This window comes from Apus apus, chromosome 11 (genome assembly GCF_020740795.1).
Source record: "Apus apus isolate bApuApu2 chromosome 11, bApuApu2.pri.cur, whole genome shotgun sequence".
NCBI classification, from domain to species: Eukaryota; Metazoa; Chordata; class Aves; order Apodiformes; family Apodidae; genus Apus; species Apus apus.
The window spans coordinates 2,357,752-2,475,587 of record NC_067292.1 but is presented as its reverse complement, the minus strand read 5'-3'; the positions used below and the strand labels follow the sequence as shown (position 1 = coordinate 2,475,587).

Genomic DNA, 117,836 nt, shown 5'->3' with positions numbered 1-117,836 from the left:
AACAGGCTGTGCCTGGGAGGACTGGCTGTGCAATTAGAGAAAACAAAGAGGGAGATGGGAATTGTACGTACAGAGAGGGCTGGGGTACGGCGGCTGCTGCCTGGCTCCCAGCTGCCGGCCGGCTCCAAGCCGTGGGGTTTTTTTTCCCCCATCACTGCTGGATCTGCTTGTTTTGGAGAGGAGAAGGCTCTCCCCGGCTGGTGCCTGCCTCCAGCTGCTCTCCTGTCAGGCACCGCAGGGTAAAGGGCCAATTTGGCACCTTCACCCTAACGAACCTGCAACCAGCCAAGATGTGGTGGTGGATGAAACAAACGTGTCATCCGGGCAGGAGCCTTTGGGAAGGGTCCCAGCGAGGGCAGGTTTCCCCTTTCCAGCAAGCAGGATGCTCGGAAAGGAGCACAAATAATACGCAGGCTCTGTCTCTCTCTTCCAGTGTGGCAGAAAATTGAATTTCCACGTTATTTATTTGAGCAATTCGCAGAACTCCTAAATGGAGCAGATCAGTGGCAGCCACCCGGTGCATCACTTGCCAGCCACCCCCTCCTCGTTTGGTTTTAATTAGCAGCAACGTGCAGGGGCCTGATCCAGGCAGCACCAGCACTGCTGATGCACTGACAGATAACAGAGCTCACCTCCTCCAGCCCGGGTTACAGAACATCAGGCAGTTGGCTGCAAATTACCTCCTCATACGCTGGGAGCAAGGGTGGGATGAAGGCACTGGAGCAGGTAACAAGGTCACTGCCAAAGGGACACTTGTTCTGTGTCACAGGTACTAGGGTAACGAGGGACACAGGGTCAAACGAGGCCCTGTGGAAAGAGCAGGAACTGCAGGAACCAGGGTGAGCTGCAAGACCTGCATTAGCCCTTGGCTAATTTGTGCTCCTGGAAGTGAGGTGAGGGATGAGAGGGTGAGGAAGAGCCCCCAGGGAGAAGCCAGACACCGAGCGAAACACTGGGAAGGGAGGTGAGACACAAAGGCTGGAACGGAGACAGAAAGGGGAGTGAATTTACATATCGATTTAAAGCAGTTGCATCCTCCCCTGGCTCAAGAGCCCACAGAATGGGCTGGGCTGAGGGAGAGCAAGACAGAGCACGGGGTGATGGAGCAGGGCAGAAGTGCATCAGGTCGCCAACGAGCTGCTCATTCAATAATTCAGAGGGAGCTGGTGGCCCCAGACTCCCATCACCCTCCCTGCCCTTCACATCAGGGTTTTGTTTCATCTCCTGCTGAGTTCCCAGCTCAGCCCTTTCCACGCATGGCAGAAACCACCATCCCCACATCTCCCTGGGCCAGGCAGCCTCCAGGCGTGGCTGCCACCAAACCCACACACCGGGGGTCCCCGGGTCCCCCTCCCAGGCCCCCACACACTGTGGCACTGCCACAGGGAGCAGGCAAAAGACTGGGGCAGACACGGAGGGCAGCAGTAGAGCATCCGGGGGTGCTGCCACCCAGTCCCCTGGGGTTCTCAGTCCCCTGGGGGGCACAGGTCTCGTGGGTGCCCCCACAGGTGCACACTTGGGGGACTCCCCAGATGTCTCTACTCCCGTAGGTGCCTGGTCCTGAGAGTCTCGAGGTGCTGGGTTCTTAGTCCCACCGGTGTCTGTGTCCATGGGTGTACCAGTCCCACCAGTGTCCGGATCCAGGGGGTACCAGTCCCACCAGTGTCCGTGCCCGGTCTCCTGGCGCCCTCTGGCGGACACGACGCGCCATGGCCCGGCCCGGCAGCTGCGGCCCCGGGGGGACCCCAAGGGAAAGGCGCGATGTGACATGAAACGCCGGGTGCCAAGGGCACGAACCCCCGCCTCGGGGAACCGGGGACAGAGCATCAGGCAGCCCTGCACACTTGTTAATTCCCGCAGGAGCTCGTCAGCGGGAACGGCACCTGCAGGGCAAGGGGGGACAGATCTGAGGAGCTGCAGAAAGAGCCCCCGCGTCTCTAATTAGGCGTGTAGAGCTCGCTGCTCATTAACCTTTTGCACTGGGGAGAGGAGGAAGAAACAAAGCCCTGCCGGGAAGTGGGGAGAGCAAAGCTCACATGGAATTGCTCATCCTCCTCCCAGCCCGTGTGCTGGGGAGGGATGCAGAGAGGAGAGGGCAGATCCAGGTTTGGAGAACTCAACATTTCCTTGTTTAGGTGCTTCTGAAGGCTTGGAAACTGGGAAACATCCACCTCGTTCCTTGGGCCAAGGGCTGGTAAGCTTCCTCCCTCTTCCCCTGGATTCAACACAGGGATTCCCAACCTCTAACAAAGCTCCTGAAAGCAACTGTGAGGGTCTGCCCCCCTCTGTCCCCTGCTGCACCAGGGGGGAAGGCTGATGATGCTCCCCTTCATGGCAGGCTAAGCCATCAGGGTAAAACAGATGGCTGGCAAGCAGGGAACAGTGATATATTCCAACCCTCCCAAGCAGCACTGAATAAAAGCCTCTGTTCCAGCCCATCCCCAAAGGAGCAGGGAGATCAGGAATGAGACAGAGTGCAGGACACTGCTTGACACAGCTCAAGGGTGCTGATGCTCTGGACAAGCTCACACAACAGCCAGACCAAACACTGAGGCTTGCCAGGCTGGTCAGTCAGCACGTGGCTCCCAACAGCCACAAGTAAAGTAATTAGGAAAAAAGGCAGAAGAAAGGCATGGAGAGGGAATGGCAAAACCTGATGTTCTTACCACTATTCTTACCCCAGGGTAAGGTCTCCAGCTGCCCCTGGGAGCTGGGCTCACACAGGGAACTGGTTTTCAGGCACATACTTTGCAGCATTAAGAGAGACTCACCTCCCTTCCTGGCTGGAACCAGCAAACCTCTGACTCCATGTTAAGGCACCAAAGCCTTGTGGTCTTCAGAAACATGCCAAGCAGGAAGCAGCAGCATCACCACAAACAGCAGTGGTGGCCTTGGCAGAGCAGAGACACAGTCCCGAGAGGAGACCAAAACCCAGCTGCAAAGAGTCCCCAAAGCAGCATGGGACATGCCTGCTCATAGCAATCATCTTCCCAGAGAAACGGGCCGTGCAAGGGTAAATTCCAAATTAACAACTATGGGGACAAGCCTCTGCCTGTTCCACAGCTAACAGCCCATATCCAGCTGTGACATTCAAGACTTTACCCCTCACAGATGGAAAAAGCAGTTCATCCATCACCAAGCCAGGAGAAGAAACCCACCTGCTGAGGAACATCTCTGCCAGGTCACAGATACCTCCCCACTCCTTGGCTGGGGCTGCAGCAAAGGAGGTGAGTAAGGCTTAGCCCGGCTCTACAGGAGGTGTTAAGCTGTCCAGCACTGAACATTCTCATCTCCAAGTTTCTTTGGAAGGAGAGGAAGGGTTGCAAGCCAGCATTTGGAGGTGCATGTGGTTGGTATTCAGAGATGCTGCCACTTGAGAAACAACATTTGTGCTCCTCGAAGGCCAAACATATGGTAGGAGTTACTGAATGCTTATTAGACATGTTGTACTATTTTTCTTTGCTAAGGCTGTGTGATCACATATAGAATGTGAGTGGGGTCAGATGTGCCTTGAGCACCAGAAAATTAATGTCTGGGATTAGGTGGTAAAAAAAAAAAAAGGAATAAAAAAGGAGGAGTGGAAGAGGTCACACATTCCCAGAGGGCTGCACTCGAGGCGCTGGAACAGCACACTCTGGCCTTGATTAACTACTGGCATTAAGGCAGAGTCATTTCCAGATTAAAAGTTCATGTGTGAACTCTGGTAGTTTAGTTGCTCCGTGTCCAAGTTTTGTTCTCAAAGGTTCCTGAAGTTGCCAAGAAACTTCCTGGCAGGACCGGGCTGCAGAACTTGAAGCAAAACATCCAATCCCGTAAAGGCAGGACTGGGGCCATTCCCAGCAACCTGGGGACTCTGCTGCACGTCCTGGCACACGACCAGGCACAAGAGCTGCTGCACAAGGACAAATGGCATAATCCCTCGTTTGGAAAAGCAGTCAGAGCAGCTCAGATCTGACGTGGGTGTGAATCTGAAGCAAGGGGGGGAAATAAGAAAAAAGGTTTAAGAAATAGAGACAATCCTCTCTTTCCATAAAGGGGCTGACACAGTCATGCTGCCTCCTTCTCCTCATCCCTCCTGGTAGTTTTGTGCCAGCTGATCTCTTCCAGGCTAAGTGGAAGGAAGAATTAGAAAAACACATATTTCAGGATTACCACATGCTTCCTTTCAGAAAGAGAAAGCTGAGACTGGGAGGGCAGAAAGCCTTGCTCAGGGCTCAGGTCACTACTTCTGCTGGCCCCAGCATCTGCTGCAGGAGGCAGCACAGGCACCCTGGGGCAGGAGCTGCCTGGGGTAGATGCAGGGTTAAAAAACAAAACAAAACAGGGACAAGGAAAGAGTTGGGATTTCACAGCATGAGATGTGGGGGTGTGTGCCTGGCATCTTCAGATCATCAGTGTAACTGCTCACCAAGTACCCAACCAAGGGAAAATGATGATGTGGTGGAAGACAGGAGGCTGCACATCAGAAGGGTGGAACCCACCTGCTGCTTTCCTTTGGAACAAAAAAAGAAGAAGCCAACAGAATGAAGTTCACAAAACTTTCCTGTTTATTATTTGAAACTGGAAAAAGCTCCATTGGATCAGGTGTAAAAGTAACACACACATTTTGCTCAGCTTTCTGATACCTGGGATGAAGTAGGCCAAGTGTTGCAAAGTCACCTCTGGCTTCTACACAGCCCATTCCTCTCAAACCCACAAACCAAAGGACAAAGCAGACTGGGCTGATGAGCTGTTTAAACTACACTTATGTTCCACAGGGATGTTTGTGGCATGAAACAAAGGTGTTTGACATCAAAGGGCATTTTAGAAAGAAAAGCTCCCCTCCTCCCTCTGCACCACCCTCTGTACAAAGCAGGGATCTGGTGTTTCACCTTCATTTTTAATAACAGAGACTTAGTTACACTCAAAGCCCACAGGAGATGCCCAGATTAATCCATCAGTGTCACGTCAAAGTGGTGAGTGCAAAATACACAATGGAAACAGGGTATACCTGCTATGGGGAAGTAGGAGTAATAATCAATGAAAAAAGTGCAGATTGCTTTAATTAAGTTAATGAACACAGTCAATCCAAGTGCTCTTTTCTGCAAAAATTAAAAAGACTGGAGTCCAAACAAAAACCAGAACCATACGTGTTAATTTAGCACACACCAAAAAAACAAGGCAGTGGCACTCACAGTTTGGTAACTTATCTTCCACTCTGCTGCCTAATCACACATCTCAAATATTTCCCTGTCCAACTGGTGAGCTGTGCTGTCTGTCTGGCCTGCAGTGCCAAGGCCAGCACACAGTCCTTTGGCAGCTGAACACAACAGAAGATGACTGGCCACATGAGCAACCAGCTACGAGACAGAGTTAATATGTTATCATTTCCTAAACTAGCAAGTCGAGATTATACAACCCATTTCCACACAACATCCAACACTCTCATTAAGTTCCACTAGTTTTAAATTAATAAAAAGCAATCAAAAGTCATCCTTGTTTAAAAGTAAACATTGAGCCAGCTGCATTTTGTTTTTTTTCCTGGTAGCTTACACCTCCAAGCAAGCTTGCACGTAAATTTGCTTTCTCCCCAGTACAGTTTCCTAAATAATTGCCATCTGACCTCTGCTGTCCCATTCCAGAGGAGCCATGGCAGTCCCACACAGCTCTCACTCCAGAGGGAAGCTGACAGCCAAAGTTACAAGTAATTCCATCCCTTTTACTCCTCCTCCATATATAAAAAAACCAAAACAAAACAAAAAAAAACAAACAAAAAAGCCTGACAAGTCCACGAGGACTGCAGTGAGTCTCCTACAACCACAACACTCCATCACAGCACATTTATAGCTATGAAATCAGGCCCAAGGCAAACAAACAAACTGGCTGGATGAGGATCTTTGAGGCTTCTGTTTTCCAGCTGGCCAAACCCATGTGTTTTGACAACACAGACAGCGTGATCTAGGAGCACAACACAGCCCCAGCACACAAGCCAACCACTTGCTTATTGCTCCTGAGCTAAAATTAATCCCTGGGTCTTGCTGTGGCTATTGGGGCAACACTGCTCTGCAATCTAATTGCATGTGCTTTGTTTATTCCATGAGGTTTCTGCCCAGAGAGTATTCCTAGCCCTGACAAGTTGTTTTCTCTCTTCCCCAGAGCTTTCCACCCAATTCTCCAGAGTGAACAGGATGAGGACATGTAAGCATCAGAAATTTATCACCATCTGCAAGGCACCACCACACATTATCCCTGTCAACAGCTCTCTGAAATATCCCAATGAGCTGGACAACTGAGGTTCAGGAAAGCAGCAGGATACAGCACAATACTGCCTGTATTCAGCACTGCTCCCCACGGGTACCCCCAGAGAAGGAAGGACTGGGGCTGCATTCCCACCCCCCTCGCCACGGGCCATGCTCAGATCCTGCCACCCAGTCTGGCTGCACTCCTCTTGTTCCCTCCCCACTTCCAAAGATTTCAGAGCTGGAAGTTATACCTCCTTATCGTGTTATTCAGCTTTTTTCTGCAAGCACTCATGTAGCCATGCACAAAGGAACCAGCAAAGGCACAGGAGCACCCAGACCATGGTGCCAGGCTCTCCAAATTTACTGCCTTAGCAGCTTTCCTCACCCTAAGCCAAGTCAGAAGGAATTTTCTTCTGAAATGCCAGACAAGCCTGCCAGGCTTTGAGGAGCAGAAGGCGAGAAGGCAGAGGATTAATATTAATTCAAATTTTGCTATTTTGATTGCCTTTACTCTAGACAGAATAAAGCCAATAAAGTGTATCAGCAGTTTTGCCTTTAATCAGGACTAGCACATTCTGACGTTTTGAGGCCAATCAGGTAGGCTAGAAATAAAGTGATCACAGAGTCACAGACTGGTTTGGGTTGGAAGGGGCCTTAAAGACCATCTAGTTCCAAACCCCTGCCATGGGCAGGGACACCTCCCACCAGACCAGGTTGCTCAAAGCCCCATTAAACCTGGCTCTGAACACTTCCAGGGATGGGGCAGCCACAGCTTCCCTGGGCAACCCGGGCCAGTGTTTCACCACCCTCACAAGAGACAATACTTAACACCTCTTCTAAATCTCCCCTCTTTCAGCTTGGAACCATTCCCCCTCCTCCTATCAGTCCATGTCCTTGTAAAAAGTCCCTCTCCAGCTTCCCTGTAGATTCTACCACAGGGGCAAAGCTGAGCTGTAAGAAGTTCCTGCAGGGCACGCAGCCTCTGCAAAGCCCTACTCTCCAGCCAGCCAAGCAGGTCAGGAGACCTTGAACAGTGACACTGAAAAGGTTTGGAAAGGAGAAGCTTTGAGCAGAGGAACTGCCCCAGCCTAGAGAACAGCAGATGCACAACCTGTGCCAACAGCCAAGCAGGCCCTTCCCCAAGTGACAAAGCTGACCTGCATTCAGCACCGAGCAGAACACTCTTGCCATCTGCTACCCACAGGTTTGCTTTCCCCAGCAGACTCCTGTCTCAAGGGGATTTAAGCTACAGGTAAAAACTTCTAAAAGCATATTATGACACAGCAGCAGAACACACCTACACTCCCTTTTACCCACTCAGCCCAATACAGCAGGTTACAGAGAAGAGACCAGCTGCAAAGTCAGCATCTATACTTAGGAGACAGTGACTTGGGTCTCAGGCCAGGTGCATGTGATGCCGTCAATACAGTCTGGAGTTTGAATCTTACTTCAGGAACAAAAAGCAAGAACTATGCAGTCAGTTATGCAAAAACTCAGGATTTTTATTTTTTTCAGGTGAATGGGGGACATGGAAGGAAGGAGGAATCCACAGTCAGAACTGTGGATCCATCTGCAGCTGAAGCAGAGCTGGTTATAAGGGCAACTGATTGAAAAGAGCTGCCCAAGGGGCCCTCACCCACCCCTTTATGCTGTTAGGGAGAATACAAAGCAGCCAACATACTGGCTGCACCAGCCTTAACTGCAAGCTCCAAGACGAACTGGCCCCCCAGATGCCAAACAGATTCCTAAATGCCTCTGGGTACCCCAGAAACCTGCAGGATCAAGCTAGAAATCTCTGCCTGCAAGATGAAGCCCATGCTGTCCTGCACACAGCTCAGCAGCTGCAGCAAAAGGCCAAGATGCCCATTTTAGCTTCAACTCACCTCCCTGCCCACACACCAGGGCTCAGAGAACTGCCACCCTTCCCCTCTCCCAGCCCTGCATGATGGGGTGAGATCCAAGTCAACTCTTCCCTCTGCTGATGCTGACAGGAACACCTCTAACAGGCTGCTCAGGAACAACCTACTTTTTAGAGCTTATTCACTGAACAGTAATAGCACTTCAGATCCTCACCTCTAATGGAGGTGAGGTTTTCCACTACTGACAAAGCAGCAGAAAACAGAGAAAAATGTCCCAAATCACCTTCAAATACTAAGAGGTTTTTTAAACTATATCCAAAGAGACAGGAATTAATCCTGTGAGTGACGTGACCTTCTGCTCAGTCTCTGCTGGAGATTGAGTTCTCACACAGCTTGAGGGAACACTCGAGAGCCAGAAATGGCAAAAAGCCCTTGTGAGAGTGAGAATAAAAGCTGCTCACAGTCAGTGGAACTAGGCAGTGACTGAAACTTCTCTACAGAAGGGGCCTGAACCCTCCCAACACAACACATATACTCACACATTTACAAACTAGAACCTGCAGAAGACAAAAGCAGCTTTGTTAGACACTGATCCAGCTGGTAAGCAGGGAGAAAAGAAACCTGGAGCTCATCATCACAGCCAGGGAGCAACTGCAGCAAAGGATGCACTTTGCCTGGAACCAAGAGCTTCCTTACAAATGTTTCTTTCCTCTCCACACAAGGCTCAGAGCATCTCTTCCTACACAAGATTAATAACACACTGAAGCAAATGCTGAGATGGTTTTTAGCACAAGTCACAGTCTGTAGATGAGCACTGGATTCTCCCACACAGGACAGTCTATGGGGAATCTGCTGCCTCACCTGCAGCCCACACTTCTCAGGGGAGCTCAGATCTGCCAGAACACAAGTATCACAGAAAGAAATCAAGCCCAGGAGCTTTCTGTGGAAGCAGCAATCATCTGGGATGAAACAAGTGTGACTACAAAGGGAACAGAAGGGTCCTGTGAGTGGAGAGCAGCTCCCACCTGTCAGCACCAACCATAAAAGGTGCCAAACCAGGCCACAGCAATATTAGAATTCCTCCCTGCTCCTTCAGACTGCACAGAGCAACCTGATCCAAGAATGACACATCAATAGGGCCACATCAGTACCAGTGACACATGGCACCTTCTGCTGCCCATCAGACAGAAGCCAGGAGGCTGCATGTGGGCTTATTTCACAGTTACTTTTGTTTTTTCTCCTTACTTTACATTTTCAGGCCCAGTTTCAAAGATCTGAGGTGAATCTTTCAGGTAGTAAAACAAATTCTGAACACACCAGCTTGTGCATCCAGTTCCACAGCCAGCTCCTGTAAGAAAGAAGAATCATCTCTACACTCAGGGAGACATCCAGACCTGGAGCTCCAGGGGACAGCACAGCCACCAAGCTCCAGAAGCCAGAACAACACTACACAGCCATTCCCAAGGGGAATCCTCCCCTTGCTGCCAACCTGAAGGAATTTCTCAAAAGGAAACCACCCACTCCAATAACTAAGCCAAGGAAGCAGATATCACACCAGCCTCTCTTGGTGATGCTGCACCCTGAGAAAGGTTTCTGGAGAGGAGGACATGCTTTGTCACTGCTGATGCAATTTAGCATGAAGCAACCAGTCTGCAGTGGGGACTGCACAGGTGTTCAAGAGGGTAAAGCAAGTCTCCCAGGAGGACACATGGGCCTAGAGTAAAGCAAAGGCTTCAACAAGTCCCTTCCATGAAGGGCTCCTTCCATGGGAGACTAATGGTCAGAGCAGAGGACTTGTGTCCATCCAGTAAAGAAGATGTTCTCCTGACCCAGCTCTGACCTCAAGTTATTTTTGTTCCAAAACATTCTTTTTGCTAGAAGGGTCTGTTTCCTCCTCTGCAGGATCCCTTCAGCCACACAAAGCTATGTTACAGACTGGGTAACAAGGGCTGCTAGGGAGCAGTGTAGGGTGGCAGGGAGGAAAGGATATTTTAACTGGGATGTGTACATTTGGGGTAAAAAGGCTTTATTAAAAGTGCATGCTTTAATTCAGAGGTACCAAGAGCAAGGAATCCCCATCCCAGCTCTGGCTGGGGAGTGCAGCAGCCTTTGCAACCCCTAGCCCTGTCCATCACAAACAACCCATCAAGTAGCCAGTGACTGAATGTTCTTCAGCATCTCATCAAAAGCCTCACGGGAAGGTGCTTGGGCGTTCTGGAAGGAGACCTTGATCCTGCTGTAAAGGCTGAAGGACTTCAGCTCCAGCCAGATGAACCCAAAGCGATCGTCGTCGAAGAGAACAAAGACCCCCGGGGTTCGCTCGGGGCTGGTGAAGCCGTGCCCAGCAATGAGCCCCGTCCCATAAAAACTGCAAAGAGAGAAGAGCAAAATCAGAGAGGTGAGAGCAGCCATCATTACCCAACATTTAATAATAAAAACAAAAGCACAGAGCTGTGCTCAAAGCCATTTTCAAACATGCTGCCAGGTGCTACAGGACAGGGAGTTTTACATTTACTCAGCTCTTATCAACACTGCTGATGCTGTTTTTAGGAGAAGAAAAGCTCCACTGCTATTTGAAGGTTGCTGCTTTTGGGTGTTCTAATTAGCAGATGCACATCAAAGCTGCATTGTTCTGCAGTTCAGCCCAGATTTACTTCTGTAACTCAAGGATCAACTCAGGCCCAGACAATCCTCAAAGGAAAGGAAAAGCAGGTTGAGAGGGTGACCAAAGGCAAACCTTGCAACAAAACCTAGAGGAGGCAAGAGAAAGCAAAAAATCTAAGAAAAGAAAAATCTCACTGGAGCAATGGAGGAGGAAAGGTCAGTGTAACCTCCAAGCAGGCAGCAGGTGGAGCAGGGTTTTATTCAGATAAAACTCAGTTGTGACAGCAGGAGCCTTCTGGGATAAACTGGTAGGTTTTTCCATGAGCACAGATGTTTGGCTGAAGGTCACCTGCCTAAGCCTCAGCTTTTGGGCTCTGTTTTCCACACTCCATTTAGTATGCTGCTTCACTGACTGCAGGTCCCATTCAACAAGGCTCTGCATGCTTTCATCTACTGCTTAGGGTGCTCAGCACCTTCCAGAGCTAGCCCCAGGGCATCAGAGGCTAGGGAGGGGAGGCAGAGAACACCATGTTCCCACAGTTAAGGGATACAAGTGACACACAAATGGGAAGTGGCTTGAACTGTTCTCTAAATATACATATGCTGGGCAGCTCTAGGAAACAAAACACAAAAAAGAAAAGGGGGGTGGATACAGAAGAGGTGCTAGCTTCACAGTAAGAGGATAAAATCTAACAAGGAAGCAGGATAGCAGGTGCCTGTGTTAAGAAACAGTGAGCAAACAAGAGTGTGGGAGACAGGGCAGCAGCAACAGAAAATCTGAGCACAGGGGGCTGGGAAACCTGAACACAGGTATAGGACAAGAAAATACAGAACATGCCTCAGACTTCCCCCCCCCTTCTGTTTCAAAAGGTGACTGGCACTAGGCTGTAAAACCACTAGTCCCCGTTACCAAATTCGGCAGGTCCGGGGATAGTCTTCATTCCTGGATATGACTCCCATGGGCAGCACGAAGGGCTGGGAAGCTGGTGCCTTGTCCTGGGTTGTCCCCTGTGCCCCAGCCACAGTCTCTTCCCCCTCAGCACCTTCTCCCAGGGGCATTGCAGCAGGCTGGGATGCAGGCTGCGGGGAGCTGTCCTCTTCCTCCTGCCCGTGTTCCTCCTCCTGCTCCTCCCGCCGCACCTGCTCCTGGACCTCCAGGACAATGCGGGACAGCTCACTGAAATCACGGAGGTTCTCGATGTCAGGCAGCTGCAGAGGATGTGCCAGGTCAATCTCCACAGTCTGCTGTCCAGCTGGGATGTTGGGATCTCCCTAGAGACAGGAAGCAACAGCACAGCTGCAGAGTTCAGACCTGTATCCTCCTCCCATCCACCATCTGACTTCTTCTACATAGTTCAACCTTTTTTACAATCACCAAAGTTTGCAACAACAACAACAAAAAAAAACAACAAACAACCCTCAGACCTTGATCATTATTCCCTGAGCTGTCTGTCACCTCTGCTTTCCCCCTCCAGACAGAATGTTTAAACAAAAGCTACAAACCAGGCTGTACTTGCAAGAGTGAAAGACAGTCAAAGCTGCAACTGAATTTTGTCAGAATCCCTCCCTGCAGAGAGGAAGGAGCCTGGCTTTAGTGAAGAGCTGACAACATGTGGTCAGATAAATGTGAGTGACCACCAGTGACCTGCTCACAGGAAGCAGCTGGGAGGGAGAAGAAAGGGAGAACCAGGTGGCATCATGAGAAACCTTGCAGAGCAGGTTCTAGCTACTCTGCACATATAAAGATTCGCTTGATGCCACCAATCTGCAGGAGGAACAGGGTTTGGTGTGGCAACAATTGACCACCTCCCAGAAAGAGCTCTCTCTCCTATGAATCCATGGCAGGAAGAACACTTTAACAAGCATCTGAGAGAAAGGAAAATGCCCTTACAGTGATTTTAGTCCCCTTTGCTTTCTTTCCATGAAAGCTCAACATGACAATCTCCAGCCCGTGGCTCCCATAGGTTCCTTTGAAGAGACCCGGCTTTATAAGGTCATCAGGGCTGCTAGGGGGGAGGTAGATGCGTCGGTATGTCAGGCAGTTGCTGTGCAAAACACAGAAGGTTAGAGAGTTAAAGAGAACCCTTTGACATGTTCTCCAGAACAAAGGATCCCATGTGCTCTTGAGGCTGCAGCAGCCCCAGTACACAGAAGCTGGTGCCCTTACTCATATTGACTGGTATAGATGAACTTCATCAAGATGAGCTCTTGCATGTGTTCATGGAAGATGTCTTCCAGAGTCCGACCCCACTCTTCCCTCAGCCATGTCCGGAACTCCTGCAGCACAAGGAGAGAAGGGGGAAGATAAGGAAATCTCACTGGGACAGTGATGTGCCCCAACATGACTTTGCCTCATCAGCACAATCACTAGCAGAGCCACAGAGAGGGTATAAGCTCTGCCACAGAGAGGATCAAGGCTGGATTTGGGAACAAGCAAATATTGCTACAGAGCTGGCCTGGAAGTCTCCTTAACAAGCAGTTAATGGTAACTGTCCTACACCTGCCAGACACCACTAACAAACATGCTCTCCTTCAGATAAGCTACAGGTAGAACCAATACACCTCCTCCAAATAAAAGTATAAGCATCACTTGTTACTGCAAAGTAGCTCATCTACCTACTACTTTATGTCCTGACTTACCAGGCAGCAACTCATTTGTGTGCCCACAAGCTGACTCCTGTGCCCTACCCTGGCATGTTACACATAAAAAAAGAAGCTTTTGAAAGACACTGAAGATTTAGGAGGTTAAATCCTACTGACTTAATACCGATGAACCTAAATACAAAGGGTGCTTTGAGGACATCTCCTGAAGGACCTCTACACCAGCTCTGACAAGTTAATACCCTGCCATGAGTTAGTGTGATAACAGCTTACACTAAGATAGCAGCCTACCAAGTGATATTCCAAACCTGCCTGCTTTATCTTCTAAAGCCAGATCCTCCAATTACCATAATGCCACGCACACTTAACGCAGTGCTTTGCAAGTATTAAAGCATTTCTCATCTGCTACAGAACCAGAAAATGCTTAACTAAACCTTTAACCCAGCTGTTCCCCATTAGGAGACAGACATTTTAAAGAATTTGTTAGAAGCAACTGAAGTATCAGATTTGTCACATTTAAGTAGCTGGAAGCAAACACCACTACCTGGAACAGGTATTTGCAGGAGGTTTTCATCCTGCCATTTATACCTGCACCTTCAAACATGTAGCTGGAGTCAGGAATCTGCCTTGCTGGGTATAGCTGATACAGACATAGGATAAAAAAAAACAAATGAAGCTTTTAATCCCTCAACCAAGATGACAAGCAGTAGAAAGGTACCCCACTGACAGGCAGGGATTCACATGCAGCAGTCAGGCTGTGTCTGGAAGATCTGAATGATACAGACAACAGCACCAGCAGTGTCTGGCCAGTGCAGCATGGCACACAATGCAGGTTGCTCTTTCCCTGAACAGGCCTGCTCTCAAAGGGGAGTGGTACCACAGCACAGGATGAAAAGGGGTGCTGGGGCTCCAAGTGCCCTTTACCACAGAGAACTGCCTAAACCAGCTTTTTGCCCACTGGGATGGATGTTAACAGCCTGCTCCAACACCCTGCTAAGCACTGAGCTAGGGCACAGGGTCTGCACCCAAACATTCTGCAGGTCTAACACTGAACTTATCTCACATACTGGATCCTTAAACCACACTTTGGCAAGTACAGAGGAGGTTCCTCAAGGTCCTGCAGTTATTCACCTTTGACCACTGGAAGTTTTGACTGAAGTCACAAGTAATTCTATCTTAAAAGAGATCACAGAAAACCAACCAGAAGCTACCAGCATGGGTTCCTATGTATATTCAGATACACACATCAGAAGGCAGAAGACCACCTCCCAGACCCCAGAACTAGCCAAGAGCTTAGGTAAGACAGCAGTGCTTTAACATCAGAAAGGGGGCATCCAAGCAGCTTTAATGCAGAGTCTTGGCAAAGCACTCTTACCTCTTGCCTTCCCCCTGACATCCGATGGTGATCTGTCTGGTTGCATTTTGTGGAGAACTCATCCTTCTTTACTATCTGCAGGTACCATGGAGAAGAATTTAACAGGTTACAGACCAGTCTAGGATTGCCTAGGATGATGTAATTAAGACTGCCTAGAGGAAATTATTTACCAACAGTACTGAATGTGCTACAGAGAAAACATTAAGAGATACTGAGTGCATCAGGTGCAGAATACAGAAATAAAAGCAATAAACCCCAATGCTTTCTGAAGAAATATACTAGTTTAAGTTGTTTCTCTATTTGAGCTTCCTTCTTCAAAGAAAAAGAAACAGCCTCTCAAGAAGCTTTTCAAAGCATGCAATGCATAGAATGGATGCTATGTCACCTTCTCAAGGTCTCACTGTAGAGAGCTGTAAAACAGAATGGGTCTGTGTCTTCTTGGACACATTCACCAGCTGCACAAGGCCATTTTACGTATCTTTCCCCCAGCCTGTACACATGCTGGTGCTCCCACCCTCCCACTGTGCTCCAACCCAACTGAAGACAGTATAACAGCCTTGCTGTACTGTTGCCAGTAAACAAATTCAGAGCAGGGAACAGCCCACGCAACTTATCAGACACATAATGAGTGTAAAGCTGGCATCCACACATCAACAAGGTGGTGAAAGCCTCATCTCTTCAATAAAATTCTTACATCATTTCTGACAAACCCATTTCCAGAGCCAATGTGCATGCCTGCACACACACAGCACCTGGGACAGGTGGTGTTACAGTGCTAAAGGAGCTCACCTGGATATGGCCATTGTGAGGTCCCTTATGACCATACATACACTCAACCGTTGCACATTTCCTCTCCATGAGATGAATCCTGAAGAGAGGTTTGAATCTCATTGGATCATCAACATGAGGGTCATGAGGTGGCAAGTACATCCACCCAATGATGAACAAACCATCTACCTGCAGCAGGAGGGGACACAAAGCAGACAAATCAGCCTTGCATGCTTCCTGCGGAGTCTGCAGCAAACAGCTCCAAGGCCCATCCTGCAACAGCTTGCTGCATCTCCAAACTGCTTTCCAGCAATTAAACCAGACCATATGTACTCCCAAGCACACCCTTGGTGAAGAGGGAGAGGGTTTCTTTACAAGGCTTCCTGAGTCACTGGAAAACGATCAGGCCTTTATTACTGCAAATGACTTTGTGACGAATGCTTGGTGTGCAGGATCCAGAGGGAGAGACTGCACTGAAGAGACCACACAGCTAGTCAGACTAATTGGTTTGAGAGCTCCTGCTGGCAGATACTTGAATAGAGGAATTCTGCTTCTCATGATTATCTGCACCTTTTGGATGAGGAATTATTTGGCTCTACTACTCACAGACAGCACAGGAAGCAACAATCCCCTCTGCTGCGAGGTACAAGTGCCAGCCCCTCTTCCTGCATGCCTAACAGAATCCCTCCCCTCAAGCCCTGCAATTCCAGAACAAGGACATTTTCTAAGCAGAGGGATCTGAGACAAAAGCAGAGCAGCAAGGCAAGCTTGTCTTTATAAGGTCACAATATCATGTAAGTAATTGGTGCACTTGGATGCACTTACACCAGTTAGTGGCACAGGATCTTGCAAAACCCAAAGCCCTTGCAATTTGTTACGCTTCAACCTGTCAGCTTTTGAACCTTGGTGCAAAGAACAAGGGCTTCAGGCAAATTTCTGGCCCAGCTCTCACCAATGCGGAGCCAAGTGTTGCTCATTAGCTGCTCTCCCAAGCAGCACAAGAGCTGCCAGACTCCACCAGTATCCCCACATCTGATCACAGAATCATAGAATGGTGGGGGTCAGAAGGGACCCCTGGAAATCGAGTCCAACCCCCCTGCCAGAGCAGGATCACCTAGGGTAGGTCATTCAGAAATGCATCCAGACAGGTCTTGAAAGTCTCCAAAGAAGGAGACTCCATAATCTCTCAGGGCAGACTGTTCCAGTGCTCTGTTACCTTTACATTAAGATGTTTTTCCTCACATTGACATGGATCTTTGTGTCCTAGCTTGCATCCATTGCCCCTTGTCCTATCACAGGGCCTGACTGAAAAGATACTGGCCCCTTCTTCTGACACGCACCCTTCAGATATTCATATACATTGCATTAGTCTTAAACACAGCCATTAGAAACCATGGCACACTACAGGAGGAAAAGGAATGTGAATTCCAGTGCCAGTCCCTTTGCCAAACACTCAGCTGCAGGCCAAGTTAAGGCAGTAAGTGATGGGCCAATGCTGAAACCTCTGCTGCACTCACTGCACAAGGAATGGACTCTTGTGCCAGCCACTGGAATATCAGGATTGAACTCCAAATTGAGCCTTTCCCTGAAGCATTGCTCATAGTTTCTGTCTGCCCCTGAGGCTGTCTGCAGCACAGATGAAACACAAAAGGACTGTTGCAACAAGGGGATGATGAAAAGATCCAAGCAGCAAACTCTGGGTCCCAATCACTGCTTAAGGGCTGACTGTTCAACACTTCTCAAGAGCACAAAGACGGCAACCAGGTCTAGAAAGTGGTACACAGAAGACTCAGCAGTTCTTGACACCCCAGCCCCAAAACAAGGTACTCACCACCACATTCAGAAGTCCCCCATAGGGCCCGATGTCCGGCTGCCATAGTCCCAGGATGTGCCGGTATCGGTGCAGCACTAGGGAACAGTGAGACAGTCAAGTGAGCACAGCAAGCTAAGGAATTGGGATTTTGGGGAAAAAAAAATTAAAAAAGGAAGACTGCTACCAGACTGCACACAACACTGATCAATACCACCCACACCTGCCTTTACTAAGGAAGAGAAAACTGGTTAAACCCAACCACAGCCAGGCAGCTCTGAACTGAGGCCTCCCACGAGCTCACACAGATTTATGTTGCTCCCTGCCTGCCCCTGGCCCAGTGCAGGGCCGGAGTTAGTTTCCAGAACTTGACACAACCAGATACATCACCAGGAATTCCCAGGAAATTTCTGCAATATGGTCCCATTAATGCAAATCACATGACATACCCAGGGCTAAAAACACAGGATCAGCCACCTCCAGTTACCAAAAATGTACCTGATGCCTCAGACTGCAAAGCACCAGAAAATAAGGCTGGGCAGAAAGGGAATAAGGAACAGGGATAACTGAAACTTTTTAAAAGAACTCTTATAGAAAAACTCATATCCAGAGTTAAGCATCCTTAAGAACAGCCACCAAGAGCACAGGCAAAGCAGACCATGCCAGCTCAGGAGACCTGGTGGGGTTACCAGCTCAGTAACAGCCTTAAAAACTAAAGTAAGCAGCTACATTTCAGCAGGACCCAAAAGCTGCTTCAAAGACCTCCTCAAAGCCACTGCAGCAGGTGAGGCTCCTCCATTTCTCATCTCAGAGCTAGGTGCTCTTTCAATCTCACCAAACGCAAAGGTCAAGTAGGAATGCTTCCAGCAAGCAGGAGAACATGCCTAGTACACAACAATCTAAATCCCTCTCCTGAGGAGAGCCTGGAGATGGTACTTGCCTCCAGTCCTCACACAGTCAGCCATTAATTCTGTCCCTGTAATTTCCTGACATGACCAGTAACCTTCACAGAAAGACATTACACACAACCTGGCATTTTGGGCAGGAACTATATACAGGATGCAGCTGATTTCTATGAAGATGGCAAGAAGATACTTCACCTGCCTTACAATGGTGTTCATGGCCAACTCAGAAGGCCACAATAACCTGTTTTAACCTACAGGACTGGCTAGAATAATGGTTTTTGCTTTGCGTCAATTTATAGGAAGAACTGTGTTCCGGTGCAGCTGCTTAAACAGCTTTGTTCCATTAACTACTTAAGATGGTGAGTACTACAGGAGTGGTTTTATTACACCAAAGCAGAGAACTTGCACAGAGGTTTGAGACAGTAGGAAGGGTTGTCTAGAGCTGCTGCCAACTGGCCTGAAGGAGCCTTTTTCCTTTGCAGGAAACAATTTAAGATTGATGGCCTGGTTTCACCCAGTGCAGCAAACAGCACTAAGGCAAGCAAACCACATTCCCAGTCTTCTTGCCTCAGTGCAGTAGTTACATATTAATAAATGGTATGTGCATAAGCCACTCCACCCACCACAGTCTGCCTTCTACCCTCTCTGGCATGGAGCTGATAAAACCCAGCTCTTTTTTATTTTTGGGACAGAAAACGTGATGCTAAGCTACCCATGAGTGATGAAATTGTCCCCCCTTGCCCAGCTCCCGTCAGAAGCACTTTCAGAGTTGTAGCTACAATCAATGGCCTTTTCAATAGCATGGGAAGTGCCTACTTGACAAAGCAAGCCCTCCAGGACACGGGCCTGTCAAGGGCAGTTTGTGTGCTCACTTTGAGTAAACATCCAGCTGCAGCTTGGTTTGCCAGAAGCCCTGGCAGTTCAGGAGCCATGGCTGAGGCACAGACAGACCCTGCTTCACCATCTGCCCTGACCACTTGGAAGCCTAAGGCTGAGAAGGAGCAAGAAGAAACCTATCCACTGGACAGCAGCTTTTGTCTTTAGCTTGCACCACTACTGTGGGCAGCTCTTTTCTAATATTTAAAGCCCTGTTTGGCATTTCATCCAGATGAGCTGCTGGGAAACAGGCTGCAATAAGAGCAGTGCTCCACCCAGCCTCACCCTGCCCACTCATCAACACCCAGGGCACTAAGAGCCACATCCTCCCCCTCACTTGCTCAGGGTGCTGGGGACTCCTCCTCTTTCAGGAAAGGCAGTTGTGGGGGAAAATGCTGGTACTTGGCCAAAGGCCCAAACAAGTCTCAAAGCAAAAGCACAGCTCAGTTTTCAAGCTTGGGGTGCCTCTGGGCTCCAGTGAGCCAGCAGCTATATTTATTGCAGGGAAAACCTGATTAATTCCAGTTCTGGCTCTCCCTGGCAGGAGACAGGATGGATCTGACAGTTGTCTCCCTCCCTGCTCCTTGGAAGAAAACAACACTTGGGTCTTTCTCCAAGGTTTGCCTTCACTATGCACACTGCCTATTTTTCTCAGTCCTCAAGAAGCCTCTTGCCTATCTGAGTTTGAGGCCACATCCTGCCAAATGGAGCAAAAATACATCCACTGGTGCCTTCAGTACAACACCCACCCAACCTGAGCATTATCAGCGTTGCCACAAGCAGCCCTGCATGCTCTTCAGATGGGAAAGCAGCTTGACTCCAGCTGGGGATGGCCTAGGAAATGCAGTGAATGCCCAAGCTCCCACCAGGAGACGCACTAGGAAACATCTAATGCCTGTGCTCTTTGTTAGACACAGAGCAAGGAAGTTCCACCAAGCAAGGGCACAGCAACTCAAGCAAGCGACGCAGTGCTGGGACACCACACACACCAGGGGTATGAACAGGCAAGTTACAACCCCCAGAATGGGGTATTAAAACAGGAGAGCAGATGCTTTCAAATATTAGTCTTAGCTTTAACTAACTCTTACTTCATTACCTGGCTCCAGCTTGGAGAGAACAGGCAGGGAAATACAAAAAACTAATGTGAGAGTTTTTAGTACAATCTGCAGCCTTTAGAGCAGAGGTAGCTCACTTTGAGTGGGGAAGACCTGTACACTACAACTTTCTTGGACTCTCAGGATGTAGCGAGATGTCTAGGAGCAAAATGAGCTGGAATAATGAAAGCAGTGACTGCCCTCCAGCTGGTGATAACTGACCTGCTAGTGCAATGAGCTAAGTGTCAGCCAGGCCAGCTTAAAACCCTGGGGAAAGTGATCTGGGCTGACCTGACTAATGCTGCAGGAATGTGAGTTAGGGAGCACCCTCATGGGAAATCCTGGCAACACGGTCTTAATACAAAGGAGGAGAAAATACATCTTAAACCACACTGACTACTCCCCAAGTAATACAACACACCCCCAGAAAAAGGGGGCACAAGACATCAGAAGTTTGGGGCTGCAGCTGAAGAATTAACTGAGGGATCCGCACAAAACGGCATTTGAGAGCCACCACAAACACAGCACATTGAGAGCAAACACCCAGGTAGCAATCTACAAAGGAATCCTCATCCTGTGGGGCAGCTTGGATGAGCCTCTCCTTCCATCCAGCTCCAGAACAAGGCTAGTGAACAGGCAAAACTGCCAAACCTAAAAGTTTCTACCAATTCCTGCTGTAGCACTGCTGCTTGTTTGTCCTGTCTCACGTTAAAGACACCATCTTCTTTGCATGGTCCAAGCTCCATGCTTTTGTCAGCACAGGTAAGTCTGCAGGATCCACTCAACTCATTAGCACGTGTGAAAATCTACATTCCCAAGCACCAGCAAGTTAGGAACTTGAACCTGCAAAACTCTGCAGACCCACAGAAGCACTGGAGACAGCTCAACACCCCCTTCAAGTATCAAGAAGTACTGGCTTCCTTAACTATGTAAACTAATCTACACTCCTGTAGAACAGTGCACACTAACCTCCAATGTTTTACTATTCTTCCCTCAACACAACATCAGGAGGTAAAGAACAGTTTACCCAGAGCAGCTATTTGCCTGAGGAAGGCAAATCACAATCTCTGAAACACCAGCAGAACGTTTTCTAGAGAGGGAGATGGTGGTTAACAGGATTCACTGTGCAGGGAGGCAGTTAGTACAGGACCCTCAGCATTTTCCACCAGGAAGGGCTCTGGATCTGAATGCAGCTCATCTGGATCAAGACAAAGCTTTTTTGCAGTCCAGAGCTTATTCAAACTTGCTTTTGGGAACCTTCACCAGGGTTATCTAAATAACTCTTTCTAAGAAAGGAGCAATCCATGAAGAACAGACTGAGTGCTCCTCTACTAGGAACAGAGACCCTCCTTTTCACACCCAGTCAAGAACATTTTCTAACTCCAAGCACTTCAAATGCAGACCAACACACACTGTCATTCTGAAGGCTCAGAATGCTCCACTAACAGGCAGCGAGAACTGACTAACCAGCACCCTCCCTACTGTCCCAAGGGCCACCCCAAAATAACTTGCATAAAGCAATGCCACACTCCATGCAGCATCTTGTGTGTGCTCAGTGCAGGAAGCATCAACCAGGCAGGAGGTACGTACGGCAGGTGTAAACATCTCTGTACTCCATGTGCTCGTAGTCGGGAAGGATTTTCATAAAACGCCCCGACTTCACTCGTGGGTTTATACCTGAACAGACACAGCAGGGTAAGTACCAGCAAACTCTGCTCCACTGTAACCAGCACGTAACAGAACCATCAGTCTGGACCAACCACATAGGAAAGTGAGACTCTTGACTTTGGTGCACTGTTTGTTCCCATCAGCCTCAGGTGTACTCGGGTAGCAGGATTACCCACAACTTGGCTTATGTTCAAGATTTCCACTGACAATATTTACAAATGGCACCAAGTGAATGCAAACAGAATCAAGGCCCTCTTCAAGCTCTGTGGTGACACTGTAACAAGCACCACTGGCTCACCAAGACTAGTTACAACTACCCAGATGGTAGCCCAGGCTTTGGATCAGTTATGCTCTCTAGCACCTAAGCTCAGTTCTCCATTTCCCACACTACTACTTGCAGAAGCACATTCAGTGCATGCAAGTCCTGCCAGTAGCCTCAAATTAACTCTTCTGCAATTAAAGAAGTTTATGGGGCAGCAGAGAATATGGGGCTGCACCACCTGGGAACTGTTTTACTAAATGTTTACACAACATCAAGTGTGACTCCCTGCCAGTGGATGCTATGGAATCAGAAAGTACTTTGGTACAAAGGAAGACTGGAAGCATACACGTAAGACAGATCTACTGAGGGCTATTAAATCAACAAATGGCATCAGACTCTAGAAATCCCCCAAACTCTAAACAGTGAGAAGCTGGGAGAGTTCTTAGGAAACTATTGCAGAGACTTTCCAACTTCTCACTCTTCCCTGGGTGACTGCTCACAGCCATGGCTGGGAGATCCAGACCCCTGTTCTGAGCCAGGAAGCACTTTTACATATAATCTGTGTATAAAATCACTAATTATTACTTGAACATATCTGAACCATGGAACCACTGGAGTGAAAAAGACTACAGGTCATGTAAGATATGTTCTAGCAACACAGAATTAATCTGGAATATGCTGTATGGCTGTCACCACACCAGTGTCATACAGACACTGGATTGAAAGGGGAGTGAGGGAAGCCTCCAGTGCTGATGAGACTTCCATGTGGACATCCAAGTGCTGGCTCAGCATCACTCAGCCTTCCCACCCAGGAAAATTAGGCAGTTCCACTCGTAATGCATAAATAAGTAAAGGGGGACAATAGATGATGAAATAATTTGCCCACAGACGCTCAGCAAGTCTACTACAGATGGGATTAAAACCTTTCTACCTGTTATTTTTCCTAGCAGATCAATGCTTGAGGTCACCACTCCTTCCAAGTTCAGAAATACAGTACATGTAGAAGCTGAGCCCATCTGGGGTCTGCAAGGCCTACAGAGAGCTCTCATGACTTCTACTTGGGACAATTACAGCTTTTGTTTCATAAAGCAGGACCTTCTTTGAACAGCTAGAGGCCACAGATCAAATGCTGCAGGTTAAATCTTGCTCTTTATCTTATGGACCACAGGTAACTCCCTTAGAGAATTTGTGGGGAATGGAGACAACACAGCCTGGCAATGCTGGTAGGGGAGCTCTTGGGGGCTTTGCAAAGCTCTCCAAGCAACCAGCTCAGCTTCTGACTGCTAAGGGCAAGATTTGGTGACAGGGGAGGCAGCTACACCATGCACCCAGGCCTCCAATCGGTCCTTAACCTACCTTGGTTTCTCTCCTTTGCTGATGCCCCCTCCCCACTCTAAAGATGAGCATCTATGTTGCAGAAGGCACACTAGATCTAAAGAGTTGGATCCCACTCCCACACACTCCTAAAACACACCAAAACCTCAGAGGCCCAGCCCTGCCAGGCTCCCCTCCTTGAGGAGCAGCCCTGAGGAACCCTCATCCCTTTAGCCACCACACTCTCCCACTGTCAGCAAAAGCTCCTTGCACTGACAGCAAGACTTTGCTGCATTGGGGCTATGAAAAAGTAGCAGTTAATTCCTCAGCAGGATCTCAAAATGGCAAAACAGGAAAGGATGAAAAACCCTCAATATACTTTATTATAAGGTTAAATTACATGCTCTTTTCCCACTGAAGGACTGGGGGCACAGACATCCCAACTCTTGGCCTCTGCTTAGTATTAAACAGAACTCCAAACTTGTCAACTTGACAGATGAAGCCTCTGCCATTAGCAAGAAGATTTGAGTAACTTATATTGTCAAAGTTCAATAAATATCCAACATGCATAGGCTTTCAAAATGGGCCCTAAGCAAGGACATACAGATCTGTATCAGCTTCATCACTTACGTTTGGCATAAACATCTCGACAGGACACTCCTGTGATCTCCAATTTCCGCAGGTTTTCACAGACACCATATTCTGCAACAACACAGACAACAAGGTCAGCTCTGGCACAAAGGCGTTTGCTGCCCACAATCTTGAAATCTACTGTTTGAGCAAAAATAAGACCTTATTAGGAGCACTCATGCAAGCTTCCAAACTAGTCTGAGACTCTTACTGCTGTTTTGAAAACAGAAAACTAGATGTGATTTTGTTGCAGTTTGGGAATGAAAACCAAAGCAATGCCTGTAACAAACATACCATAAGGAACACACAAACACAGCAAAGTTACAGATGCTTCTACCTAGACCAGAAAGAGTCAGAAGAGGCACTTATTCCAGCTGGGGCTGTATGCCCGCTTCGATCACATCATGATTGTGTGTAGTAATTATCTACTCCCACTGAGGTATCCAACTGGGAAAACTGCTTATTAGGATCTTAAAGAAAAGGTCACAGACTTTAAAAAGAATGAAATGGAGACATAAAACAGGCATCAGCATGTACAAATATGGTTACACTTGAAAGCAGATGAGATTGAGAAGGGTCTGTTGTACGCTCAAACGCCTTTGATTGCTCACAGAACACCCGGAAAACAAAGCAATCCAGAGATCCTGAAGGCAGCTTTGAAGCAGAAAATGAGAATCTGACATTTCATTTTCAGGAAGTCAATGCTGAATTTCTAAGAAACTTTAAAAAAAATAAAAGTACTAACATCTCAGCACAAGAAAACCTCAAAAGACCAGAGGGAGGAAATGAGAGGAGGGAGATCCTAAAAACTCATCAAGAATAAAAAACAGAGACCCCTGCTGCAGAGACCCCAACAGGTCACAGTATGGAAAACCACCCTCCTTGACATCAAAGACATCTACAGCACAGATCAAACACCAGGTTCCCTTAGCAATGCCAAACACCTGCCAGATATCTGACACAAAAGCATTATCATTAAATATGTAGCTTATTCTTGAATTAACAATCTACCATGGCTGCCAAATACCACTACCTAGTGCTGGTAACCTGCTGCAAACTGAGAATTCATTTTTCATAAAGGAGTAGAGCAGAAGTTTCCCTGAATGAGTTCAACCTCCTCCTCTCTGCAAATACACCTCTGGGACAGGACTACAGTGATAAAGCACACTCAAAGCTTCCTGTCAGCCCAGCTGCAGGGAACATACATTCTCCAAAACATGGCTTTGGGTGAGCATCAATTTCAAAGGAAGGAAGAGCGAGCAGAAGGTACAACACACATTGCCCTTCATGAAAAGATGCAAAGGTCAGTGGCAGAGATCCTGCTGACTTCCGTAGCAAAAGCCAGAGGAAGCTCTAAGTGTTATCAAACACAAGGTGGGATGAGGAGCCACAATTAGCTGGAGAGCTGACAGGGGAGCAGAAAGCAGATCCAGCCCTGCACAAACAAGCTCCTCAGTGCTGGGTGACAGCCAGCTGACCCCACACAGCAGCTCTGCAGGTCTGTGAAACCAGAACTCTGCTCCATCCTGAGCTATATCTAAAAAAGTGTGGCCAGCAGATCAAGAGATGTGATTCTGCCCCTCTACTCTGCCCTGGTGAGACCTCACCTAAGATACTGCATCCAGCTCTGGTGACCCCAGCACAAGAAAGATGTGGACCTGTTGGAACGTGTCCAGAGAAGGGCCACGAAAATGATCCGAGGGCTGGAGCAGCTCTCTGATGAGGACAGGCTGAGGGAGTTGGGGCTGTTCAGTCTGAAAAAGAGAAGGCTCCAGGGAGACCTCATAGTGGCCTTCCAGTACCTGATGGAAAGCTGGGGAAGGTCTTTTTATAGGGGCTTGCAGTGAGAGGACAAGGGGTCCTCCATCCCTGGAGGTGCTCAAGGGCAGGTTGGAATGGGCTCTGAGCAGCCTGTTCTAGTGGAAGGTGTCCCTGCCCATGCAGGGGGGTTGGAATCCAATGATCTTTAAGGTTCCTTCCAACTTAAAAAAAAGTAATCTGTGATTCTGTGCTCCAGGCTGGAAATTCAGACCCACCCTGCAGCTCACCCAATGTCTATCCCTCCTGCCAGATTCAGCACAGCTTTTAACCACCAGTCTGCACGTGTCCACAAGTGGGGAGGTGTTTGGTAATTACACCAAAGGGATGGACGGAACACTATGTTTCCAGCTGATCAGAAAGATCAGGGATCTTCACAAGATGACAAACCATGTGGTCTTAGCCTGCTGTTTGGAAACAGTCTCTTTCCATAAAAGCAAACACTCACCTGGCCACAGAACCAGTAAGGTGCATACTGTGCAGCAGGAACTGCAGCCAAGATTAAATTCAGTGTCATTGATGATACTCAGACTGCAGCAGGAAGGGAGGAGACATGCAGAGGATCCTGCCCAAATGGCACTGCTCCGTGTTGCTCTCCAACAGCAGCACAGTGACATTCTCTCTTCCTCCAGAAGGTGCTGGTTTTTCACAAAGCATGTTCCCTAGTAGATCCATAAATCACTTCCAGTGCCACAACAGAACCACTACCAGCAATTATCTTGAAACAACAGGGTGGGGTGGGAAGGGATTTGATGTTAAAGCCCTATCCCAGTTTCATGCAAGTGCTCTTGCTAACCTGCAGTGAAATTTTATGAAAGCCAAGCCACTATTAAAGGTCCATTTCCTAAGTTTTGTACTTCAAATCTTTCCTGGAAAGGTTCAGTTTTCCCAAGTAATAGCAAGTTCCTTTAAAAAGAAGAGACACAAAATTAGAATCTCAGTATTGCTACAGGCTATTTGACATCAGACATCCAAGCCTCTTACAAGAAAGAATTATCAAGAAAAAATAATCTAATTTTAGTGTCCTTAAACACCCATCAAATTTTATGATGACTAGTCCTTACCCTGTTTTGTTCAGTAAACAACTACAGAATCAAAATCCCAGAGTGTTGGCTTAACTCTGGGTAAGGGCATCACTTATCTCTTCTGACCCATAAGCTGTTAACACCAAGAGGGTTGCTTGATGGGAAAAATCAGTCTCTTGGTTCCCAGGGCCTACAAAAACTCCAAATAATGTAAGCAAGAAAGCTGGCCATCTCTTCATAATCCAGAAGAGGGACATAAAATTGGCAGTAATTAGAGCTTCAAGATACTGGCAGAAAAATAAAACTGGTAAGGTTTTATTTACAGAGCACAGAAAGCCTTTTCCAAGAAGCTTTGAAGGGCTCAGGTTTCCTGGGAAATTCCACTTTGGTGCAATTAAGTCTATTTTAAGGAAGCATCTCAGTGCAACAGCTCACCAAGTATTTTAAGGAGTTAATAGCCACAGAAATTCACACATGAAATTTATACCATTAGAAAATGTCTACTTAATCCTGCTTCAAAAGCAAGGATGGAAACTGGTTTCTTAAGCCTGAGCATCTGGAAAGCCTGCTTTATTAGGTTTATAAGGAGTGCTTGAGAGATTTACCAAACACACAGTGCCACAGTGCTGTTTCCATGGTCACACACACTGGAATTTAAAGGACTTGGAAAGGCAGTCTCCATTTATTATGAACTAATACTTTTGCAAGTGTAATTAACTCCCTGGCCTGCTCTCACCATATGCCCTTCTAAGCCTCACGTTCCCTTCTCCTTTCTAGAAGCAGCCACGTCACACACCTCCCCTGGGCAGCCTACACAAGTTTAAAACAATAAATCAAAACAAACAAGGCTCTTTGAACCCAGGTAGGGGAGGGCTCCTGTAATCATATCAGAGACCAAATTACTGCTTTTTCTTTCTCTCTCAGCACAGCAACTCCAGTGAGCAGCTGCAAGCACAAGGACATCCCCATTTACAAGGAAATGAGGGTGTCTGGCAGAGCTTGACTCCCTTACCACTGTTAAGTTTTGACTGTGCCCTGACTAATCAAGCCCACTAATTCTTCCTGGGTAAATAAATGTGTGTTTACAAGGCTGTACACAGAACAGAAAGCACAGAATCTTACTGGATTATTTCAGAGACAACAAAAATGGGAGATTCTCAGGCTAGCATCTCCAAAATACCAGGTGGACAAGCCTGGAGCTGGCTTCTTGCTTCCAAAGGCTGAGCTGTCAGATTAAAATACACCAAATATTTTTCCAAACACTTCTCCCAAGGGAAGGCTCGTAGTTACCACTGAGATATTTTGCAGCTGCAAAGAAGGACCTGAGAAAAAGGAAACTGGATCCACAACAAATGAAAGCACCAGTGGAAACCCTAGAGCAAGAGATGGGCAGCTTCAGACCTACAGCTTCCAAACAGATCTAAGAAAGACCCTCACTGAGACGGCTACAGCCTCTGAGCACCTGCCATTAGTGGTGAGAAGCTGCAAACCACTGCCAAGCTGTAGTCTGAAAACCAAAGAACACGGTCAAGAGATGAAGAAAAGCTTGTGGTGGATCACCAGAGAAACAACCTGTACAGTGCTCTAACCTCACATAAAGAAAGTAGAACATGGGACTTGTTAAAACTACCTTTGCATTTAGCAGGGTGCAGCACTGCAAGAAATTGTTCCTGTTGTGGGAGAAGTTGTAAATCCAACACCCTCATGGATTCTCCAAGTCTTCCAAGAGCTTAACACCATGCAACAATACCCCCACTGAGCACATAAACCAATTTTTCTGCTCTTCTCCACAGGCACCTCTTTCTATACAACTTGCTGAACGTTTTCACCTTTAATACCTTGGCTGACAGTTTCCAGCAGGTCCAAAAGCTGTTTGAGGTTATTTTCACAAACAAAAGCCTTTTCATCCAAGTTTAGATCTGGTTATTCTAAATTACTGTTCTGTTTCCAGTTGTTCTGTCACATTGGCACAGTTTTATTTCAAGATGAAAGTGGTTACCATTTCAAATGGACTATCAGGTGTTAATCAAGGTAGGTCAGGACACTGGCCACAGTGAAACAGGCTTTAATTCTGCTCCCACTGCAAAGATCAGCAATCTCCTATTTATAGAAAACATGGAAGTGACTGCAACCCTCTTCTTGCCAGAGAAGCAATTCAGAGACATTGTTTACCCCAAACGGTTGCAATGATTAAAGGACAACAGCCCTAATAGCTACACCAATGTTACACAACTACTTCTGGCTAATCCCAGCACTCCCCCAGTTCACAACCACCAGTAAAAGCCACTTCACTTGCAGCTCACAGCAGGGGAAGAACAAGATACCAACACTCAAAGGACTGAGAGCCTCACCTGATCCAGGCAATGGCTGGGCTTTTGCTTACATTCAGCTCTGCTCCCATCCAGGACAAAGGTAGAAAATGGCTAAAACAAAACACTGCAACAATCAGCTTCTCTCAGAGGAGAACTGCTCTGTTTAATTTTAGGACTGTCTTTCTTGTCTCTTTACTGTTGTTTATTTCAGAAAACACAATCTTACATATGCAATCGATAGGAAAGTTAAAGTCTACCAGTTACTTCCTCAGAGAGTTCAGCCCTGGAACATCATCAGTAGGCTTCAGAGAGAACAAGCTATCAAGACAAGAAGTGGCACACACGCTCTCACTCTTCTCCAATGACATGCAGCTTCATGAGACACTTTACTATGTCATGCTTAAACTCAGGCAAATAAAACACACACTTAACTGTCCTCAGTTGGGAGGTGGCTTGTTTTTGATAAGGATTACGAAAAGTAATTACATTTTCTGTCTATCAAACAGTCAACAATGTACAGCTATACAGAAATACAGGATATTCTAAGTTTTACATGTGTATTTATGTACTAATACCTGTTGTCCATACAAGTCCTCAAGTAGCTGCACTCTTCACACAGTTGCAAGCTCACTGAGCACACTCAGTAGGGGAACACAAGTAACACATCACCGAAATACACGCAGAGAAATTAACTGCAATGTAGCTCCACGTCAGTTGGGGAGCATAAGGAAAGGATTAATGCCATTTTATTAGCCCCTCTCCAATAAAACAACATAAGAGTTATTGGGACAATGGGATCATCCCATGCTGAAATAAGAATGCTTTGGTATATGTCTTCTAGGTACAGTCTTTGTATTGTCCAAGGGTTCTTGGATAGTGCTGATAAGGCATGAATTAATTCCTGCAAGGTTTAAATGCATTTGAACAGCTCCCACTGCCTATGACAGGCAGCCACTCCAACGTCCCTAATTCTTCATCCCGATGGCCTCACGGACATTAAAAACAGAAAACAAACAACAACAAAATACAGATGACTTCATGTGCTGGCAGCAGATGCACCTGGCAGGATCACACTACAAAGACAGACGATGAGCACAACCTTGGAGAGTGGGACAGCTGCTGGATTAACAAACAGGGGACACATGATGTGAGGAAAAGGATGAGGAGCAAAGATCAAGAATTGCAGCCCAGCACAGCAGGGCCACAGCAACACAGAACTGAGACACCCCTACAACGAAACAAAAAAATGCCCTCGAGCCTTGGCATGAATGCAGCACAGCATCCTTGCAACAGCCACTCCCCAGGAAAGGCACATGTGAGCCAGGAACACCTCCAAACCTGCTCCTGTATTTCCCGAGGTGGGACAGGAATAGCTGACCTCACCCAAGCCTCTGGACCCGGGCCTTGCCCACCCACCCAGCAGAGCCCAGCAGGCTCCTGCTTTACCTGCTGTGCCTCCACAGCTCCAAGCTGCACACCCAAGCACTCCTTTCTTCCCCAGTGCAGCCCCGTTCTGCAGGGGCCGATCACTCCCTGTCCTCGCTGCCCGAAACACCTCATCCTCAGGATTCACCCACCCCGCACGGAGCTACTTACCTGCCAGGGCCTGGTCCCATCTCCCCGCTCCAGCTGCCACCATGGGAAACAACCCCAGCCCGACACCCTTTGCCAGAGCTCCTCACACATCTCCCCTTTCGCAGCAAGTGTCACCAAGAAGCGACCGTGCCCCAGAGGGCCCGGGATCTGCCCTCTTCTCCACCCCGACACATGGAGCTCCCCGTGCACCCCCAGGCCCCACACACCATCTCCCCCCCGCAGCCCTTCTGGACCCCCCTCCACACCCACCACGTCCCCACTCCGGCTCCTCCTGCGTCCCCCCCGCGCCCCCGACCTTGCAGCCCCGGCCCCACAGGGAACCCCCGGGCCCCCCCCTCCCCGGGGCCCCCCCGGCCCCACCTGGGGCGGGCGGTACCTTCGCGGCAGCGCCGTCGCCAGATCGTGTCGGTGCGGAGGATGCGGCGGAAGGTGGTGCAGACACGGGCCAGGTTGGGCAGGTCGGTACCGGGCAGAGAACCAAAGATCTGCACCAGGAGCTCGGGAGGCAGCTCCAGGAGGGACAGCGGGGCCCGCCCGGCCGGGCCGGCCTCCGCGGGCCGCCGACCCTCGATACGCTCCGCCGCCTCCTCCTCCTCCTCCTCCGCGGCACCGCCGCCACCCGCCTCCTCGGTGTCGGTGTCGGGCTCGCTGTCGCCGCGGCGCTGCTCGCGGGCCGCCCCCCGCCGCCGGCAGCCGCGGGCCGGGCCCACCCCGCAGAGCCGCGCGCACACCGCCATGGCCGCGCCCGCTCTGCCCGCCGCGCCGCCCCGCCCGCCGCGCGGAGCGCGCCGCCCCGCCCACCGCCCCGCCCCGCCAATCAGCGCCGCCCCGGGGCCTGGCCACGCCCCCCGGCTCCGGATGCCCCTCGCCCCGATAGAGCCGTCGGCGGGGCGGGCGGGTGCGCCCTCTAGCGAGCGGGAGGACCCAGCGCCTAGCGGGGGGGTCCGCGCCCGGTACCGCGGCCGTTCCCGCCGCTCCCGTTCCGCCCCCTGCTGCGACTCGGTTAAAAATATAAACACACCCTTCCTTGGGAAAGCTGCACTTAGCTGAAGGAAAAAAAAGGAGGAAACCACTCTTGCCCCGTGTGAGGATCGAACTCACGACCTTCAGATTATGAGACTGACGCGCTACCTACTGCGCTAACGAGGCTCCTCGGGAAACGCTTCCCGCGCGGCGCCCTTCTCCGCGGCCGCCACGTTGGAACAGGCTCCTTCCCCCTGCTCTTCTGCAAGGGACACCTTGGCCTTCTCTTTCCTTTTTTCTGTAAATGGCTCCTTTTTTCCATGTTCTGCAAAACAGCGGCATTCCTGACCGAGCCCTTCAAGGCTCCCCAGCGTCCTCACCCAGCTCCACTGGCCAGGAACAGGCTGTTGAGGGCCACAGTGACAGCACACCCGGAAGGAAATCAAGCTGTTGCCATATAATTACATAAATTAAAGCCAACCTCTTTTGCCTTTCCGCTGTGAAGAGTCACTGGGACTCCTGCAGTGACATTAACTCTGTGCGTTCAGTGCAGTGCTGAGCAGAAGAGGGTCCCCTGCAATGGCAGCAGAAGTGCTGCCCTCCATCCTCGTGGGCCTCCCTCACAGCCAGGGTCTCAAGGCAGCAGTCACCACGACGATCAAGTGACAAACACCTAAATTGGAAGAAGACAGACAAACAGACATGAAATTGATGCACAAAGTCTCCAACCTCCCCCCCACAAAAATCACTGCAGGGAGGCTGTTCACCTGCAGAGCGAGTCACTGGCACAAAATAAAAGAACAGAGCTTTGAACACCAGTCCCACCAGACAAGAAGAAATGTCTGGGTTGCATTGGACAGCCCAAGGATTTTGCCAGGGGCCCGATAAGCAACTTTTGCTGTCACTTGGACAATACCCAGATTTCCAAGGGTCTGGCCAGCCATGCATTTGGGATGATCAGATGATGAGTCAAGGCTGCAAGGCTTGTGGTATAAACAAAACAGCTACAGAAGGAGCAAACCCAAGGCTTCTTGCAGCCCAAACCACTACATTCCTCCCTCCAGCCCATAGGCTGAGCATGTCCTTTTTAGCTGTGTGCTGATCTTTTGGGGCATCAGTGATAGACAAGTTAAGCACCCACAATTCTGATTAAATTGAGAAAAGCTGCTCCAAGCATCTAAAACAAGGCACATGAACAATGAGTCACCTAAATCAACACTGACTGTTTGGAAATAGGTCTGTAGCTGTTTCCCACCTGTACTGAATCACAGGATTCTTCCCCATTATGCTCAGCTGGTACTCAGTGGTTTCTGCAGCTCTAGAAGGCCCTGTCATGTCTAAATGTTTAGGAACTGATGGATTCATGGAGAGGACAGGAAATGTACCGATGGCAAGGATTTTCATGTGAGCAAAACAAAAGATGTCCATGGTGACATTGCCTGGGGCAGAAACTCAGCAAGTCTACAGCTCACACATGCTTTTCCCTTTTTCACATTTCCTATTTTTATCTGGACTTTCTTCTTTCTCCTTTTCCTCTGAAATGCTCCTGTTGTGCCTAATCACCCTACAGCCTTCCTCTCCCTTTCTCTCACACACCCAACCCCTCTACCCTTATCTCACAGCATGGCTCCATGGGTGCTGAGCCACTGTGTCCTGCTCCATCCCTCAGTGATCAGACATTGCCCCTGGCCTACTGACCCCCTTTTCCAGCCCAACCCAGCAGAAGGCAGGACAGCCCATCCCAAACCCATGCCAATTCCCATGGAGCTCCATGGCCCCATGCCCGTTTCCTCCAGATTAAGAGGAGGAAAGGGAAAAGTCTGGTGGAGAGGCAGCACCCAGCTCCATGATGCACTGATTTCACCTGGCAGGGAGCAAAGTCCAAGGCAACGCGACAAACCCTGTGGGTTCTCAGCACTTGGAGTGACCCCATTTCCCCTTCCCATGGAGCAGAGTGGAGAAACCCCAGACTCTCATCACATTAGAGGGGAGAAACAATAACTGTCTTCACTCCAAGTTGCAAGGCTCAGACAGAAAAGGTTCCCAGTTCTTTTAGAGCAACAAACCATTGTTACAAGTGGAGTCTGGAGGCTGAGCACAGCAAAGCTCCTTGGGGCCCAGAAGACACAGAGCTAGCACAGAACGAGGTGCTTAAAATTGAATATAACTTAAAAATTCAGTGTTTACCACCCTGTCACCAGACTGCAACATGGGTACTTTCACCTCTGTGTTACTGACTCCATTATCTGAATCTTCCAGCTTTCTTTGTGATGATAGGGAAAGTATTAAAAGTGTTTTACCATCATCTCCCATCCTCTGCGGCGCTACCAAGTGCCTGAGCACCTTTGTAAACACCACCAGAATATCAGCCCAGAGCTTTCCGGTCCTGCTGTTTCCAGCAGGCAGTTTGCAGCTCTTACCACAGGGCTCTTGAAAACGGATGCACTGAAAGGGGATATGTTATTGTTTCATATCCCTTTAGCAATTAAGGAGCTGATGGAGCTCTTGCTATAGTCAATTAGTCTTCACGCTCACTCTAAAGGGCTTTGGATTCGTCCCAAAGTTAGTGTCCTCATTTTCTGTAATCCTGGAAGTGTTTATGCCTTCCCAGCCTCTGAGCAGGGATGAGCCAGCTGATGGCATATCCAGCCAATTATAACCTGAACAGCTAGGAAGGAATTATTTATTTTCCATTTGGCAAGAGGGACAGAAAAGCATGGCAAGGCAGGCCAAGACAGATGAACAAACCCTCTTTGCAAGCCCTGTTTGCCACACAAAGTATCTGCAGCATGTTTTTTTGGCATAAGCCTGCAGTGCAATTTCTGCTTTGTAATAAAGCATCATTGGAGGCAGGACACTTGAAGAGAGAATATTTCAACAGAAAGACCAAAGAATTTTGCTCTGCTTTTTGTGATGTACGTATATTCTTTCCTTGCTATTTTATGTTGGTAAATCACTCTTCTCATCTTGATTTTAGTATTTCTCACCTTCTTCCTTTCTGTCTGGACGTCGATCTCACCGGATTTTGCAGGATCAACTGATGAGTGGGCTGACTGGGCTCTTCAGTGAGAATCCAGTGCACTGCAGAAAATGCTGCTGATGGCTCAGGAAGTGTTTTGCATCCTTCTCCTTTAGAGCTCAGCTCGGTGCCCTCTCTTTATGAAAAAGGTCTTTATTCAACACACTGTCCTTGCCATGAGATATTAGTCGACCTGATGTTCAGCTATGAGTGACCAAGGACTTTAATAGCACTTCTACAGGCAGCAGTTGTTTATTTTTCTGCTTTGGCCAGAGTCCAACCTGAATAATTCCATTGTGCTCAACACCTCTGGCAGCTCAGCTGGCAGAAGCATTACTCTGTCCAGGAGAGATCACGGGACAGGCAGTCAGGTGTCTGAGATGCTGTTGCTGGGTCAGATGCTGAGCAATGGTTGTGCAATCACAGGCAGCTCACGGCACCTCTGCATGCCTCAGTTTCCCACGAGGTAAACAAGGAGGCTGTTTACTGAAGCCACAAGCTACGTAGTACTGGGTTAATATTTGAAAAAGTATGGAATTGCTTAAAATCCCAGGAGTATTAGGAATCTATGGAAGGCTCTGTTGCACACTGTATTATTCCACAATTTCCCTACTGTGCCTCCCACACTCACACTATCATTACTGCCTGCCAAGAGGTTATGGATCTTTTTGAGTGAAAGGTAGTACATAAATATAAGTTGTTGTTGCTTATACCAGCTGATTTACTGTGTCCCCTTATGAAACCAGTGGCTCCCATTTAAAATTTGATCCTGAAGCCAAAAATGTTTGCTGGAACAGCAGGTGCAGCAGTAAGTGATGTCAGGGTACATGGCAATGATGTCTTGGGCAATACTTCTTGCAGGGGGAGTGCCATGAGATTTTAGCCAAACATTCTAAGAAAATGATGTTTTTGTGACAACATTGCTTACTCCTGTGTGTTAGCTTGGATTTACCACCCAGAAAAGCAGCTGCCTAATAACATCAAAAGTGTTTTATTCCTGAAGTGAATTGGAGAGAGGAGAGAGACCGTGTTAGTGTTTCCACTGAGGGATGGGCTCATCTGCTGTTAGACCTCAGAGAAAACTCACCCAGGGAAAATGTTCTGTGAGTGGTTTCTTTAGTTTCTCTTTTCTCAAATTACACTTTTATATCCTAACAAAAGAGATATTTTTTTTTCACTCTCGTCACTTCTTGATAGAGTTCTAACTCAGGTGGTGACTTCCACAGAGAAATTTGAAGTTTGGGTATTGGTTTGCAGGATAGTCACCATTCTGGGATGAATTTAAGACTAAAACGTATCTGAAGGGTTATCTTAAGTCATTGCAAACAATTCACTATGATCTGGTTCTACCTGAAAATCTCCAATAGTAGCTAAGTAATGGCTGCATATTGTATTTTAAAAAAATCAAGGCCCACATTGATCTTTAGCTGAGCTAGATCAATCATTTGATTCAGTATTTGGATTCAGGTTTAAATGCAAGCTACTCTCAGCACAGTGTTCTTCCTTTTATTTTATGGGGCTATTCTCTCCATGTTTCTGGTGAATTTAATAGTGCTGACAGCTGCTGAGCTAACAGCCCCAGCCACTGAAGTGCTGTCTTCCAGCAAGGGTGCAGCACTGCAGAGGAACAGCTTTGTCTGGACACTGTAAAGAGCCTTTTCAGTACCCTTTGACCAGAGAAATGAGGAGATGGTTTATACACTCACTTTGTTGTCAGGCAGCTAATAGGGAAACTCAGTTCTCTCTGGGGTTAGGGGTAAGTGGGAGTTTTTCCCCAGGGATATACTGTAAATATCAGCTGGGGTTTGGACTCGCCATTCATTCTGGCTTTTTAACATTAAAAACCCAACCTTCTGGAAGACAGAACAGCTTGCTTGTTTTGTGTTTTGTTTTGTTTTTAACTTCATACTTAAGATTTAATATATCCTGCTGTACAGGGAACAGACATCAGGATCTGAGCTGGCCCTCAAACCCAGTGTGTGCTCTAACCTGGTTTGTAAGTTTGGGCAAATTACATCTCTTTTGTTTCATGAAAAACTAGAGCTGACAGGTATTGTAAGAGATTATTTACCCCATCCTTCCCCCTGAGATAACAATTTTCCCTACACTGTTCAAAACAGATGTGCTACTGATTTCCTTTTAAATAAAAACATCCAGGGGTGACTATTCCACTGCTTTCCTGGGCAATCTGTTGTGGTGCTCAACTATTCTTACCCTTACCCAATGTCTAATTTCTGTGGCCTTTTCCAAGAAGCTCATTACTTCTTGTCCTAGACCCACTGCATGCAGAGAAGAGCTAACTCCCTCCTGCTCTGCAGCCAAGCAACCTTTTGCATATTTGAAGACAATATAATGTCTCCTTTCAGTCACGTCTTCTCTTTGTCAGACTAAATGCTTTGTAAATTGTTCTAAGATTGGAATAAAAACGCTCCGCAGGATGGATTTTTGAAGGGCTCTGTTCCAGTGTCGTCACCAAGTTTGAAGCAAAAGCATTTGCAAAAGCAGCCTTTTCTCACTAGGGATGGAGAAGGGTGTTTGGCAGAGCTGGTCCCAAAGGCTATGTCCATGCTGTCATCCCAACTGTGCCTAACACCTTCCTCAAATCCAGACTCGCCAACTGTCTGTGCTGTCGACACGCAGACACCAGTGAAGGCTGAGATGAGGAGGGGAAGGTCAAGCGAGCCTTGGTGTGGATCTAAGTTTTCCTTCTCACAGTCTCTGCAGATTATTCATGAGCGGAACATGTGATAGCCCAGCCTGTCAGCAGATACTCTGATTGTAGCTCTGCTGAAGCTCCATATGGATGCTTTCAGCCTGAGCTGCAGCCCTGCTAACAGTTGGTAGTGTGGATGAAACCACACGCCCTGCAGCGCTCAGTATTGTTGGTCCTGCCACCAGGACTCACCTGCACACCCCAAAAACAACGCTACGTGGTTTCACCAGGGCTTGTCCTCCTGCCTGCAGCCACACAGCCTGTGGCAGCTCCTGAGGCACAATTCTGAGAGCATGGTGGGATTTCCTCAGCCCAGAAAATGTGGTGATTTTTTTAATTATTTTTTTTAAAGGCAGCCATTTAAATAAATTCTGTTGAAACAGAAATTTGGGATTGCTAGTTCAAGTTTCAGATGTATCAGCCTTCTGCTGATTATCCACTATGTCTCACCTAGACGGTGATGTGATGGATAGAGCATTCATAGACCTTAGGGCTGTTTTTCTTTCCCTGGTTAGTCACATCTTTAATGGTCCTGTCCTATAATTATGCAGCCACCGGAACTGTATGACCCTGAATCACAAAATTAAGTCATGAGCTCTCATTCCAGCACGTGAGCGCAGCATCACTTCTAACTTCACTGCATTATTCCACCTCAAAAAATTGCAAAAACCCAAGCTGATCATCCCCAAGCTGGTTAGGAACTGTCCCTCCTCCCTCTATTCTCCTTTTGATTAAGGACACTGCTCTCTGCAACTCCCTGTCCCTTCAGCTGCAGAAGATGGGTTGTACAGAGAGATTGTGTAGCTCTATGGCTGCAAAATCGTTCCCGTATTTCTAAACATGGTGCTGGGAACATAAGAAAGAAAGGCAGCTGAAAGTCTACAGCCAACAGCTTGTGTCAGAAAGCTGCTCAAGGAGGGAACAGTTGGGCATTTTTACTCACGATGCGGTATCTGCAGGATGAACAAACTTGGCTTGCGACTGAACTTGTGATCTCATCAATTCCTGACAAACTGCACCAGGCCGGGTGGTGGGCTTCAAAGTGAACTGAAACACCTGCTCCTAAAATTTTGTTCCCTGAACACAAACTTTGCCGTGGCCTCCTCATACTGCAGTCGCTCGGTGCTGAAGGCAAATCACTGAACTCACATCGCTGCCAGAGGCAAAGTCGCTTGCGGGCACACATTGTTCAGGGAGAACATGGTGGGCCACTCTGAGGGGGCCATGGGCGTGTGTCTGCCATGTGTGGCAGAGCACCGAGGCGGCCAAGGACATGGAGCTCCTGGAGAGAGCCCAGAGGAGGCCGGGAAGGTGATCCAAGGGCTGGAGCAGCTCTGCTGTGAAGACAGGCCAAGAGAGCTGGGGTTGTTCAGATTTCATAGAGGCCTTCCAGTGCCTGAAGGGGCTCCAGGAAAGCTGGGGAGGGACTTTTTATAGGGGCTTTTCGTGAGAGGACAAGGGGGAATGGATGAAAACTGGAGGAGGGGAGATTGAGGTGAGACATGAGGAGGAAATTCTTCCCTGTGAGGGTGGTGAGAGCCTGGCCCAGGCTGCCCAGGGAAGCTGTGGCTGCCCCATCCCTGGCAGTGTTGAAGGGCAGGTTGGATGGGGCTTGGAGCAGCCTGGGCTGGTGGGAGGTGTCCCTGCCCATGCAGGGGGGTTGGAACTAGATGCTCTTTCATGTCCCTTCCAACCCAACCCATTCCCCGATTCCCCCGCTCAAGACAGACACTGGCGAGGCGCCCCGAGGCGGCCGGGGCCGCGTGGCTGAGGGGGGCTCAGCTCTCGCGGCCGCGGAGGAGCAGCCCGCCGGGCCCCTGGGGCACCTGCCCTGCCCGCGGGGCTCCAGCTGCCGCTCCCGCCCCGCCGTGACGCGGGCCCCGCGGAGGGCGGGGCTGCGGGGCGGGCCCGGCACTCGGAGCCGCCGCCGCCGCCGCACAGAGCTGCCGGGCCCGAGGCCGAGCCGCAGCCGCCGCCGCCGCCATGCCCTCGGAGAAGAGCTTCAAGCAGCGCCGCACCTTCGGTGAGCGTCCCGGGGAGGAGCACGGCGGGACGGGGGCGCTGGCAGGGCCCGGGCGGCTGCCCCGAGCTCCTTCGGGCCGCGGCGGGGACAGGCCGGTTGCCCTCGCTGCGGCGGGTGGAGCTGGAGGAGGCCGGGAGGGCACCGATGCCGTGAGGAGCCGCGGAGCTTCCCCCGCGGCCCAGGCCGGGGCCGGCTCCTGCTGACAGCCGGTGCCTGCGGCCGGAGCGGCCCGCCCTGCCCCGGCACCGCCGCGCCGGGGCTGCCCGGCCGTCCCGGGGCTGCGGCCGGACGGGAGTCTCCTCCTGCTGGGGGATGAAAGGGAAACAAACCCCGGCCCGGCTGCCGTTCGCCGCTGGGCCTGTCCCGCCGCGGCCGGGCGAGCCGGCCTCTCGGCTGTGGGGCCAGAGCCGGGAAGTTTGGGTTCGTTTTGGGGGTGCCTGGGGAGGGCAGGGAGGTGCGGGGGCGGGTGGCAGCGCCGCGCTGGGAGAGGCGTGAGGAGATGGCCTCTCCACATCATCCGTGACCGGCTGCAACGTTTCCAGGAGCCCGGAAACATCCCTTGGCATTGTTGTGCCAGGCGCTGGGCCTGCCCTTCCACCCAGCGTCGCTGCTCGGTGTCCGGCTCCGGTCGCCGCTCGGAGCTTGGCGTCGTGTAAGGAATTCTCTGGGGGAGCTGCAAGTGGACTGGGGTGTCTGTTTTCTGTCTCCGCTTAGTTATTGAAAATTAGCAAGGCATGGGAAGGAGCTGTGTAATGATGGCTGGGGAAATGAGGTTAGTCTCTTTCTAGAAGGAGCAGCCTGGGTAGAGCGGTGCCAGCGCTTCTTCCCCTGCTTAGGATGGGACCAAAGCAGTCAGAGAGCTCAGTATCTGCTCGTGTGCCAGCGAGGTGGGCTGAAAGGCTCTGACGGCAACGGGAGCTGGCAACGTCACCTATTTCTGCACAAACTATAAAATCCCATACATAAAATTGACTTGATGGAAGTAATTGATCCGGATCTTCCTTCTGCTTTTGGGTTAAATTCAAGGTGCTTAAGAGAGCTTTCAGTGCCCGCCTTGCTTTAGCCGTCCTGTTAAACAGAAGCTGTTCTCTGCATTGGAGCGGAGAGGATTTTAATCTAACAAAGTCTGCTTTTAAGCTGCCCCTTTTCTTGGAGCCTTCCAAAACTGTTGTTGACCCCATTGCCTGTCAGCAGCCTCTGTGGCAGGTATTAAGTTCAGCTAGGATGGCAGCCAAGCAGTTGCCACTGCAACTAATGTCGTCAGAGAACAGTGTTTATCTGTGGCTGACTGAAGCCTGATTTTGAACATGACATATGCAATAATCAGAATGATTTGTCCTGTTTATGTTCCTTCTACTCTGGGGAATTCTGCTGAATAACGTTGGCGTGAACAACTTGTTTCAGTTGAAGAGTTGGTCAGACCTCTCTGTGCTTGCGGTCACTTGCTCTCTGTGGCTCTTGTGTTTCTGGTTAATCTTTAAAAGTATTTTAATTAGCTAGTATCTCTGCTCTTGAAGTGTTAACGCTGGTCTGTAGGAGCATGGTTTGGGCTGTGGGGTGGGAGGCAGGATGGCTTTCAGTCTTGCGGTCAGGTGAGGGCTTTGCATACTCCTCGCCTTAGTTCTGCTTGATTCACCTCCAGCTTAAAACCATGATTCACGTGAGTTGCATTTCCTTACTGGAAAGGCTGGTGGATGTATTTGATGCACACAAACTTAATATGACTAATGGAGAGCTGAGTGATGCTGCGGATGAGTGACAGGACAGGCAGTGTGTCCTGTGCATTAACGTACCAGCAGTGAGTTGGGCTGATGGGTGCCTGTCTCAGCTCTTGCTCCTCCATGAGCAGCACCTCTCCCTGGCTAGGTGTCTGTTAAGGCCGTGATGCAACACTAATTCTTTTGTCTAAGAGGTGTTTATAAGATGGAGGTGGCCTGGACAGCCCTGCCCTGCTGAAAAGAGCAGGAGAGGTTAAAATTTAGTTCACTGAATCTGAAAGTAGGCAGGGTAAAAGCAGATGCAACTGCCTCTAAAAGCAACTGCGCCTGTTTACTTTGGCTCAGACATCTACTTCAGCCTGCTTTATAATATCTATGCTATTAATATTTATGTCTGGGGAGAGATGAACTTTATCCTGAAAACTGTGACAGTGAAGTGTCTAGGTGCACAACAACCTACCAACAGCTTTTGCAACGATGGGCGCGGCATAATCAAAACAGAAAACTGGAATCCAGTAACCAGAGAGCCCTGGTGTAAGCTGATGCTGCCAGGCCTGGGGCCCAAGTAATTGTGGACAACTTCCTCTTCCTGGGATCTCGCAGAAATAGTACAGGATATTTGGTCACTAACTTGGGTGGTGTGATTTGATGCCATAAATTTATGAGATTAGATGTCTGCTTTAGTGGGCAGAGAATGAAGGGTGTGTGTGGGAGTCTGCCTCTTTTAATGCTTTCTAGATGTCCCAGGCAGCCTGCAGGGAGTACTTGTCACCTTGGGTCAGGGACCAAGGTGTCAGCTGTCACAGGAGAGGTTTTAGTTGTGACAGTGCTGTCCCATTTGAAAACTGCATTGGCTGAATTTGCTCCTGTGGTTTTTGCTGCCATGCAGCCCCTCTCTTCAGGAGTGGAGAAGTAACCTAATCACAACATTAAGTGTGGATGTTTGAACAGCCTTTTTTTGCTTTTTTTAAAATCTCTTGCAGAGCAAAGAGTGGAAGATGTGCGACTGATCCGAGAGCAGCATCCAACTAAAATACCAGTAAGTCTTGTTCTTTTAGCTTTTCACTTCACTTCTTATGTTCTCTTTTGTAGTTGGAAAACCTGTAAACACAGCTGTCCTGATGAGACCAAATTAAAATTTGGCCATTCAGTGTTGTTAAATCTGGATTTCAGAAACATTCTCAAATGAGTGACACAGGCAAGGTGCTGGATGGGGACTGAAGGAAATGGGCCTTCCTGTGTACTGAGGGTACATGTTGTAACTTCAAAGAAAGCCACACCCTGGTTGAGCTGAGAGATTCTCCTGAGTGTTCTGCTCTTCTCATCTCAGTGTTTTTTTTTCCCTGAAAGAGGAGTCTGCAGGGGCTAACCAAGAAGAAAAGATGTGGCTTTCATCCCCGATCTGTGCTGAGAAAGGCAGAAACACAAGGGGGAAACAGACCTTTGCTTAAGGTTTCAGAAGTGCTGCTTGTCTATCAAACCCCTCCACTTAGTGTATGGCCACTTCAGAGAGGGGATCAACCCTCACCTTGTCACTCTTCTTTACCTCATCACCTCCAAATGCTGCCTGAATTTTTATTTCATTGATGGCATCATCAAACTTACAAATGCAAAGCAAAGCAGCCTGTGAAACAGCAGGCAGGGGTCTTGATCCATGGGTTTTTCACAACTGGTGGGCTTTTGTGTGATGGGTGTCACTGCAGTAAGCAGGAAATGCAACCATCCTTGTGGCCGTTCGGAGGAGCAGGGAAGGTCTCAGGAGATCTTGAGGCACAGGAGAGAACTTAAATTGGATGCCTCAGCCTGTGGTTCTCAGGGATGAGAGCTGATGATCCCCCAGAGTGAAGATTTTTCTGTGAACAAACTGCTTGCAAACTGCAGTTCCAGTGCAAGTTCATCATCAGAAGCAGCTGTTGCGTCATATCAAACAGAAACCAAAAGGTTTTCAGTTTCCTTTTGCTATAAAGTACTTCACCTGCTGCTGCTGTTTTACTAAGCTGTTGAGCATGGGAACAAGTAATAATTTCTAGCAGAGATTTTCTGACTTCTCTGGAGTATGCAGTTTTCCCCCAAAGGCCCTTTCCTAACCAAGCAGTTTCCTGACAACAAATTGCTTTTTCACCCACCTTTCCCAGCTCACTTAGCCACAGTCCCTGAGCTCTGTGCCCACAGAGTGAAAACCATTGATTTATAGCAAAGCTCTCATTTTAAGTCAGCCATGGGCATACTGCTAGCAGAAATTCAGAGGTACCCAAGCAGCTTGCTGAAGGTGGAGTGCTGCAAACCTGCAGCTATGGCAGAGGCCTGCTGGGATCCCTGGAGGCTTGCTGTGCTTCCCTGTCCATGTTCTAGCTTGGGTTTCTGCCTCGTTATTATCGTTAGCAGTTCTGGAAGAGATAAGATGGCAATGTCAGGCTAGATGGTTAATCCCTCCTGTGCTGTCAACATCCTTCATTTTGCTGTTGGAAATACTATCTATTGGTTATGGTCTACCTTTTTAAAAATAATGCGAGGGGTTTTTCCCCCCCAAAAAATGAGCCAGCATTTATTTAAACTGTGTAAGGAAGTCTCTGATATAATTAAATTGGCTCAATATCTCTTCACCTGGTGCAGCTTTTGAGTATCAACCCAGCCAGACCCCATGAGCATGGAAGTGATCCAAGGGAATGGTGTCACGTAGCTACTGTTGATTTCAAAACAACCAAACCCACGTGGCTGTGGAAACGGGAGCACACGGATTCTGAGATCATTTCTTAAAAGCAGGAACTAAACACAGTTGCTGGGCAGGCTGCTGCTTAAATTGGCAAATCTGCAATTTCCTTGTGAATTAAAGAGTTATTACATCACAGTCTTGACAGAATTACTGGTTCCTAAGCATAAGGAGGAGGAAATTCTTTCCTTTCAGGCTTTATACCCTTCAAAAGTAGCTTTCCCTCACGTGTTAGAGCAACTGTGGAAAGTGAATGGAAGAGCATATGAATCTGGAGGTGTAGTTCTTAGAAAGACATGGCCTGAAACTGGAGAAATTCCAGTGAAAACTGCTTGAGTTTGCAGACTTCCACAGCAGCCCAAATCCCTAGTCAGCCATTGTAACCTGTTGGAGGGAAGTGTGCTTTACCTCTCCTTGGCTTTCCTTGTTGCTGGGTAGTTCAGTGCTAGATGAAATGATTCCAGCAAATGAACTGTTCTAAAATGGGGCTGCAGCTGTGGATGTCCAGAGGGGCAGGGGAAGAGAAATAAATTGTTCCTTTTCAAGTTTGAGACGCTGTGAGGACAAATGAAGAGAGATGGACTTTAGCATCAATGCCTGTACTTTGCTGTGTGTGAAATGGAAGGGGAGGGTGAGGCACCAGGCACCACTTCTGCCTTTTACAGCTCCTTTGTTTTCGTGTTTCTTTCTAGGTGATCATTGAAAGGTACAAGGGAGAGAAGCAGCTTCCAGTTTTGGATAAGACCAAGTTCCTGGTGCCAGATCATGTCAACATGAGCGAGCTAATCAAAATTATCAGGTAGTATGCTGTGATTTCAGTCTAAGCTGCATCAGCCTAAGGCTGTGATTCTTTGTTAATTCCCCACCTGGTGTGTGCATTTGGGAAGTCTTTCCATGGAAAATTCACCTAACGAGCGCGTGGTATCATCAATAGGACAAATGCATGAGAAGGTGTTTTTCCTTTGGCTTTGCTGGGAAAAATGCTGACAAGATGTGAGCTGGTAGTCTTCTTTCAAGAGAAATAACTGGTTCCCAGAGATGTAGGAGGGAGTCTGGGGCTGTGAACCCCTGTCTAATAGGGGAGCTTCTGGCTCAGGGCCCCAGCGCTTCCTCTGGGCTATTTTAGGGTGTCTTCTCAGTGTTCTGCCTGGAAGTCCCTCTCTGGAGTGCCTGCCTCTTCCCACCCACTGGAGGGGGAGTTTGGGCTTATAGCCAGAGCTCTGAGCTGTTGCTTAGGGTTGATGTTGGCATCCTTTGTGAAATGGGGTTTCCCTCAAGGACAGTGTTGAGGCCTGAAGAACACATGTTCAGACCAGGGTCTTTTTGTCCCAGCTCTTTGCACCAACGGTGGCTTGAGGACTGCCCTGCCCTGGTGCTTGAGCTTTGCTTACAAGAAAAGTAGCCGTGCTTACAAGGGGAAGTAGCCGTGGAGCGGAAGTTGTGTGGTCTAAAATTGTGGTCATAAATTCTGCTGTAAGTTCCTTTCTCCTGGCTTAGAAGGAGTATTTGATTAAGTAAGAGTTGTCAAGTGGTAAACTTGGAAGTGAGCAGCAAACCAGATTTGGCTTTGTTTGGATATGGTGTAGCAGAGAGCTTGTTGTTGGAAGCTGTAAAAACTGATTGTTGTCCCACATGTCCAGACAATCCCCTGCCTCAAAGGCATATACAGAAACTGTCTGTTGCAAGGAGATCCCAGCTCTTTATGAGTAAGAAAGTGAGGTAGGGTTTTTAAAGCAGGAACCAGATTGCTCAAGTGTTCCAGAATTTCTCATGAACATTAAAGGTTCTGGGCAAAAAGGTTAACAGCAAGCTGAAGGATTTTCCCCACCTTTTTTTCTTTGGCTTCTTTGTTAGTAGGTGACTTGGTACCAGCTGGGCTTGGTCCTCAGCCAGCTCTTCTTGTGCAAAGCCTGTCCTTCCCAGCCCTTGGATAGTGGCTGCCTTCCCTCAGCTGCTGTCTCTGGGGTGATGAGAGTGGTTCTGTAAGGGTTCTTCCCAGGGCTGTGCCTGGCAGGCTAAATAAATCCTTGTTTCCAGCTGCTGCTGCCCCTCAGCACTGAATGGAAGCAGCAGGAAGCTCTTCTGATCTGTTCTTTGCTTCTTTCTTTGGTTGCACCTCCAGGTATCCAGGTTCCCCTTACTTAGTTTATGAAGTAGTGAGAGGGCTCCTCTCTGCAAGCCTGCTTTCCAGTAGGCAGTTCAGCAGAAATACCTATTTCCCCCCAGCCAGAATCAAGGATCCAAGGGAGACCCCAAGTTAGATGTTTACTGTGCCAGGCAGTCTGTGAAATCTGTGTTTCTCTGCCCTTCCCACGATGCTTCTCCTGGGAGGAAGGAGAAGAGGGAGGACCATGCTCCAAAGGGTAAACACAGGCTGTTTCAGAGCTGGTCAGAGTGAGTTTAAAAGGTCTGGGGTCTTTGCATGGCAGCTGTGCCCATCTTCCCTCTCCATCTTCCCACGGATCTCTGGAGGTCAGCCTAGGTTTACATTTCCAGTGAGAAGCTGATCCTGGTTGTGCCAGGAGTACCTCTTCCTTTTGCCTTCAGTGTGAGGTCCCTCTGGAGCATGGCTTTCCCAGTGCAACAGGGGCTTCTGTCCATGCATGTATCTGACTGGACTTGGTAGATGAATTTAATACCACTTTGAGGTGGGAAGCAAACACCTCCTCCAGTGGCAGGGCTCCTTTGGGCGGGGACATCTCGCTGCTGTCACCGGTGGAGGACTTTGTTTTGCCACTTGCTAAGGTGAGTGGAAGTGCATGGTCCCCACAGTCACGCTCCTTCCCCCTCCGCTCCCCCGACCCCCCAACAGGCGCCGCCTGCAGCTGAACTCCAACCAGGCCTTCTTCCTCCTGGTGAACGGACACAGCATGGTGAGCGTTTCCACCCCCATATCCGAGGTGTACGAGAGCGAGAAGGACGAGGATGGGTTCCTGTACATGGTGTATGCCTCTCAGGAGACTTTCGGAGTGCAATCTTCTGTCTAAGACACGCGGGCGGCTTCTAGCCTAGGATTTTGGTTTGCCCTTGGCCATCACCCCCACTCTTCCCCACACACACCCCAGGGAAAGAAACGGATGTCATCTACGCTCTCAGTACCTTAGAATAGTCTTGCTTTAGCAGGTGTCTCATCTTACCTTGCCTTGTTTGTGACTATTAAACAGTACAGACGAGCACCTCCAGCTTTGAAACCTGCTGTAATATTTCACACAGGCACATTTACATTTCTGGACTTGACGAATGGAACCCAATTGTGCATGTGACAATTGCAAATAAAGGGACACTCGATTGATTTTAACAAGCAAACAGGCATCAGGGAGGAGCCAAAGTGTTTCATCTGACAGTTTTCTGAAAAACCTCCCTGTAATTCCTTAAAGATCTTTTTTTTTTTTTTTTAAATTACTTTTTAAATGAGAAGGCTTCTCATGAGAGCAAATACGTTTTAATGTTCCAAAGCAGAGCTTGTCTTCTGCAGCTCGGTGAGACTCAGGTCGGAGCTGCAGTGAGTTAAGGCAAACGCTTGGGGTGAGCTGGGGGAACACAACTCTTTTCTGTCTCCAGTTTTTGTGGCACTGCAAACTTAGGAATGGTGCCAGTTTCTGAAATACTCATACCAAACACCACAGCTTTATTGTAGTCGTAGGAAGTGTTTAACTGTAAAATAATACACACCTGGACAGGTAACATTGAAATAAACTCCAGTCTGTTAAGAATTCCCAATGCCTGTGTGTTCAGTGAAACACTGTTGTTCATATGAGCTCACTTCCAAAAGATGATCCCCCCCCAGCCCAAAGGTTTGCTGTTCCCTTTCCCAGCAGATGGGGCCCCTGGGACAGGAGCAGTACTTACAGCCCTGCCTGTCCCTAGCTGCTCCAGCCCTCCCAGGAGAGCTTTGTTGTACCCACCACCCAACACTGGACTTGGACGTGCTGCTGGAATGGCCAACCCACACTGCCTGACAAGCCTGTTGCCACCTGGGGGGGGTCAGGGAGAACAACCCTTTTTAGAAGCAGCTCATGTCCAGGAGCTGCTGTCGAGAGTTGATGAACAAAGGATATTTTTTTTTTTTCCATCACTGAAGTCTCCTGCCAATTGCATGGGGCTTGGAAGATCTTGGTGTTACCACTGTCCTGAGCAGGGAGGCAGCCTGTGCAGAGGAAAGGTATCTCGTAGGACCTGTGTTTTTCCTCTAGAGTCATTGTCAAGTGAAGTGTAGCAGGATGAGATTACTCTTGTATATGATGTGTCTGTGAACTAACTCCATCTGTTACTGGAAGCTAACTTACTAGAACGGGGGGAAAAGAAGCAATACTACTGTGTCCTGGCACTCTAGCTCAGCAAGGTGTACAGTTTGTACCTATCTACACCTCTCTGCATGCATCTTGTTCACAAAGCTTACTTCAGATTTTTTTTTTATTGTTCTTTGTGTTTTTACTCCAACGTAAACTTTTAAATGCAGCTTGTTCTATGTTTAGTTTTGTTCGTGTAAGAAATTGTTTAACTCAGAACTGACAACCATACTTGTAATTATAACGTGATTGACTGATATTCCTGTACAAATGTTGCTTTTTTAAAATTAATACAGTGCTGATATGGATGGATTACATCCCAACTTAATGGCTTGTGTGGTTATTTCTAGGCAGTTTTCTTACCTCCAGTCTCTAGGGAGAAGCACAGGCAGGTCTGTTCCATCCACTTTAGGATGCACAAGATGCTGAACTAAGTCCTGCTGACAACAACTGGACACTGGTACTGAAGCCTCTGCTGCTGATCTTCACTAACATCTTGGAGAGGGAGCTGCCACCTTCCAGAGGGAGGAATTTCAGGTGTCATTACCCTGTGCAACAGTTCTGCTCTCTGGGCGGGTACGGATCGGGGCGCATTTCAATATGTTTTGGTTCCTTTTCTGCCACCATCTTCCTCCCAGCTTCAGAATCCTGGTGCTCCCACGAGCAGGACTTTGCTTGTCAGGAATGATTCCCAGGCACCAGCCATGAAAAGTCTTAAGGACACAGCAGTGGGTACAGCCATGCCCTGTGCGAGGGGTGAGCCGAGGGGCTGCAGAGCCTGGAGGGTTTGGCTGCTGCCTTCCTGCAGGACAGAACACACAGCTTCTCTGCTCTGGTTCCCTGGGAAATGGGGTATGGGCTTGAGCAGGCAGAAGGAATCAGGCCATGGCCACTCAGTAACAAACAGCAAGTGTGAGCCCTTCCAGAGCAGCTTGGCTGCCTGGGCTCAGCAGGGAGCAGAGTCAAGGAGAGCAGCGTGACTGCAACACTGCATGGATCTGTGATTCACCAGCAGATGTCTGGGGGTGGAGAGACAGCAAAAGAAATAAAGAGAATTGAGAAAAATAAAAAGTCCCTGATAGCTGCCAAGCTGGAGAAGCCTCCACACAGATGAAGCCCCTTTAAATAAAAAAAAAACAAAACACAAAATTATTCTGTTTAACTCTTTATTTTCCATACATTAAATTTACTCAGATAAAAACATTCTAAAAATGTACAATTTTACTTTTAACAAAGTATAATAAAACATAAAAATCCCAATACCAGAATACTTGACATTTACAATTCAAAATCAAATTAGCTGAATATTAAATATTTACAAAACTATTTAAAATATTTATAAAGTTACATGCACAATTTGTAATACTAGAATTGACCGAAGTAAAAGAAATGGCTCAAATGGGAGCAGGAGTTTCCTTCATTCCTAGTGGAAAGTTATGTCCAAGAGAAGCTGTTAATCTGCACTTGAAAACACACAGGATTTGCTTTCTGCTTCAGTACCAACACGTTTCTTGCTTATGTAAGAAAAATTGAAGAGAGCAAATGGGTTGTTCCAAGGGTTTGTTACAAGAGCTGGCGGGGGGGCAGGGCTGGTGGTCAGGGCCTCAACCAGCAAAACTTGTTTTCTAGACTCTTGCAACTGCTCCGTGACATGGATTTCTGGCCAGATTTGCCCACATCCATCTCTAGGACCACCTTGAATCCACAGCTCCCAAGTGTCCATGATCTCCAATACACACACAAAGAACCCATATGCAGGGGGGTCGGGTGATGGCGTTTTCATTTTGGGGAGGAGCGTTGCTCTGCTGAAGACCACAAACTATGTTTAACTTCTGAGTACCTTCACCCTGCAGCTTGCCAGCGAGGAACAGCATGAGACAGAATTCTGAGAGTGATACAGGTCTAGTGTTAAACCGTTATTTTTGGAAGTCTGATGCTCAACTTGCCAAGATCTCATGACAGTGGTACAAAAACGTTTCACAAAAGTGGAGTGTGACAGGGTATTGTAAGGAAAAGTAGGGTAGAACTCTGATAATGCCTCACTTGCTGAAATGAGGCTTCCCTCTTTGCTCTCCTGCTGTTCAGCATCCAGCCTGGCGTATTTACTAATGCTTCATTTGCCAACTGCCAGTGCGAGGAGGAGTTTGCTGGAATTTCCATCCTGTTTTGAATATTCCCACCCCCAACGCTCAGGCAGCCGCGACGCTCGCTCCCCTGAGGGAAGACTCATCGTTACCTTCTCCGTGCCCCTGCAGGGAGGTGACTTGGGATTCCCTTCTGTCTTAACACTTAAAATATCATCTCTATTCCACAGTGGAATCCATTTTGAGAACTCATTCTTTTTATACTTTCAGGACAAAGATAGGAATAAATAGCATTCTTTGAAATCTCCATCTTCCCGTGTATAAAAATAGGTTTTAAGAACTGCTTCTTTCAGCCAGTGAAGCTGGAACTACTATTCTAAAACAAGCTGCCTTACATTTCAGGGGTAAAAAGATGGATTTGTGCCTTTTAAAAACCAATTAAGGATTATTTTATGGAACTAAAGTGCTCTGTGTGGACTTCCCAACTTTGGTTGTTCTTGGTCCAAAGCGGACAGCGTTCGCTAGCGTTCCCTAGCAGGTCTGAAGCCACAACTCCCTCTGATGTAGAGAAGGCTCTGAGATTGCTGCTGGCTCCTCAAACATTCCTCTGATACACTCGTCTTGCTTTAAAGGTACTCAAGACTTCTCAGTTTCAACTGACTCTAAAACCAGACTTCACCATTTAAAAACGTCACCTAAAAGTACACATAAGCCACTTTAAGAAACATCAGCCTTAACTTTACACAAAGGAAACACAATCCCAAAAAAAGCTCTGAAGAAAGGAATGAAACAGTTTTGCTGGACACAAGTTCAGTTTTACAGTCCTTTTTGTGATGGTTTTGACTCTGTGATGAACGTGAGACAAGACTGTGTGCCCAGCCTTGGGCATTAAAACAAAATGCAGCTGGTACAGAAATAACTGGGGTTTTTGCTGTCGATTTTTGCTATTTTGAGAGGGTTTTTAACACTTGCATGTGTGTTGAAACACAGTTTCTTTAAATACAATTCAGTTTTAAAATATTGTTTTATAAAAGTGAAAAAAAGAAGAAGAAGAAAAAAAAAAGTTAAGGTTTGGCTTTCAGCACATGTTCCAGGCCACTGGAGAGACCCTCAAAGCTGTAAATAGTAAACATCGTCCCTGGAAACTGCAGGTTTCCTTCAGCGTGCTGCAGTGTGACAGATTGTTCCTACCATTGTCTCAAGCTCATTAAGGCAAAGTAAATTGCATTGTCAGTTTTCATCACTTTAGTGTTGTAGATCTGGAGGTTGGTTGGTACAACACAGGTGGCCTCCTCACGAGGCAGGCAGAGCAAACAGGAGCATTTCCACAGCCTGGGCAACGCGGCAGTGGTGTGAGCTGGGCTGACACTACACACCTCAGATCTCTGGGGTTGGTTTTTTTTCATTGCATAGGAATAAAAAAAATTATTTTTTTAACCAAAGGTTAACACAAATTTAGATGCCCAATCTGCTCTGAGCTGCAGATCTCTACCTGGACCAAGGCTGGTTCCTCATCCCCTCCGGTCACCACCTTCCCAGCAATGCTCACTGATCCTCCCCGCTGAAGAAGTGGGACTGAGGGATGGCCCAGAACATTCCTATGAAGGTGGCCCACAAAGGTCTCGACAGTCCAGGCCCTGCATGACCCCCTCACACTGACCTTGCATTGCTAAGGCCCCATCTCCTCAGGGCAGCTCTGCACCACTTCCAAACCTCCTCCTTGGATATGACTTCCCTCACTTGCAAGCGAAAGTCAACTGCGCCACTACGAATCCTACTCATCCTGGTGTGGTTTAAACTGGTCTAAGAAATACCTCCAAGTGTAAACAAGGCTTTAGACTTTAAAGGTGTCTTCCAAATTACAGTATGCAAATATCTCTCTGTCAGACATTTTAAAGAGAAGGTCTCACCCGTGTAATGCTGTCAGATTCCTGGGGTGAGCCATGAGGATTAGTATCTTCTTTCAACCAGACAGGACCAAACTGTTTCAAATTAGCAGTTCAAGGTTTGTTTGGCTTCCTCTCAAGCCCTAATTTAGATTTGTCATCCACAAATTATGTACGCTAAGTAGTTAACACCAAAGCTACTCATCTACAATCTATTGCAATGAAGGAGGCTGACAAGGAATCCTTCAAAGTCTTGATAATAATGAAGTTTACTACCTTTTACATGTTTGACTTCTACCACTTCTGAATCCTGTATCAAAAGCCTTGGGGTAGGAGTCAAAGGGGTTTGTTTTTTTATATAAAGTAAAGCAAAAGCTTACAAACTCTGCTGCCAGAGTTGTTGGGGTTTTCTCTTTAGGATGGTTTAAAATTCATTTACAAAAGCAGAATAATGAGGTTTCTGTGAAAGAGACCTATATACAGTAACAGGACGTAAAGGTTGTTTTGTGTGTTACAGGAAAATATCCTTGAAGCCTTTATGACTCTGGAGTCTCTGGGACTTGGACCCTTGGAAACTAAGTTTATTCCACTGCTGGGAACCCAGCACTATCTAGTAATAAGTGAGACAATGAAGCACAAGTTTTGTTTCCAGAAGGAACCAAAACTGCCGTGTGTGTTCTTTTGGGAGGGAAAGGAGAGACTGACTTAGGATTTTTATTGTGTAGTGAAGTCACATTGCCTGCTGGTGCCAATTTTTAAAAGTTGGAACTTCTTTGCCTCTTGCACTGGTCTCAGAGTGACACGGTCTGCTCAAAGTGCAGAAAGCTTGAAGAGTTTTACATTCTTCTGTAGTGCAATCCTTAAAAATCCCAGAGATTAGTGCCTGATCACTTTTGAAAAAAAGTAGACGTTTTACCTAGCCCAGGGGTGCCAAAGTCCTTCTGGCGAATGGCCACTCCTACCTTCAGCCTCCAGCTTCCACTTCAGAATGTAGCTGCCCTGGAGTTAGACATTCCACCTTCGAAAGTCCACACATGGCAACATTCTCCAGCAAAAGAAGTCCCTCAGATGTTGTACTTGCAACAGAAAATGCAGCTGGCCAGCTCCACCATCCATCCAGTACCCATCAGTCCTATGACACGTCGTCAGAAGTTCCAACAAGAAGATCCAAGCTTGAATTTGGCAATCACGAGTGGGTTCTGATGCACCCCTAAGCTAGATTTTCTACCTAGTCTAATAAAGTAAAGCACCTTTGGATTAAAAAATACATTAAGCTTAACAGCAACTGGACGTCTCAGTTTTGTGTTTCAATCTCCTTATATCTCCATGGCTTACAGTATTTTCTTGCCAGATGATAAAGTATCAGTCTGTGGAGTCAAGACTTTCAGAGGGAGGAGCATATTTCAGCCTAAATGTACCTGGGGGAGAAGACACAGAAGAATTAAATAATATCAACCTTCTCACATCTGTTACATCTTGGAACTTTCTATAACAACCTGCTATGAGCAGGGACACCTCCCACCAGACCACGCTGCACAAGCCTCATCCAACCTGGCCTTGAACACTTCCAAGAAGGGGGCTTGCATATCCTCCCTGGGCAACCTGTTACAGTGCCTCCTACCCTTATGGTGAAGAATTTCTTACTGATGTCTAATCTAAATCTCCCCTCTTTCAGTTTAAAACCATTACCCCTTGTCTTATCACTGCCCTCTCTGGTGAAAAGTCCCTTCCCAGCTTTCTTGGAGGCTCCCTTTAGGTATCGGAAGGCTGCTGTGAGGTCTCCCCAGAGCCTTCTCTTCTCCAGGCACAAACTCAGCAGATTTCAACAAGATTTTTAAAAGACAAGGCACTGCCACCAGCCTCCCCCTGCCCTCGGGGTGTGCAGCCACTCCCCTTGGCTACAGGCAACGCTCTGGGTGAGCCACCTCCCACATCAGCCCCCTCCACCTGCTTTTACCTTGTCGATTGAAATCCATCGGAGGCTGTTTGCAGTCCTGAGCCCTGTGACCACTGGCCCCACAGTTGTAACAGGAGAGATTCCCATTTTTTTTGTGACTGGAACCGTTGCTGTTCCCCATCATTCCCTGTGCCTGGTACACCCCTGCTGTCCCTGCCATGAAGTTCTGCATTGGTGGAACAGCAAAGGTCGACTGCCCAGTCATGACAGAGTCCGGGGCGAGGCCGCTGTTGTAGGGGGTGTGGACCACGGGGAAGGTGGTGCTGCTGTTGTACTGCTGCGTGTTGATGTAGCCGTTGCTGCACAGGGGGTTGAAGGGCAGGAACGGGAAAGTAAACATGGAAGGCCCTGAAAAGGGGTGCTGGAAATAGTTGGCGTAGCTGACGGTCATGCCGCTGGAGCCGCAGTTCCCGCTGCACCCGCAGGAGCTGCACACCATGCAGCCGGGCGGCTGCGGCTGCTGCGGCTGGTGGTGGTGGTGGTGATGGTTCTGGTTTGGAACCGGGATGCTCCCTGCGGATCCACTGCTGCTGCTGCTGCTGCTGCTACTGCTGCTGCTGCTGCTGTAGAAGTTGTTCTCGGCGACGGAGGAGAGCGTGGGGCTGGAGCTGGGCGCGGGGCAGCTGGGCAGGTTGGCCATGGAGGCGAAGGAGGTGGCGGGGTGGCTGCTGGAGGAGGCTGCGTTGCTGTTGGCGCAGAAGCTGCCTTGCAGCGGCGCCACCGGCACGCTGCTCATCGCAGAAAAGGCCACTTTGGTGTTGGCTGTGTACAGAGCAGTCCGGGGGTTGATTATTGCAGGGGACACCGTTATTTGCATATTGCTGGAGCAGGAAGTCTGTCCGGCCATGGCAGAATCAGTAGGAAGAGACGAAGACACCAGGAGTTTGATGGGTGGACGAGCCACATGGAAGACTGTGCTGGATGTGACAGTGGCAGCAGTACTGGTTTCTACTATTAATCCTGGCTGCTGAGCTGTTTTAATCACTCTGTCCAGAGTCGAAGCATGGACAACTTTGGTTCGAGGACCAAAGTTAATAGTAGATGTGGGTGAGCTGTTCTCAGCAGCCCCTGACAGCACTTGCAGGGGCTGGTGGGGAGAAGATGCAGACATTACATCCACCACTGTATTTCCAAAGCTCTTCTCCATTTTTATGCTGCCCCTGGGGCCAGGAGAAACTTTATTTCTTTCTTCTAAAGATAGAAGTGAATGCATAGACGATGAAAGTAGCTTCATGTCTGCATTGCCACGGTCTGATTTATGCACTGAATTTAGCATCCGAATGGGGGTGATATGAGAAGAGGCAGGTGACATCATTTGCATTGGCAGAGTGTGGTGGCCGGACGGATTGGAGCCTGCGTCGTTCTGCACTGGTAAGACCTGAGCTGTGGGTCTGGCAGAGCTGGAAGTGAAATGGTTCAGTAACATCACCGGCTTCTCCTTTTCTGAACCGTCCAGGTGAATCTCTAAACCTGGGGACAGAAACGTGGGTAAGTACAACTGCTTCTCTAGGCAACAGGCACCCTCTGTGGTTGTTCCTGCTTACGTCTCTCGTTCTCCTCGGCGCTGTCCGAGCTCTCCTCCCGTGTCTGGATCCCCATGGGGCTGGAAGAGGAGCTGGAGTACTCAGAGGAGCTGCCCTCCCGGGGCAGTGGGTGGGCTGGCTGATCCACGTCCACGCGCAGCTCTGCGGAGAAAGGGTGTGTGAGCCACCAGGGAATGCAAACGAGGGGAAACACCTACTTGACATGACCCGATTACAACTGTTTTATGACGTTTAACATAGAGAGATGCCAGCAGGTCAAGGGAGCTGACTCTGCTCCTCTGCTTTTGGGAGACTCCACCTGGAGTACTGTGTCCAGCTCTGGAGTCCTCAACATAAGAGGGTCATGGACCTACTGGAACGAGTCCAGAGAAGGGCCACAAAAATGATCAGAGGGCTGGAGCACCTCTCCTATTATTCAGAATGGAGAAGAGAAGGCTCTGGGGAGACCCAGGAGCACCTTCCAGTGCCTGAAAGAGCTACAGGAAAGCTGGGGAGGAACTCTGTACAAATGCTTGTAAGCAACAGGACAAGGGGCAATGGTCTTAAACTAGAGCAGGGTAGATTTAGATTGGACATTAGGAAGTTCTTTACACTGAGGGTGGTGAAGAACTGGAACAGGTTGCCCAGAGAGGTGGTGGAGACCCCATCCCTGGAAACATTCAAGGTCAGGCTCGACCAGGCTCTGAGCAACCTGATCTAGTCAAAAAGGTCCCTGTGCACTGCAGTGGGGGCTGGACTAGATGACCTTTAAAGGTCCCTTCCAACCCCACACATTCCATAATTCTGTGCTCAGGATTTACAGAGATCTGCATTGGCTACAAGCAGGAGCCTGGAGGTGTAACAGCTGCTGACCAGTGCAGCTGGGCATTCACAGGGAAACCACTGAGGGGCAACTACTTGTTACTGCACTCAAGTCCACAGCAACGGGACTTTCTGACTGCTCCCTATTCAGTCAATGGCATTTTAGAAGAGAAAGCTTAGGGACAAGTTGCTGAATAAAAAGCAGTGCAAGTATGAACTCGCTCTTGTGCCAGGACAGCAGTGTCCTCTGCTCCTCCTTCTCACCTGCAGCGTGGTTGCCACGAATACTCTGGATGGGCCCAACATGTGTGGTGGGGGGGACCCTTGCCACACCACTGCTGGTAACTGCAGAAGGTGTTGTGGGGTTTAGGCACCGTTTCTCTGATTTTTCTCTGTAGGGGGACAGAGAAAGGTATGAAGAAACAAGGCCTGGCTAAGGCACAACAACAGGCAAGGAATTGGAAGCAGACAGCCCACACAATAATCCACTAACATCTTATGCTAATTTCAAATGGAAACATTTTGAAATTACATCCATCTTGACCACAGCTTCTTGCCAGCAGTTCCATTTGGACTGTTTACCATCTGATTCCAGTACTAATGTTCTTGCTTGTACAAGGCAAAACAGCACCAAGTGGTGGCTACACCCTATCACACATTCCCTAAGCACATCCCAAACCCAGCCAAGCAAACCAACACCAAACAGAAGCCAAATGCACTCCAAAGTTTTCATCTGGCAAACACATTCTGGAAAAACTAAGATTGGTGAAAAATGCTGTCGAGGAGCTTTGATGAATGGACATGGATTTGGATTTAATTGCTTTTTAAGCAACTTCAGCTCAGCGGCTTGCTTGCCTGATTACCCCCTCCCCCATGAATCTCAGGGATGTGGCCAGACCAGAATCTACCACATCACCAGCTTTACAATAACTATTACAGGAGTTAAAAAAAAACACTAAGCAACAGTATTTATCTTCTATGAATTATTTTTAAAACGTTCCCCTCCTTAGAAGAGTTGTCAACATGGCAGTAGAGGACATGCCCCTCTGTTATGACTGAGTTATCCTTTTAAAACAGAGTTCATAAATTCATTACATTTGGTTATTTTTATCACAACCCTAAGAGGCAACAGAAATCCCATCAATATGACCCAGTCAGGCCCCATTTCAGGAGCTTTTCAAAGTAACTGCCACAACTACAGAGTAAGGGAGATAAGGACTGTCCATATCTACACGTGGGAATCCTGGTAGGTTTCTGGTCTGGCAAAAAACCATTGATTAGATATCTTATGACCTTAAAAAGACAGTTTTCTCCTGCCACTTACTTCTCCAACTCCAGCTGGGTCTTGAGCTTCTTCTTTGCTCCCATGGTGAGGGACTCAAACTTATTCAGATCTTCTTCAGTAAGACTGAGAAACTTGTGAAGAAAAAAAGTTTTGCTTAGTTTTACAGCCTGAAATATTCTTGTTTACATTTCCAGTAAATAAATTCTGAAAGACAATTTTAAACCCATTTTTCAAGCTTTTGTTAATTCATAGAGCCTCTACTCTGGTTTTAAATTATGGAATCATTGTAAAATAAAAAGTGTGGGGGACCTGGATGGAAGAAAGAACATCCATAGATTAAATGTAATTGTGCATGTGCTATTTATATTATCTATTTACAATAAAGATGAAGTAATTTGTGTACATATTAAAATAGAACTTTGTTCTAGAAATGAGCTGAACGATCTGTTTCTCTTTAAAAAAAAAAAAATCACTCCACTTTTCCTGCTTGTGTCATTTAAAACAGAAATTGATGTGCAGTCATCTCATCAGTTTAACTGAAAAGACACTTGCAACCAAAAATTTATAATAAAGCAGAGACATAAAATAGGAAAAGAAAATTTATAATAGAATGTAATTAAAATTAAAGCCAGCAAAGTATGCATAACATGGGTTTTTTTTTAAACCACACTAGAATATGGACAGTTTTGCCATGTTTTTAAAGGAAAAACCCACTATATATGTTCCCTCACATAATGAAGACAATAAAATCAGAAGACTCTGGTAACAGATTGTAATTAAATACAGAAAACATCCTAGAACCAGCAGAAAGAACCATTTAGTTCAACCTAAGCACTTGGTCCACTGGAGGGCGTTCAAGGCTAAAAGACAGCAAGGCCGTGAATTTGACAGCTGGAGCTGCTAAGTGCTATCGAAGTTCCTGTTCAGATAAAACCCAGCCCGCATTGGTGTCACTAGTGACTCTCACTAAATGCAAACACATGAAGTGTGTATTTTTCCCCAAGAGTTTCTGCTGGAAACAAAAGCTTCCCATTCACTTGCAGGTATGTACACATGCTAATGCTCATGTCAGAAGTCTGATTTTTTTAAATAAATGAGGATAACCAAGTATTTTGGGAGAAAAACCAATCAAGAAGCAGAAATTTAAGAAATCAACAAATTTGAGTTATCTACTGCACATCAAAGGGATGATCAGGGAGCCAAAGCAGAGCTCCAAAGCCAGAATGCAAGTTGGATCTTCAAGTATTCAGTGAAGAATTCTGAAATGTAGCAGCTGTTGCACAGCCCAGAGCCTGGACACAAGGCAGAGCAAAAATAGGAAGAAGGTTTTCTTCAGAATATGATTGCTTCAAGAGAGTGCAAACCACCTGAGCACTGGCCAAGAGCTTCTGCAACTCTCAATGCAGATGTGTGCAGCTTCTCTCTCCACACTCAGTGAACAGAAGGGTAATTTAAAGCTGGCTCTTTGCTCCCTCTGCTGCCCTACCTTCTCCATTGTGAGCTGTTTGAAGACAGGGTAGTACTTGTGCAAGCGCAGTTTCCTGAGCCAGTCTAAGATCCCGTTTTGCTCCTGTGTCTGAGGGGTCTGTGGGCTGGAAGACATTAACATGGGTGAAGAAGAGGTGTCCATGGGGGTGCGATAAGCCAACGAGGAGCCAGTGCCTCCGGGGTGGGAGCAGTGGGGCAGTGCAACCGGAGCAGCAGCCGAGTGCTGGACGTGGTTCTGAGAAGCCTGAATGCCAGCCACGCCACATATAGGTCTGCAAAATAGTAACAGAATTTGATTTAGCACATGGAATCCGTGGCACCCAGAGCTCAGCTGCTACAGCCATACAGAACTACCACTTCCAGGATTGCTGGTAAAACCTGCACTCTGTGCTGCAAAGTACAGATTTGTACCTGTGCTATTCAACAGCACAACAAAAACACGGCAGTTTACGGCAAGTATGAAGCCTTATCCTCAGCTCAAGCAGAGGTTTCCTTGTTTAATCACAGATAATCTATGTTCTACTACCTCTCTGTGATGAAAAAAAGGCTTAGAGAGAATGGCTACAGTTCAGGTTTGCATTCTTAAAAAGAACCCCAAATATAATCCTCTGGATTTTTTTTTAGTGGGTGGAAGTGGCAAAATAACCCACAACATTGTCTCCTTGGAGGGTTCTGGGTTTTGTTGGAGAAAATGAAAATTGCCTCTGCAGAGAAGGAGTTCTGAGCTTGTTTTAAATCCTAGCAAAAGGCATGAGAATTTCTGTCTCTTCCCAAGGCTGAGCTGTACCTCCTTGGGAAGAGGTTTCCTTCCTCCCTCTAAAAGGAAATCCCTGCTGTGCAAGGAAACATTCAAAGATGCTGCAGAGAGGAAAAAAAACAAACACCCTTTCGGGTTTCTCTCCTCTCCCTTTGCCCACAAAGAGTTATACTTGGGTCTGTGCCTACGATTTGGATAATCATTATTCCCTTTAAGAGACTGAGACCATCACAACTTGTGCCACAAGCAGCAGCTCACAGAGCAATCCTCATCACCGCAGCTCAGCACTCAAGTGCTGATGCCAATTGGCAGTTACGACGTAAAACATTTTGAGAAGTGCTGCTTAGAACGGGTGTTCGTAGGTTTGACTGCCAGCAGGAACACACTGCAATCATCTGATCTCACCTCCCATGCAACGCTGGTCAAAAGCCTTCCCTAAATTCTTCCCTGAGCATACACATTTCCTAGGACAAGAGAGCGCCTGCTGATCTCACAACTGCCAATGACGAGAGATTCTGTCACAATGCAAGAAAGTTTGGTCCAATAGTAATTACATTTTACATGCAGTTATTACTCTAAGGTGTGTTTTCTTAAAGCATTTAAAGAATGAACAAAGGGAACAGTAGGAATGTCAGAACCTTACATCAATATTCTCATCAGGTGTCTGCTTTGGGCAGACCACACACACACACAGGCTAGAATTTCTTAAGATCTTCTGCAGATGAATATAAAAGTGCAGACTCAAATAAATCCCCAAGGGGAGAGAGATAATTACCCATCTAATGGGTTTTTACAACTAAGCAGAACAAATGTAAACAAAACAAATATTTCACCTTCCAGATGTTCCCAGCGTAGTTCCTACTTTATAAAGGGAGGGGTTGCCAGAATCTAAAAACAGGGAACACAAGTTAAAGATAGCAACAATTTATGCAATCAGTACAAAAAAATTCCCTTTTTAAAGTTTATTTAAGCTTACTTGAACTCTGAAGTTGCTGTGAAGGAGATGAAGTGCTGAAGAACTTCCTAACGTGGTCATTTTTCACCACATGGGAAGGCAATGGTGCCAAATACCTGCAAGTTCATCAAAAAACAAACAACTCCTCAATTCTGTTATGTTTGATTTGCAGCTGCCTATGCAGTCATGACTGTACATGAAATTTTGAAACTGAATTTGAATTTTTAAAAAATTAAAACATAAAAGGCCTTCCCAATTAGTAACACCACCCAAAGCTGATTCAAAGTAGACCTGAAATGCATGGATGTTCTCATCCTTCATACCACATAAACACACATTATCATTGTGTTGCTTTCACTCTGTTCAGTGTTTCAGTACAGATGCTTCATTTAGGAACACCAAACACTTGTGAGGCAGCAAATGTTAAAATATAAACTTGAAAATGGTAAAATACAAACTTGAAAATTTCCTTTTGAATTAATGAACCTGAATGCCATAAAAACACAGATATATCTGTTATTTAATTTTCTCCTATCTGAGATAAACAGCAGATGCAGAGTCTGGCAGGGCAGGGAAAAAGGCTGTAAGCCTCATGTCACATTTTCCCTGGGATTGTTGTGCCTCTTTTTTGGGGACAAATGACAACCTCCTTAAACTTTGCAGTGTATAAAGTGTGTTCTGTCAACATGACTGGACTCCTTGTTGTTACACAGCAAACCTGACTGCCTTTTGCCACATCTTCTGTACAATGCAAAAAGGTCTTAAAAACTTGTTAAAAAAAGGAGAGTGTTTTGACCATATTCTAATTTTTAAAGAGTCTTTAAGTAAGATGTAATTCAACTACAGACACAGATGTGCTTTCCACCTGGAAAAATCAGTTCATTTGTGAATTTTTCAAATATGCAGCACTTGACAAAGCAGCTTCTTGCTCTGCTCCAGAGACTGAGCTGTTGCTGGGTGAACACAGAATGCTGCTCTATTAACCTAGATTTGTAGAGACTGTTGCTAGCTAAACAGCAGCAGCAAGATGCCTTCTTCTCTCTTACTCTTCCTTAATTCTCCTCAGTAGGATCACCCTCAAAGCACAGAAGGAACTGCTTGAAATGTTAATGCTGGTTTTCCCCAAAAAACACTCTAGGCAGGGACCTGCTGGCTCCAGCTATGGAAAAACAATATCCACTGTGGCTCTGCCAGTGGTAGACAAAGGCCTGTCTTGATGTAGGGAAAACAGGTGTTTAGCAGAAGGTCTAGCAAAAGGTAATTGGTATTTTAAAATGTTGTTTAATAGTTTGCATGGGTAAAGGCAGGAGTGGCTGAAAATACTTGTAGTCCCTCAAATTTTCCTAGCAGAACTGTTTCAGTACTTGGAGAGAACTGTGTCCAGCTCTGGAGCCCTCAGCACAGGAAAGATACAGACCTGTTGGAGAGGGTCTAGAGAAGGGCAAGGAAGATGATCCAAGGGCTGGAGCAGCTCTGCTCTGGAGACAGGCTGGGACAGTTGGGGTGTTCAGCCTGGAGAAGAGAAGGCTCTGGGGAGACCTTAGAGCACCTTCCAGTGCCTGAAGGGGCTCCAGGAAAGATGGAAGACTTTCACCAGAGAGGGCAGTGATAAGACAAGGGGTAATGGTTTTAAACTGAAAGAGGGGAGATTTAGGTCAGACATCAGGAAGAAATTCTTCACCATGAGGGTAAGAAGGCACTGGTACACGTTGCCCAGGGAGGTTGTGGCTGCCCCATCCCTGGAGGTGTTCAAGGTTGGATGGGGCTTGTGCAGCCTGGTCTGGTGGGAGGTGTTCCTGCTTATAGCAGGGAGGTTGGAACCTGATGATCTTTAAGGCCCCTTCCAACCTTCACCATTCTGTGATTCCATGATGTGATCTGCCACAGATGATGATTTTTCAAATGGTGGTTTAGATCAGGTCATCACCAGGTTATTTGTGATAACATGAGGAGGTATGGACAAGTATTTTATTTTTCCTGAGTTTTGAGGTATTTTTTTCAAAGCAGTTTTGGCTATTTTTTGAGACCAAATCAAGCTTCTGCAAAGCAAATGATCCACTATTTGTTTCTAACAAGGAATTAGGAAATGCCAATTCTCCAGGAACATTAATACAGAATATTGTTACCATATGTACTACTGAAGAAAGAATTCCTGGAAGTTTTTTGTGCAATGAAATTAGTAGAACACAAAGAAACAGTGCTTAGGATCAGGCTCCAATTTCTTGAAAGTAACTTAGAATATGAACATATTATTTCTATTTCCTGTTTCTTTCTTCCACTTGGTGAAAAAAGCCAAGTATTAAGATAAAAGAACCACAACAGCCAAAAACCAAGCATACCTAAGGTCTGATTCCAGATCCATGTGGTTCCGTTCGAGGTAAAATGAATCTGGACCAGCTAGGCAAGGAATGAATTTCTCCATGTTTTCTTCTGGATACAGCTGGGAAAGCTAAAGACAGAGGATATTTCATATACTAAGTGAAAAGAAGACTTGTCACTCATCTGAGATTCAATTTATAGTCAAATACTTGATGAAATTAAATATATCTGTGTTATCTCAGTCCATTTTGAAAAAATGCCATTTAACAAAATTACCTACAGGGACAAAATATCTGGCTTCCAAGTATTTTTTCATACCACCTTTACCTTTGAAATAAATTCAGTCACTTCAGTGGAGGATTTGGTTACCAACGTCACTGAAGAATCCGACCACAGGACCTTGGGAAGTAAAAAAGTATCCAGGTTAGTATCTAATAGTCAAGACATTTCAGTTTGACTCCAAAAGATCCATAGTAGGTATCAGATGTCCCCAGAGATCACATGAGAGTTTGTGACATGTGACATCAACAAGGAAAAACTGTGCACAAGTAACTATTACTCAGTCCTCCCTTGCTGCCTGATTCTTGCTGTTATTATACTTAACAATTACTCTGAATGCTTAAAAAAGCCCTTCATGGTTTACACAGCCACTGCACCCTGCAGACACTCAGTATTAAGGAACAGACTACTAAGTAATGGAAATTTTTGTATTATTATTATTCTTGCTAAGCAGCTGGTTTGTAGAATCTGATGGACAATATGAACAACTCCCCACAGCACAATAGTGCCTATTTATAATTAATCAACTCCACATGCCAAGCAAAGTTAAGGATGGCAGCAAATCACCCTGCTGCAAAAAAAGGCAAAACCTTAGAAAAGAAACCTGAAGTTACTGCTCTAACCAGGCTCCTCTGCCATCACCTTCTCCATGCCCTAGAAAAAGGAAATGGTTCAGTGTCTCCTCCCTTAGGCTTTCTGTATGAAGTCATGACATTCCTGGATACTGCAGCATTTATTGGTTGGTAGATGATTCGTCTGAAGGAGCCAGAAGTCAGGGCTTCTTGGCAGAGAGAGTACCAGCATGAGACTGGCCAGTGCTGTGTCCCTCCAGAATGAAGATACTGGAGATGTTGGAAGGCTCTTGATTTTCAGCAGTCTTGTAGGGGGAAGGAGCTGGATTGATGTGTTTAAGGCTCAGGAGGCCTTCTTCTCACATGACACTAGTTTCAATGACAACTGGAAACATACACAAAGTCTTTTCCAGCCATCAGAACGCTGCCAAAACGACTGGTGAGAGGAGAGTATTTCAAAATACATTACATAATGGAGGAATTTCCTCTCTGCAGAGCTGCTGCACAAAAAGTAAGGGAAGAAAAGAAGAAAACTGGAGGACTTTCTGGTTTTTCAAAGTCTGTGGGGTTTTTCTGTTTGCTTTTTTAAAGTTTGTGATAAATGAGTACTTATTTTAGATTTGTGAGAAATTTCAGGAGATACAGGAGAAATTTCTTTTCCTTTCTAATTTTCTAGTACCCCATTTGTTAGGGCTTAGGTTTTGCTAACTTGGTATGATCTTTAATACTTATAAAACAAGAATGTGAACTGTAAATGCAGGGAACAATGGCTTAGGAAGTGATGCCGGGAACACTGAACTGCTCTATCTATTGACTTTCTATTCCCAAGCTACTGAACAAAACATTTAATAGTTGGGTTTATAACCCAGCAAAAAGCAATTTATTAGCTCAGCTAAACTATGTACTATTCTTACAGCTACAAGCTGTCAAGTGAAATACTGGCAAAAGTAATTTTCGGTATTTATAGGAAAAAAATATAATAGGAAAAGATGTTTCTCAAGATACTAATATTTAACTGGAGTCTAGACAGCTGCATAGTCCATAAAGATTTTTCAACCCCCATGAAAAACATCCATCCCAATGCTGATGACATTTGGAAAAATGATGGGATTCAGAAAACATTACCCACAAATCCAGTCACGCAGCACTTAACGCTGCCAACATCACAAGATGCTGACCCAACGCTCCATCTTGGGGGATGGTTTTAACGACTCACTTTCTCTTTTTGCTAAAAGTTACAATTGACATTCTGCTGTCCAGTTTCTTTCGGGTTCTCCTTTTCTCATCAACTCTTTGGCTCCACTGCCTCACTAAACAAACCAAAGATATTTTTCTGGGCTTTGCATTCTGAATTTTGGAATAGGTTGTTCCAACTAGACGGGAGAAAAGCAGTTTGTCATTCTCTCTCACCAGCAACCAGAGCCCAGTCTCTGCTCCCAACACCAGGTTCACAGGATGAAGTCATCCTTCCACAGAAATTGTGAGCAACCACCCAACCTCCAAAAGCTGCGTAAAAACAAGGGGGTGGGCACTTCCCTTAGCAGCTTGTGGTTAACCACTCTCATTCCAAAGAAACTATTCCCACTTCCAGTTTGAATTAGTCTGGCTTCAATGTTCAGACAACAGTTCCTGTCGTGCCTTTTTCTGCAAGATTAACGCCCTCTTTAAAATATTTTCTTCCCTTTGAAAATGCTCTTTTATGAAACTCAAAGTCATCTTTCAGTCAAGTTACTTAACTCTGTCACTGCATGGCATTTTCCTCAAACCTGGAATAACTTACATAGTTATTTTCTATATTCTTCAACACTTCTTTTAAAACCAGTAACACCTAAATCATATACCACAGCCTCACACTCCCCTCAGTGCTGAATGCAAAGATAAATGACTGTCCTACCTCTTTTCCCATACATGCAACACTGACCTAGGAGTCTGGATTCTCTTCTTTGTCCAGAAGAAGAATTAAATTCTTTCTAGCTTCTGCATTCCAACACATAGATACCCATATATATCCATTCTGTAAGTTGAGGACATTTTTTCCCCTACATATGTACTTCACCACAACCTGCTGCATTAGAGTGGGTATTTTTATTTTGCCTCTGTCCCACTCTACATCGTCCACATGTGTTCATCAACAGCAGTTTGTGACTACTTTCAAAATCACTGATTATACAGCACAAGTAGCATCTGTCCCCAAGGAGCTCCGCTAGACCAATTTTAGGCATCTAAAAATAAGGTTTGTTAACTGCTTCTTAAATATTATCCTCCTTGCTTTCACAGTAAAACAACAATCAGAAACACTTACCTCAAAGGAATATTCAACATTTCTTTCATTCTTCTTGTGTGCCAGTCCTTTTAACTCCACTTTTTCAACACTCACTATGAGAAAACAAAGAGATGAGAAGAATGAGGAGGATATTCTTAAATGCATGTAGAAGTGATGGCTCTGGTTGTGCCAGGACTTGCTTTGGGAGCCCTGGATGCCTCGTGGCAATGCCTCAGGTGCACAGCTGGGGTTTGCCTCACTCTGCAGATGGGAAGGTTGATACCTGGTGCTTTCCATTCGAGCCTTAGCAAGGCTTCATCTTAACCAGCACCCAAACAAAACACCAAACAAAGCTCTTTATTTCCTGATGGCCTTATCACACCCACTCATCACCATAATAACAGAATGCTACACCAACACGCATGGATTAATCTTAATAACATCCAGCAGCAAATACCATCCCCCTGGGGGAAAAGTGGTGCAGAGAAATGAAGGCAGGCAAATGCCTGCATGATTCCAGGGGCTGGTTTTGCAGGGAGTTTAGTGTGTTTTTATTGCTGTGCTGACATCCCGACTCCTTGACGGCAGCTTCATGGAAAATTTCCGCCTCGATTACTGAAATTTGGGTAAGTTGTAAGTAAAAACAGGATCTTACAGTGGAAAGTACAGGTCACTGCTCCCTTCTCCACACATGATGTGCAGCCTTCGAAGACACAGCCTCACACATCAGATATTTGATATGCTCAATACTTGGAGACTCATTTCCCAACACCTACAGACCAGAAATTTCACCTTGCTAAACTTTATGAAAATTATTTCACTGACTTCCTGTTTCTCTTGCAAATTCCTGCTGCCTTTTCACTGCACACATGGGGATACTCACAAGGAATTTTTCTTATTAAAAAGCTAGTTTATATTGGCTTAAAAATTCAAAAGCAGTTATACTAAAACAAAGACACTAGAACTTTACCTCCAAGTAGCAGGTGCTTGAGGGGACACCCGCTCTGTATGCTGTGTTTCTTACTGGTTCTAACAAGCAAAACCCTGAGCCCTACCACTTTGTTTCCAGGAACCACCATTTATAAGAAGTTTACCTGTTTTCAAGACTGTATTACCTTTAGGACACAAAGCTGTGTTTATCACATTTAACTTCCTCATAACATAACTGCATGACTAACCAGCTGCAGCGCAAAAGTCACAGCCACAAAGTCACAGCAGGAAACCAGTTTCATCCCTGCTCTCCACCAGAGACTCCAGCCAAAGCCACCCTCTTGCTTCTCTGGAGACTGATTTTCTTCTATCTTAAACCAATAATGACCTGAAGTCTTTATCACAGAATGGTTTGGGTTGGAAGGGACCTTAAAGATCACCCAGTTCCAACCTCACCTGTAGCCATTTAAAAATTTTTGTTGCTTCCTGTTCATTTAAAAATGTTACAACCTAGGTCTTGGCTATTTCAAAGTCCTCTTTGAATCTTACTCATTTGCAGTTGAAATTTTTAGAACTGGCAAGTTTTAAATAGCTCTCTAGATGTTTGTGCCTGTCTTGAAAACATAGAATTAACATTCCTTTTATGATCATCTCAACTGTTCCTTCTCCATCTAATTCCCAATTACGATAACACAAATCCCTGAGCTTATGAATAATGTCAACTCATTACTTACTACTCTCTCCTGCTTATTATGCTTTTTGTAGAGATTTGCTGCTCTTAAAAGTTTTCAGTGGATTCCTCTTACACTTCTGAAATGATTTTCCAGTCCTGCATGCTGAGCGGCACAGGAATACATCTTCTGCATGCCAGATATTGCTGAGGTATGTAGAGTATGTAGTGGCATGAAGATTTAAACATGCCCATGGTTCAGAGGACTTCCTGCCATTTTAAGAAACACCTACCTCAATACACTTATTTAAGAGAATCCAGGGCACTCTTAACTCTGATCACAGTTTAAATATACTGAACATTGATTGGAATGACACATACTTCAGAATTACAATTAGAAATAACTTGTCAAGTGGACATTGAGAGGGGGTATCACCAGACTATTGGTGATACAGCTGAAGAATGAGCAAATAACTTGTAGAAAAGCCTCATGTCAACTGCTGCAACATCTGTTTTTGGAGTAGGACACAAAGCCAGAAGGACACACCAACTGCTACTTAACACTTGTTCATAGTAAATCCAGTGTCACTTTACTGAAACTGTTTTCATCACTGGCATTTCTACAGAATTCAAATGCAATCTCTTCTATGGACTCAATATTCCTCTACAGTAATTCAAGCAAAGTAGGATTTCCTATAAAAATAAAATAAAGCTATTTATGGTTTACTATGTGCATTAATAACAAACTTTAAATCACCTTGTGGATTTTGTTGTGCTGCCACTTACATGACCTTTTCATTCTAAAGTTCTAGTCTGAACTTGTCCAGTTAATATGCTCTGCTGCAGTGGATTTACCCTCTGGAAAATTAGTGCAATTAGCAAAGTGAGCCTCTAGGTAAGTATTTCTGCACTGATTGCAGTGATCCTAAACTGCATCTTGTTAAGATTATGTCAGTTCCAGAGCATGAAATAGAGTTCACTGTGGAACAGCCATATGCTGCTTATCATGAAGCCTAACTTTATTCAGAGCAACCAATCATACAAAACCCAGGAAGAAAAAGATACAACCTACTAAGCAGGAGTGAGTGGATATTAAATTTGCTGTCCAACAAATTATGAAGTAAAAAAAACTTGATTTTTTTTTTTACTGTATTTACTCTCAAACACATGGAGAACTGCCCAAAGAGCTGACTCTATGCAATATCACCGCAAATGTTTCCGTGACCAGAAAAATCTTTGTACAGAATTAAGGCCACATGATGCTGTTGTCTTCTCAAGATGCTGAACTCAGCAAAATTTAAGCTTCCTAACCTGGAGGATTTAAACAAAAAAAACATTGTTTCTAATTGACAAGATAACCAGAGCAAGTATATCTGCACTACCTTAAATCTGAGCTTTAAGTCTGCAACTAATGAATGGAAACTTATCCACAAGTAGTCCAGTTCCTCTCTCCACATGAGGCTTTGCTGCTGTGCCTGGGACAGGAGCAGAGGAGCTTGGCAGGGTCTCACTCATGACAGAAGCTCTCAGAGACATACCTTTCTGTTCCTCTCTCCCAGGGCTTCCCTGTTACATGATCCAAGAAAAGTGCCTGTGTGTGTACATGCCTCTCTCTGCTACACTGGCAGAGGGGCACTGAAGACTTTTAATCCATAGTTACCTAAGAATGAAAGGCAGGTAAAAGAGACAGTGGGATGAGCTCACAAATGACATAGAGAAGGGGTATAGAAATACAAAGGAGGTTTGTGGCACTTCATTGCTGCAGGAGAGGCTCCCCTGGAGGCTGTGGCACCATCCAGAAAAGGGCAGAGTACTGGGACATCCACAGAACCCCAGGCATACATTTCTAGTCACTAGGAACCAGATTTCAAATAGCTGAACCTTTGTCTTTTGCTGAACTCTACTTTGAAAGCAAAGCAGACAGCACAGAAATGTCTTCATTCACTTAGAGATTTTTCTGCAAATTTTCTAAAGGCTTATTATTATTTGCTGCTTTCTTTTAAACACAAAAGAGAAGCACTCTTTGTGCAGTTTTCAACTGTCCAAATTGTATGACACACGGAAGCCTGCATGTGAAATACTACAGCATGGAGTCAGTTCCTCTAAAGGGTGTGATTTCTAAGACTTGCCTCCTTTTCAAATACTTTTTTTTTGTTTGTTTCCCACTGTTCCAAAATGTCCAGGTAAAACAGATGCAGTGAGTTTGAAGACATTTTATTCAGTCTTTTTCTCCTACTCTGGCCTCGGATTTTTACTCATCTTTGGTGCATTTGTCATCTGATGAGTTGAGTGTTTCTCTGTAGGCACAGACTGCTCCTTCCCTCTTCTCCAGACCAGGTATTAAACCCTCTGGCTTTCCTGATGGCATTGACCAGCCTCTCCTTCTGAAAAAGCAGGATCTGGGACCTCCAAAATGTCAGCAGCTGCATAAAAGACCAATAAGCCACTCCTGGCAGGTAAAGGTAAGAAAGGTAGTGGATGTGCTCAAGAGCAGAAAATGCATCATTTTTGGAAGCCACCTTAATAACCTACTGTAGGTTCTGTTTTTTAAAACTTCATTTTTTCAACTTCTGGATCAAGCCCCTGTTAGCCAATAAGAGCACTAGATAGATTAATGTCTCAACTCACACTGAGAATATTTGTGTTCCTTCTGAAAAAGATTCTCAGATAACAACTGAATGCTGGCCCCTTTTAATAGCCAATATTGCAGCACTAACAGCAGCACTCTAGAATTCAAACACCCAGTCCACCAGTTCTACTGTGCAACTCAATATAATTTGTCCCAGTGTGTTTTCCTTTGATTTAAGGAATACCTTTACATAGGGCTTTCTTCTTTACCAAAAGACAACATATATGTAAGCCTAGAGCTTTTTTGTGCATGTGCAGGTGAAAACTGCAGGGAAATCTGCAAACCAGGAGCACTTCAGGAGAGCTGAGCAACTGGGCTAAAGTGACTGACAGGACCAGGAAGAATTCACCACACAGGCTGAAAGAGTAATTTCTACTTCATACCTGGCTAAACATTTTCCTTTTTATTAAATCTAAATCCTATATATAGTATTGCATTCAGTTTTGGTCCTGCTCTACAAAAAGGATGTGGACACACTGGAGAGGGTCCAGAGAAGGGCCAGAAGGATGATGGGGGGACTAGAGGACCTGCCATATGAGGAGAGGCTGAGAGAACTGGGTTTGTTCAGCCTTGAGTGAGAAGGCTCAGGAGAGACCTTGTTACCACATTCCAGTACTTAAAGGGTGGCTCCCATGAAGATGGAGACCCCCTATCTATAAGGAGGCACATGGAAAACACAAAGGGTCACAGGCAGAAGTTGCTCCTGGGGAGATTTCAATTGGCCACTAGAGGTAAAATTTTCACCATGAGGACAGTCAAACATTGGAATAGTCTCCCAAAGGAAGTGGTGGATTCCCCCACATTGGACAGTTTTAAGTCTCAGCTTGACAGGGTGCTGAGCCATCTCATATCAACTATAGTGGTACCTAGAGAGGTTGGACCAGATGACCCCTGAGGTCCCTTCCAACCTGGCATTCTAGGATTCTATGAAATCACTGCATGTAGTTCAGTTTGTGTGGCTTGTAGCACAGAAATACTCTTCTCTCCAGCATTTAGGTGATAAAATTTTGAGTGTCATGAGACTGGGTTGAACCTCTGCAGCTCCTGCAACATGGTTTTTGACAAAAAAGCAGAAATTATACAATTTTTAAGCAGGAAAAAAATAATCAGTAAAATCCTTTACTTTGTGTTATGGAGGAGACCAGGGACATAATCATAATGGGTGTTTCTGGATTTCAAGATTTATTTTTTTCATTCAAAGTTGTGCCTTCATGGAAACAGGTACTCAAACACAAATACAGCAATTGAATTTTTGCTGAAAAGTTCTACCTAAGGAAAAAGAACTAAGAAAAGACTTTCCACATCCTTGTTTACACAGAAGTGGTAACCAAAAATGCAACACCAAGACTTTCACATGCCATGTCTTGTTTTTCTAAAAGAAATACTTCCAAAGCACCATTACCCCATTACTGTTGCCCATTAGACATCAGAAGATAACCCCAGTGACTGCACAAAACTGAAAACAAAACCCCACCAGATTCAACCCTCAAAGCCACCACTATATTCCCAAAAAAACAGGCTAAATGGAGGAAAAGAAGAAATAGTTTCAAAGCATTTTTATGACAACAAAACACATTATGTATTGGGTTTTTTACCATAAAGACCAGCTGAATTAAAAATGAGAAACTGCTTAAAAGTATCAGCTTAAGAGGGTTTTTTGCAATTTTTTTTCTGCAGAAAGCTTCCTGCTTTCCCATTTCTGACCTTTTTAAAGCTACCTATGCCATGATGGAGAGTAAAAAAATCCTCTGATACTCTTATCAAATACTTGATCCTATTCTGCCACAAACATCCTAGACTAAGTTTTCTCTCTCATCAACTACATCTATTTTATTTCCCTAGCCTCCTACTTCTCAACACTTAAATTATTCATTAACTGGAATACTGGAGGCCTGGAGAGAACTTGCAGGAATCCAATATTAGTTTTTCAAAGCACATACAGAAAGAGTTGGCCTGAGTCTGTGAGAGGAACAGATTAGTAAGAAGTGAGATCTAAATAACTCAGGTATCAATCAGCATCTTTCAGGCTGCTGAGAACTTGGCCTTATCATTATAAGTTTCAGGACCTCAAATCAGGTCAATCTGATATTTATTCACTACAATTCCTTTCAACAAATCAGACAACTACAATATTAGCTTGTGGTTTAGTCATTAAAGCCAAAAAAAGAGCTGGCACTGTTGATCTGTCCAAGAAGACAGAGGAAGATTTCACTGGAAGAGTGTCCTTGAGGCCCCATTAGATGGAAAGCTTAGATGATCTTTCAAACTTGGACCTAGTAGGCTCTGAATCACTGAATACCAAGAAGATGACACTAGAGCCATTCAACTTGAACTTTGCTCTGTTCAACAGGCAGCAAAAGCACACCTTGGCTTGCTTCATGACATATTAACTCACTATTCCTCATTTAGCTGAGAGGTATCCAATATCAAAATATTGATCAGCCAGGGTCCAAGTGAGGGAATAACATGAGATGTTCACTGCTGTCTAATGGTCATACTTCCACAAACTGCTTCTGGGGAGTGAAAGAACATGAAAAGGCAAAACATACAGTAATATATTCTTAAAATTCAAGAGTATCAAGCACACATCATGCAGCTACAAGCTTGTCTATCTATAGCTATACCAGGCAGAAAAATTGCTTCTACTTAAGGGCATCAAGAGTTGTTTATTTACTTAAAAGTGAAGGAAGACAGGGAAACAGGAGCACTTTCAAAAAAGCTTATTTGACTACTTCTAGAAAAAACAAGTATGGGAAAGGATGAAGCAATGCTCTCTGCAGTTCACTACATTGATTTGTGGCATAAAAATATCCTTTTGTTATGATATTAGTAGTGAAGAGAAATGACATCTCCTCAGAACTCTCCAGACACAGTAGGGTAATTTATTAAGGTATCAACATGTTCTCACATAATACAGCAATTATGGATTGAGAAAACATGTGAAGAGGTCTGATTTGGACACTTCTATCAAAACTTTCATGTAAATACGAAGCTGCTGCTCATTAAAAAGCATTTAAACTGAACCATGAGTTATGTAGAATTTACATTCCCTCTCCAAAAGAGAACAGAAAAAATTGTGGTTGGTATGAGACCACAGGAGGATATTTGCTTATTCTTCCCACATCAGGTATCTTCAAAACACTCCATGTAGCCTGAGCCATCCAGGTAATACAAGACTGCATTCCAGGGAGAATACATTTACTTTATCTTGAAAACTTAGCAATGAGCACAGCAATACAAAAATCATTGAAACACTCTCAAAATAAAGTGTGACTGAAGCTGATGAAGCAGAGTCTGTCACAGCACATGACCCAAGAACTATGGGCTAGCAGTTCTTGAGCATGTCATATCACCTGCTGCTCACTGCATCTCTACCTCTTGTCCTTTATTTCTCCTAATATTAAGAATCTGTAGTTTCTTCAAAGTCAAGGATAAGTTTATTTTCTTCTCTTCATAAGACAGATGGTTTTGTGGAGACAAAGGGAGAAACCAAAACTCAAGTTTAAGGCAGGTCAGATTTGTTAAGACCCCGTTTCAGCCTTATAACTGAGTCCACAGTCCCATTTTCTGCTGGTATCTTCCAAAGACTAAACACAGAAGAGCAGACAGCAACTTTTTGAATGGCATCTGCTTAAAAAGGAAGCTACAGCTAGGGAAAGAAACCTCAAAACCAAACAGCAAGTAAGTCTTCTGGCTGGCTGTTGCCTCTACTAAATGACACTGGAAATGAGAGCTTGATGCACATAATAAAAAATTTCTGTTAGCAGCAACATTAGCGGAAGGAATGCTCTTAGAACTTAATTTTTCTTTATAAAAAATAAGGGTTCTTTCAATTTAGAGAATATTTAAGATCAAAACCAACACATACAACACGAGTTTAAGAGGTGAGCTAATCCTACTTTAATTTAAAAGCAAGATTAAGGACTATGAGCTGTGATATTCCACAGGAAATAATCACACAGCTTTTTTTAAAATCAAGGACATGAGCTTACTTTTGGCAGCTTATCGGAAGCAATAATAGCCTGGGATTGTATCCCTCACTCCCAATCAAACCAGTAGTTTTCATGTTCCTGCTATTTCCTCAGTTTATTTAACTTGCCAACTAACTGTTTCTCAAAAAGAGACAGATATTTTTAAAATGGCTGTATATCTTAGCTTTTCAGATTTTAATTGAATTCATACATTTTTTATTAATACTGAATTATACTGTCAGCACTTTAGCCAACCACAAAAGCCAATCAACCTAAAGAATAGTTTTGCAACTTCACTGGATTCAATTCTGAAATCAAACAAAAAGCTGTCTGGACTGAAGGCTGGAGAAGACTCCCATCTGGACAGGGAAATGTAAAACCCAGAAGAATCAGCCAGCTGCTTTCAAAATTAAGATACAGCTAAAACACAATTTTGAAGGTTTTTCTAAGCAAATAGTTCAGGCCAAGAGCACTAACTTCTGCATTGCTGCTGCTGAACTGCCTGCCACTGAGGAGACAACTGCCTTACAAGTTGCCTTCTTTTTTTTTCTAATGCCAGAAAGATGTTTTTACAGAATAAGTTATCCAGAAAGGGCTGTTGTACTGGACATGTTTGTGTAACAGCTCCACTACTTTACTAAATCTGAGCATCAACACATGTCACTAAACAGGTGCTGTGCCTTAAAACATCGACTTCTTCAGGATGTGCTGTTGAAATGTATGTAATAATGCTCTGGGCAAAAAGAGAGCTACAATACAGAGCCAAGAAAGGCTGCAAGAGTTTAACATTTGTTAAGGACAGCTGAGCAACAGGTAAAATATATTCCTTCAGTTTGGAACAAGTAGCTCTAATCAAGCAAAGATCTATCTCTATAATGCCAGGCAGAGCATATCCAAAAAGGAATCCTTAACAATGTTTTTTTTAACACCATGGAAACACTTGGCATTTTCAAGCATGATTTTAGGTAAACACTTGCAGCACTGGAGGCTTAAAGGTATCCTACAACAAATTCAGAGACACTAGTCACAGTGTTTCAGAGTAAACACACACTGAGACTGTGTTGCTTAGGGGCTGGGGGACTGCTTGTTTTCTAAAGGACTTCAGAATTTAATTTGTAAAATATACTTACTGCCTAAATCCCTAAGCTGTCTAATTCTCCATGTAACTGCATCTAATTAACTATTTTCATACAACTGAGAAAAGCCTGTGGAAGCTATGAATGCAGCTGTGTACTTCATTTGCTTAGAAATCCAGCCCAGTGACTCATCTTCCTTCTCCAGTTGAACAAGAGCAGGCTCCTCAGAGGAATGTGCAGCTCCTTTGGAAAAGCACTCCTGCAAAAGTGATCCTAAGCCCAAACACTCAGCTTGAAGGCAGCTTCTGTAACAACTAACATATGTTCCTGTATAGGCAATTAAAATAAGCAGGCTGCCCATATCTAATTACACACACTAATGAAAGTATCTCTGCAATCGAGAGATGTTCAACTTTGTAAATAAATACTTACACTTACTGGGTAAGAAACAGAGTTGTATATTTAGTCTAGTTCTACCTGATCAAGTGATTATTTTATTTACTGTTCTTAGATCACTTTTAAACAAAATCATGGCTTTGTTTATTATTTTGAAGGTTAGCTCATACTACAGAAGTCTTATGCTTCCCTAGCAAGGATTTTCTCTGGCAGATAATCCACTGAACCCCTGCAAACCCAAGGTGAGTCAGATGGCTAGTTCTAATCTGAATGCTATATTCACCTACTAAACTAAAAATGCAGTCAGTTTTCTGTGGAAAACACTCTTGGCAGGGTAGGCTCTTGGTCTAATCACAGTTTTTGTGCTCAAGTGCAAAGTCAAGAAAACCCAGCCTTTACTAAATCCCAAGTATCACCCAGGGAAGAAAAACCCAATTCAGCTGGAGCCTTTCAAGTTTGCATGTCTGCACGGAACAGGCACTCACCCGGAGCTTAAGCAGAGAATACAAACCTCACTGATGCTCCCTGGAAGGAAACCAGATGAGGAGAACATGACACATTCAGGTAGTCACCACAGCTGGGAATCTGAGCTGCCATGTTTTGAAGTTTTGAGCAATGTCCACTATAGAGGTGGCCAAACAGTGTCTCACCCCAGACCCACCAGCGCAGTAATGCAAGATCCCAGCTTTGAGGGCATTTTGAAATAGCAAACCACCTTCTGGGGGGGATGAAGAAAATGGGAAATGGCCTGCCTACTACCCATTAATTTTCTTTCATCATACAAGATTTTATTAGTTGACATCTTCTAGGTCCCACTTAGATAATTATAACCTGCTATTACTCTTTAATAAAAGGACCCAGTCATGACTGCATGAAAAACAATCACAGTAGCAATCAATCACAGTTGTACCCAATGAGGATTATAAAATCACCAAGTCAGGACCTGACCATGTTTATAAATTAATTTTACATACTTCATAAACATGTGTATATATTTTTCCCTACAGCACAGACAAATCCAGATTGTGGGCTGTAGCCTGTAACCATATCTTGGCATAGCTGGACCCCTGTCAGCGAGCTCCTCAGGCAGCAGCTGCTCAGCCAGCATGCCCTGGCTTGAAGGGCAATCTGGTGATGAAACACCAGAGTGCTGAGATCAGATGGCCAGCTGCTCCAACCTTGGCCCAAGGATTTCTTCAGCTATCTAAAGGAGTTCAGAGTTTCCAACTCTGCAGCAAAAACACAGCAGAAACGTGCATTTCAAGCTCTAAGGCACTTGAATATCCACAGCCATTCTTATCTGAAAGACAGGCACCCCAGACCAGCAGTTTAATGCTCATGGAAATAAGCACATGCTGTTTTCTGCATTTTTGAGAACAGTATCAGCATCTTGAAACTCATGACTAAGGCTGCAATAACATGCAAGCATGAGCAGCAAGGACAGTAATTTAATACCAGCTTCCACTTTTTTTTCCTAAAGAGTTACAGCATGAAAACCTTGTTAACAATGAAAAAATATTCTGTTAGCATGCTACATAAAAATACCAGACTAAGGGACTAATCTAGAATAGGCAAAACCTTGAGTACATACAGTCTTGCCAAGAGCCACAAACGCATTCAAGTGCTTAGCTCAGAGAGAAACAAACATCCCCCTGCACAACCACTTCTGTGAGCTTCTCCTTTTGTTGGCAATTATGTCCTTGTGCATTTTCAGGTCTCCAGTCTCAGGCTTTAATATTCTTGTTACCTTTTATACTTTTGTATAAATCACTGCTCCTTTATTCTGCATCCCAGACAAGACTTGACCAGTAATTCAAAGAGACAAAACTGATTCTGTAACACATCTATGAGGGAAGAGAAGATCTAAGTAGATGTTATTAGCATTTGCCAAGGCAGTGAGATCACCCAGGAACTGAAATAAAAGGAACAGAAACAAACTAAAGCCCCATCCACTAAAAATCCTAACATCTTGAAGCTGTAACTGTCTCCACACTTGCTACCAGATCTTCAGTCTGCAGCACAGAATGAAGCAAAACACACTTTGGCAGTAGTAGAATAACTGCAAATCCCTGAACTATTTAATAACAGGGACAGGAAGGAACACAAACTTTGAGCTCCCCAAGCCACTAATACCTATTTCATACCCATTGTTGTTGCAAAGTTCACTTACAACAAGAAAATCCAGTCTGAATGCTTTGCAAACATGGTGGCCCAACCCTGTCTCTGCTTGAATGATATACATTGAATAATTCATCCTCACAAGTGGAAGCCACAACAGAGAGAAGTCCAAAGCCCTGCTGGTTTATGCCATTTCCTTTCAGATGTGTATCCTAATGATGTAATTTTAGCAGGGCTACCCCTTTGAGTTACTGTTAAAAATAGCATCTGCACCATCCACTGATGAAATGCATCCACTCCAGGCAGTGAAGTAATGTAGCAAATCCACTGCTCTTTTTTTTTTTTCATTTGTTTTCTGGGAGATAAAAGTTAGAAAGCAGATGAACTATTAACCTTTTAGGTTAGCAGTTCCACACACCTGGGAAAGGACAGTTATGTTAAAGCCATTTTTTGCATAATTAGTCTGTGATTTTCCAGCATAAAAGAGCAAAAGAAAAATAAATTAGAAATGAAATCTTACAAATCACTTCAACAATGCCAAAGTTGACCATGTTGAGGTAGAACTTCCTGTGTTGGAACCTGGTACCATTTCCCCATATCCTGTCCGAGGGCACCACTGAAAGGAGACTGGTCAATTCTTGACATCCACCCTTCAGACATTTCTAGACATTAAAAAGGTCTCTTCTCAGTCTTCTTTACTCATGACTAAACAACCCCAGGTCTCTCAGCCTTTCCTCATAAGACAGATGTTTCAGTCCCTTCATCACTCTTGCAGCATCTGTTGGACTCTCTCCAGCATATCCTTGTCCCTCTTGAACTGGGGAGCCCAGAACTGAACAATACTACAGATGTGGTCTCACTAGGGCAGAGTACAGGGGAAGAAAACCTCCCTTGGTCTGATGGCCTACGGAAAGCACAAGACACCCTGCTTGACAGAGGTTTGGGACAGTATGATCCCTTAAACTTCTCCCAACTTCCACCACCTGCAATCCTCAAATGAGATTTTATTCTCAACCTATTAGCATCACCCCATGAACAACTTCTACATGCTTTCATCACCCATCAAGCTGTCAAATCTCCTAATCCAGGTCGCAGTATCTGACTCTGCTCTGGTGTTTTCAACAGATGCAGGTTATGAAAACAACATTAAGCCTGCTCTGAATAGAAGAATCCAACTTTCTTTAAACAACTCCAAATAAAACTGCACTAATACACAGAATTTCACTGCTTTGACTGTTCTCAGCTCCATTCTTTAGTTTGATTCTACTGATAATGAACTCAGTGTTAATATCACATGTTCTTGTTTGGTTATTAGCAAAAGGAGACACAAGTCACTGAAGGTGCATACAATTTCAGAAAAAATATCTAAACATTTAAGCAAAACAAGGGGGAAGAAATTGGTTCTGTCTACAAAGGGTGTCCAGAGAGCCTTTCTGACCACCAGTCAGCAAAATCCCAAACATTCTGACATAAACCTGAGTTCCCAGAGAGCTAAACAGACATTAAGCCAGCCCTGATGTGAAGAAAGAACCACCCTAGATTGATCAATATGTGAACAAGAATCTGCAGTAAGTCACAAGCAAAGCCATATCCAGAACACAAGAACTCTTGCACGGTGATCCTCAAAGGGCATGAGGCACCAATTCCTTCTGGGTTTGACTCTCCAATCTAAAAAAAAATAATACAAAAATCCCCCACTGTTTTCTCCCCTGTGAATCAGGGCTGGCACCACCTGGTAGTCAAAGTGCAGGAGAACATTTGCAAAAACATGACTGATGTCCTTCCCTCTAACTGCACATGTCCTGCAGTCAGACTCATGAGTTGCCATTTGCTAAAGGTTTCTCACTAACAATCTTATATCCCTTCTCTACTTTGCAGTCCATCTGTTCCCTTGTGCCAGATACTGAATGTGAGAAATCATCATCACTTCCACGGAAATAAAGAGTTGTCATTTACTAAATAAGGTCACTTTCAGATTAAAATGAAGGCAAGCAGAGTAAAGAAGTATTTGCTGTAGTAGTAGGGGAAGCAAAGAAAATTGCTGGCAAAGTAAACAATTTTGGGTGTGAAATGTTCTCATCCTTCCTCTCCACCCACCTCCTCATTTTCAAACCACACCAGTATGTCCTGTCAGTACCAAGGATAATGCATCTCCTCCCAAGACTCACTGCCCTACTAAAAAAACTATTTATTGCTTCCAATTCCCAGTATCACCAATTCCTCTCAAGTTTGCTTAAGTCCTTCAATGTCTAGTATCTTTTCTCTAGTGTACTCTTGATACTTTTGAAAATTACCAGCCTCCCACATCTGCAGAAAAAAGCAACAATGTGAGAGTCCTAATGCTGACATCAAAAGTCAAGCAAGAAGCCTCGGGATGTACTTTAGGTTCTCATTAATTTTCAGATCCAGACCCAAAAATCTGCAAGGGATGACATTTCTAACCTGCACATGCAACTATCTGTAAAGACTCCAGCTATTGATAAAATTATTGTACTTTTAAGCCTATTTAAGCCATCTAAATGTAAAGGTGAATGAAAACGAAAAATGCACTTTGGAAAACAGGGAATTTAACAATCAACTGATAAGGGAACAGATAAGAACATCTACCAGCTAACAACTAACAGCTGTAAGAGCTTCTTAAGCATGCCATGCACAAGAAAATTGCCATTGAGTCATTTGTACACTTGTGACACTATGCAAAACATGGGCCAGGGCATGATGGTTTTCTGGGAATATATGTGAATCACTCCCTATTTTCTTTTTTAAAGTGGCACTTTTTTTCCAATTGAAATTCAGGGGAAATGTAAGCCTAGAGAGGACAAGCAAGCCATTTATTTTAAATTCTTGTATCCCTCAAGGCAGTGAAATGAGTAAGTTCAAAACAGACATCTCCAGATGTTAAAGACAAGTTCTGAAGAGATGTAATTAACAGCTGAGATTTTCTGAACATTCCTCTCATCCCTTACTCAAGCTTCAAGCAGCAGACACACAAATGTCCCCTCCTAGTGAGCTGTTTGTCACCAGGCTGCAGCAGGAATTGCCAGGAGACAAGAATCAGCAGCTAACTTTCACCTTCACTTTTAATTCAAGTCCCACATGACATGTTTTCTCTCCTTCTGTAAGTTTTTACTTTTCAAATTTCCTCTCCCCCCATTTTTACAAAGGATTTTCTATATAAATGCAGGTTTAAGCATCAATTCCACCAAGTTGTACACTAGGTAAAGCTGCAAAACTCTTTCTATTCTGACTCTGCTTCATTTTTTCAGAAGATGCTCTGTATTAAGCTATTACCTAAAGATTTGACAATAACTGGTTTTGCTAATTTAATGTAATTATAATTTTAATTACAAGCTCTGGTTGCTTATGTTGTTTCCATTACTGGCAGAAGGTCACGCTACTGCTTCCAGAGCTGTTGAGGTAATGGCTCTTAATTTCATCTTCATTAACAGTCACTGTGCCCTAGCAGGCACTTCCAGGACTCCAGACATGAACTGGCAATACAAGAGAGTCCTTCTAGGAATGTTCATGCATGAATGTTGCCTTCTGTGCTTCTGAAGAGCCATGGAAAGTTAAATAGCATTAAATACGAGCTCATAGTCTCACATTAGACATTGACAACTACATTGTCATTATCTAAGATTAGAAATCTGCTTGAAGAATGCAAGGTAAACTCCTTGGTGTGGCTGAATTTAACAGCATTCCATTATTAGAATTTTTATTTTTCAGTGGTTTGATTCTAATTCGTTATAAATAAAAGTATCATCCAGGTACCACTAAAACCAAACTGAACTGGCTTCAGAGTACTTGAAATCAAGTGCTTCACTGTCAGACCTTACTTTAGCAGAAAGCTGACCATCTTCTAATGTGTAAGAAGAAAATTATATTGCTCAGTACACAAATTCTGAACAAGTCTTTATGTAAGAAGAAATAAAAGATTAATTAGTAAGAAGCATTTCCCATGGACCTGTGCTGTGTATCTCCTTTATTCTGCAGAGACTCCAGCCCTGTATCCTCTACAACAGATCTACAACAACACTACCTTCATTTTCTCTAAATTTTCTAGGTATTTCCCAGAAGAACTACCACACATAATTAGTGCACAGTCACGTGCACAAGACTGTTGAACTGCCAGCCAGGCAACAATCAGCATGTCTTCCATAAGAAACACAAAGAGTGGCTAACACAGGATACTGTTCAGGAACTGAGCTGTTCTTACCTCTCCTCTTGATGGAAGCACATATGAGTCTCTTCTATCCAGACACTACCATAAATCAAAATCCAAATTCCTGTATCAAACTTGAATGAATTTAATCAACAGGCTCAACAGTTAAGGTAGGGACTGACAGAGCTGCTCAAGCAGAGCGATTCCATCACATTTGAGGAAAGACAAGCAAGAAGGCCAAACAAGACTGAAGAAAAAGCACTCAGCAGACTCAAGATCCTGATCGTAGGTATATGCTCAATATAAGCATTATTTTAGGTGAGAATGAGAACAAGGCTTATGGTAGATAAACAATTAACACTGCTTATAGGAAATGTGGATCATGTTTGCTGACATGGACTCAAGCCACTGGTGAATACAGACAGCATGACTTTCCACTGATGCCAACTCCCTGCAGCTCTTGGCCAAGGGGCAGACCTTTCAGTGTCCCCACGAAGTGCCTGTGAACCACAAAGGGCTGCTCTCCTGAGGGAATCTGGACCACAAATGACAAAGTCCAAGTGCAGCTCCAGGAGTGTAGAACTCTCAGCTCTGACAGAGCCCAAGGGTGAGCTACTTCACCTGCCTTCTGGTTCTGGGGACATGAAATGGGTTTCTTAATGCCTGCCTGCATAAGCACAGAGTAAAACTGCACAACCGGGACAAACTTAAGACAAAACTCAATGTTTTCGATTTTTTTTTAAACTGCATTAAAACATTAATCAGCATTGTCTTTATTGCAAAGTTAAACCTCCAGCCTTAATTCAAGCCTAACTCCTGAAGCCCAAGATGCATGCTTTTTGCCACCGACAGGCCTCAAGAAATTTCTTAATATATAATCAGAGGAAAAGAGACAACATCAAAACACATTTTTGAAATACACTAATTCTTGGATTTGGTTGCTAGAATTAACTCTACGTAGTTGATACCCACAGAATAACTAGTATATTAGAGACAGTAAGTCAGGAATGCAAAGCCCTGTGTGTGATCTAACAACCTAACACTGCTGAAGTTTAGAGGAAGAGTTCTGCTTCAGAGACAAAATGAATGAAGACATATACAAACAGCTGAAAAATTATATACAGTTGGTAGAGGGAGATTTTTCCTGAAGGATTATCATAACCTGAATATTTCCTTAAGCCCTACCCCAAGAGCAGTTGACCCAATATTGTTGGAGATGATGTATCTACTTAAAAATAGAACAATCCAGCCACACAACTGATGCAGAACAAGGCACTATAAAGTCTGGACCCTGAATCGAAAGCATTTCAGAGCTTTTTTTCTCCCCCTGTATCTTCTCCCTGCCTTCAACAGACTGAACAACTGGTGTCAAACATTTCAGGAGGAAAAGCCTGTTGATTGCCACTAAGAGAGCTCCTGCAGCCTAATTTCTTCTGGAAAAATGGATGAGTCAAGGAAACAGGAGACAAAAAAAGGTGCAAATCCATAAAAATACATTTTGCCAAGGAAAACTGGGTTGCAAAAATTAGTGGTTATAAGTGCTGGACAGCTTATACCACACATTTTTAGGGACTATTGTAATGGAACAACTAGGATACCAGAGCTTGCTGCTTGAAACAATCATCTTAACCTACCTGCAACTCATACCCTGCCTGAGGTCAACAGGATTACTACAAAGATATATATTTTGCATCCTAATATGAATCCAAGATTAAATCAGTACATTACTGAGAGGCATTTTCTCTAAAGTGTGTTTCTCCTCATGTCCACAGACTGCAGCTCCTTTCATCCTGTAAGTCATGTGCTATTCTATGTATTTATTCTGGCCTGGGACGCTGCCGAGGTCCTTTGCAGGACCCTGTATGTGGGTTAATAGCAGACCTTCAATTAAGCAAGAAATTTCACTGTGCTCTGCAGGAGTACTAAGTGGAGTTCTGATTGTAGAATAAAGCCTACTGCACCCACTTCACATCTAAAAGCTTTACTCCTCCGTCCACAGAAAGCAGTTTGTGCCTATCATTAGATGCATGTGTTGCAACAATTGTGATTCAGCTTCACTATATAAGGATCATATTTCAACAGTTGCTTCATTTGAAATCAGACTGGCTTGGAGACAATTTTGAGGTTTTGTATGGCAACAGCAGAAAGGCAAGATAAATACACAGGAAACACAAGAAGAAAGGCACTTTTGTCACTTTGCAGAAAATGAGACTTGTTCAGCTGAGGAAACCATCTTCCAGACTGTTTCAAGGAGGAAAACAGAGGTAAGTGCCACCTGAAGAGCCTCACAGCAGTAATTAACATCTTACAAATACCAAGACAGAATCTTCACTGCAGAAAACTTAAAACAGAGCCCGTGATAAATCAAAATTTTACTCAGTATTATGAGAAATTACAGCATGAAGACAGCACAGTTGATGCTGCAACGTTTTTGCAACTTACGTTGCTTTTATTATAAAGATTCTTTTGTTCTGCACTTCAACTTCTGCTCTAATGTACTTTATTCCACTGAGCTTTTGGAAAATATGCTGTGGTCACTGACCATGTTTAATACATTGCTAAAATACACCACATGCATAGAGCAGTGCTTGCCTGCAGTGCTCTCCACCTAATGGCCAAATCGTTCTGCTCAGACCTTGCTGTAAGAGTAATTAACAACATCTCTGGGGTACAGGAGATTTGTATCGCTTTAAGAAACAAAAGAAGTTGCATTTTTCCTTCAGCTTTGCTGACCTTAACTACCCTCTTTTGAGAATTGCCACACAAGGTCAGAACAACTCTATATCCATAGGCTCGTTACAAATTAGCTCTGTGAATGGGACTTCCCATAGGTCAGATGCCTCCTCCTGGACTTTGGCATATGGACTCAACTTCCCTTAGCTACCAGCACAGGAGTGTGTCCACATAACAAAACCTGCTAGTGAATATACTATTTGTAACCAGTGACCTTCTTGAACCACCACTTGCTGCTGTGAAAAGGCTCTGAGGTAGCTCCCCAGGAAATGTAAGGTAAAATCCTAAACAGAAGACCAGCAGTATCAGTGCCTTTGTCAGAATCCCTCCAAATAAGTTTGTTGGCATTGTGCAGAGAAACACAACCCTGGCTGTGGAAGAGACCATCGCCAAACAGCTGCACTGTTGCTGAAGTACAGGCCTATCAAGCAAGCATTTGCAAGCATGAAATCTCATGTTTGGAGCTGGAATCAACATTTCTGACACTAACACTTATTTGCACTGCTTCAGCTCTCATAGTATTGTGGAAGAAAGCCCAAGGCAACACAAGGAAATCCATGTGGCATACAGAGCTGTATGCTAAAAATTCCCAACCTTCATATGAATTTGATTATTTTGTTCAGACCAGTGTTAAAACCATAGTTAAGACCTGACTACATTCTAGTAACAGTGGGAAGAGAGAAATATCTATCAACACACCCTTCTTGGAATTTCAGTTAGGTGTAACACAGGAGTCTATTTGCTTCTGTTCTTGACCAGTGAGATATGTCAGTACCTTAATCTGTAAATAAGCAAGCCTGTCTGCAGCTTCCACGCACAATAGCAAGTCCCTGAGAACAGGGAAAGTCTCCACTTTTCAAAGCTGCTTCCAGTTAAAATGACTTCCAGATATGGGAAAACAGGTTTGAACAATCCTCGATCACTGATCCAAGAATATGAGTAAAAGCACAACTTATAATGCACGTTACAGCTATTACACTTAAGAGATCCACATCCCTCTATGTCAATACCCATCTGTATTTTTTCTCAACTTGCATAGGCCAAATTTAACTTTATTTATGAAAGAGAAGTCCAGATAAAGCACAGAGACCTGATGTACTTGTGTCAACAGGTACAAGATCTTCCTATACTTCACTCTTCTCATCTCTATCCCATGTAGAAACTTGGGATATTTTATGCTAAAAGCTAGTTTTAAAGTGTGGATTAGGGAAAATACAGCTACTGGTAGCTTTCAGGTCCAAGCTTAAAACAAACCCGTTCACTGTTCAGTTCTATACAGAGTATGTTATACTACTGACATTTCAACAAATCAGGATTAAAACCATTCACTGGATTAATACAAACTGTCTCTAATCCAACTAAGCTCAATGGATACTGCACTTTTCATGAGCTCTTTCATTTTTCTCCTGTTTCAGCTACAGCTTTTTTAACCAGGCACTTCCAGCTCCAGTATTTTGTGAAGAGATGAATGGTGAACTTGAGCAGCTCATGATTTCTGACCTTAAATGAGAAAAAATCCTCTCCAGCTGTCTGAAACAAGACTTGGTCAAGCAACCTGTCCAGCTCCTACTCTCATGGTTGAATTTCATGTGGTCTAGGTTAAAAAGTCAGTAAGTCCTGCTCAACTCAGAGATGAGTCTGTCTGCTTCAAGAATTAGAGATCTGCAAGTGAGCACTGGTGGCTCCAGGCTGAGATATAACCTTCAGTTTTACTCCAACCTTACGAGGCAGATCTCCCAACCAAATAGATTGTCATGTATCAAGGAGAACACAACATAATCTTTGCTGCTGGTGAACCAGAAAAAGCAGAATATCAATCAGTTAGTAAGAAAACTGTATTTGCTCCACAGCCCCTTTTACCAACTATCATTAAGACAATGTATAAATTAAAAAGCTACGTTCTCTGAAAACTAAGCAGATATTCTATGAGAAACACAGATCAGAGGAAAACCTAATTAATTTTCACAGTGTACCATGACTAATCTTGGCATATATGGCACTGGAATAGCAATCACTGAGTATAAGTGAAAACCGTGTTGAACCCTGTCCTATTTTTAATCAGATGGAAGCCACAAACCTAGCCATTCTTCTGCTTAGTGTTGCATTTTCTTCTACCCTGATTGCTTTTACAGCTGGGGAAATAGCTACTTACAGCACTATTCTGCTGTAAAAAATATTTCTACTTAGAACTACTGGGATTATAGTTGAGTGTGTCACAGAAAAGGAGGTCCTGTGAGGCAAACTAAGAACATCTCCTTGGGACATTTAACCCCTTCCAATCTGTATCAGTTCCTCCGAGTGAAGATGTGCTTTGAAATTCTTAATTACAATTTACATGGCACTAAACTCTTTGCAAGGTTGTGCAGCAAACCACTGGCAGAGAAGGAAACAACTCCGTGCACCAATTCCAAATAAAAAAATAAATGTATATGGTCCATAACAATATATTTAATGAAATTTGAAGGCAAGATTCTAGTGCTGCTAATTTGATGGTGCATTTCCCCTGCATTAGTTCTGCCACAGAGTTATTTTTATTAATACCACAAAGAGTTCACAAAAGCTGTTCTACACAAACAGCAGCTCACAGTTCATAGACTTTCATGGCTTCACAGTGCTTTCTGTGTGCATTAAACAAAAATGCTAGTCACATTTTAACCTAGACATATTCATATTTGTAATCATAGCCTGGAGTGTGGAAATGGCACACATCCCTATTAACCGAAATCTGCCAAGCCCAGTCTTTAGCCAGGTCAGCATGCAATATAGCATTACAAAAATAAGACTTAGCTTGTAACAACATTCAGGCTGCACACATGTGCTGAGAAAGGTGATCCACTCCTCTTCCCTCAGCTTCTCACGCATTCTTGGAAACCAAGAGAAAAGTGGAAGTGAAAGCCTAACTGCTGTTCTAATGCCTTCTCCCCAGTAAAGCAACACTCATCACTATATGCTTCATCCAAGAAATAACCTGCTACTCTAAGGATGAGAGGTGGAGTGCCAGAGATACTCACTCTTGAAGAATATAGTATTTCATGCAAGCTAAGCTGGTACTTCAACTCATCAGGAACTTTCTTGCCTATTTCCCAACAGACCAATGAGCATTCTTGTCTCTTACCATTTTTCACGGATACACTAACACTTCCTAAAAACAACCTTCCACGACTTCCTTTGCTCAACCCAACCCAGAAGCAAAGAAGCAAAATTCCAGACTGCAGTCACAATTAAAATAACACTTCTTGCCATCAGGAGATAAAGAGTTCATTCCCCCACTGGAAGTACACATATAGAGAAGGACACACCTTTGGAGTGCTTCCCCGAAGGCCTCTTGGGTAATGACTCCTCAATGGAATGTGTTGATGTATGTAGTACATTTTCCAAACTGTTACTGACACTGTTGATGGGGGTCTCGGACCTTGGAGTGACCTGGAAAGAAAAAAAACCACAAATATCCAATAAAATAAACTGAGGGAATGCACAAACATCACACCTTCCTCTGGAGTCAGCAGAACCACTCTGAAGGCAGCCAAGAAACATTTGCTTCTTCTAAAACCAAGGGGTGTCACTATTGATATTTCACAAGTAACAGTTCAGAGAAGTTGTTTTAGTCAGCAGCTATTCACAAATCTAGATTATCTTGGCTAATCTATAAAGCTACTTTAAAGTATAATTCTTTTTTGAACAATAGTCACACAGCAGTCAATTGTACAGATACTGCAAGACCCTGAACCTCTCCATGCTGCAGTTCTTAACTTTTCAACATGAAAACTAGAGGCAAAGAGCTCTTGGAAAATATCACTTTTATGTTATGTCACCTCTCTGCACAGATTCAAGGCATTTCGAAGTATTTCCACACAGATTACAAGGAACAAATTCCAAAGTAGCAAAAAACTCATTTTCTCATCCTTGCCATTTAAAAACCTGCTACAATGAAAGTTTTTCAATGAAAAAGTGCATGCTAAAAAATGCCCAAGCAGGAAGCTGCATCATCAAAGCAGACTTCATGACCTATTGCATACCTTCAAAGCTACAATTAGCATAAGAAAACATTTTCACCATTATTTAGTACTACAAGAACAAACTACAAGTCCTCAGGAAAAGCAGCACTGAACACTGCCCACTCCAGCTGCTGTGCACAAGAGCATTCACAATTACTTAGCAACACAAAAACTTCTATTACTTTTAGTACAACATCCAATGTCTGCCTCAAAAGGCAATTACTCTCTTGTTTTCTAGGTAATGAGAAGCAGAAGTGGGTGAACAGTTACATTAGCAGTACTGAACACAGGGTTTAAATATCTTAAGGAGGAAAGTGTACTTTAAAGAGGTAGTTAAGACCAAGCAAAGCACTCCTACTAACTAATTAATTACTTCAATGTCAATAACCACATTTTGACTAGAGTTGAAATCCTGGTACAGAGATGTAATCAGAATTTAATGTGAATTTCAGCCTTTCACAAATCACAGAGAAAAAAGTACATCTCTCCATACCAACTCGGCTGTCCTTTATTCACGGGAACTAATACCAGTGGCTACACATCCCTGCAAGGCAAAAGGCTCACTCAGGCCCCAAGTACTTGAGACAGTGCCAGGAGTTCGGACAATTCATGCTCAAAACAATATTCTGCTCACCCTACCATTAGCCTTACATATTGACCTCAGACTACACAATGCAAGTCGAAAATAGCACATCCCGACCTCTATACAATTACCTATTGTAAGCTCCATTTTACGACTGACGTTAATAGATCTCTATGCAGTTAAAGGCAGCAGAATAAGTGAAAGACTTGGTATATACTTAGCATCCATTAGAAGGCTTATATGTGCAAAGAAACCAATCCGAAGTGTCAAGGAAGCAAGATTTTAAGTACTTGCTGTCCTTTTCAGCACCGTCAGCCTGCTTTTTGATCAAAAATAAAGTGCACTGTATGTTTCTCCAGGACAGCTTTCCTCTGCCAACAAAAACTTCATCTCCAGGTTTCATATTAGAAAGACTTGCCATTGAAGTCCTAGCCATGAAACTTTTAAGAACAAGGGGAACAGTTTAAATCTCCTTGCCAAAGTCAGTCTTTACCAAAACTTCTCTCACACTGTCTCTCCTGGAGCTCATTAAACTCCCCTCCCCTAGTGGATTGCTGCTGAGAGGACGTTCCAGAGGGCTAAGCAATGACACCATCATCCTCCTGGCAAGGGGAGATTTCAGAAGAGCAACCAAGTACCAGCACAAGCCAGAAAATTAGATTCAGGCAGGACTATGCTATCCTGAACAACCAGGTTCTAAATAGCCAGATAAATCAGCAAATATAAACACTTCTAGTACTTGAAACTGAGTAAGAACATAACCACATGGTGTCAGAAAAATCCCTAAACAAGCAGTTTGTTAAAACATCCTGCCCTCCTATCTCCTATTCCCTTTTCTCCACTATCCACACAACAAGCATTGCGTGCAGTTTGAAATTTGCATTTTGTTTACACGTAACCCCCAATTCTTCCCATAAAGATTTAATTTTTACATACTTGGTAAAAATTAATTTAGCCCATATGTCTTGACTGGCTGAGCTCATGTACTATCTGATGCAGGCGCACATCAAAGCAAAGCAGTTTCAAATTTGCCTAGAAAAACCACAGAGCTCTGATTAGTTCCAAATGGGGTGCTTTGTTAGTGAGCTGAATGGAGTTATAACCAGCAAATTTGGCTGCTTAAAGCTTTCATTCCAAATTTTAAATATTTTTTTTTCCTACTGACTTAAACATAGCAATACTGCAAAGGATTGGATTAATTTAGGAAAAGTAAAATAACAAAAAGTGTTTTGAAAATCAAAGTTTTATTTCCAAAACAGTAAGAGCTTTCTTTTACATATTTGAAGCCAAGCAAAACACAGAGGAACAATAACCCATCAGCCATGAGCTGCAGAAGATCCTGTCCTGGAGGGCTGGGAGAAACACTGGCAAAAGCTTAACAGCAGATGCCCAGGAAGGACGTGTCCAAATTCCACTGTAGAAATTGAGTTTCAGGTAAATTCTGGGAGGAACATGCACCATGTATCTGTGCACTACTGCAATCCCTGGTTTGGGCTCAGCATAAGCAGTTACTAACAAGCAGCCACTATATTCTGAATAAAGAACAAGACATTCCAGTGAGATAAAGATTCAGAGAAGTGGTAAGCAAACTGCTTTGGACCTTTTTGGATCTGTAGCATCTCTGTAGAAATCCATTAAAGAACAAGCATCTGCTGTTCAAGAGCTATTAAAGGCTTGGTTTTGAAAGCAGTAACAGTCCACAGTAAACGTGGATAAGCTGGCATCAGAGACCAGAAATGCTCAGGCTGTGTAGCATCACAAACCACAGGAGTGACATTTTATAAATGCAGAAAAATTCACAAATCATTCAAGGTCTCAGAGGGCACAGCATCAGACATTTGAACTGAAGACTTTGGATTTTTCAACTTATATTATTTGAGAACATCAGCAGAAACAGTCCATGAATACTAATCAAATACAACAGCAGCCCCAGACAGTTACAGCAATAGAAATACTCTTCATTATATCCAATCTCACCCTTAATACAGCATTTTATAGAGGCCCAAAGCCTTCTGTTACACAAATGCATGGCTTCATTAGATCATTCATAAATTGTTTTAACATAAGAATGGCCTGTAGGCTTATTTAATGATTCTCCAAGATGCACCACTCAAATGGGTGCAGAAGCTATTTTTACTCAACTCTAATGTTGCATCTGCTCCCTCCAGAGGAAAGCATCTGGCCCATAGATGAACTTCTGATTTTCCAGATTAAAACCTTGTCGTTTGAATTCCAAGTTAATGTAGTAGCCATAACTGAAAATAAAGAAAATTCATCATTACCTAATGACTGAGGCTCAGCCTGACTTCTGATGTGCCTCATTCTCCCTTAGCAATAAAAAAAAGTATCAAAACTGGTATCAGCTCCTGAAAAGCACATCCTTCCCAGCAAGGGCTGGACAGAATGATCACAGAACGCTGCCCTGAAGCCCTCAACCCCCAGAAGTTAATCAGGAAGAGGAACAATTGCTTTGACTCAGGGGTCAAGCATGTCAAGGCACCAGTTGCTAGAATTTTAACCATTATCACTTTTTTTCAACTTTTCACCTGCCAGCAAATACTATTTTTTCAGCAGAATGCAGTGATTTTCCTCAGCATAAGAGATGGTCTAACAGGCAGAAATCTTCCTGGGACAGCAAAAAGTTCTAGAAAGCTCTTTAAAACCCTTGATCCATTAAAAAGCACACAGAAAAAGAAAACATATTTAAAAAAGCACAAAGTAAGATCACCAGGAGCAGTTACCTTACCAGGTGTTTCTCCTTCTACCTGACATGGCTTTGCCACTGTTCAAGACAGTGGAAAGCAACATGGAAAATGGTAAATCTGGGAAGCCACATTCAGTAACTGTTTGCTCTGCTCCCCAGGGCCAACGCCTAACATTTAATACAGCCAAGTCTTTCATAAAAATAAAAGGACTGATAGAAGTCAAACTTAATGTGGTAAGAATTTTACCCAAAACAGATAATTATACATTCCTTTTAAAAATAACTAGGCAGAACACAGAAAATACATGGTTTAATAGTGAAATGTTTGCTGACTTAGCTTGAAGTGGAGCCAATACTAAAAATCAACATAGCTTATACCTAAAGTGTAACATGACATATAATCTAAGGAAACAAGAATAAAAGATCCGAGGGAATAAAGCACAGATTTCTGTACCTAGTTAGGTATGAAATTTAGGTCATGCATTACACAGGAAAAGGGAACAAACTCTAAAAGCAAGGAATCAGCTAAGTGAGATATGGGGGCTGCAGCTGAAAGACACACAAACACATTCTCCCATTGATCTCACAGGAAAACTTTTCCACATGATGTTCAGCCTTCCAAAGTGGCCCCATACATACTGGGAAAGTCCCAGAGATGAATGATTCTGCCAATACTTGCTGCAGAAGTCTCCATTTGAAAAAGGTTTTGATCATAATGAACTGACCTCCCTGTTGGAGGCTGATGCAGATAACACCTAAGAGTGCACTCAGGAATTGGAGTGCTGAAGTCTGAGGAGCAAAAAAACAGTCAACTCCATTCACTCCTGCCAGTTTCATATTAGTATTATCAGCAGCTTATTTTGAGGTTAACACCAAGGTCTTTAGCACAGTGCAATTCTGTTTGCAAAAATGCTCCAGTAGAAGCTCTATGGCAAGGATACTGCACTAGCCTGCTCAGGCAGGTAAGGGGCTGTTTCCCAGTGCAGGTACAGAACTCAGGCTCCCAAATCATTTGGGAAATAAGTATGTATTGCTAACACTCAGGTGTCAGTCTAGTGATGCATGAGATTGTTCAGTAGGCCCAGTCTGAGTCAGAAACAAGAGCAAGGACTTGAGATTACAAAACCTGGAGGACCAAAACTGAGCAAACATCTTCCTGTGAGTAGCAACAAGGAATCAGTCTGTCCAGCTGCTTGTGAACCCACAGCCTGGGGTACCAGGTCTGCACTCACATCCACATACAAACACCTGACTTCTCCTACCAGGAGAACAAAATGTAAACTACTCTTTTTCAAGATTTGGGCTCTTTCACAAGGATGTCTAAGGAACATTTAAAAACACACCTAACTTTTCACATAGCTAGTAAAGTCCTCAACACTTAATTTTACAGGTGTTTAGTTGCTTTGCTGGACTGGGACAGGAACACAACTGGAAGTGTTTGGTTTGTGCTAGACATTTGTGCAGTTCCAACTGCCAGGTCCTACCAAAAAAAAAGATGTAAGCATCAGGTGCAATGAAGTCAGGTCTGTCCATGTTTCTCTACAGCTATAAAAAGTCCCACACCTATTCTCCTAGAAAGCTGGTAAGAAGGTTTCCATAGTTAAATAAATGGTGAAGAGGCAATGCAGTGAAATGGGATAATAGATCAGAAGCTTTTGTCCTATGAGGCTGTTACTGGAATGAAATGAGCCATGCAGTGCTTAAATGTTATGGGACAATCACACCTGCTACCAGGCTCTATTATAGATTCATTAGAGCAGATGGACCAAAAAAAAAAGCCTGTGCTGTATTTTATAGACCAAGCCATTTCAAAGACAACCCTTTGCTTAAAGAATTGCCAATACTTTGTTAATACTAGGAATATAAATTTAGCATAGAGTAACTTGAATTACACTGTGCTGTGTTTGTCATTCCAGAGTCAGAAGCATTTGATAACACCCGGCAACTCTAGTTTCTGCAAAGATGTGCACTCCCCCTGTAAGCCAAACAAGTGAAGTTTCAGAATTCTTTAATATTAGCTAACACACTATTTTCTGCCACCACTATGCAGTCTCCAACAGCTAACCACATGAGCTTGCCAAACAGGCAAAATATGTGGGATTTTGCACTGAAATAATAAATTGAGTTAAAGTCTGAACTCTAAAGGAAAAAGCTCTCTATAAAAGGCAACAGAAAACCAAGTATTGATACAAACAAGCTACAAAACAACAGCTTGTTTCATCTATCTGATCTTCCACAATTTACTACAGCTCACTGGACAACAATCCCCAGTTCACTCACACTGGGCTAACTCAAGGCACTTGAACTCTAGTTTTCTGGTGCATGAGGCATATTTCAAAAAAGAAACATACTTAATTTCTCATTAAAAAAAAGAAAACAAATAAAAAATCTGAATTTTACAAACCAATATTTAAAAGCACCTCAAAATCAACACAGATAACCAGATACTGAAAGAGATACTACTGCTCTGTATCCAGGCTCTGATGCACAAGCAATGTCCCTGCTTCTTCCCATGAATGCTACCAAACCCTAAAAGTATGGCCACCAGGAGGGAGAATTACCTTAAACCTCCCAAGAAAATTCAAAGTGTAGGATGGCCTGTTATACCAGCCTTTAGCCCCTAATTATATCTGCCCTTAAAATGCTAATATTATGTGGACTTTAGACCTACCACCCTTAGGCTGACAGCATATGGGTGGAAAATTGTCCCCACAGGTCCAGTACATACATTTGGGAGGTAAAAGGAGTCCAAAAAGCTATTCTAAAATCTGCTGAAGTATATTTTGAGCAATGACACCATAAGCCTTTCCCTGGTTCATTGCCACTCAGGTCTCTTCTGCAACTAACAAATTAACAAGGTTGGCAGAAGTTCTCTGACAAGCCACAAATTCACTGAGTTGTATTTCTTCCCTCCCCTCCTCAATATCCACTTAAGTAATGAGTGTAATAAAATTACTTACAGTGGGGAAAAAAGATGATACTGGAAAAGAATTCATAATATGCATGAAAAATGCTCACTTTCACAATTTATTACCATGAATTGGCTGGTCTTTAAAAATTAGAACTTAGCCTTAAGTAATTGATCTTATAATTTCTGGATCACTTCAGCTATTTACAAAAATCCTGATGCACTGTACTGGCCAGTTCTCCTGTTAAAGAGTTTATCCCTTCCAATGCTTATTAGTGAATAATCACACCAATGGGACCTGAGGAAAAAAATCTACTTTAGCATGACACGAGAGCAAGGAATGTAGATGTGTGCTCATTACAAAACCTATGCAAAAAAAAAAAAATAGATCTAGACCACTTCAACATCTCTTTACCAGATGTAACTCCTATTTCAAATCTAAATAGGGAACAACTTCAATTCAACTTGCTTCAGTTCTTTTGCCAAAGTGCAAAGTCAAAATCTAGTTTAAGTATGACAATGGTTCTCATTTCTACAGACAAATTAGATCCAGTATTTCTATAATGAGATTGTGTATTCACAGAAATTCTTATCTCTGTGTTCTGGAAATAACATTCCTATGTTTGCCTTTTTTTTTTAGAAAAAAAAAAGCACTCAAGAACAAGTAGTAGAATACAGTATTTGAACACAGAAGATGACTACACACATCCCTTTACCAGAGCACACTTGAGAAGTATCACAGATGCTGCAGCACTGAGTAGTTCACAGAAGAATCAACGCTCTACCCTGCTAGAAAGAGGCAGTGCTCTACCTCATCTTCAACTAAAATGATGACAGAGTCTCAGTTTTAGCAATTCCAACATTTTTAAATAGCTAAATCAAATGGTTAAACACTTCCAAACAAGGCTGCTGTTCAGTACCTTTGAAGTTAGACACTGGAATGCTTGTTAGGTGTGGTTAACTACTTTTCCAAGCAGGATCAGCATACAGCTTGTACACCAATTCCTTTAAATCAGTTGGAAGTCTGGTACAGTTCAAAATGTCCAGCACCTTACAAAAGGCATTTTTATTCTAGAAGAGATTAGGCCTACCTCAGTGCTGCTTAACTGACAACAAATAGTTACAAGGTAATTATTAGAAAAGAGAGAAAATTAACAAAGTGAAGTGAAACACACTCTTAAAACAAAAACTTTGTTCAGTTTGCACAGAAAATGGGAAAAACAATATTATTAGCTCAAAACATTTTTTGGCTGCTCTGTCCTTGATATTTGGATGTAGAATCCACTTCCCAAGCAATCTAATTTAGGTTCTTAAATTCAAGTCTATCACATAACATGATTAGTGAAAGTGAATTCAGTGGTAATTAATACTGTAACTACATGAGACTGTTGTCTTCCACGAAGCTCTTTATGTGCTAAGCTCATTTCTGAAAACACTGTAGGCTTGAGACTGAACCGTTTTATCAGTCACAAAAACTTTTAAAAGGAGAAATTAGTCAGAACTGGAAGCCTCACATTTCTTAACTGGAGCATCTGTAAGCATGTGTAATCCCTCTTGCCTCAAGTAGCCAGAATCCTAAAATGAGATACAAAGATTGGCACACGTCACCAGCTGGAAGCTACAAGATCTGCCCCTACAGCTCCTGAGCTTAGTTTCATGTGGTTTTGAAAGTGAGATCATTCCTGAGATAGCAACTACTGATACCAGTGATTAAAGGCTTCTAATCCCAGCTAGCAAACTGCTGTTAACATGGAATCTACTAAAGCTATTAAATACCTTCAGTGGGTTAGGAGGCTAAATTTTAGGGGTTTTATTATTCATTCTATCCCTACAAAGCTGGAATAAAAGCCATAAAGACAGCTGACATAGATCACTTAATACCTATATTGCTTGCCATGTTAGGCCTTAAGGACTCAGCTTCAACCTAACAAGTAGTAGTTTTTTCCAACTCATTATTCCACAGATGAAATAAAAATATCTGAGTATTTTTGCAGATGGCATAAGCAAGTTCAATCACCTGCAGCAAACAATGCAGAAAGATGCAGGTAGTTGAAATGGACCCTGCAGAACATCAGGTCTATGCAGCTCCCAATATATAGTTGTTAGCAACTCCTGAGATTCAGATGGACTATGGAATTAGCAAGGGTGAAAAATAGCATCTTATGCTATAAACTTGAAATAGCCTTTGGTGCAGTATTTGGAAGCTGACTAGGCAAGAGCCCTTCTCCCCATTCACAAGGTACCAACCCAAAACAGCCACATAACTACAGTGTCACTGACTCTTAATTCCTTTCAGCTGCAAGCAAACTGTAGCCAGACCTACTATTTATGACCCTGGTTCTGCAGCTGAGGCCACAACCAGATCATGGCACTAACAGCACTGAAGAGCTGTTGTCACAGCCAGCTAGCAGAGCAGGCACCAAGCAGCCAAAGAATTCTTATTTCTACAGAATGATCCCAAGGAGTAGATGAAACAACTCCAAGAAATACAAGGTGACAGATTTATACAAGGTGACATTTAGTCATGTCCTCAGTGTTACCAAGGCATGTGGACTTCTTGAGAGACAAGTCAGCCCATGCAGAGATTCATATTCTTGTGTCTAGATGAGTGCCAGCACCCCAGTAGGTCCTGGGCTGTCATGATCTCCAAGACATAAGGGGTTCTGTAAAAACAGCATCACTGTAGCCTCAAAGCAACCAAGAATTAATAAAAACATTATGTTTTCACCTATAGCGAAGAGAGACATTCATTGTCAGAAGTGATACAGATTACAATTCTGAATGTGTGGTTCAAGATGTTGTGAGACAGCTTTTAGGCATTTCTCCCTTCCCTGAGAATCACAACTTGCAGTGGCAACTTGCCTACCAAATGATGTACGCACGGACAGCACGAGACATTTGGCTGCTGGTTTTCATGTGCCCTGATGCTTCCAGCTCCCGTTCCTCTACAGAGAGCAGCAGTTTGCAGCTCTAAACTCTGCACATCAGCACAGAAATAAACCTTCAGGTGCTAGGATCTAAGTGCTGGCCAGAAAACCATCCTCTTCTGTGGTAAAGGCATAAAAGACAGCTGAACAGGCACCTTAAGGTGTAAAACCAGCCTGAAAACTGTTGCATCATCTCCAGTTCAAAATAAGCCCATTACAGTTAATACCAGGTACTGAAGTTTTTAAAGATGTGATTTAGATATACCCCTGGGCTTCATTTAAAGACAATTGGCACTGTTTCACTTTTTAAAAACCGTAAACCACTTGAGACTTTATGCCTACAAGCAAAAAGTTTACAGAATCCACAACTCGCATCCTGCAAGCGCTGGCACCATTCAAAATCAGAAGAAAATACAGGACAAGGGGCAGAAATTATCAACTTCCCAGGGACTAAGGCCTGCTGTAGAAAGGGCAGTGATGTCTTCACTGAAAGCAAGGAAACCTCATGTACATTTTGTGCCATGAAGTAGAAACCATGAATCTAATAATTACTGACCTACTTTAAGTCAGCCACAGCCACCTTTTCCCATAAAGATTTGTATAATCCAAGAATAATCTCAAACCCCACAAATTAAAGCAAAAATACACAGGCAGCTGTTTGGAGCTTCCTTGCAGTCAGCAACTGCAGCTGTAAAGGACAACAAAAAAAAGCAGTGGTTTGCACCACTAACCAACTTCAAATGTGTTCACCAACCCTAAAGCAACTTGAAGAATCGTGAAATGTTCACAGTAATTTTCAGTCTCTTCATTATTACACTACTTCTTTTTGAGAGATTTCACTGCAACATGTGGAAGAGATAGGAGATGGAAGGAGGACTGCAAGCTCCAATCCTCTGGCAAAAAGGTTGTAGCTAGTAGTATCAAGGTGGGTCATATTTTAAGAGGACTGACTAAGCAGAAGCAGCACAGAGAAAAACAAACAGAGCACTGCTCAGCTTTTCTGTTGCATCTCCCTGAATAAATGATTTAAATGGAAATCATCAGGAATTGTAAGGGACCCCTGAGTACACAGAAAAACAGGTAGTGACACAAGTGTGAGTCCCTATTCCCACAGTCAGCACAAGGGAAATACTGAAGGATAACTAGCCCTGCTCACAAAGGGCTCCCTATTTGCATGCCATGACACATCCAGCTTCCAAAAGTTAGTTTCTCAGGACCTCAAATGGTGACCACTTGTTCAGCTCATTTTCTAAGGATGAGCTTGAAGAGGTCTGAGCTTGAGAACTGAGGAGCAGCATTCACATGATTTAACACACAGCACTAACTTCAAGTCCCAGCTCAGTACAGCTCAAGCTGTAGTAAAGTAACAAGAGTGATGAGAAAGTCCTGGCTCTGGGGAAGAAATTCTCCTCCAACTCTGAAGAGAAGCAAGAGAGCAGGACTCTTGGCAGGCAGCAGCCCAGTGCAGCTCACTTTCTCTTGACATCTGCATTGTTTTTTTCTAGGTGATGTTACAACACAAGTATTGTCACAACATAACTTGGTAACATCACAAGATCTAAGTCCACAGTGCTGGAATTTATTTGTGCATACTTAAACAGGACTGAATGGAGAAAGACATTGTTTTTTCCACTTGCCTCATCCAACTCCTGCTTTAAGCCAACTGCTTACTCTAAAAGTAGCAAAATCACCCAGCTATCAACTTCGAAAAAATTTAACAATCTTTAAAAAGGAAATCTGCATCTGTTCAAACAAAACACATACTCAAGAGACTGTGCAAGCCAAGAAACCTTTTTTGTTCCCTCTCAGCTATTCTGTACTCAGCGACCAATATTCTTCAATGCCAATTTCTTAATATATTTTTAAAGAGACACTCCTTCAGTGAGTTCAAAAGGAAAAAAATACATACAAAATCAAGTAACAGTCATGTATGCTTTATTGCTGGCACAAAAAAATGGTAGGATGGATCCTCCGTCCATCTTAGATTGACATAAATAGTGCTGGAGTTTTTCAGCTACATAAATCATGCTCTCTTTGTGAAGCTTTGAAGGCATACTCTAAAAACTGTTCTTGCCTGCATAATTTTACCTCTTTTCTGGCTCGTCTTATTTTGGGAAAACTTGTATATGATTTACAGCCTTTCCTTTCAAACCCAGGGCCCCTGCATCTTTTGAATCAGGGAAGTTGTAAGAAGTCTCTGAAAGGAAGCTTTTTCTGCTTTTAATTATACCCTTCTGCATTCTGTGTGAAATATTCTTTCACAGCTATATTTTATTCGTGTAAGGGTTTAAACCGAATAAGGAGGCATTCCCATATACCCTGTTCTTTCCCCCTTAAAACAAAATATCAGGAATATGCACTGTCTAAAGACACAGGAAGGGAAGATTAAGAGAAATACGAAGTTTAATAACACTCACTTACATTTCACTATTAAAGGAGTGGTATCAAATACAAAATCATGAAGAAATTGGTATTCAGGGTAAGATGGAGCACCGATTTTCTGTTTCACTCTGAAGTTCAATGCCCAACAGAACAGAATCTCTAATGAGCCTCAGAAAGAGCTTTATTGAGGATACTGCCCCAAGGTAGGGATTTCTGTAGCTGTGAGGTAAATCTCTTGCAGTAGAAGGGGAAAGAGTTATTTGCTGACTGAGACCGTGCATCCTCAAAAGCCACAGCCTGTTAACTGATCACACGCACCCACTTAGCAGATACTTCGTTAGAAGTTTCAAGCAGGTTAAATTCAGTCAAAAAGACCGTTTGACTCCCTAACGTGTAGCAGGGTAAGAACACTTAAGTAGTCATTAACACATCTAATTACTAACGCCACCTCTTAAAATGTTACTGTCCGGCTTAATCGCTGGCAACTGAATGAAGGAACAGCAAGGTAATGACAGCGAACTACTAACTCCAAGATCAATACCTGAGAGATTCAGGGTGACAGGCAGCCACAACATTTCCTTCACTTGAATATCAGGAACTCAAAACGTTTGCCATCACACTCGCGCAAACAAAACCCAGGCTCACCAAGACGCCTTTGCCACTGGACAGCTACTCCCAAAGCCGATCCTCCTTTCCAGCTTCTCCCAGGAAAACTTTTAAAAGAGATGCTTGCTCCTGAATCCAGAGATAAAACATGTTTTGTTTCCTCTACTAAATCACTGGTCTTCCATACAACTGACAGGACTGCCTCCTCAGATGTACTGCCAGAAGCAATCAGTTAAGGTTTATAGTGTTGCCTGTTATCAGTTTGTGGACCCTTTCTCATTTAGGTGTCAGGAGCTCATAAAAGCCCCATACATCCCTTCTTCTTGCTCTCAATTCACCAACCCCATCAGCAACCAAGTCACCTCTGCCAGTCTCCTAAGCCTGCCACTTATCACTAGAATGCCTGAACGAAAAGACAGGTTTAGAATCAGAGCTGAAGACACAACCCAGTGCCCTGCAGCAGTGCCATGATGGTGTGCAAAAGCAGGATACCCACCTTATGGCAGCCAGGATAGGTTGCCATGGTGTTGAGGGTAGAGGTGCTGGGATTCTTGCTGGTGCTGGCCATGATATTCTGGATCTGGGTGAGCTCTTGCCTCAACACCTGTTTCTGGTGGAAGCTGAAAGCCGGGTGGTTGGATGCCATCGTGAAGAGCAACAGGAACTCATCCCCCGTGCGGCCCTCGTTGAGTTGCAGCCCGTAGTTGTTGATGACCGAATCGATGTGGGTGAGGGTACGGAAGAGGACCCCGGCTGCCTCTCGGTGGGCAGAGCCCAGGAGGGCGAGAGAGACCAAAAGTTTGCTGCGCACCACCTCGTCCGTCAGGTTGGTGAGGCTCCCCAGGTCGGCGGGGTTGTTGGCCTTGATCTCGCAGTCTCGCAGGGAGTGGTAGTCCTTGCGGGCCAGGTCCTCCAGGCAGGCGCCCAGGAAGCGCAGCTCCAGCGGGATGCAGAGGTCCAGGAGGCCGCAGAGGAACTCCACGCGCTGCGGGGAAGGCAGCTCGGAGAACCAGCGGTACACGCCGTCCCGCTGCAGCCGCGGGCACCGCTTCTCCACCATGGTGCTCCGCCTTCCCCCGGCCCGCAGGGAGCCCACCCGGGGGAGGGCAGCGGGGGCGGGCGGCAGCGCCCCGGCGGGGGCCCGCAAGGCCCCGGCACCCCCCGAGCGGCCCCCGCCGCGCTACCGCCCCCCCCGGCAAGCCCGCCCCCCGCGGGGCGAGGGGCCCCGGCGGCGAGGAGCGCGGGGGGCAGCCCCCGGCGGCGGGCAGGGCCGGGCCGGGCCCCCCCCGAGGGTGCCGGGGGAAACGGGCCCGAGCGCTGAGGCGCGGCCTGGCCGCGGGGTCCTCGCCCGGCAGGGCCCCGAGCAGGCCTCTGTGCTCCCGCCTCCTCCTCCCTCACGGGGCGGCCTCTTCCCTCAGCCGGGTGCCGGGTGCCGCCATCCCCCGCGCCAGCCCGTCCCGCCGCGCTGGGCCCCGCCGCGGGAAATAATCCCTGGCTGGAAGGCAGCGAGCAGGCGGAGGGGGAAAGCGCGCGCGCGCACACACACACAGAGCCACAAACAGCACCGGTCCGCGGCGGAGGGATCCCGCGGTGAGACGTCCCAGCCGGCAAAGCGGAGCGGGAGGGAGGGACGCGGAGGAAGGAGCGAAGCGGCGCCTGCCCTGCCGGCCTGACCCGCGGCACGCCCCGCCCACCGCCCCGCCGATTGGCCCCGCCGTCTACGCGCGCCCGGCGATTGGCTGCTGCCGCCGCCCTGCGCCCCGCCCCTTTCCTCGCGGGTGGGGGGAGCGTGTCAATCGCCAGCTTTTATTCCCCCTTTCGTCCCGCCCCCTGGCGCTGATTGGTCCAGGGGACGCTTAAATGGGAGAGGGGCGGGAGCGGCCGCCTTTGTGCGGGGCTGCGGGGTCGGGCCGCGGGTTCGAGGCCGGGCTGCGAGTTCGGGGCCGGGCTGCGGGTTCGGGGCCGCGGAGCCAGCCCTGAGGTGGTGTCCCCGCCTTGCCCTGCTCCGGGCTGGCTCCGCTTAGTTGCTGTTGCGGCTGCTTCGGGCCCGGGATGTTGCTCCTGCCGTCAGGGCGCGGGTTGTCCTTGCGGTCTGGGCAGCGCCCAGGAGCGGCGGCTCGGGGTGCTGTCCTGGCTGGCTTCGAGTCACGTTTTAGCCAACTTCGTCCTCTCCTTCGTGGTAGGGACGCTTGCAGTCTGTGCTGACTCGGTGCTACCTCTGCTGTCTCCGGTGCCTTTCCTGTGACTTCCCTGCCAGGAGCATCCTCATGCCAGCCGCGGGGAGCGGAGGGAAGGGCTGCAGCTCCTCAGCTGTTGGGTTTGGCTGGCAAAGAGGCTGAGGGGCTGAGCGGAGGGGTGTGCGGTGCCGGAATCCCGATCAAGCTCTTGGCATCAGCCTTTCCCTGGGCGGTCTCACCAGGCTGTGCTCTGCAGGCAAAGCCCGCTTGGCTCTCGGCTTCAGGTTGCCTCTAAACGCAGTGTGGGAACAAAAGAGATGCTAAAGGCCTCTCAAAATGTGAAGTTTTCCCCTCTAACATTCCCACTTTCTCCATTCTAAACCAGGATCCTGCCTGACAGGAATGGAGCTGCACGTTTTGATGCAGTTCGGTCGCCTTCAGGTTGGCCCGTGGGTTGCATGGGCAGCAATCAAGAGGCAGAGACATGATTTCTCTTTTCTCATAATGTTTTTCCATGGGACTGGACGTCTGTTGTAGCCCAGTAGCCAGTCTGTGCATCAGCTAGAGAAATGATAAGAGTGGAGCTCTTTAAGTGGAGCAAGCCAGGAATAACATTTTAAACGCAGCCCCAGGCAGGCAAAGGATGATTCCAGGCTTGATATTTATGTGATGTTAATCTTTGTAGAAGATGGACCGTGTCTTTTATTGTAGCAAGTGCAATATTGCTGCAAAGCAGATAAAGAAAAGAGCTAAGGTTGATGTGTTTATAAGCACAATTGCATTTATGTCTTGAGTTGATCTTTATGGGATGCCCACGATGCCTGAATGCAGGCTGTTTTCTGTCATCAGTTGTGTGAACACTTGTGTTGGTATCTTATAAGAGAGAAAAGCTTATTCCTTTGGGTGATGGTTTATTGGAAATCTCATTATACACCTTGCTTAGACAAACTGCTGCACCACAAAAATTCCAAATGCTGGTAGTTTATCCTTTTTTATTTCCCTGTGGAAAACTGTAGACTATCAACTGCACTTATTGAAGTCCTCCTGAAATGCAAGAGTAAGCAAAGGACACACTTACTAGGGTTGCATAATGTCATATATTGTAAAGCTGCACAACTCTCCTTCTGTCTTGCAGAATCCTGCTGTGAGAGGGTCCTTGAATATCCCACAGCCTCCCTGTGTGCTGTCCTTGTAGCCATCCACCATGGAGTGCAAACCATATGCACTTCTCTTCCTGCTATGCCCAGTATTGTCTGTTGGAGGAAGGGGCATGCAGAAACAAGAAGAAGGGCTCTCAGTCCCTTAGGAAAGGTTTGTATTGAATTAAAGCACAGGCCAGGCAGTAGGTGGAAGGACACTGAGTTCTTTGGTGGCCTTTCTGCTCATCTTGGTGTCTTCAGCCCAGCATTAATTAACCCATCCTGAGAGCACTATGCTGTGCTGCAAGCCAGGTATCCAATGGTTGTCTGCTCTGTAGCAAGATGCAGGTTTAATCTTTTCTGCTTGGGAACCAGGTCGAAGCCTGAGCCCAAATGGAAGTTTGAATGGGAATTTTGCTGCTGAAGAGTGAGTCTGTGGCTTACAGACAGAGTGGGAATTGCTTGTCTTCGATGCCAGACATTAAGACAGTCTCTAATCTGAAGTGTAATATATGAACTGGGAGCCTTTTCTCTGATTAGAAGTGGCTTTGGGTGAAGCCCAAGGAAACCGAAAGGAGGATGACATGTAATTCTGTCACAAGCCACCAAGAATGCCTGGCTAGCCAGCTGGGAAAGCAAGGAACCACCCTCAGCAAAAGCAATCATCTTTGCAGGAGCTTTGTTACCACTTGCTCAAGGCAGGGGTTGGGAGTGAAGGTCGTTCTGGGGTGCCCGTGCAGCCACGTTCCTGTAAGAGCACAGCCCTTGGGACACCCAAACCACCTCCTTGTTTCATCCCCAGGTCACCCTGTTTCCTTCATCTTCCTGTTAATTCTCCTTGTGCATGTATGAGACAAACAGCTGGGAAAGATTTCTTGTCAGAGGAATCAGTAAATATTAACAGAGTGCAGTTATTTCCCTCTTTCTATATGTTCCGAATATGCAGAAGCTGGTTTTTAATGTCCAATGGGAGAGGGTCTGTTTCTTCGTCTGTGGATGCATCTACTTTAGTTCTCACCTGAAAGATCATCTTGAGGATCTGAATTCTTGTACTTGAATCTCCTCGATCCTGTTTAACCAGGGAGCCTGGCTGAAGTCCTTCTTTTCATTCAAACAGCATGTCAGCCAATGTAGGCAAATCCACCAGGATGATCTCTTCTTCATGTGAGTTGGACCCAATGCAACGTAGAAAGTGCAAAAGGATATAAAAATTACTAGGAAAAAAAAAATATATCGCTGTGAGGTGGGTAACCAAGTCCAGTGTGAAAGGAGCTATTTCACTTCTTTATCCATTGCCAGAGTCAACAGGAGATGAGAATCTCTACCTGTTGAAATGAGAGGGGCAGCTTCCTTTAGGCTGCTGCTTAAAAGGCCAGTCGAGTTACCCAGATCCACCCTGTGCCCAATGCTCCCAGTCCACAGGGACCTTTCCAGAGCTTTTGTCTAAAACTTTTTCAAAGTTTTTCAGTTCCTTCAGGAGGCTGTTCCATGCTTGTCATTCAATGGGTAGAAGTTTTTGCATGTTTGGCATTTTGGGACCTCCTCAATATGGCTTCAATCTTAGCACTTCTGCCTAAAATCCAACCTGGGAATTCTAAAGTCTTCTCCCAAAATGACTTGCAAAGCCATGGATGAAGCTGCTGCTGCCTCATTCTCACTGGGTTCCCTCACCTGGGTTCCACCAGAGCCAACTTTCCTCTCTTTTTGGGGGGACTGAATGCTGTCCCAGGACAATATGCCAGGTGAAAAAAGCATGCTCCTGTATATCAGTGTACATAAAACCTGACAGACCAACTCTGTACTGGTTTGAGTGGGACCTCTGTGGACTTCCACCCTGGAGCTGCTGCCTCCCGTAGCACTACTCAGCCCTCCCTCCTCGCACTTCCTCAGCTCCATCCCACCTCTGGCAGCGGTTCCGCTGCTGATCATTCCCTTCTCCCCACATGCCCTTCCTCTCTGCCCTTTTCCAAACCCTTGCTCCTCATTGCCAAAGAAAACTGCTCATTCCGACCTGCCCGACCTTCACCTCTCCCATTCCTCATCCCCACTCAGTGAAGACTTTTCATCCTGCAGTTCCATCCTAGGCTCCCTTCCCTTTTTTTATTTTCCTGGGAAGCAGAGAGTGGCAGGAGCCAGAGCTCCGCGTGCCCTCATAGGAAAGGGAAAAGAGAAATCTTGCTATTCCACGTTCGCTCCGCTGCTTCTCTGCACAGGGCTTATTTCCTGCAAGGTTCCTCGCAGACGCTGGAATTGGAGCTCTCGGGTTTGAAAACAAACGAGCAAGAGCAACAAACAGACTCCAGCTTTGAAGCGCGTAGAGAATATCGCGTGGGATTTGGGAAAAGGGGGGGGAAATAATAACAATAAAAGTAAAAAAAATGGAGCCAGATGTCGGCAGTGAGAAAGCCGGTGGGTTCGGTTGGGACAGGGGTGGTGGGAGGTGTCCTTGCTGTGACAAGGAGGAGCAGGATGCGGGGAAGGCTGGAGGGACGGGTCGGGCTGTGCGGGTGTCGCTGCCCTCTGCTGATCGGCACGGGCAGGCACAGACGCGCCTCTAAACGGGGACGTTTCAGGGGGGTTATTTTTTGCAGCTGCAGGCAGAAGGGAGACTTGCCTCTCCCTGAGTGAAAGCCCCCCCGCGGTCACCACCCTGTCGCATCTGTCACCTCTCCAAGTGCCAGTCGGCGCTGAAATCCCCTCGCCCGGTGTCCCCTCTGTCCCTTCCCCTGCAGGATCATCCCTTCTTGGCCCCAGAAGCCAGGCAGACCTTCTGGCTTTGTGCAGTTCCCCGTGGGACTTGCCTCAGCATGAAAACCCACAGTCCCTGGCTGCCAAAACCACTTCCCCTAGTTCCTTTCCCTTACTCTTTGCATCCATCTCAGAAATGGCTTCAAAAGAGATGTTCTTGGTTTTCCCTTTCCCTGCCCTGCCTTGGCCTGTCCCTCCCTCTCCTCCTCTGCATGGCTGGAAGGATGGGGATGTCTCAGCCTGAAGCTGCTGCCTCCCTGTCCCCACCATCCCAGTCACAAGGCAGCTATTTCCTTTGGATTCCTGCTCTGAATTCTCTCTGACTTTAATCTCATCCCAAGAAAGTCACATTTTGGGTGACTCCTTACAAAATAAGGGTGTGTTGCAACAGTTTTCAGTTTTCTTTTACTTGAGCTAGCACAGCTGCTAGCCACATCAGGCTCCAGGTTGCCAGAGCCAACGTTTGCCCTGTGCACAAGGGTGGGATCCCAGGAGGATGTGCAGCAACCCTGAATGGAGTTGTCCCCTCCTGTCCACAGGCTGATTCCAACTCTCATCCATTACACCATGTTAACTTACTCTTTGCTATGGCCAAATCTCTTTACAGCTGGACAAGAATGTCTGGAAGCATTTACTTGGCTATTCCAGTGACATTCCTCGGGGTGTTTGCACATCATATCCCTCCTCTCTCCGCCTTTGGTCAGTATTCCACTAACCAGCTTAATCTGTCTAAATGCTCAAGGAGGAAAAACAGGAACTCACACAAGTAGTTACTGAATATGAATGTAAAGCTCAGTGTTTCTTTGCAGTGTTTGAAATTTGTGTATAGTTTGTTGCAGAAATATCAGCCTGGGCAAGAGAGACAATGTCATCTGCCCTACCTGGTAGCCCCACGCTGCAAACATCTAATATTGACATGTTCCATGCATGCTGGAATTGCACATTGGGGATGATTTCCTGAAATAACCCACAAATAACTTCTGAATGATGACCAAAATGAGAAAAATGGGATTGGTTCATGGACAGTGCATGAATAGAAAAGAGATGAAATTAGCTGAATGAACTGTTCATTATGCATTTTTCAGCCAGCTGTACTAATTAGTGCCTTAAGGACTGTTCCTGTTCCCACTGCAGCCAACTTCAGAAGTCCTTTTGATTTCAGTGGGAGCAGGACAGAGCCCGCAGAGAATGGGCCTGGTGCCTGTTTTCTCTGCAGTGCTTGTTTTTCTCCTCCTACTATTGCCTATTGATTCCAACATTTTATGTCTTCTATTAAAAGAGCTGCTTCTAAAATGTCCTGCATGATAATCGATAATCACAGGAGGACAAATGTCAGTCCTAGAGTGTGTCTTATGCCTGATGTGTTCTCTGAAGGGGAAGGTTTTTCATTTGTCTTCTTTTCCTTTGCTTTTCTCCAGACTGGCTGGTACCAAGGAGCACAGAAGCTTTTCAAGCCTTTGGAAAACATGAATCAATCCAGAAATGTCACTAGGGCAGAAGGTGCAGGAGTTAAATGTTTGCACTCAGAGCCAGCTGGGCATTTCATTTGTGTGTGTGTATAAGGATAATGTTTATGATGTTTCTTTCCCACCACAAAGTTCCCACAGAACAGTTTTGCTCTGCATGTGGCAATGTTAGAAAAATACATCAGTTCCAAGCGGTGCATGTGCTTTTGTCAGAGAAGACTCCCCTCAAGAGCAGGCTTCTTTGCTTTTCTTTCAGGTTTATAACATACTATATTGTCTGCAACAGTCTCTCCATCAGACCACTCGTGTTAGTGACCAGAATAACATGTTTTATGTCTTGCCTTTTCTTACCACGGGCAAGCCAACACCTTCAGGAGAAACAAAGGCTTTGGCTGATTCTGGTGTTGCTCATGGGAGACAGCCATGATACTCTGCTTCCTATCTTTTGGATTCCAAAGCCAATTAATCTGGAGGGGCACAACTGCAGACCATCCTCCATGTCTGGATGTTTCTGCCCCAACAGGACCCAACCGAGGTGGAGCTCCTAATGGTTTTTCTTCCCATCAATTCAGTGAAATCGCCTGCTGGGGAGAGAGCAGAGGATGTCCCACCAGCTCAGCCTGGAGAAATCTCCACAGCTCCAGTCTTTGGGCTTCTCTCCACAGACTGCCTAAAATGGATATAAAGGAGCCTTGGAGCGGAATTTATTTTCCTTTTAAGACCATCCTTAAAATAACAAACACCAGAAAACTGGTGACATGCAGTACATCTGTTTGAATAACATGGACCTTCTGTCTGTAACAGAGGAAACTCCAAATAACTCTTTGATTTGTGTTTCCTTTCTTCTCCTTCCTCATCTCCTCCTCCTCCTCTCTACTGTATACAAATCTGTTCTGCAGCCTCAAAACCACCACTTCTCTCTCCCCTGACGAGCTTGTTTTTATGCCATGTGCTAGTTATTTAATTTCCTCTTTGCTTCTATCACAGCTAATATTTATCCTTCCTTACGGGATTGCGTCTTTGTTTATACGCTGATGTCAAGGGGTAAGGACAGCACTTCTTTAGCTCCAGCAGCCCAGATTCCTGCCCTCTGACTGCATCTCATGGAACAGCATCTTCCCCTGCAGGCGGTCCCGCAGCAGCCAACGGTCCCGCTTCAGAAAAGCAATTAGGATTAAAATATGTGTTTAAAGTTAGCACACGTAGAAGCCCTTTTCTAAATAGGGACACTCTCCAAAGCAGAGCCAGGGGAGTCGCTGGGCTGGCAGGCAAGGCTCAAGATGCAAAAGGCTGTTAAAATCTGGCCCGTGTTAGCTGCCTAATTGCTTCCCCAGAAACAGCAAGGCTGTGAAAACAATAGCTAGTGGCCATTTCTCCTTGTTTGGTTTGTTGTTTTTTTAAAGACAACTATTTAAACACAGAGTTTAAACATAGGTAAAACAGGGATTGCAAGGCACAGATTCCAACAATGCAACTGAAATCAGTACAACCCTTAGAAAAGGCAGGATCTTAGGAGGTGTGTTTTGTGGGCTTCCCTTTGTTCAGCCCAGTTAGGGACTATCTTTTCCTCCTTCAGTTTGTTTCCTTTCAGCACTGATCCCTTCACTTCATTACCACATGCAATTTTTTAAAGCCCTCATAGCTAATATCACAACTATAGATCTAGGTTTTATTTATAGCCCTGAACTCTGCAGAGAGCTGTGTGTCTTGTTGCTGTGGAAACTGGGATCCGAAAAGTAAGAGGATTTTAAAGGGATTTTAGAAGAGACCTGCTCAATTTGAGTACTAGCTTTCACTTCCAGAGGTCTGTGTGCAACTGTGCCTTAAACTTACTGGTAAAATGCACCCAGCAGTCTCAGCTAGCCCTCAGGGGGTACCCATCCTTTATGTTTTATTATCACCTGCTCTTTGCAGCCTGGTATTTGGTCTCAGTTGTGAGACCAAAGATGTGCAGGTGACTATGGGGGTGTTAAGCTCTTGGTGTCAGCAATGACATATTTGCCAGGCCTGGGGCAGTTTGCTTTTTTCATTGCCTTTCATTGTTGTTTTGGGTTTTTTGGGGAGCCTTTTGCCAAGGTAAGTACCACCTTATGGGATGCTGAGTTTGCAAACATCCTGCACACTGCACTGCATCCAGGGCTTTGAGATTGGCATGGAGCAGCGTTTCCTGGAAATGAGATTTTACTGCATGAAACAGTTATTTAAATGATCTTATTTAACTCTGGGTATAGTGTGTAAAGGCCAAGAGCATGATTGATGGGCTGGGTCCTACTTGCACTCTGCATTCTCTCTTGGCAGGCCAGCAATGGGCAGACTTGCCCTGAGGCAGGAACGCTGTGCTTCACCTGGCACAGGGATCTTGCTGAGCCACCCATGGAAAAGCCACTCCTTCCGAAGGTCCATCTAGGGATCCTCAGACCAAGGCCAAGCTCCAGCATGAGATGTTAGTGTGATGTCCCCTCAGCCTGGTCACGGGCTGCTCCAGGCTGCTGGATCATCACAGGAATGCTGTGCTCACCACCACCCAGGCTTTTTCCGTGCCTCTAAATGTCAGGTGTCCCCCAGCACTCAGGGAGAAATCTTTCCAGAGCTCTGCCAAAGGGCTGCGTGCAGGACTTCTCTGGCTCTGCCTGTCACTTTCTAGCAAGAGCTAAGCTTTAAAAAAAAAAAAAACAAAGCACCTTATGATTCAAGCAGTAATTCAGTTCATGAAGCCACTCCGGAGCCCAGTCTAACTTGGGCAGAGATTTGAGATTCTTCCACACTGTCAAGCTTGGAAAAATAACCTGGAAAATGCCACCCTATCCCTGTGGCCGAGGCAGAGGAGGGTGAGAGGGAAGGACAGGCAATGTAACATGACTAGCCCACTAGCATGTGTCTTAAATTCACGAACCAGGCACAAATGTCAGAGCTGATTAGCTATTGCCTCACATTTCCATAAGTAAAGCAGCAATCCCTGTGTGTGCTGGCTGCCAGGGCTTGGGGGGCCATCACCAGGCAGCCTCTCCTTCCCCAGAGCAGCTCTGACATTTGTTCAGCACATTCTCCAGCTCCGTGCTGGCACGGGCTGTATCGTGCCTGGCTAGAAGTTATTACCATGATATTAGATTAAAAAAAGAAATGCAGGAGCCAAGACTCGCAGACCGAGGGGATGGCAAGTCACTGACTTCTCTTTTCCATTAGAGGGTGCCAGGAACCTACTGTTGCTGCAGACCCCAGAAATCATGGAAAACGTGACTTTGTCCTGTACATTTTGGGACCAGGCGAATCCGTGCCCATTTTCAGCACCCAAGCCTTGTACTGCCCAGGCAGGCCAACTAGAGTAACTCAGTCACCGTGTGGCTGGGGAAGAGTTGATGTAGCAGCTGTTAAATCAGAAGCACATGGGCGGGTGGTAGCCCACAGCAAACTCCACAAGACCAAGTTGTCTTTGCACTGCTGTGTGTTAGCAGGAACATCAGCTGGGGATGGGAAAGGTCTTTGTTGGGCTTCAGGAGATGTTGATGAGATTTGGGTGAAGTCCAGCGTTTCCCATTTTGGATTTTCCCTCTGTAGGATGGACTTGCAAAGAGCTGGCTTTGCTCAGGCTGGAAAAAAAGGGTTGTTGGGCTCAAAGCATGGACCTGCGGGCTTGTGGCATCACTTTGGATGCTTGTAAGAAAAAAGGGTGACTGACCCTTGTCAGAGGTGGCCTCTGGGTCATCAGATGCTCCTCAGAAAAGGAAAATCTTCCTGCAGTGCTTCCCAGCCCCTCAACTGTGAAATGTGAGGGGTCTCTCCTGGATCTCATCTGCACGGTGGGTGTCTGCAGGACAGAGGTGTGTTTTGAAGCAGTGAACGTGGAGGGCATGGGATCTTGGCTATGTCAAGGGATTCTGGGCACTGTTTGAATGTGGATAGGAAATCCCCATAAAAACCTGCAAGTGTTAACCACAAAAAGTGAAAGAACAGGTAGGATAGTGGGAAAAAATCGTTTGGATGGCTGTCACTTGTGCTCTGGGTCTAGTCGAGAGGACAGACAGTCAAGGACAGGGGCCACCATCTTCTAGTCTGAGTCTGCCAAAAAATCACCCAACCTCAGGTATGACACAAACCATCAAATGGCTCCACTTCTCCTTCCCAGAGATGCTGCTCAGGTCTGTGCTGCACACAGCAGACACCAAGCAGTATTCCAGCCCTTGCTTGGCTGGAAGGGTGTGCACAGCTCTGCAGCTCTCCAAATGCAGCACCTTTCCCTCCCAAAACGACCAACAGGACTTGGTCTCCACTTCTTGGCACAAGTGTTGCTAACTTATTTGCAACAGTCATACACAGGGTTAAAAAATGGCAATCCAAATAAATTAGGAGATCAGTCTTAACAGCGTTCAGATTAAAAAAATATTATGAACTTTTTAAAAGGGAAAGCAACCCAGTGTTCCCAATTTAGGCTTTTGAAAAGAAGTGCAGACTTCAGGGGAGAGCATGGCAGAGAGGGATGAAAGTCTCCTTTTTCCTTTTGAATCTTTGGAAAACGCAATTTGAAGTTCTATAGTTTTGTGGAAGAAGTGTTAATGAAACTGTTCAGATCAGTCAGTCACTCCCAGCAGTGTGGAGACCACAGGTCTTGTTCCTGCCCACAGCTGAAAGAGCTCAGATGGCCACACATGGGACTCCAGTTTCTCTTTATGGTGCAGCTGCAGTCGCTGCTTCTCACACATGGAAAAAGCAAGACGAAGCCTTTGATTTGGAGATATCTTTGTCCTTGACCTGCCTCTGCAGTGACTCAGGGTGCAGCACCAGGCTGTTCCCATGCCTCACTTTCCCCCTCTGCCTGTCCAGCACAGTGCTTTTCTGGAGCATGGGGATTTCTGGTGGGCAAGCTAAATAGGGAATATGAAGCTTTTTGGGATTGGTGGCTGGACAGGTCATAGCAGTGATGGGAAGGGAAGGCTGGTGTGTCTAGATCCCAAAGCCCAGCACTGCCTGGCTCTGCGTCACATGCTGACAGCTTTTCCTGTGGATTTCAGCCAGGCTGGCTCAGGGTTTGGAGCTGCCTGCTCCTGTCCCAGCCACAGTGGGTGATTCAGAGCAGATGGGATGAAGGGCTGTCCCTGAGCCCCACCAGCAAGACTGATCTGTGCTTTCCTGCCTGGGATTTTATCATGGAGCAGGAATGTCTCAACCAGGTGGGTGAGGGCAGTATCAGCAGCCAGCACACAGCCTGGTTTTTTCCCTAGATCCAGGAGAAAGCTGGTCCATTTGGACTCAAACGTTAACATCACATGCTGGCAATTATTTCCGGCTGTCAGATGAAAAAAACAGGGGGGGCAAAAGAGCAAGTGTCTTGTCTGAAGCAGCGGGTTTGCCATGAAACCACGCTTGGCCAAGTGCTGTTGTTTGCTGCACCCATCCTTTTGGTCACAGTGGTTTCCCTGGTATCTCAAGGATGGAACCTGGTTGACACGCAGCCCACATGGAGCTCAGACAATTTGGGCAGCCTGTCTCTGGCTGCTGCCTTGCTGCCATGGCCAAGGAGCAAGAAGAAACCCCGCACCCTATTCCCTCTCATACCTCTGAAGGATGGGAATAGCAAATTGCTGGGCTGCAGTCACATCCTCATGGAAAGAACCACCAAAGGATGGTGTCAGCTTACATTGCTGGAGTGTCTTTCTTCCCAAAACGATCCCAAAGCGTTTTGTGGAGTAAATATAAACCAGAGGTATTTGGGGAGGAGCCTGGGGTGGGACTGATGGCTCTGAGGGGCACAGCTCTGCAGCTTCGGATAGGAAAGGAATATACAACATCTGACTGCATCTGAGGGAGTGCAGAGTGTACAGTGCAGCACTGGGCAGATCTGGGGCTTGGCCAAGAAAATAAACATAGGAAATACTTGAGACTGATGACAACTATGAGCGGTCTGCTATGGTTTAAAGAGGTCTTTTTGGGACAGCGGAGCAGCAGCCTGTTGCAGATGGAGCGAGATCCCAGCCCTGTTCAAACTTGTGGTGAAGCTGTTGTTGGTTTCAGCTGGGCCAGGATTTCATTTCAGATGGTTGTTTTTTCTTAGGAAGTGATTTCCCTTTTCTGGGACATGCCTCTCTGCCACCCCCCTGCCCAGCAGGGAGAGCAGACTGTTGCAATGCTGGGGGTTTGTACACAGATTTAGGGATGGATCCTGTGCGGGGCTGAGTGCGTCCAGCGTGTCAGTAGGAGCAGAAGGTGCTCTGCAGCTCCAGAGTTTTGTGCAAGCATGTAGGATCTACACATTCTGAGCTGAAGGCCAAAACTGAATGCTCAGCAACTCTGGTAATCAGTTGGGTGCCTGCATGTGGCTTTAAAGTCAGGTTTTTTCCACATTTTCATTTTCAATAAGTAACTTCGAGGCTTTTCACTCCAGAGTTTGACTTGGGCCCCTTAATTTAAAAGTTCAGACCCTTGTATATTCTTCAGTGTCCTGATGAAAATGGCAGGCCCTGGGGCATTCCAGGTAAGTGAGACTTTGAAGCAGGTATTCATTTGGCAATGACTTTCAGCCTGAGACCTTCTCCAGAATTAACCATCCCAAGGAAGATCCTATTCCTGGCTGAAAATGAAACTGGGTAAGAACTGAATGAGGTGGAGGACAGGGAAGGCAGCTTCCAGCTCCGCTCCTTTCACAGTATCACAGAATTGTCATGGTTGGAAAAGATCTCTGAGATCACTGAGTCCAACCATCCACCCAGGAAAATAAAAAACAAAGCCAAACAAACAAGCCCCAACACCAAAAACAAAACAGCAAAACACCCCAACCAAACAACAACACCCACCATGCCCACTGGAGCATTTCCTGAAGTGCCATGTCTACATCTTATTTGAACACCTCCAGGGATGGTGACTCCACCACCTCCCTGGGCAGCCTGTTCCAGTGTTTTTCATCCTGTTGTATCCAGGATGAGCAGTTGACTTTCAGGCCAAATCCAAATTTTCCCCCACTTCAGGAGTGTTCCCAGCTGGGATTTATCAGCACTGTGTGCTCCTGGGATCCTCCTTTTTGGCAAGACCAAGCTGTGCATTTCATCACAGTGAAAATTCAAATACCCTTTTCTTCTTCATCCCTTTTGCCTCCCATGCTTTGTGCCTGGGGTGTCTCTTGGCAGTGACAACTGAGTTCATCTGGCGGTTTAGAATTCTCACGGCTTGATTTCTAAAAGTCTCACTGCCCTAGGGTGACGTTCCTTTGTCCCTCACCCTTTCTTTTCCTCCTGGATTATCCCATGTTAATAGGTACCATGTAATACAGTCTGTTGTTAACTGCTCCTGAATCCTGCTCGCTGATTCCTTAAGCAGATCTTGAAATCCCATGAATCTGGCTTTGAGTTTTGTGGAGGTTTGTTTTGTGCCTTTTTTTTTTTGTTAATAAATACAACACATGATACGTGTGGGATAACTTTCTACTCCAGCTTTTGAGAAGAGCTTCATGTCTTTAGACAGTCTAAACACACTATACCAGACTGCAGAGTGCATCTGCTTAAATGTCCTGCAAAACAGGCTGTAGGAAAGAAACCTTGTTTGGAAAAACTACATCAAATCTGGAATAAATTCTTCCATAGCTGCTTATCTGCTCAGAAAAAAAAAAGATCCTTGAACACATTTGCATGGCAGTATTTCATAAGATTGTGAGTAATGCCAGCTTTTTTAGATTGCTGTGCAATCCTGCTTCAGTGCAGGACATTGGTTCTGTCTTTGGTAAGAAGCATTGTTGGTCCCTGCCTCAGTTTCCCCATTGACCAAATCAGATATTGGTTTTCAATCCATTGAGTGCTTGGGGGCAAAAAACAAACAAAACAAACCAATATACTCGACCCTCAGCTCCAGAAGTCCTGGAGTTCTTAGGATAGTTTCTGAATTAAAAAAACAAGGTGACTTTCAGCGGCTGTTAAGAGAAGTGGGAAGAAAACCCAAGCTCTTTCCAGAAAATGCCCCCCAAACAAACAAACCTTCCTTCGGGTTGTTTAGTTTGTCAAACCTCAGGCAGGTTGAAGCCTGTCCTGAGACTGAGCTGGGACAGAAGGAGCAGAGGTGGCTTTTGCTGCCAGGTTGGGCCCAGCTCTGGGTGTAACCCATCCCCGCCTTCGCTCCTCTGGCCCTTCCCACCATCAGCGGGCAGGAGCAGCCTTTGCACGTGGAGGAAGATGGAAAGCAGCATGCCAAGTCGTTTTCTGAAGCAGGTTTCTTCCCCTCACATTATGTCAGCCGCATTTCCTGACAAAACCAGCAGGAACAGGCGGGTGACAGATGTCCCTTTATTATCGGCAGCATTCCCGCTCCTTGGTCTCAGACATAAAATTCAGAGGCTTGAAACGAAGGCTGGGGTTTGTTTGGTTAACACTGGCTACCTTGGCTTTATTTACAAGCATCTTCCAGCTATGGGAAATTAGTCACCTTGGGTTTTCTGCTGTGCCAAGGGCTATTCCAGCCCTCCACAGGAGCGGCAGGCAGATTAGCAGGGTGGAAAACACAGGGGGATGTGGGTGGCTGGGGAAGGCAAGTCCCTTCCAATAAATAGTGTTATTTTATCACCCGTTGCAGGGGTTTGTCACCTGGGATGGGAAGGGCAAAGCAGGGCCACTCTGCACACAGGGTGTGTCTTGTGAAGCAGTGACAGCGACAAGGACTGGGGTTTTATTGCAAACAAACAGCTCAATACACATTTATTTTAGGGTGATCCAGTAAAATAAAAGGGCAAATGGGGAAAATGACATTATTTTGCCTAGGCTTTATTTTTTTGGCTTCTAAGATCATGATAGGAAAAAGCTCAGCAAAGGTTGCGGAGGGATGGAGGGAGGGAAGGAGGATGAGATGCTACCACCTGGAGGGTCATACACTGCTCCTTTTCTCCTACAGTATTTGCTTTGTGGGTCTTTGCCTGGGATAGCAAGTTGATTGTGCTGTGTGTATTTTCTGGGTATCTTCCACAGCCCATAGGAACTCAAAACTGGTTGTCATTCATCTGCCAATTTACCTAAACCTGCAGCAACATGTTTTTCCTCCAGCCTGAATGCCAAATGACCCATTACCAGCTCACCTTTCTTCGCTCTTCCTGCACACCTCTGCCTCCTCTCCATCAGTCTTGAGCCATTTGTCCCTTCCAGCAGATTGCAGCCCTGTTCCTTCCCTCCTGAAACATCAGTGCTG

The 117,836-nt window shown here is 45.5% G+C and overlaps 3 protein-coding genes and 1 non-coding gene across 5 annotated transcripts; 1 reads left to right on the top strand and 3 right to left on the bottom strand.

Annotated features, from left to right (window-relative positions):
* Window positions 1-4,524: 4,524 nt before the first annotated feature.
* FBXO31 (F-box protein 31) lies at window positions 4,525-31,476 on the bottom strand. Of its 2 annotated transcripts, XM_051629319.1 has the most exons (10): window positions 31,115-31,476; window positions 23,988-24,059; window positions 21,704-21,790; window positions 17,260-17,336; window positions 15,450-15,617; window positions 14,661-14,735; window positions 12,852-12,961; window positions 12,576-12,729; window positions 11,595-11,956; window positions 4,525-10,448 (listed from the first exon to the last, which is right to left on the bottom strand). In XM_051629319.1, exons 1-10 carry the CDS (start codon window positions 31,473-31,475, stop codon window positions 10,226-10,228), a joined length of 1,689 nt encoding a protein of 562 aa, XP_051485279.1. In that variant the 5' UTR covers window position 31,476; the 3' UTR covers window positions 4,525-10,225. The 2 variants fall into 2 exon arrangements, with proteins under 2 accessions (XP_051485279.1, XP_051485280.1); XM_051629320.1 differs by lacking the exon at window positions 21,704-21,790.
* A 338-nt stretch (window positions 31,477-31,814) lies between these two features.
* TRNAM-CAU (transfer RNA methionine (anticodon CAU)) lies at window positions 31,815-31,887 on the bottom strand. Its single transcript has one exon. It is a non-coding gene; the product is annotated as a tRNA-Met (tRNA).
* A 7,425-nt stretch (window positions 31,888-39,312) lies between these two features.
* On the top strand, window positions 39,313-48,501 carry MAP1LC3B (microtubule associated protein 1 light chain 3 beta). Its single transcript, XM_051629161.1, has 4 exons — window positions 39,313-39,456; window positions 42,158-42,213; window positions 44,577-44,683; window positions 46,697-48,501. The coding sequence occupies exons 1-4, from the start codon at window positions 39,417-39,419 to the stop codon at window positions 46,869-46,871; spliced, it is 378 nt and encodes a 125-aa protein (XP_051485121.1). The 5' UTR covers window positions 39,313-39,416; the 3' UTR covers window positions 46,872-48,501.
* An 821-nt stretch (window positions 48,502-49,322) lies between these two features.
* On the bottom strand, window positions 49,323-102,700 carry ZCCHC14 (zinc finger CCHC-type containing 14). Its single transcript, XM_051629160.1, has 13 exons — window positions 101,650-102,700; window positions 88,348-88,471; window positions 66,403-66,476; window positions 63,577-63,648; window positions 63,270-63,379; window positions 60,952-61,046; window positions 60,809-60,863; window positions 59,217-59,490; window positions 57,770-57,861; window positions 56,710-56,837; window positions 55,645-55,785; window positions 54,101-55,570; window positions 49,323-53,561 (listed from the first exon to the last, which is right to left on the bottom strand). The coding sequence occupies exons 1-13, from the start codon at window positions 102,211-102,213 to the stop codon at window positions 53,506-53,508; spliced, it is 3,255 nt and encodes a 1,084-aa protein (XP_051485120.1). The 5' UTR covers window positions 102,214-102,700; the 3' UTR covers window positions 49,323-53,505.
* Window positions 102,701-117,836: the final 15,136 nt, after the last annotated feature.

Excerpts from the sequence above, each read along its gene's own strand:
- FBXO31 (XM_051629319.1), bottom strand. The coding sequence starts at position 31,475 with ATGGCGGTGTGCGCGCGGCTCTGCGGGGTGGGCCCGGCCCGCGGCTGC. Across the intron at positions 12,962-14,660 it reads TGTCAGGGGGAAGGCAAGAG|GAGTTCCGGACATGGCTGAG; the intron begins GTAAGAGTGCTT and ends CTTGTGCTGCAG. Across the intron at positions 11,957-12,575 it reads CAAAGGGGACTAAAATCACT|GGAGATCCCAACATCCCAGC; the intron begins GTAAGGGCATTT and ends TCCTGTCTCTAG.
- ZCCHC14 (XM_051629160.1), bottom strand. The coding sequence starts at position 102,213 with ATGGTGGAGAAGCGGTGCCCGCGGCTGCAGCGGGACGGCGTGTACCGC. Across the intron at positions 59,491-60,808 it reads ACGCTGGGAACATCTGGAAG|ACCTATATGTGGCGTGGCTG; the intron begins GTGAAATATTTG and ends ACTATTTTGCAG. Across the intron at positions 55,786-56,709 it reads TCGTGGCAACCACGCTGCAG|AGCTGCGCGTGGACGTGGAT; the intron begins GTGAGAAGGAGG and ends CTTTCTCCGCAG.
- MAP1LC3B (XM_051629161.1), top strand. The coding sequence starts at position 39,417 with ATGCCCTCGGAGAAGAGCTTCAAGCAGCGCCGCACCTTCG. Across the intron at positions 39,457-42,157 it reads CAAGCAGCGCCGCACCTTCG|AGCAAAGAGTGGAAGATGTG; the intron begins GTGAGCGTCCCG and ends AATCTCTTGCAG. Across the intron at positions 42,214-44,576 it reads AGCATCCAACTAAAATACCA|GTGATCATTGAAAGGTACAA; the intron begins GTAAGTCTTGTT and ends GTTTCTTTCTAG.